Source organism: Arachis ipaensis, chromosome B5, assembly GCF_059453495.1.
Source record: "Arachis ipaensis isolate K30076 ecotype BB chromosome B5, ASM5945349v1, whole genome shotgun sequence".
NCBI classification, from domain to species: Eukaryota; Viridiplantae; Streptophyta; class Magnoliopsida; order Fabales; family Fabaceae; genus Arachis; species Arachis ipaensis.
Window position 1 is genome coordinate 139,891,609 of NC_142440.1, and position 144,179 is coordinate 140,035,787.

Here is a 144,179-nt window from a genome sequence, read left to right on the forward strand (position 1 = left end):
TTATCGACTGTTAAGACGCACCCACCAAGCGGTGACACACAAAGTGTTCCGGTGATGTTACTGAGGAATATTGACCAATAATCTAGTGGTCTTTGTAATTGTACAAGGCTACAAGTTAGGAAGCTTGGAAATCATGTCATAGAATGTGAAGTCTTAACGGGTAACAATGTTGGTCATATTGCTTTGATTCCAAGAATGAATATGGTACCAACAAATGAAACCGTCCCAGTTAGATTCCAACGAAGACAGTTTTCCATAATAGTATCATTTGCCATGACAATTAATAAGTCTCAGAGACAAACTTTATCTCATGTTGGATTGTACTTGCCCAAACCAATTTTTACACACATAGCCAACTATATGTGGCACTTTCAAAAGTTAAGAGTAAGAGATGTTTAAAAGTTTTACTTATGAATCACGTAGGAATGTCTGCAAATTCAACCATCAATGTTGTTTATAAAGAAGTCTTTGAAAAAATAGTATTCTAATGTAAATATTTTAATTTTATTTTAAATTATATATCTTATACTTTAAAAAATATAAAATAATCATTACTCACTTTTTTTAAGTTAAACTTTGATTTTGATAATAATTTGATAAATTTTTTAAAATAATAATTATTTTAGATTTTTGTTTTAAATACCGAAGCATATAATTTTTTTTTACTTTTATAAATTTTTTCGTGCTGAGCACGGGTTCATACACTAGTTTACTCTTAATTCTTGTACGAAAAAGAAATGGTAAGTGCTGATAATAGAAAAAAAAATATTAATTATTATTAAAATAAAATTATAAAATTATTCTAATAAATATATATTAAGTTACTATAACTAATCATAATTAAAAATAAAATAATAAATGAAGGTCTCATAAACTAAAATGTAGCTGAAGATAGAATTCATAAAAAATCTTAAGAAGAAAATGTATTTTATATGAGAGAAACAAAAATGTGAAGTGCGAGAATAAAGAAAATTATCCTCAGGTTAACCAGCATAGGGAAGAAAGTGCTAATTTGTCAGCCACCACATACTTCTTGTTTGGAGGCATGTATTGCGACCATAACTTCTTCACGCGTAATTCGTTCTACGTCAGTATCTTCTTTTAGTAAAGGGCTAGTCGATTTAGTATTTTTTGCATGATAAGCGTTACTCAATTTAGTATATAAAATTATTCTAATAAATATAAATTAAGTTAACATAAATAATCATAATTAAAAATAAAATAATAAATAAATGTATCACAAACCTAAATGTGGCTGAAAAGAGAATTTAGAAAAAATCTTAGAAAGAAAGTATATTTTTTTAGAGGGATGCAAAAATAATGAATTGCGAGAAGAAAGAGAATTCTCCTCGCGGAAATAAGAGCGTTAATACATTTACGGTTAATTTTGTGCATTTGAAGTTTATATTTATTCTCCAAATTATCTATTTTGTGCTTGTATTACTGTCATACAAGACATTCTGTTAATTATTAACTTTGGCCTCATAGTGAGACTATATTGAAGTTAAATGAAACTTTTTTAGATTCAAATAGGACACTTTAAATCTTAAGAACTAAAATAGAATTATGTCCAAATTTAGAGGACCGATTTAATACTTTATCCTATTTTTAATTATAGGAACTTATTTGGCCATCTGAATTATGAGTAAGTTCAAAATCATTGATACATTTTTTAAAAGAAAAGATCAAGGGAATGAAGATACTTCTACTATTACTACTTCAATACTTGAGGGGTCATCAAATTTCATTATTTCAAGTTCTCCATTGAATAGCTCAAAGCATCCACGACTTCTTTCTAATCAACTGAATATTTTTCATTTGGAAAGAGATCCTGAAATGCGATTCAATGATTTGGAAGTTTCCTCCAAATCAAAGAGATGAAATTTGTTGGACTTATGTTAAAGTTGGGCCAAATCAACCAATTCTTGATAACTATCCGTTTTCTAATGATAAAAAACAGTCGCTTTCAAACTTCATGGTTTAAATTGTTTCCATCTTGGTTAGAATATTTTATAGAAGATAATGCCATATATTATTTTCCTTATTTTCTTTTTACTAAGAAACTTTCGATCAACACAAATTCAAATATTTTTATTGAGAATGATTTCAAAAATTTGAAGAAAATAAATAATGAAAAAAATGTGCTCTTTTGAATCATCTTGGAAATGTCCCAACTCATTCTATCATAAGGCGCTAAAATCATGTGATGATTTGATGAAACAATCACAGTATATCGACAGACTTTTTTATAAGCAAACATCAAAAGAGATTGAAAATAATCGAATTCGACTAGGAGTATCTATAGATTGCATTAGATGGTTGAGTGGTTGACATTTCAAAGTTGCATCTACAAAAGACAGGATGAAAGCCAAAGTTCAAGCAACAGAGGTAATTTTTTGGAAATGTTAAAATTTTTGGAATCTTGCAATGAACGAGTGAAAAAGAATATTTTAAAAAATTCTCTAAAATATGGCAAGTATACTTCAAATGATGTCAAAAAAAAAATTCTACATGTTCTTGTGCAATAACTTTAAAAAAAGAATTGATTTCTATCCTTTTTCATTATAATCTCCAAGTTAAAAATATTAGGAATCAAATGTATGATGGTGCTAGCAACAAGCGGGGTGCAAGTTTTGTTTCTTAAAAATTCTCCACGAGCATATTATGTACATTATTTTGCTCATAGGTTACAATTAGCATTGGTTGCAACTTCAAAAAATGTATTTCAGAATCATGAATTTTTTACTCAATTAAACTCTATTGTCACTATTGTTAGTGCTTCTTCAAAAAGACATAATCAAATATAAGAAGTTCAAGCAATTGAAAATGCAGACTTGGTTGCTCAAAATGAATTAGAAACAGGTAAAGATGCGAATCAAGTAAACACTTTATAAAGAGTTGGGGATACTCGATGAATCTCTCACTTTAATTCTATTTGCAGTTTGGTAAAAATGTTCACTGCTACCAATATTGTTTTCAATATTATTATTGAAGAAGGAACAACTTATGTACAACGAGGTGAGACTTATAATGTTAGTAAAATATTATTGTCATTTGAATTTTTTTCACTTTATACTTGACGAAAGAGATTATAGGAATCACTAATGTTTTTTGCCAAGCACTGTAACAAAAATCTCAAGATATTCTTAATGTAATGCATATTATTTCTACATCGAAATTACTTCTTCAACAATTGAGAGATAGTGGATAGTGCATTTTTCTTGCAAATATTAATTATTTTTGTGATAAGCATGAAATTGAAGTCCCTAATATGAGTGCACAATATGTTTTTGGAAGAGGTTGATCTCGTCAACCAAATGTGAAAGTTGAGCATCATTATTGAATGGATATATTTTTGGCAACAATTGACTCTCAGATACAAGAGTTGAATAGTAGATTTAATGAGTAAACAGTAGAGCTTTTTATTTTGAGTTGTGCTTTGGATCTTAAAGACAATTTCAAATCATTTAACATTGAAGAAATTAGCAAGTTAGCAGAGAAGTTTATTCTCTTGACTTTCCTTCTAATGAGTTAAATATTTTGAAATCTCAGTTGCAATATTTTCATCATGATATACCAAATTATTTGAAAGACGTTGGCACACTTTTTGAATTATGCCACAAGTTGAGACTAAAAAATCAAGAATTTATCACATGGTTGATAGATTAGTATGTCTTATTTTGACTCTATTAGTGTATACAACAACAACAAAAAGAGCTTTTTTAGTAATGAAAATTTTTAAGACAAAATTCCGAAATAAGATAACCGATGAATTTCTTACAGATAATCATCTATACAAAAAAGGAATTAGCAGCTATTTTTGACACAAGTTCAATGATAAATTATTTTAAAAATAAAAAAATGTCAAATAACCTTTTCATGATACAAAATTGTAAATAACAACTTTATATATTATTGTCTTTAGTTATGATATGTATTTTTATTTACTTATAAAATTATTTTGTTAAAAAAAATATGTAATAAATGAATATTGTATATACATCTCAATAAAGATAGGTTAGTAGTATGTCTTTTATTTAATTATATATATATATATATATATATATAAATTTTATATATTATTGTCTTACTTTATTTATGATATGTATTTTTATTTACTTATAAAATTATTTTGTTAAAAAAAATATGTAATAAATGAATATTGTATATACATCTCAATAAAGATATTGTCTTACTTTATTTATGATATGTATTTTTATTTACTTATAAAATTATTTTGTTAAAAAAAAATATGTAATAAATGAATATTGTATATACATCTCAATAAAGATAAGGTTAGTAGTATGTCTTTTATTTAATTTTATATATAAAAGGTTAGTAGTATGTCTTTTATTTATTTGTATGTATATTTGATTGAGATTATATATTTTATTTTTTTTATTTTATAATTAAAAATATTAATATAAAATATTTTTAATGAATCATTAAACACGGTCCTTCTAAATAATTATTCTAATTCCGTCTCTCTTATAATAAATTTTAAAATAATAATTTGATAATTAGTTTTCGAAACAAGACAAATAAATAAAAATGGTTGATTTTAGGATGTTTAATTTGTTTAATGTAAATTAATATATTTTTTTTGTTTTGGAAAGAGAGCGGCCAAGTTACGAATTTTTTATTTTAATAAATAAATTAATTATAATAATTACTGAAATAAATAATTTAAAAAATATTTACCAAAATAAATACTTCTCTCTTATCTTATTTACACTGTAAATGAGATAAGACAGGTTGAAGCGACACATGTATATCTCGTTTACAATGTATTTTAAATTTTTTTTAAATAATAAAAAATCTATACCATTATATAAAGCCAATACCAGAGTTTGGTGTCCAATTTTTATGGACACCATTTGTCCTCAAATAATTCATTTTACAAATTAAATTTATGGACAAAATAGTAATAATATATTTTTGTTTATAATTAAAAAAAAGTCATTAACCCATTAAATAACTGCTGCAATCGTGAGGAAATTAAATAACTGCTCCACTTATAAATATTTCTCACTGTTGTCGATCATTTTTTCTGCATCTTGCTATCTTTTGGTTCTGACATGCATTTACTAAGAAAGGGATACCTGCAAATCATCGCGAGAGGATTTGACAAGGAAGTTGATACAATTTCTATGCCAATTCCATTGCCAAATACAAGTACTTTTTGAAAAATAATAATAGACGTCATGATAATACAAGTGATTGGTATTTTATATTTACGGTTTATTTTATTTTTGAGTACTAATTTTTAATTTTTTAAACAAAATTCAAAAGACAAGTACTCTTTATCTTATTCTATTTTTACATCTAAAGTTTGTATTTTTTTTGTATAATTATAGATCGAGCACTACTACTCAAATATATTCTATAGTACTAAAATTTATCTATAAATATATTCTATATTTATTAAAATTTATCAATATTTTTTTTGCATTGTTTGATACGTGTTATCAAAGTCTATGTTTATTAATTGATACGTATTATTAAAGTCTATGTTTATAATTTCTTAAACTATCTAAATTATTAATTATGTAGAGCATTGAATTTGACATTTATTTATAAAGAGTACTAAAATTGACCTTTACTAATTTTTTAAATTATTGCAAAAAGATTAATTAATTTAATATTATTCATTGTCATATGATTGGCATATAAAAGATGTAAAAAAATTTATACTTACCAATGGTAGAATGAAAAATCTCTACGTATATTTTGTTAATTTTTTTCTTTATTTTTAATATATTTTATATTAAAAAATATTATTTTTTATTAATTATTAGATTGACATATAACACAATAAATATAATAAATATAGTAAGATACGAACTTTGTTAATTGATTTTTTAAATAATCTGTCAACTTAAGATAAGAACTATGTTAATTGATTTTGTTAATCTCTTTCTTATTTTTAATCTATTTTATATTGGATAATATTATTTTTTATTAATTACATTAAAATGTCTTAAAGATAAGAACTGTGTTATATATTTTTAGTTATTTCAACTTTCATGATTATTTCGTTCTCTTTATTTTTCTATGTCATAGGCCAAGTAAGTTTTAATTTATTATTTTTCTTATATATATATTCTATTTTAAAAATTATTTTATTTTTTTAGGTTTTCTAATATGTTTTATTGTATTTTTCTTTTACTTTAAAAATTTTATAGTCTGAAGATCTTCTCTTAAACGATTCTAACTATATGATCAAGGAAGAAGTTCAAGATAACAAGTTTAAATTTTGGTAATTTATTGAGTCTAATTGAAATAAACACATTGAAATATAATAAACAGAATCGTTAATGCAACATTTATTAATGAATAATTACTAAAAAAAATATTATCTATACCAATATATGATGTGATATGGAATTGTGGTATCCAATTTTTTCTTTTCTTCTTATTTTATCCCAATTTTCTTTTTATTAAAAATTGGCTTTATCCTATGACAGGACTTAAAAACAGATTTCAATAAAAAAAACTGCTACTACGTACTCAATTCTTTTTATTTTATTTTATTTTTTTAAAAACTGGCTTTAACCCACGACAGATCTAAAACTGATTCACTTTCAACCCACGACACGACAGAATTTAAAGTTGATTCACTTTCAATAAAAAAAAAACTATTAATACGTACTCAATTTAAATACCGATTCACTTTCAATAACAAAAACTTCTGCGCCTTCAATCGTACTTTACTCAAGAGAGTTAAATATCTGTTTCACTTTCAATCATGCTCTTGCAATCATTCTTTTTCTTTGTGTCTTGCTACCTTATGTTCTGACAAATATAATTGAAAAATTCAACGAATCAGCAATCATATTATATCAACTAATATAATTCCTATTCCAAATCCATTGTCAAGTACATAATTAACTACAATTAGACAAATGGTAAGAGCCACCCATCATCATCATCATCATCATTTTGTTTCAGGTAACATAAAACTTAACATGTATTATGATAATTTAATTTTTTCGGCTATAAATTCAATTTTTGCTTAATATCTGTATTCTACTCTTTGAAAAATCTAGAATTGAAAGCGCATGATAATGGAGTTGGTCCAAATAACAGACGTCATAGTAACATAATTGGTTGGTATTCTATAACAAAATTGATTAAATTAATATACACTATTTATATATTTCTGATGCTTATTATTTAACTTAAAAAAAATTACATATATAACAGAGCACTCCTTAATAAAAAATACAAAAAATTACTAAAATTTGGTGTCCAATTTTTTTTAGACTTCGTATATCCTTACATAATTTATTTCATAAAATAAATTTAGTGGACAAAATAATAATTTTTTAATATTTCATCTTTATCATATAGTATATAAATAATTAAAAAATTAAAATAAACAATGTATTCATAAAACTAATAATAACAAATAGAATAAAGAGAAAAAAATATTAACATATCGCTTATTTTTTGTCATGTGTATTTTTTAATTTGAGTGATTAAATATATTTTACAAAGTAATAACTATAAAATGAAAATAAATTTATTGCTCTAAATTATTAAAAGAAGTATTGAGTACTCTTTAACTAAAACTTTTATTATAAATTTATTACAAAAAAATATATTTATGTTTCAAATTAATATAGATGCTTGGGATAAAATATTAAAAATAAAAAAATATGCATTTGCATTCTCATATTAAAAAAATAAATGAAGTCATTTTAAACACAAAAATACTACGTTATAAGATAATTATAAAAAGTTGTCAAACATAATAATTTTATTATCAAAATAATATTTATATATTGTGTTAAATTAATGTAACATAATGATTTTTAATATACTTTAATTTAATTTTTTTAGTTTTTATTTTAATTTATATATTTTCATATTTTAAAATTTTGGTAATAATATATATATTTTATAATTTTAAAATAAAACCAGGAGAATTCTGACTTAAATACAAACATAATGATAGAAGAAGAATACAAGAATATTGATATTTCATCTCATGTATTTAAATACATGGCATAAATAAAAATTAATCCTTCTCATTATAAAATTATTTTTCATTTAAAAATTTAACAAATACCAAAATTTGATCACAGTAAAATGGGTCATAATTTTGTAAAAAATTTAAATACTATATTAAATATTACAAACAATGATTGGATAAATAATTTTCAAATTCTAAAATTAAAAACATAGATAACGCTTTACATATTTATGAGTTACTGAATCAATTTTTATTGAATAACTATCTTAAATATCAATTATAAAAAAATGCTACTATATCAGCCAATAGTAATAATAATCATGAGACACGTAACATTATTTATTATTAAAAAATATATTAATTTAATAATATTAAATATGTAATAAATTCCTAATGTGAAATGTTAAAATATAAACACAAAAAATAAAGATAAATTAGAGTATAACAAATAAACTATTTTTTAAAAAATATTTCTGCAATCTTAACGGACAAAATACTCATCATATTGTTAATTTATCATAATAAATTAAAAAAATAAATTTAAAAATGTCACAAATTAATGGACGATATTCAAACTTTGAAAAAAATATAATAGAAGAATATTATTTTTAAAATATTCTCTGTTTCAGAATAAAATTAAACAAATTTAAAATAATTAAAATCATCTTTATACGCGATATAAAAGTTAACTTTAATCATGATAACTAATTTTACTCTTATGAATTCAAATTATGCTTATTATCTGTATTGCTCCTTAAAAATATAGGTCTGGAATCACATTATAATGAAGTTGTTCAAGTAAAAGATGTGGTGATGTCCTAACTGGTTAGTACCCTATATATTCAAAACATGTAATAACGTTGTTTTAAGTCATTTTGCCTGTACATTAAATCTTAATATAGAAGATTAACAAAATTAATTAACTTAATTTACGCAATTTGATTTGGTTTCTGAGAACTAATTTTTAATTCTTTTAAGATAATCTAAAACATATTAAGTTTGTATTTTTTTTTTTGTATTAGTGTAGGTCGAGACAGACACCACTGTTACTAATTCAATGCCTCAATCAATCTCTTATAATGAACCAGTTACAAACAATACTAAAAGCCATGCAAATATGAAGTTAGTACTCACTTACTCTACTTATATTTTTAATATTTTATCTTCATCGCATAATATTCATTTAAAATATTTTTTGTATTGAATAAATTAAGAGGTTTGATATTGTGCACTACTATATAAAATACCTAATGTTAAACAAAATTATGAATTCTATAATAAAAAAAATAAAACAAATAATTAACAAATACTATAAATTTTAAATAGGCAATACATTCATAAGACTAATAATAACAATAACTTTGTAAAAAAATTTGGTAGCAACATATATCTTTTAAAATTAAATAGTAAAATTAGAAAAGATCTACCTTAGACACAAAATAACAACTATTGTAAAATAGTACAAAAATATGTCTTATTTTATCTCATGTATTTATTAATGTATTGTATAAATTATATGGATCCTTTTTATTATAGAATTTTTATCCAATTAAAAATTTAATAGATAGTAAAATTTGGTCATGGCAAAATGTGTTCTAATTTTTTAAAAAATATCAAAATACTATATTAAATATTATAAGTCAATAGGTAACTAAACTAAAAATCCTCAAATTAAAAATATAGATAACATTGTATATATTTTTATGAGTTATCGGACAAATTTTTATTGAATAACTAATTTAAGTACAAACTAAAAAAATGTTACTACAAATATTTATTTAATATTATTTAATGACAATAACCGTAATACACATAACATCATTTAGTGATGAAAAATAAATCTTAATTAAATTACAGTAACTAAATAATAAGTCCTTGATGATAAAAAAATTATCAAATTAAAATTTAATAATGTATGAAATATAACATAAACACAAAAAAAAAACAAAATAAAGTACAATGAATAAACTAATTTTCACTAAATATTTTCGCAATTTTAACGGATAAAAACTTCATCATATCGTTATTTTGTCATAATAAATTTAAAAAATTAAATTAAAAATATTATAAATTAATAGACGACAGTCAAAATTTTTAAAGAAATACAATAGAAGCATTATCATTCTGAAAATACTTTTTGTATATTTTAGAATAGTTGAGAATAAAAATTTACTCTATCGAATATTTCACCTCATATATTACCTAAAACTTTAAACTATGACGATTTTATATTACCTCTTTATTGTGTAGTTTTATAATTTAACATTTTAAAGTGTTTTATAGTAATTTTAATTTCAACAAAATATGATATAAATAAGATCACGTCAATATTAAAATAAAAAAATATTTATCTAATAAATTTGATAAGTAAATAATATATTAACAGAAAAATAAAATTAATTTCTTAAAAACAATAGAAAAGCGGCTGAACAGGCACGTTAGTGCCTGTTGAGCCTCTAGTATTAATAATATCAATAATCCAAACTTTTAGTATGCAATTAGTATATAAAAAAGTTGGTAGAAGAGATTATCATGGACAGTGGGAGATAATGTGAGAAATACGTGGATAATAGGAGATAACGTAAAAGATAACCGTTTCAATTTTCTTCCCACTATCTCCATCAACATCTCCTAACAATTGACAAACGGTTATCTCATATTTTTGTGTTTTATTTATCGTGCATCCACCTCACTCTTCCTATATTTTCATTTTAATCTATTCTACTAACCTTTTTATATACTAATTGCATGTTAAAAATTTGGATTATTGATATTATTAATATTTTTTATTGTTTTTAATTTTTTTATTATTGCTATTTTTTTTAAAATACATGTATCTTGTACATAATATATTTCGTTTACACTATAAATAAGATATACACGGGTATTTATTTTGGTAAATATTTTTTAAATTATTTATTTTCGTAATTATTACCTTTATTTAATTTATAAAAATAAAAAACCCCAACTTACATGTTAATTAAAAATTAATGATAATAAATTAATCGATTAGTGGGGGGAGGTGTGAGAAAGTAGTGATTTTCCCGCTAAGTAGAAATGGCAGAGAAGATTTGAAATGTGGGGTGAAAGTGAAAAAGTAAGGTTGGGGAAGTGAGAAAGAAAAGCAAGGGTGATAATGGGGAAGAAGGCAGCAAGAGCAAGCGAGTACGAGAATGTTCGAAACGCTCGCATGTTAGAGAACCAAGCTCGCCTGGAGTCTCTTGGGCTTCTCAAAACCGTTTCAGAGCTCAGAAAGCATCACAACTCTCCAAAACCGAAACCAAAGAAACCCAACCAAAAGAAGCTCTTCGCTCTCACACCATTGCGCCGCTCTCAAAGACTCAATCGCACTAACACTCTCCCACCCTCCCCGAAACAAGGTAGTTTTATTTGATGCATCTGTCTTTACTCTTTCTCCAATCACTCAATTGTTATTATTGTGACAGAGAAGGAGGAAACTGAAATCGATCGGGAAGAGAAAGAAGAGGAGGGGGAGGAGTTTAGGCCTGCGAATGCACCTTTTGTTAAAATAAGTATTGAACAGCTTCAGATTCTAGAAGAAGCTTCTCCGAGGCGCTGCAATCGGAACGGCAGAGGCAGTATCTACAATCCCACTTTGGGGATATGCTGCCATTTCTGCAGGTATTCAAATTCCAGATCACTATTCTCTGATTATCAAATTTAGGGATTTTAAACAAACTATGTATAACGCATAACCCTAATCACAAAACATTAGCTACTTGTTTCTGCTGATTTCTCTAGAATCTTCTATGATGACTTAAATGCAGGCAAAAGACACTCTGCAGTGAAGAAGATTGCCAAAGATGTGGCAATTTTGATGTGGATGAGCCATGTCTAGGTAAGATTTAGCATGGTGTTTTAATTTGTATTTTTTTTCTTCTACGATGCTTTTAACTTAGAAATTTGGTAACGTACTCCCTTTCAGGGAAGACTGATTGTTCTGTCTGTCACTCTAGCCATGGTGTTTTCTGCAGAGCATGTCTCAAGGTTCGATATGGTGAAGGTAAGTTACAAGTTGTTAATCTAAAAATAAGGCAGCAAAACTGCCTTTTTGAATTAAACTTGCATTAATAGAAATGTTGCATTTCTTTTAATTGTGCTTCAAATACTATATTGTAGTTTAGGGTCTTCCTTCTAGTAGTTATGTACCATCTTTAAGGTTAATGTTCAAAATGGTTCCTAAAAGATCATGTGCGGGTATTTGGTTTCAAAAGTCAGACACTTTAAATTGGTTCTTGAAAGTTACAACAGTGAATTAAATCGGTCTTTCTGTTAGATAGACAAATGATATGTCACAAAATGATTTATGCCACATGTCATTATCTACTTAAGGGAAGGACCAATCCAACTTACCATTATATCTTTCAAAAGATCAATTTGAAATGTCTGATCTTTTGAGGACGGAATTGATTCACGCATGACTTTTCTGGACCATTTTCACTATTAACCCACCATCTTCTCTGAAGTCTCATGCCTGTATCATGTTATGAAATGACAATCGAACTTTTGGATCATTTGGTCATAATATGAACTATCTTTGCTAAATGTTAAGCTATTTAATCGGGAGGTAAATGAAATGATACATTATAGGCTTTTAACTTATATGAAGTGCTTTCTTGTTGATAGTCTGAAACTGTTCACTATATTTCTGAATTAGAAATGGAGGAAGTGAGAAAGAACAAGGATTGGATGTGCCCACATTGCGTAGAAGAAAAAGGAATAAACCCTTTCTGGGTATGCAACAGGTAGAGCTTCTGAATGCATGCAGAATGCGGATAGCTTGTATAACTAATGGAAGAGAATATTTTAATCCAAGTTTTGTTATTTGTATATATGGTATGCGGGGGATTTCGCCTACTCACATTGTTCAACATTCGATGAGATTTACACTCCATCTAATGCTGAATCAATATGCAAGTTGGTATGGTGTCTCACGCATCAAATGTCACGTAACATTTTTCTTTTGATCCGATTTATGATGCTGTTTCTTTTTAACCATAATTGGTTTATAACTGTATATAGCTCAATTTGCCTGAGGAAACGGAAGATAGCTCCAACCGGTTTAGCAATATATAGAGGTTTGTCTTCATCTTTAAATCTACCTTTATGTTGTAATTGCTGTTCCTTTGTTGATGATATCTTTGTTTTTGTTCTTGTTTGTCTTTCTTCTCATCTTTGATTGACTGAAATAAAGCTCGGGAAATGGGATACAAATCAGTGGCACATCTACTAATGGAAGAACTAAAAAGTGGAAAGCACAAAATATAAGGGATTCCCATGTAACGTTCGTATGTATTACGTAAGCAACAATTATTAGTTTTTCTATGTATCCTAGTAGAAAATTTGACATGATCATGTTAAAGGGTAAAGACCAGAGACACCTTTGATTTCGTTTTATTTTTATGCTGTATTAATTTCTTTACGAGGAACTACATGTATGTGAAGGTGTATCTATGAATCTCACTAGCACTCTTTCCAAGTCCCTCGCGTAGTCTTCTGTTGTTTTACTAAACAAGTCCATTATACGCGTCACTTTAGACTTAAGAGTCTATCCATTCAAAAGATAACATAGATAACATGGTCTCTAATTCTAGTTGTCATGAGAAAATGTGCCTCTCTGTCAAGTTACCTGTCAAATTCTAAAGAAAATTGCATTTTTAGCAGTCTAATTTGTACAATAATGTCAGGTGAATTTTTTCTTCAATCAAGTTTCCAACCAAATTTCCGTAAAATGATGTCATATATTATTCAGAGTACCATGGATTGATTTAAGTTAGAGTTAATTGAGGCTGATTTTTTTTGATATGGAAATGATTATAGTGTTATGCAATGAAATAGAGGCGCAACTTACGTTTTTCATTTTTCATCATTTTATATTTTATTGTTTTTGAAAGTAAACAAAATGCAACTTGTGTTTTTCAGCATACAGCATTTTAAATCTTTTGGTTTTTGATAAAAGCAAAAAACGCAGGTTGCGTTTGTTAGGTGGAATTTTTTAAATTTTTTTTGAAAGTAAAACGCAGGTTGCATTTGTTAGATGAACTTATTTAATTTTTTTTGGATGGAGTAAAACGTAGGTTGTGTTTTATTTGGGCTGAAAGGTTTTTTAAAATTCTGCAAAATGCAATATAAATTGCTAACGCAACTAATTGTAACTCGTACCTCGCTTCTGCTCCCTCACATGTACTTCCATTTTTCTTTCTTTCATGTATCTTGTACTTGTGAGATTTTTTGGGTATTAGAAGGGTAAAAAAAGTGAGATTATAGAAGGTGAAACATGTGGGTTTTTGGCCTCCATCGTTCCACCAAGACACTTAAGAGTGCAGAATGACCTCTCATTTTGCTTATTTACGAAACGTGTTGAAATCCAATTAATGCTAGTGTCGTCACAACTCTCTCGTTAAAGGTATCCGACAGATCAAGTTTTCTAGACAACAAATTTTTAATCGCCTGCAAAAAATAAAATAATAAATATTCATATTACTTCATAATTATTAATAATTTTTTTAACAACAACAACAACAATACTCACGATAATAATTATAATAAGGTTACTAATGATAATAATAATAATAACCATAACAAAGTTTCTAAAAATAATACTCTGTTAATAATATATTAATAATAACAGTTATTATTATATTAAAAAATTAATAAAAACAAGATAATGATAATTCATTTAACTAACAGTATTATTATTATTTATCATAAAAAAATAATAAATTATTACAAAATAATAAAAAATTAAAACATTATTAAATAGTATTATTTATTATTAAAAAATAAAATTATTTATTATTATTATCCTAAATAGTATTATAAAAAATTAACATTATACTAATTATAATAATAATTTTTTTTCAGAGACTTAATCATAATAATAATTACTCAAATATAACGAAAACACAAATGATAATAACAATAATAATAACAATAATGTCAATAATAATAATAATAATAATAATAATAATAATAATAATAATAATAATAATAATAATTAGTTAAAACACAAATACATAAAATATACACTTATTCATCATAATATATATATATATATATATATATATATATATATATATATATATATATATATATATATACTTACCCATTGAGGATGATCCAAATAGGCAGATACTCAATAATGTGTTTTTCAGGTTTAGTAAAATCACGAACCATTTTTCTATGAATTCTGCTAGGGAACCAACTCAATATCTGCCAATTATCAGCCAACTGAAATGGGCTTAGTAACAAAAAACCCAAATAACTAAAGAAACACCCAAAAAACTCAATAGTTACCCTAACATCATATTTCACCTTTCAAGTTCACATTCAGAAATTCACGGCACAATCTTTTCTCTACCTCCCTCACTTGCCATCCCTGTTGCGCCGCCGCCATCGGCCGGCGAAGTCACCGCCAACGTGGAACGGCCACCAGTGCCGAGCCTTCCACTGCCATTTGCGAGCTCCGTTCTGTTCAACGTCGCTGCCGCCGCATCGATCGACCTCTGTGTCCTCGCCAACACCGCGCCGACCAACCCGCCGCCTCCACCCAATTTTGGGCAGCGTCTTTGTCAGCTCCTCCACGCGCGTTCTGAGTGACATCTGTGTCCACCGTCGTTGCCGACCTTTCTCCTTGCGGTGCTACCCGCCGCTGCGCCGCCACCCTCCTACCGTGAGTCTCCTGTTTCTGTTTTTACCTCGTTTGAATATATCTGTTTCTTTTTCAAACCCTATATTGGATGGAAGAAGTAATTGAGATTTTTTTCTTTGATTTGTGTTTAATAATGCTGAATTAGATGCGGTTATAGATTGGATGTTATTGTTATTGTAGATTGTATAGCTTATTTTTAAAAGAAAATTTTGTTCTTTCCGATTCAAAAAATTGATGATTTAGTTTGTTTTCTGTACTGTTGTTTGTTCTCTAAATTGGTGAATTCTGCATGCACACTTTTCACATGCCTTTTGTTTTGTAAGGGTGATTTGGGCGTTTAATTTTTCTGAATTGCTGAATGTTGTAATATTAATTAAATTTAGAGGTGTTCTGAATATGCGCATTTAAAATTGTAGCACGAACAGAGATTGCTTGTCATTAGATAATGGATGATTTTGTCTAAAAAAATTAAAACTCTATCCCATTCAAAAAGTGTATGCCTCTTGTTTTTAATACTATTGTTCCTTACTTGAATTGGTGGATTTCAGTAAATTTTTTATGGCGACAATGTATGGTTATTATATATATTTCCGTGGAGTTGTATTGAAAGTTCTGCTTGTGTGAAATCTTACCCAAAGATCTTCACAGATTACAAAATTACCTGATTTATGTTGCTGAAAAGCCTTGCCGCCGACTATCGCGCGCCACCATCAAGACACACACACATGTGGATTCGGCTATGGAACTTATCCTTCTCTTTCTTTTTTCCTTCTTCGCCATCCATTGCAGAAGACATGGAGTTTTTAAGGTCATACCACAAAAGAAAAAGGATACCTAGAAAATTCATGATAAGTGGATGTTACTTTTGTCAAACATCAGGATGTTCTTTTTGCATACTAAATGGATGTTACTTTATATATTGTTCGAGTTTTCTTGTTTTGTAGTTGTAGATGTTTGTATTTTGTTAAGAATTGTATGGCCTTTTCTTTTTAAATCCTACTCGGCATGTTTCTCCATGTAGGTACTTGGTTGTTTTTGTATAGATCTAAGTGGATGTTACTTCTGTTAAGCATCAGGATGTTCCTTTTTCATACTAAATGGATGTTACTTTATACATTTTTCGAGTTTTCTTGTGTTGTAGATGTGGAAGACTGTATTTCTTTAAGAATTACATGACCTTTTTAAATCCTACTCGGCATGTTTCTGCATGTAGGTACCTGATTATTTTTGCAAAGATCTAAGTTGATGTTACTTCTGTTAAGCATCAGGATGTTCCTTTTTCATACTAAATAGATGTTACTTTATATATTTTTCAAATTTCCTTGTGTAACAGTTATGGATACCTCTAAATTCCTTCACCACCTTCCCAAGCAACATGCCATGTTGGTTTCACTTTTGAAGCTATCACACTAAGAGTGTAGTATAATCAATCTTGTTTTCCATCATAAAATTCTTTTTTATCAATCTTGTATTTTGAAGTTCTCATATACAAATGTCCAATAGTTTAAGATACACCATCCAAAATTACTTATATAATCTATTTGTATTTGCTTCTTAAATGTCCAATCGTTTTGAAGAAGAAAAAATTATGTTTATGTACCTGTATTCATATAAGTAATAGCGATCATTATTTGCATGATAGCTTGGTAACTTACAAAAACAGTGAAAAAAGAAAAACTCTCTAAACTACTTTAACAACAACATAATGAAAAGATTAATTCCATACAAGAATACAAGCTTCATTCGATTTGCTTATGGAATTTGAAATACCAACTTCCAAATATAATATAACAAACATTTTGAAATTGTTAATAGAATTGGCATTGAGGCTATGACAAATTTAATGGAATCAAGGCCGTTATTTTTTACACTTTTTGATGCACTAAATATTTTTTATGCTGATGGATCTATCTGACTCTTCACTAGCTTGATAGTCATTTGAAATTTTTTCTTTGTACATCGTCCCTTTTCAGAATCTTCACTGCAACATCCTTCCCATTACTTTTCAGCAATGATATACAACAACTATGAATCAGCAAAAATGAAATTGTAATTGAACCTAAACAAAATTCAACAAACAAATTAGTCAATCCAAACCAAATGAAATTCAAATCCAAGAAACCTAAAAGCATGATGGAGTATCACTAGTGGATTAACAGCAATACTCAAGCATAATCCAATTAATTCAGCAATCATATTTCCGCAAAATCGGCTATAACATAGTGGATTAACAGGATCAAATAATCTTAACAACTCCAGCAAAATAGCAAATCTCTACACAACCCAACAATATTCAAACTATGCCAACAACAATTCCTCTATTAATTCAATAGAAAGTCAATTAAACCAGTTCAAATGAATTCAGCAGCATATTCCATCAATTCAATCAGCAAACTCAGAATAGTTCCAAACACTTTCAGCAGCAATTTTTCAACAAAACAGTCAGTAAACTTAGAATATTTTCAATTTCTCAACAAAATCGTCAGCAATTTCTCAACACAATTAACCCAATAGCTTCAGCAACATATTCGTAAAAATGGACAGTAAAACAGTGAATCTCCACACAATCAAACAATTTTCACACAATCTCAACAGCAAATTCTCCATTAATTCAGCACAAAACAGCAAATCATGAATACAATTAACTATTTTCAAATAATTCCAGCAACAGTTATAGCAAATCAACAATTTCAACGCTTTCAGCTCAAACGAATTCAACAGTAATTTTTCCAGCAATAAAATTCAATCCAAACACTTTTGAAAACCTAATAACCTAAGCTAATCCTATCAAAAACCCTATTTTCACTAAAAGAAAGTAAAAAACCAAGCTGAACTAATAATGAAATCTATTGAAAATTAAAACTGAAATTCTAATAAAAACTAAACCAAATTAAACTGAAATAAAAGAATTAAAAGATTGAGTTTGTTCAAAACCTATACAAAATAACAGAGTAAGAAATTTGGAAAAAGGTGGAGGTTGCAGCGGTGGTGGAAACAGCCAGAGTGCGTCTTCAAGCTCACTCGAAGAAGGAGGAACAGGGGCTGTCCTCTGTTGCGTCGAAGCTTGGCTGAGATCAGGGAGCTTCGGCTGTTCTACTGGTTCAATGTTGGAGAGTGAGACAGGGTGGCACAGAGAGAGGGGCCGGAGCTAGGGTTCGGTGGCCCTGGGGTTGTGGCGGCGACAAAGTAGAAACTGGTGCGAAGGTCTGGTTTGCGGAGAGAGAAGAGGTTGGTGTGGCTGAGGAGGACAGAGAGGGATTTGCACTGGGTGGTTCGGTGACGATGACAACGGAGAAGAGTATGTACGATGCGGCTGTGGGGTGGGAGTGGGAGTGGGAGAGGGATAGAAGGAGAAAGGTTTCTGTGCGGCTACAAGAGTAAAAGAGAAAGGAAATGTTTCTACAGTTTGTAATTAGGGTTTTTTTAATTAGGTTTTAATTATTTTAATTTTAAATTTAAAAAATTTAAAAGTAATTATTAAATAGAGTTGTTTAAAAAATTGGATGATTTATGTTGTTTCCCTATACTTTTCCTTTTTCTATTCTCCCTCTCTCAAACCCTAACCCTTCACCGTTTTCTTTTTCTTTCTCCCTCACCAAAACCTACTGCACTGTAAGTCTCTAAACCACCCTCAACGAAGTGAAAACGTTTTTTTCCACTCCCAGCCCAGTCTGCGTTTTGTTTATAAAGACTGCTTCAGCCATTTTTTATGCACACGTGTCATCCATACAGCAAGTGTGGCTAACAATTGCAACCTGCGATTTGTCTCTTTTACCTGCCAATCGCAACCTACGTTTGGTGCTCTCCAAGGTGGTCAACCTGCTAAACATGTCTACATGCAGGTAACGGTGTCAATATAACCCAAGACCCTAGGGCTGGCCCTAAACCCTTCAATTTAATTTTAGTCCACAGCTCTAAAATTACAAAAATACATCTTACAAGGCCTTAGCCCTAATGAAGCCCCAAAAAAAAAAATTGAAATAGGGCTGGCCCTAAAAGCTCTAAAAACCCCAAACATGTCTCTGTCTTCTACTCTTCTCCTCTCGATGCCGCCGTGCAGAGCAGAACTCGCTTCTCGCTTCTCAGATTGAACATCATTGCTCTGTAGCTCGTTCTCGTCGTTCTGTAAATTTTTTCTTCTTCTTCTTCTCTCCTTCTCTTTCTTTCTTATCTGCAATTTCAGTTTTCTACTCTTCTATTGCTTCTTGTTTTCATTTTGCAAAGAAAAAAAGCATTCATTTTGGTGAATCAGTGCCATTTCCACATGTATTCCATCAATTTTCTTACGCTAACGTCGTCTTCTTCATCCAACTTGTTAGCTTTTGAGTTTCTCTCTTTTTAGCTTCTTCTTCTGGGTATCTTAAGAATCTTTGAGCAACTCCTACTAGCTGCATGTTTCACTTTAATGGCTCAACCCCAACACTTGTTCATGCAGTGTTCTGACCTTCTAGGTAATCCATTGAAAAGTCATCACCTATCATGCCTAGTACCAAGAGCATGCTTACTAAACTTATTGTTTCTATCTTCGTTCCTTTTCTTCAGAGTTGGATTATTATTATGTTGTAAACTTGTAATAGGATGTGGCTATGTATGTATATAGTTTATTTATTTATATTATATCATGGTTGTCTTTTGATATATCTCAAGTCTCAACGGTGACCCTTGGCTCTGAATTGAAGTCTGATTTTTCAAAATAACCATTGAGGCTATCGAAGTCTTGATTTAGTTAAGTATGTTTCATCGTTTAGGTGATATAGTTCAGTTTAGAGTAGCATTTTGTACCCGATATTTTAGGCCATCTTTGTCAATATAATAGAAAATTAGAATAAACCGGTTTAGTAAAAATTTTGATTGTTTGGAAAACTTGATTTGGAATATCATTTTAGTTTTTCAAGAATAAACTAATTTAGTAAAAGTTTGAGTACTTAGAAAATTTGATTTGGAATATTATTTTATTTTTTGACTTTGTAAATAGAGTTTATTTTGTGGACCTGGTTAATGGAGTTTTGATTGTTTAAATATGATAGAGATTGTTGAAATAGAGATTGAAAAAGCAACAAAAAAAAGAGGATTATCCATGGACTAGCCCTATAATATTTGGTCCATGAGAGCTTTTGGCCCTGCAAAATTTTTTGAAAATTTGGCCTTATTGAGTATAGGGCCTTTTGTTCTTTTGGCCCTATAAAGTAGGACTAAAGCCCTATAGAGCCAAGCATATTGACACTAATACATGCAGGGGACAAAGAACATGTTTTGTGATTTGGTTCTCTCTCCGTGACAAACGTATGCAGCCTGCGTTTTTCCATTGGATAATTATTTTGTTTTTTGTTTCTCACAAAACGTAGCTCGCGTTTTGTAGGTCTGATCATGGTAGCTTCACATTTGTGCATAACACGTTATGCACCAACATACCAGCATATCACCATTTTTTAATCCATCCATAAATTAATTTCTAGTTAATTGATATTGGATTAATTTATTTTGTCGTTAAGTTGGTTGTCATTATATTTAGATTTTTTCTTTTGTTTAAAATATTATCTTCTAGTATTTGATTGGTGTCTATGTATATAGGAGATATGAAAAGAGTTGTACACATGGTGTTCGTATGTAGAAACATGAATTTTATACGGTGATAACAAAAACACAATATATGTTTTCAATGTCTTTTATTCAAGTTGGGACATAAATTTTAGGCATAAAATACTATTTGTTTTTTTTTACAATTTTATCAATTTTTTCTTTTTATATTTCCAATCCTATTCTTATATTTTTCTACTTTTGTTATCCATCAAGAACATCACTGCCACCTATTCCTTCCTTGATGACTCTATGCCTTTACCTCTGATCTGTCTCATTAGGTAAATAAAAATCACTTACATATTTCGGATTATTAAGTTGTAAAATGACATATTCTTGGAATAGTATTATATTTCGAAATTCGAACCATCACAAACTATAAATAAATTTTTAACTACTCTCCTTTAAATTTCAAACTCTTTTAGCATCTCCTGTCCTCTTCTCTTTTTCAGCGTCCCTCAATCTCTCTTTCAATTTTCTGCTTCTTTCATTGCTTTACCGGCTCGCATCCCGCTACGCCAACTCCAACCCCATTTGAGAATTAAACTATGAGGGAGCAATGTCATCATTTAATAATTAAATTAACCTGCTGTTTCTTAACATGTTAGCTAATAAACCCTTATATTATATTTATTTGACATTCCCCAGCGTTAATTGTCAACATCAAACTTTCATCTAAGTTTTGAAAATGATTCATTGAGACCATATAAGGAACACCATGACTGAGAGCAGAAGAAAATATTGGAATAGTTTACTTTAGTCTATATTTTTGGCTGTGTTATCAGTTATGGCTTTTAAGAGAATAGAATTTCTTAATTTTCTCAAATGATGTTGAGTATATTTTTTTATGACAATATTTTTTATATTGTTTTGTCCCATTTTAAAAATATATGATAAAAAATACACTTTACAATATTAATTTAATAATTATATTTGAAAGATGATAAAAATAGTTCAAATAATTTAAAATTATTTTATTTAATATTCAATAATTATTCTAGAATAATTATATAATATTAGATATAATAAGTATATAATTATATATATTATATGTTTAAACTTATAGATATTAAATTAAATAAAATAACTTTAGTTATTGTGTTTTAAACAATACCGTAATTTAAAAAAATTTGAAAGAATTTATTTCTTTTATGATCCTAATAATAATGTCTAACTAATGAAAGTATAATTACATATATGTTACCATCGCAAATATAGTACAATGAATATATTTACATTCTTAGATACTTCTTATTTTTTATATTAAAAATAAGAAGCGAAAAAAAAATTTGTCTTTTAAATTATAAAACAAAAAATATATACAAAAGACATGTAAAAAAAGGGTAAATTTCATTTTCTATATAGCAGTAATAGTGGAACAGACAAATTAGAAGAACTCGACAACAAATTTCATGTAATAAAATGAAATAGAATACAAGTCGATGAGAAAATCAAAGTAATACATGTAAGAAAAGAATTTCTGTTGGTATTATAAGTATATACTTATATTTGTTTATGCTATATATATATAATTGCAAATTCAAATACTCAAGACTTATATTTATATTTCTAAGGGGGTTATCCGGCTTCGGCATCACGATCTTGAAAGAAATTACTACTTCTGCACCTTGTAACACTAAAAGTTGCTGCCGGCGGTTTACCATTCGAAATCAAAGGAACCCTGAGCCGGCGACACTGAACAACCGGTGGATTGAATCGGCTGCTCTTGAACCTCCCAAACTTAGCCCTTATTCTAACATCCAAATCGACGGCCAAGTCATTGAAAATGCCCACACTCCTCTCCATGTTGTACTCAGCGATTTGCTTTGAGCCGAGTCGAATCGAGTTTTGTCCTTCGAACACGGCTTCTTGAAGGAGGGTCGTGTTCTTGTGACCTTGATCAAATGGCGCCAAGTTGACGGCAGCGAAATTCCTGTCTTTGTACCACGCGTATGCGGTGATCCTCCTATAGTACACCACCACGTTGTTGTTAGGGTTTCTTGCTGTGATGTTGACTTTGAATTTGTAGTTCAATGTGGTGTTGTTGTTGGTGAGATTGAATTGAGTGAGGGAAGCATTGGTTACTTGGAATTTGACAATTGATGGAGATATGATTATCCAAAATAGGAATATAGATAGAATGAAGCACAGGAATAGGGTGTAGAGTGTGACGAAGATGCAGCAAAAACTGCACCTGAATGATCTCAAACACATGTTGATGATGGTGATTTGTGATAGCTAATAACAATGATTGATAATTAATGATGAATGTGGTGTAACATTTTAGTGGATATATATTTGTAGAGGGTACCTTAGCTTATGATTGTACGTGAATATGGTGTGTAATTTCTTGAGATTTTTCTAGGGGATTTCCTTGTAATAATGTTACAAAGCATATAGAAGAAGCGTTGACTTTTGATTACCGAGTAAGGAACTCTTATTTTCAATGGGTTTGTCCATCAAGAAAGCTCTGCTCAAAGTGGAATAAGAGTATGAATAGGTAGACTTAGTCATAATTAAATATTCATATATAATTAGTATAAATAGATATTGATTAGTTCACTTACTCATATTAATCAACTTGGATTGGTAATGTGATTAGTTTATTTATCTACTTAAACAAGTGTCAGAAGTTTAAATTCTAATTTATATATGCATTAATATGTACAAATTATTAAGATTAAGAGAAAGTCTAAGAAATCAGTATTTTTATTAAAATTTGACTAACATAAAAAAAGTGAATAATTTCACATAATTAGATGTAATTTCACATTATTAAAATATTAATGATGACTAATAATAACTATAAATCACAAAACTAACTAACCTTATAGCACTCTTTAATTATTAATTTAGTTGTCCCATTTAATTTCCATTAACGTAACTCCGCCATTGCCAGAGAAAGACTTTTAAATGGAGTTCGGCTGTGATAAACTAGTCTTTTGGCCTGTTGAAATATATAATACCATAAACAAAAAAAAAAAAAAAAGCAATATGTCTATTGATTTATTTTGTATAAATTAGATATTTATAATTATTTTAAAAAATCTTGAATTTAAATGCCAAATAACTTTTTTATTTATAAATGATATACAAAGGGTATTTTAGAAAATAACTAAATCAGTTTGATATCTCTATTTTATTATATATATAAAAGTTTCTAAAACAATAAAATTAAATAAATATGTAAATATAATTTATCTAAAGCTTCTAATAAATACTATATATAATAATTAATAATCAAAATAAAGCTCCCATGTTGACTTGATGGAGCAATCATGGGATTAAGCAAGGTTATTTGTTTGATCCTCCCCCAATTCAGTTTTGAAATTTAGTAATTTGGGATAAAATAGTATTCACTAGCTTATGCCACTATTATCCCATGAATCTGATGAACAAATTCAGAAACGTACATTGAATTTGTGAGGGAACATACTATATATATATATATATATATATATATATATATATATATATATATAGATAATATGAGTAAGTTTGTTAATCTTTTGGTATTTTGTAATAAAACACTGAAAGAATAAAAAAAAATAAAAATAAAAAATATTGTGTTTTGTGTTTTTTATTAAAAAATTATAAAAATAAAGTTAAATATATATTTATTATTGTCTATGAAAGATAAAAAACAAATAAGGATACGACAATAGCAAATAAAACAATAAAAGCTAAAATGATGATTAAATTTATGTATTTCATTGGGCTGAATTTATAAATTCGTGTGAGACTTCTTTGTTGTTATTATAGGCTAATATGAAAGAGTGGTTTAATACGTCCCTGTAAGTTGGAGGATGAAAAATATCAAGAAGAGCTTGTGAGATTAAGATGAAAGGGTTGAGGAGACAAAGATTCGGTGAAGATGTCAGCTAGCTGTCCAGAAGAAGAAATGTAGAGAAGTTTTATCACTCTAACTTGAATTTTTTATTGTCGGACCATATAACAATCAACCTCCAAATATTTGATCTGTTCATAAAAAATCGGATTAGCAACAATATAAAGGGTACTCTGATTATCATGATGCATGCATCTTTAGTAGTTTCTAGTTGTTATTTCTTTAAATAGTGGTAGTAACTTAGTGTTTTTGTTAGGAATTTCATACTTTTAATCTATATTCTTAGGGCTTGTTTGGGTGAGCTTTTGAGAAAAGATCTTTTTTCGAGTTATCTTTTTTTAAAAGATCTTATAGAGAAGTAAAAGTAATTTTATGTTTGGATATCTCATGTAAAAAGGTCTTTTTATCTATCAATTATGTTTGGGTATAACAATATAAAAGTACTTTTTTGTTCATTTATTACACGAAAAACATCTTTTTTTTAAGGAAAAAAGATCTTTTAAAAAAAGATGTAAATTACAGCTTCTCAAAAAAGATCTTTTTTTGATTTTACTAGTGCTTTTACTATTACTACTAGAAATTTGCCAAACACATTAAAAAATAAAAAAAGATCTTTTTTCATTAAAAAAAGATCTTTTTTTAACAAAATAATGGCGCCCAAACATGCACTTAGTATTTCTTTCTATAAATTCAAGTTAGAGATTTTCCTTACTTTAATTGAAACTTTTGGTACTTTGATCAATGTTCTTTGGAGTTGTTTTATGCTTTTATAAGTGTAGGAAATGAAACAAAAATCAAAAGAACAAAGGAGGAAGCTAAGGACACGCTTTGGAATAAAGGACACACTTTGAAATTCAAGGACACACTTTTTCCAAATGCCAAAAGCAATACATTTGGGCTTGGAAGCTGTGCCGTTTGTAACACCCTAACTATTAAAGCTCACGCTTTCGGCTGCGCTACTCTGATAGCTCGGACATTACGACGACTTTTATACTATTTTATACTAAAATATGAGCCTGTTTAAAAGTTTAAACTGCAACATCGCTCCAAGGTACTTTTATTAGGTAACTTACATCCATACATACAATACAACTTACAAAACTCGCAAAGAGTATATACATACATATTATAAGCATTAACCAATACAATTCCTATCCCTCTTACAGCATGTATAAAGATAGAGGCGAGGGAACAATAAATAACAACTAAAGCAATATAGATCATCTCAACAATAATTAAATAAACTCTTCGTGACTCCTGCGTCCATATCCTGAAAGGGAAAAATTGTAGGGGGGTGAGAATATCATTCTCGAAAGGGTTCTCAGTAGAGGGTTTTTGGGAATTACCGTAATAGGATACATGAAAGTAAGCCATACCAGTGATTAATAACCGTCTTATACCTCTTTTCAAAAATAACGGTTTACAATAAAAGTGAAGTCTGAAATCTATTCTGAAAGAGGAACCGTTCAATTCTTAAAAACTCAAAAGCCTTTCAAAAGGGTTTATCTAGGCTAAACTAAATTAGCCTTTCATACTTTTCTAAACCAGAAACACAAAACCGAAACCAACCATCGGTCCATCTCGTTTCAACCACGGCCTTAGGCCTAAACAATACAACCAACAACCAGTCACCACAGTCCAATAGAGTCTCAGTCGCAAACACAAATAGGAAGGTTCAACCACAAATAAACAGTTATTGCAAGTAGAACAATTAGCAGTTAATCACAAGTAGTCACAAAGGCAAACCAAGTATAATACGCACACCCAAACAATGTCACATAGATGCATATGATGCATGCCTGTCCTAGTGGTTGATGATATCATCTGTCGGTTATATAGCCAACCCGACAAGTCCTGGTAGCTAACCATTGGACTGTCCCTCTGTCGTGCATCCCCAACTCGAGTTATTCTCGACCATCATCGTGATCATAATCATAATCCATATCCAACACCTCACTGGTGTATATTCACGGGGGCGAGCTCATCTGGGACTTTCACAGTGTCCGGCCACACTTACGACATAGGATCAGTAGAGTATCAAGTCTCAACCTGGAGCACGTGGTGGCTAGCCACTGCTTTCACCCAAGAAAACTCGTATCTCAGATAGGTGGAAGTGCAAAATCACAATATCAATATCACAGCATATATGCATTTATTCTCAGCCATAAATCAACATTCATTTTATCCATTCGGCTTGAATTCATGACTCACAGTCAGCCATCCGGCTCATGGTTCAATCCAGAACCAGCCAAAATTCATAATCATACACAGCCATTCCGGCTCATAACAAAACAGCACTTCGACCATCCAATATCATCAAATTCATAAAATCATTATTCAAAGCCATAAATCACTTTTTCTCAATTTACTCTGAAATCAAATTTCAGCTCTTTTCATCCTTGGCTTTAAAGATCTCATTTCTCAAATCATCTCAGGCTTATAAGCCACTTTTACTCAAAGTAAGTTCCCCTTTTAAAAACAATGCCACTCTCGGCATCCTCTTTCCAAAACTTCCATAACCATGGCAAGTTAAGGATTTATTTTGAAATATTCAAAATCATCCATCCAACAATGGGATTCTATTACAAAAGTTTCTCGGCAGAGTCTCAAGTCTTTAGGGGAGAATAACATAACTCATTTTCTCAAATTCACTTAAAATCATTAAAACCTTGGCTTCCTAATTTGAGTAATAAAATAGGATCTAAGCCAAACCGAGTCATATAATCAATTATTTCTTTCAAAGTCGTTTCCTTTACTTAAACAAAAACCAGCTTCCACCCCCATGAGAAATTCTAAAGCGTTTCAAACTGCTCAAAAATTCAGAACTCAAAGAGTACTTAAAACTTTTCCCAAAATATTTTAGAGTGAAGCTTGTCAATAGACTTTTAGGTTCTTTCAAAGTCACTGAAACTTCTCTAATTGAAACCCTCAAGTCAAATTCAAAGGTATAAACCATTTTCACATTTAAAACAGCCTTAAAGCATAAATTTCATCTCAATAACTTGTTCACAAGGGAAATATAATACGTTTCTTAAGAAACAAGACTAAATCACAATTTCTTTTTTAATAATTCATTTCGGAAGCATAAGTCATCCCTTTCTTAATAATTCAGATAAAATAGTAGAAGTCTTTAACTCATAAGTTTTCGAATAATGTTTCAGTAAAGTCCCAGATTCTACCGAAATTTCGGCAACACCTCCCCTAAAACTTGGACTCTGCCACCCTTTTCGGGTCCCATTCAAACCAATCCACAATCTTTATCAACGGTTCAAAACCCAAAATCAGTCCAAAAACAACTGAATCCAACATTCAACTTATTTTCATATTTCAAGGAACCCGTTTCAAAAATCAAATCATTATCAACCGATTAACTCATTTCCAATCTTTAAGGAAATCGTTCAGCAACAATTCTTATATCAAAACCGAATCAATTAAAGCAAACCAGGCTGAACCCAAAAGTGTATTCTATTTTTCACATTTTCAAGAAAATCAACTCAACTCAAATCAATTCCCAATGGATTAGACTCGATCTCAAATCTTTAAAAAGAATCAACTTCAAAAACATTTCGTTTCACAAAGCCGCACAACAATCCAGTCAAACAAACCTTCATTATCATTCAAGACAACCAAATAATACATAAGACTGATACAATCACCAATATGCATTGCCTCACATCAGTATCCATATGTAATAATTTCAATATATAAAATATAGTTTTCAAAAAAAGCCCCTATCTCAAAACGCAAAACCATAACCCGAACGCGTCACAGAGACCTTCTCTCTCAACCCGAAATCACCGACAACCAAAACCTCGGCTCCACTCGCTCTCTCTCAAGAGCAGAAACAGCTTCAACGCCACAAGTAAACTCGGATCCTAACTCTTAGAACCATCAACATTGTAAACACTTTATTACACGAAATAGAACACTAACGCAGGGCTTTCGAAATAGAAATACTTACTGAAACTAAGAAAGAATGGCTGAACCAAAACAGTGGCGGTCTCTGAGCCGGTTCGGCGACAGCCTGGCTGCCACCTCAAGCGGCAGCGGCGAGGAATTCTGATCACGACAACTGAAACCAACATGCAGAGGCTATAGTATTCTCGGAATTCAAAAAGGACCAAAGCTAATCACAAGACCCTTACCGCCACTAAGAAGAAGTGACTGAGCCTATTAGCGGCATTCCCGGCGGCGGTTCCGGTGGCCTCGGGACTGCTCCCGGTGACCAGAACAGCGGCAAGGATTCCTCTTCCTCCAACAGCAACAGCAGCGGCGTCTTCCGGCAACTACAGATCTACGGCAATAGTGCTGAAGCTTTAGCTAAGCACCGCAGAACAGCAGTTCGGCAGTGGCGGAGGTAGGTGGCAGTGACGGGAACCATCTCAGCCTTCTTCTTCACGCACGTCGGGCTCCTCCTTGTGCGTCTCTCTTGATGGCAGTAGCAGCAACTCCACCAGCCGAGGAACAGGGAGTGGTGGAGCTCAGCCACGGTGAGGCAGAGCAGCTCAACGAAGACACTGAGGCTTGGCAATGGTGACGGTGGCGTAGCTTCTAGACACGGCGCCTTCTCCCCTCCGGCCATAGCTCGCACCTTCTCCCTCTCCTGATCGCGATTCGCACGGCGGCGGCAAGCAGGGTTTGACGGCGGAACTCTAATGAAGTCGGGGCGCTGTGTTTGCCCCACACTTGCGAGCTCGACGGTGGCTCCAAGGTGGACCAGCGGTGGCCCGGGCAGCAGCGCGGCTCACCCATTCCCCCTGGTCGCAGCTCTGTTCCGTCTCTCCCTTTGGTCCGTTTCTCTTGGTTCCTTCTACTGTTGGTGCGCATCGAATTGGAGAAAGAGATAAAGGTCTACTGCTGCTGCTGAGTGTGGGGAAGGGAACCGGGTCGGGTAACGGGTCACTCGGTTAGGGTTTCATTATTTTGAAAATTAGGGTTAGGGGTAATTTGGTAAGTTCAAATAAAATTGGGAATAATATAATAATTGACACCCAAATTAAATTCAACACTAATTGTATATAGAAAATACTATTTTCTCATCAATTTTACAAATTATTTTCAATAAAATGTCCAAATCAAATAATTAGAAATAATATAATTAAATCATTTATCTTCGCAAAACAGCAGTATCAATATTTTAAAATATCAATTATTTAGTCCAAGTCATATAAAATCCTTATTATTTCACAACTATCAACTTTATAATTTGAATATAGAAAATAATTCAATAATTGTAAAATTGGATAATAATCTTAATTTATTTCAAATTCGGTCAATCAAAACTTGCTTTAATTTTCTTTAATAAGAAAATTTCTGAAATTAAACCTACAGTAATACTGAATTTGAAATTAGCTCATGATAGCCCTTTTTCAAAAGTTCTGGGTCTTACATTCTACCCACCTTATAACGTTACACAAGAAACAAAGCTACCACAACTCCTCATAACGTTACACACCTACCGCTTCACCTTCCATATACACATATCATGTCTTAAAGAACTAACGCATCGTGCTACTACATCTACAGATCGCGCACATGACATCTAAACAATTCTCGAGTCTACTCAGAAGGATACAAGATTTAGAACGGAGAGACAATTGTCAAGGGTAATGCTCGTAGATTTGAGAGATTGTATCCAATTCCAGATAAACAAGGATGCTCAAGCAATGAAGTTTGCTAGAATAATTCAATTGACAACTTCAAAGATAACCCTTGGATCAGAGAAATTCAATAGGATCAATAAGAAGAAAATCAGCGCATTAGTTTGAACAAATTCATGCTGAGTCAAACAAGTATGAGGTATATAGAAAAGAATATCTCAAACCCAAGACAAAGCTCACAGAACTTAAGAGCATGATTAAAATACTTCCGGATACATTTTTCATAAAAGAATCGAAAACTTGCAAAAAAAATCACTTCGCAGTCTGAAAGGGAAGTTAAACAACAAACATCCTTCAAGAGAGTAACAAAAGCATAAACGTAGCTTTGCTTTAATACAAATTTCATGTTGATGTAGATCATGTAGAGTTTTAAAAATAACATGTACACAGGTTTGGTTAAGCGCTAAAATATTTCCTCAAATATTTTAGAAAGATTGTTAGGCACACATTCTAACCAAAGAAAATCATAAAACTCGAAAGAAAATCCAAATGCTTGTTCAAAAATTTTCAAGGTTCATATTCAAACAAGCGTGTATAAAAATTATAGCAAGGACGAAAGAGTAAGTTAAACTCTATTTAGAAAAGAAAATTCGAGGTAAAAATTTGCTTATAAATTGGTAAAGGAAATAAGTGGTGCATTACGAACGGACAGGTTTCCGATAACTATGGAAGCTTCCCAAAACTCCATTTAAAATGGCGCATGCCAACTTTAAATCAACTTTGTCAAAATTGAACAATGGTTTCAATTACAATCAGGCAACAGAAAAATAGATTTGGTTTAGAACTTCTTCAAAAAGAATTCAAAACTTCAAAAAGTCCGAAACAAGACTCCAAAATTATATTTGAAATCACCCTCTCAGAAGGATATTCAGAAAATTAGGATGTACTTAAAAAGAGTCAAGCCATACAAAAAAGGATCTTAAATCAAGATAGTTCAAACAAAATCCACTAGGCATGAGACATCAAGCAAGCTTTCAATTGATCCAAAAGAATACAAAAGTCATAGGAAAAGACAACTCAATTATTAGTAATTTTTCAATGATAGATCTTTGACTAAAACTCTGGTAGAGACAATGAGAGGATAAACGATGCACTATTTTGAAACGAATCAAACTGACTCATATAAGAATGAGATTCACCAGAGAAGGGAAGTTGAGATTGATTGTAGTGTTCACAAGAGGTAGAAGAATAATTAAAATAGAATCAAGTATAACATTCATGAAGATGAAAAGCTTATGGGAGAATTAGTCCGCTCATAAGAAGAAAACTATGAGTCCAACATTTTCAAAAGAATCACAATGGCATAAACAATGTAGTATGCTAAACCAAACTCAAGCCAAAAATAATTTGGGTAAAGTTTATCAACGAAAGTCAATCGGAATAAAAGCGAAGGATCTCTTCTTTTCCAGAATTTCGAAAAAAAAAATACCAGGATACATAATCAAATAAAGATGTGCATTGGAACTATAGTAAAATTACTAGAAAGTCAAATTGTATTTTAAGCAAGTGCAGTTCCATAAACCAGTAAAAGTACAGGCGAGGCATCAGGAATAAATAGTTGTTAAATTGGATAAGGAATCTTCAAAGTTTCATATATAGATAAGTATATATCTAATCAACAGTAATTTTTATAAAAATCTCAAAATTGGCTGTAATCACTGTCAAATAAGAGAAAAACTGAATCAAAATTTTCTCTAAGAATGGACTCGGAATCCGGAGTTAAAAAGGCACAGCACATGAAGACAGTTCAAAAGTATATCAAAGAATACGTGATTCAAGAAGAACTCAAACAGAGGAAGATAGATGCAACAAGGATTCCAAACAAGCATATGCAATTAAGATCAAACAAGAATGCATATGAATAGAGGAATAGAGTTGAAAAATCAAACTACTTTTCAAAAGGATTAGCAAACAAGAACTTCAAGTTAGGATATGAAAGAATAGGTCGACTCGAACAAAATTCAAGACACACCACTGAATAGCCTCGAGAAATAGTTTCTATCGTTCCCAAAACTCGCGATTCGCTTTACTCAAAACTCGTATATCATCAATGATAACCCATTAGTGCTCTCATATACATAATTCGCTAGTATTAAGCCGGCCAAGCTTAATACCAAGAATTATGCAATGCAAGACTAACAGCGTTAATCAATAGACCGTCATGTGTATAAAGCTCTAATTCTCGTCATTCGACAAGATCTAATACATGACAAACGCTCAGAGTATGTAATTGAAGCATAGTCGGTCTATTCCTCAAGCTCTACAGTAAGGACCGCTCTGATACCATAATGTATCAAAGCTCACGCTTTCGGCTGCGCTACTCTGATAGCTCAGACATTACGACAACTTTTATACTATTTTATACTAAAATATGAGCCTGTTTAAAAGTTTAAACCGCAACACCGCTCCAAGGTACTTTTATTAGGTAACTTACATCCATACATACAATACAACTTACAAAACTCGCAAAGAGTACATATATATATATATATATATATATATATATATATTACAAGCATTAACCAATACAATTCCTATCCCTCTTACAGAATGTATAAAGATAGAGGCGAGGGAATAATAAATAATAACTAAAGCAATACAGATCATCTCAACAATAATTAAATAAACTCTTCGTGACTCCTGCGTCCATATCCTGAAAGGGGAAAATTGTAGGGGGTGAGAACATCATCCTCGAAAGGGTTCTCAGTAGAGGGTTTTTGGGAATTACAGTAATAGAATACGTGAAGGTAAGCCGTACCAGTGATTAATAACCATCTTATACCTCTTTTCAAAAATAACGGTTTACAATAAAAGTGAAATCTAAAATCTTTTCTGAAAGAGGAACCGTTCAATTCTTAAAAACTCAAAAGCCTTTCAAAAGGGTTTATCTAAGCTAAACCAAATTAGCCTTTCAAACTTTTCCAAACCAGAAACACAAAACTGAAACCAACCATCGGTCCATCTCATTTCAACCACGGCCCTAGGCCCAAACAATCCAACCAACAACCAGTCACCTCAGTTTAACAGAGTCTCAGCCGCAAACACAAATAGGAATGTTCAAGCACAAACAAACAGTTATTGCAAGTAGAACAATTAGCAGTTAATCACAAGTAGTCACAAAGGCAAACTAAGTACAATATGCACACCCAAATAATGTCACATAGATGCATATGATGCATGCCTGTCCTAATGGCTGATGATATCATCTGTCGGTTATATAGCCAACCCGACAAGTCCTGGTAGCTAACCATTGGACTACCCCACTGTTGTGCATCCCCAACTCGAGTTATTCTCGATCATCATCGTGATCATAATCATAATCCATATCCAACACCTCACTGGTGTATATTCACGGGGGCGAGCTCATCTAGGACTTTCACAGTGCCCGACCACACTTACAACATAGGGTCAGCAGAGTATCAAGTCTCAACCTGGAGCACATGGTGGCTAGCCACTGCTTTCACCCAGGGAAACTCGTATCTCAGATAGGTGGAAGTGCAAAATCACAATATCAATATCACAACATTTATGCATTTATTCTCAGCCATAAATCAACATTCATTTCAGCCATCCGGCTTAAATTCATGACTCACAGTCAGCCATCCGGCTCATAGTTCAATCCAGAACCAGCCAAAATTTATAATCATATACAGTCATTCCGGCTCATAACAAAACAGCACTTCCACCATCCAACATCATCAAATTCATAAAATCATTATTCAAAGCCATAAATCACTTTTTCTCAATTCAATTTACTCTGAAATCAAATTTCAGCTCTTTTCAGCCTTGGCTTTAAAGATCTCGTTTTTCAAATCATCTCAGGCTTATAAGCCACTTTTACTCAAAGTAAGTTCCCCTTTTAAAAACAATGCCACTCTCGGCATCCTCTTTCCAAAACTTCCATAACCATAGCAAGTTAAGGATTTATTTTGAAATATTCAAAATCATCCATCCAACAACGGGATTCTATTACAAAAGTTTCTCGGCAGAGTCCCAAGTCTTTAGGGGAGAATAACATAACTCATTTCCTCAAATTCACTTAAAATCATTAAAACCTTGGCTTCCTAATTTGAGTAATAAAATAGGATCTAAGTGAAACCGAGCCATGTAATCAATTACTTCTTTCAAAGCCGTTTCCTTTACTTAAACAAAAACCAGCTTCCACCCCCATGAGAAATTCTAAAGCGTTTCAAACTGCTCAAAAATTGTTTGTCTTGCAAAAATTCAGAACTCAAAGAGTACTTAAAACTTTTCCCAAAACATTTTAGAATGAAGCTTGTCAATAGACGTTCAGGTTATTTCAAAGTCACCGAAACTTCTCTAATTGAAACCCTCAAGTCAAATTCAAAGGCATAAACCCTTTTCACATTTAAAACAGCCTTAAAGCATAAGTTTCATCTAAATAACTTATTCACAAGGGAAATATAATACTTTTCTTAAGAAACAAGACTAAATTGCAATTTCCTTTTTAATAATTCATTTCAGAAGCATTAGTCATCCCTTTCTTAATAATTCAGATAAAATAGTAGAAGTCTTTAACTCGTAAGTTTCTGAATAACGTTTCAGTAAAGTCCCGGATTCTACCGAAATTTCGGCAACACCTCCCCTAAAACTTGGACTCTGCCACCCTTTCCGGGTCCCATCCAAACCAATCCACAATCTTTATCAACGGTTCAAAACCCAAAATTAGTCCAAAAACAACTGAATCCAACATTCAACTCATTTTCATATTTCAAGGAACCCGTTTCAAAATCAAATCATTATCAACCGATTAACTCATTTCCAAACTTTAAGGAAACTGTTCAGCAACAATTCGTATATCAAAACCGAATCAATTAAAGCAAACCAAGCTAAACCCAAAAGTGTATTCTATTTTTCGCATTTTCAAGAAAATAGACTCAACTCAAATCAATTCCCAACGGATTAGACTTGATCTCAAATCTTTAAAAAGAATCAACTTCAAAAGCATTCCGTTTCACAAAGCCGCACAACAATCCAGTCAAACAAACATTCATAATAATTCAAGACAACCAAACAATACATAAGACTGATACAATCACCAATATGCATTGCCTCACATCAGTATCCATATGTAATAATTCCAATATATAAAATATAATTTTCAGAAAAAGCCCCAACCTCAAAACGCAAAACCATGACCCGAACGCGTCACAGGGACCTTCTCTCTCAACCCGAAATCACCGACAACCAAAACCTCGGCTCCATTCGCTCTCTCTCAAGAGCAGAAACAACTTCAACGCCACAGGTAAACTTGGATTCTAACTCCTAGAACCATCAACATCGTAAACACTTTATTACACGGAATAGAACACTAACGCAGGGCTTTCGAAACAATAATACTTACTGAAACTAAGAAAGGACTGCTGAACCGAAATAGTGGCGGTCTCCGAGCCGGTTCGGCGGCAGCTCGGCAGCCACCTACCTCAAGCGGCAGCGGCGACAAATTCCGATCACGACAACCGAAACCAACATGCAGAGACTATAGTATTCTCGGAATTCAAAAAGGACCAAAGCTAATCACAAGACCCTTACCGTGACTAAGAAGAAGTGACTGAGCCAATTAGCGGCATCCCCGGCGGCGGTTCCGATGGCCACGGGACTGCTCCCGGTGACCAGAACAGTGGCAAGGCTTCCTCTTCCTCCAGCAGCAACAGTAGCGGTGTCTTCCGGCAACTATAGATCTCCGGCAACAGTGCTGAAGCTTCAGCTAAGCACCTCAGAGCAGCAGTTCGGCAGTGGTGGAGGTAGGCGGCAGTGACAGGAACCATCTCAGCCTTTTTCTTCATGCACGTCGGGCTCCTCCTTGTGCGTCTCTCTTGATGGCAGTAGCAGCAACACCACCAGCCCGAGAAACAGGGAGTGACGGAGCTCAGCCACGGTGAGGCAGAGCAGCTCAACGACAACACTGAGGCTCGGCAATGGTGACGGCAGTGCAGCTTCCAGACACATTGCCTTCTCCCCTCCGGCCATAGCTCGCACCTTCTCCCTCTCCTGATTGCGATTCGAACGGCGGCGGCAATGAGGGTTTGACGGCGGAACTCTGATGAAGTCGGGGCGCTGTGTTTCCCCCACACTTGCGAGCTCGACGGTGGCTCCAAGGTGGACCAGCGGCAACACGGGCAGCAGCGCGGCTCACCCATCTCCCTGGTCGCAGCTCCGTTCCATCTCTCTCTCTAGTCCGTTTCTCTTCGTTCCTTCTACTGTTGCTGCGCATCGAATTGGAGAAAGAGATAAAGGTCTGCTGCTGCTAGGGGTGTTCGCGGTGCGGTTTGGATCGGTTTGGATTTGCGGTTTTTTAAATAAAAAAAATAAATACATATAACAAGTCTTAACATCAAATTTTAAATAATCAACAATGACATAACAAGTCTTTACATATGTTAAAAAGCCAACGATAACATAACAATAAAAATAAAATTATAGGTTAGTTAAAATAAATAAATAAATAATATTTTAAACATAAAATATTTATTAAATAATAATAATACATGAATAATAGAAAAATGTATAACAAATTGAACATGTTATAAATATAATTGTAAATATAATAATAAAATAATAATATTATAGCACATTGTGCGGTTTGGATTGGATTGGATCGGTTATGAAAAGTAGATCCGAAATCCGATCCAATCCAGCGGTTTGCAAAAAATAGAATCCAATCAAATCCGAATTAGTGCGGTTTTAATCGGTTTTTGGTTTGGATTGGATTAGATGAGCGGTTTAATTTGGATCGGTTTGGATTTGAACACCCCTAGCTGCTGCTGCTGAGTGTGGGTGAAGGGAACCGGGTCGGGTAACGGGTCACTGGGTTGGGGTTTCATTATTTTGAAAATTAGGATTAGGGGTAATTTGGTAATTTCAAATAAATTGGGAATAATATAATAATTGAAACCCAAATTAAATCCAACACTAATTGTATATAGAAAATACTATTTGCTCATCAATTTTACAAATTATTTTCAATAAAATGTCCAAATCAAATAATTAGAAATAATATAATTAAATCCTTTATCTTCCCAAAACAGCAGTATCAATATTTTAAAATATCAATTATTTAGTCCAAGTCATATAAAATCCTTATTATTTCACAACTACCAACTTTATAATTTGAATATAGAAAATAATTCAATAATTGTAAAATTGGATAATAATCTTAATTTATTTCAAATTCGGTCAATCGAAACTTGCTTTAATTTTCTTTAATAAGGAAATTTCTGAAATTAAAGTTACAGAAATACTGAATTTGAAATTAGCTCATGATAGTCCTTTTTCAAAAGTTCTGAGTCTTATACCGTTCAACGTAAAGATGCTGGCATCCAACGGCATTTGTGTATACGCATGCCCCATGCGTATGCACAATTGTTAAAATAAGTGAACTCATGCGTACGCATGCCCTATGCATACGCACAAGTGGTTATTTCAACAATGTCATGTGTACCAAGACCCCCGTTTTACGTCCTACACTAATTTTGTGACATCCCACGCTGAAGCAAAATAGAAGCATAATTTGTGCCATAAATTGAATTAATGTTGCAGGCGTCCCACGTTAACCACTTGGCATGCCACAGCAAGTAATAGAGGCCAATTTGGGCTAGTCTTTGAGAAGCAAAAATGTGTCTTTTAACCTCAATTTTCAGGCTTCAATTTTTTCATTCATTTCTCAAATTCTCCAAGGATTAAAATAGTGGATTAAGCCCAAGAATTCGATTTCAATTTGAATTTAATGTAATTTGAATTTGTGATTTAGATAAGTTATAAATAGAGGATGAAAGGGACATTTGGAGGGAGGATTCAGACTTCTTCTGCTCCACTCTTCTCCATTTTCTTATCTTTTATATTTTGTAAGCCATGAGTGGCTAATTTTCTTTTTATGGGAGAAAAGAGCTCTATTGAATTTAATGGATCAATTGTGATTTATTTTTTATCTTCAATTCATCTTCGTTCTTCACTAAAAGAATACAAGTCTATTGAAAGATAGTTTAAATCTCACTTGAATTCTATAAAAACTTGAACTTATCTTTCTCCCAATTCTTGTGAATTTGGGTTTAGGATTGATATATGACATAACCCATGACTTGATTTATGAAATTGTGTGGCTCTAAATCAGAGACCAATTTTCATCTCTTCTCATGAGCAATTAGATCAAGACATTGGCAATTGATCAAGTTAAGAGAGATTAAATTACCAAGACATTGAAATTTAATCACTTATGATTTACTAAGAGATCAATGATTGTATGATTGAAGATGAGATGAAAAATTATTTAATCCAGAGAATTCAATATCTCTGTACCCCAATGATCTTCTCTTATTCTATTATTCTCTTTCTTTATTAATTGCTTTCAATTAATGCTTATTTTCATTGCTTCATTTACATTCTTGCAATTTATTTTTCTTCCAATTTACTTTCACAGTATTTACATTCTAGCAATTTAAATTCCCAACAATTTATATTTATGTTCTTTATTTTCAAGTCATTTATTACTTCCATTTACTTATTGTTTAAGTCATTTACATTTCATGTTTCTATTGTCAATTGTTCCTAATCAAACTATGAATTATCTGACTAGAATACTCAATCAACCATTGCTTGCTTAATTCCTTAATCCTCGTGGGATCGACACTAACTCACCTTGAGTTTATTACTTGGTACGACCCGGTACACTTACCGGTATTTATGCGAGATTGTAAAAATTCCGTATCATATCATAATATAAAACTAGTGGTCGGATTGGAGAGATGCGTAAAAATTATAACACATTGAGTATCCATTGAAGTTCACAAGTTGTGTTGGCAAGTGTACGATATTCTACTTCGGTGGATGAGCGGACAAATGTGATTTATTTCTTAGTCTTCCAAGAGACTAAAGAACTGTCCAAAAAGAAACAATAGCCTGTTAAAGATCACCGAGTGTTAGGACATCCAGAACAATCAGAGTCACTAAAGCTAAGAATCTGAATTTTTGAACTTCTAGAGAGAAAAATTCCTTTTCTGCGGCTACCCTTAAAGTAACTCAATACTCGCTTTGCGGCTTGAAGATGAGACTGAGTAGGAAACGCCATAAATTGACTTAATTGTTGTGTTACACACAAGATGTCTAGTCTCGTGGTGGTAAGATATATGAGGCGACCAACCAAACGTCGATAGACAAAGGGATCCGAGAGAAGGGGGTTGTCATCCTGATGAAGTTTTGTATCACTATCCATGGGAATTGAAGCTGGTTTGACACTTAACAAACCAGAGTCTTCTAAAAGATCAAGACAAAAATTTTTGAGAGAATTTTTTTTTTCGGTTTGAACAACTTTGATACCCAAAAAATATTTCAAAGGATCCAAATCTTTAATTTTGAAATGTTGGTTCCAAATTATTTTAAAAGCAGCAAATTCAGAAATAAAATTTTCAATTATAATAATATCATCAACGTAAACTAGAAGAATAGAGATTTTAGCACCAATAAATTTAACAAACAAACTATAATCAGAAATAGTCTACTGGTATCCATGAGATAGTAAAAGACTGGAGAGTTTTTCATACCACATGTGACTAGATTGTCGTAAAATGTATAAAGATTTCAACAATTTACAACATTGATTTGGGAGAGTTGGCACAATTTCAAGGGGCAGAGATATATAAACATCTTCCGAGAAGTTACTGTTCAAGAAAGCATTATTGACATCTAGTTGGTGTATAAACCAATGCTTCATGAATGCCAAAACCAGGACTAATTTGATAGTAGTAGCCTTGACAACAGGAGAAAATGTCTCTAAAAAATCAACACTTTTAATCTGAGTGAATTCCTTAGCCACAAAACGCATTTTATATCTATCAATAGAACCATCTGACTTACGTTAGTTTGATTTGGTAAACCCACTTACAGTCAATCAACTTGATACTTGCATGACAATTAATAAGATATCAAATTTTATTCAACTCAAGAGCATCCAGTTCATCTTTCATGGCACTACGCCAACTAGAATGATTGTTGGCGTTCTTGAAAGACTTTGATTTAACTATTCAGATTAGATAAAGACACATTGAGGAAGAGAAATTTGTGCATGTGAGAGAAAAATTACAAACATAATCTTAAAGGTAAGTTGGTGGTTAACGAGCTCGGTGGCTGTGACAGAAAAGAAGGGGCTTCTCTAATGAAGGAGACGGTGATGATGGGCCTGATAGAGAAAAGGATCTGGAAGGAGATGATGGTGTTGTGTTGGATATAGAGAATTGAGATGTGTCTTGGTTTGGTGAGACTTCGGTCGAGACTAAAGGAAGAACGAGAGATGTTAGTGGTGTAGGTGAAGATGAAATATCAAAATAGATAGGTTAGTGGAAATGAGGTGTGGGTCAATAGGAATAGCCGAATAGGTTCTGACCCAAAAGAAAGACTAACTGAATTTTGTTTTTGAGGTATGTTTGATGATGTTGGGGTGGGCGTATAAAATTGGACATTTTTTGTGATTAAGGACAAGAACATTTCATAAAAAATTACTTTTTTAAAAATCTCAATTTTTTTAGCTTCTAAAATATAAATAATATATCGTTTAAAACTATGTTAAAAATTAATATACAGTTTTTTTTGGCTCTTAGATCAAATTTTGATCTATTTGCCATTAGGGTAGAAACAAAACATAAGCAGGTCATAATAATTTGGTGGATGATTAAAAAAAACCTCAAATGGCATTTTAGAATTAATTGCAGATGATAAAATCGATTAAGTAAATAAACAGCATGATTAACGACATAAGATAAAAAATATGATGGTTAATTAGATTAAAACATAAGAGCATGAGCTATATTTAAAATATGTTGATACTTGTGTTCTATCTTTTCATTTTGTTGAAAGGTTTCAATACAACTTCGTTGATGAATAATGTCCTTTAAAGCATAAAAATCATGTAAAATGAATTTTGATCTATTATCGGAACGGATATTTTTTACTTTAAAGTTGAATTGTGTTTCAACTAAATTAATAAAATTATTTACATAATTTTGCACTTCTCTTTTTTATTTTAATAAAATAATCCATGTAAAGTGACTAAAATCATTAACAATAGTTAAAAAATATCTATTATATCTATTAGCCATTATATATTACTAATTTTATAACCAAAATGTGCCACATGTCACTCTCTTATTATAATTGAAATAAAAAAATTTTCTTCCAAAATTAGAGAGTTCTCTCCTCCTTCCCCTCTCTCTTTCTCCTCCTTCACCTACTCTATTTTTCTTATTCCTATATCCACTCTATCTCTTTTATATACATTATAAATAACTAATTATAAATTTAACAACAAAAATGTATAATATTATATTCTCTAATTGCAATTAAAATTAAATAAAAATTGAAATATTGAAATTAAAATATAACTATATTATATTACTAATTTAACAACCAAAATGTCACATGATACTCTCATTAAAATTAAGATGAAATATTTTCTCCAAAATTAATAAATTCCCTTCCTCCATAGTCTTATCTACCTCTCTCTCCTTCTCTATTATTTCTCTCTACCCTTTCCACTCTATATATAATTTATAATTTATATTTGATATTACTAATTTGATAAACTAAAATGTATCACGTGGTATTCTTTCATTACAATTATAATAAAATCTTTCCCTCCAAAATTAACAAACTCACTCTCTCCTTTTTCTTTATCTTTTTCTCTTATTCTCTATCTCTTTTTATATTTCTATTCTACAAGAAATAAAATTAATAAAATAACATAATTCAAATAGATTCACAAAATTATAAAATATATATTAAATTTATAATTAAATATAATTAAAAATAATTCCGTAATATTATTTACATAAATACTTTATTATTGTATGCATATTTTTTTAGTTTTAAATTTGTATCGTTTATTTTTTTAATTTATATTTTCACTTCTATTTTTTTAAATATTTATTACATATAATTTAGCTGTTAGGGACTTTTTCTCATATGATCTTTTTGTAAAAATAGTTTGATTCAATAAATATTAATTTTTTTTGTCATAATCTATAAATTAAGATAAAGTCGACGTAGTTTCAAAAGATTTATATTCCCATAATAACATTACGAGCAAAAATACTAGTTAATGATTAATTTTGAAACTCATATCTTTTTAACATCAACAATGCGTTCATAGTTCTTAGGTAACTCCAATGGTCTTTTGCCTTGGTTATTGATAGATATTCTATTCATAATCACAATGCACAACCAAATCTCCTACCAGGTCTCTGGTTCTCGACACTTGAGAACCACCGATCTGCTTCTGCAATGCCTTCAACACCGCCATTATTTCAGCAAATTTGGATCTCTGCAGTACTTAACACTATCATCCAGTCACAACCCATCCTAATAAATAGTACATGAACAACCTAATTTCATTATGATGCTAAGATTGATTCCTCAAAGTTTATAGCAGCATCAACCATATTCTATCTTGTTTGAGATCAATTCATTTTATGTTTATTGGTCTAATCTGAAGAGTGATTTTTGTGAAAGTAGCTATTATTCACTTCCATCTAAAACTGAATCTGAAGCTTATAATCGAATGGTGGGTTCAACTAGAAACCAAATACGCTGACAAAATATTAAATCAAGTGTCTCGCAATTATTTCAAAGGGACAAACTGAAATCCAAGTATAAAGGAAAATTCATACTAGAGATCTTCAATATTGTCTGTGCCAAAAGAAATTGTATTAGCATTCAAAAATATTCTACAAGAACAAATGCAATTTCAATCTGTACAACATTGTTTCACTTTTAATTCTTTATTCTAACCCCACTCATCACAATGCAGAGAAGATTTAGAAAATACCAAAGAAATAGGTGTAGAAATAGTTGTGCTTGGCATTAGAATCACCAAATCTTTCATGACAGGTGTAGCTGATAACAGACAACAAAACTCCAAACCATGTTTTAATAATAAGATTTTCAACATGATTTTAAAGAAGAACAATGTAATAATCCCTATATAGGATTTTTAACCAAGAAATAATGAAATAACTCAATTAAGCATTAACTGCTGAGTAACATTAGTTATGAAAATGAACAAGGGTTTTAAGATAACATTAATTACAACTGTACATTAATTATGGAAATGAACATAATGTACATATTTTCAATTGATTTCTAAGAATTAAAGCCGAGTAACATTAATTATGAACATGAACAAAGCTTTTAAGATAATTCATATTTGAACTAAATTAGCCAAATTCCTAGAAATTCCTTCTTGCACAACCTTTTTTATTTGAAACATCAAGTGTAATCACAGACTTAGTATACAGGTTTCTTCACCTATGATCACATTTTGAAAAATAGCAAAAATGTTGAAATTGTCAACAAAAAAAGTGGGGTCATGCATTTAGTATATGTATTTGTTTCAAAGATGGCAGTGAAAATCATAAATCCATGTCATTAATCTTGCCACCGCAGTCTTTTAGAAGAATTCTAAGAAGATTCAGTCAAATAAAGCACAGTTGCTCAGCAGACAAATCATGAGCTCTTAATTACTATCAAGAAATCTTAAGCACTAAGCCACCAGTTACAACTAGGAAAATCCGCCGAAACAGGATGCATGATAGCCATGGTAACAAAGACTCAAAAATCAGCCAATAACACAAGTTCACAATTAATTCAATAACAATGAGATAACCAAAATCAAGGTGATAGTGAGTTCATGGCATTTCCCAAATCCTCCAACCCAATAGATATAAAATTTACCAAGTTCTGTACAAATTTTGACAACAGAAAATTTATTAATTTGAGTTGATTTATTTCTCCTTAGTGTCTTTTCAATAAGCCTCTAGCAATCATTTCATGAAAATGTTTCAGCGCTTGATCATTTTCACCTTTTTCCAACAGAGCACGAATAGTTGTTTCGTAAGTTACAGCATCCGGAGAGCAACCATTATCTTCCATTTCCAACTTTAAGGCCAATGCTTCATCAAGTAGGCTCTCTTTGCAGAGCCCCTTTATCATAACAGTGTATATCCTTGTGTTTAGGTGATAGCTTTTAATGGAAAGATCTTGAAAAATCTCTTTTGCATTTTCAAGTCTTCCATTTTTGCACAGGCCTTCTATAAGTATGGTGTATGTAAATATATCTGGATCAATGCCACTCTCTTTCATTTGATTGAATAACATAAGTGCCTTGTCATGTTGTTTGTTATTGAACAAAGCATCCATCAAAGAACTGTAAGTGACTATATCAGCGGGTTGACCTCGATCATGCATCTTTTCAAGAAGCTCCAAGGCGCAAAGGATTCTCCTTGATTTTCCCAAGCCATCAATTAGAGTATTGTAAGTTACCGTGTCAGGAACCAAGTTCTTGTGACGCATCTCTTCGAAGAGATTCAAGGCATCATCCATCATTTTACTTTTGCAGAAGCCATTAATCATGATATTGTAACTCCGAACATTAGGAAACACTCTATTCTCGGCCATTGTGTTGAATATATATTTTGCCTTATTTACCTGATTAACCAAACAATATCCATCCATTAAGCTGGTATAAGTAACCACATCTGGTTTCACACCATGTTTTGCCATTACAGCCAATACACTCTTAGCATCTTTGATCTTTCCTTCCTTGCATAGCCCATCAACCAAAGTATTATAGGTATAAACATTAGGAGTAATGTTTCTAAGCACCATATCACTTAACAAATCAATGGCTTCCTTATATTGACCCACAAGACACAATCCAAAAATGAGAGAACTGTATGTGATAACATCGGGAGTGATTCCCTTAGCAAGCATTTCAGAGTATAAATGAAAAGCATCACTTACAAGTGTATCCTTGCAGAGGCTATCAATAATTGCGCTGTACATGAAGACATCAGGAGCAATGCCATACCGTGGGATGTTTCTCAACACTTGAATAGCAGCTGATGTGTGTCCGGCCTTACAGAGGCCATTGATCAAGGTCCCATAAGTGACTTGGTTGAAGTGAAATCCATGAGCCAGCACTCCGTCATGAAAGTGCAGTGCTTTTTCAACATTACCACAGAGACAGAGACCTTTAACGAGTGTATTCAATGTTACCGTATTAGGTTGATAATCCATTCTGAAAATCTTGGCCAATACAGAGAAAGCAAGCGTCATACGACCCATGCCGCAGCAACAATTGATTAAGATATTCAAAGTGACTATGCTGGGCGCAATTCCCCTGGCTTGCAATTGCTGAAAAAGGGAAGCGGCGGCGTGGAAATGGTTGGTCTTGGCAAGAGACCCCAAAATCTGGTTAAATTGGATGATGGGAGGAGTACGACGCATAGAGAGCATGCGAGTGAAGGAATCAACAGCTTCATCAACTTGGCGAGTGGATGGGGGCACAGAATGAGAGTGAAGGGATGAGAATGAAGATGAAGAGGAAGGGAAGGAAACAAAATTAGGGATTTGGAGAAGAGAATACCTAAAAATGAAAGTGATCGTTGAGGTTGAGGATGACAACATTTTAGTGATTCCCACTTTCGCTGTTAAGTTTGAGGGAGAGCTCTCTGCTCTCTGGTCGAAGACATAGACGACTAGACGTTGCTATCTCTGCGGAAATAGTTTTCTCAATTGTTTCTGGGTATGGGACTATGGGTACGTCTAAGACAAGGACAACAAACTTTATGCAGCGCATTACATGCGTTACTTTTATATAAATTATTAGATTTTATTAAAAAATTAAAATTAATATAAAAATAAAGTATTGATGAATTTTGATTAATATAAAATATTTTAATATATAAATAAATATTTTTTATATATAATATTTTAAATAATAATATAATTTTTAATTTTTTAAATAAATAAATATAAAATACAGAAATATAAAAAATTGAGTAATTTTTGTTTATTAAAATTAATTATTATATAATAAATTTTTTATAATATTTAAAAATTATATTAAAATAATATTTTAAACTACATCATAAAAATATAATATAATTAAATTTTATATTATTCGATAAATAATTAAATTATTATATTCAAAATTTATTAATTAATTATTTTTATTAAAAATATTATTATATAATCTAACTTTTTATTAAAATATTTGTAAAATTTAAAATATTCACAATTTTTTTAAATTTATTTTTTATTCTTTTGCATTATTTTTCAACGTTACAATTTCAACCAATTACCAACTAGTATTAACTTTTTACATCGACTGTTCATTGTTTTCGATAATCTTAAGTTTTAAATTTTAAATTTTAAATTCTATATCTTATTTTATTTTATTTTCAAATTTTTTTACTTGATTTTTGAATATTTTTATTATTTTTAATTTTAAATATTTTTAATAAAATTTTCTTTTCCTACATTTTCTAAACCAAACAACAAAAAATTTAATTTTTTATGCATTTTTTTTCCCTACATTTTCTTTTGGGTTAAGTATGATTCTGGTCCCAAACGTAGAGGCCGAAAATTTATTTTGTCCCTTACCTTTTTTTCGCTACAAAATGGTCCCGAAGGTTTAATTTAGTTTTAAAACTGTCATTCGGACCAAAATGCCCCCTTCCCCTTCCCCAAGCACAAGCACAAGCACAAGCAGAAACAGAACCAAATGCAACAACAACAATGAATCAACAATGTAATCAAGCAGAAACAAGAGCAGGACAACAACAACAACAACAACAATGAATTAACAATGGAATCAAGTAGAAGTAGGAGCAGGAGCAGAAGCAGAAGCAGAAGCAGGAGCAGAACAACAACAACAACAATGAAACAATATTATCAATTAGAAGCAGAAGCAACCAGAGGCAACAATAATAAAAAAATCAACAACATAACAGAAGTAGAAGAAGAATAGAAGCAAAAGCAGAAGCCGGCGAATCACCCAAAACCACCATCACAGCGCTGATCCGCTATCACAGCTCCGCAATCCTTTTCTTCTTCTCTCTTCGCGCTACCTCGGCTCACCACCAAAGCCTTCCCTTGTTCTTGCCTCGAACCAGAACAATCCGCCATCGAGCACCTCCGCGATCCTAGAGGAGCAGCGGCGAGATCCAGCCACCGAACGACGACGAGCAGCGACGGCGGATTGGAGCAACGACGGCGGATTGGAGCGGCGAGATCCTTCCCCCTTCCCCCCGCGAATCCCTTCCCCCTTTCCCGCCTTCCCCGTTTTTCTTTTATTCAACGTTTTTTTATATAGTTAGGGGTATTTTTGGAATAAAAATTAAAAATTTGATAAAAATGTCGATTTTAAAACAAACTGAAATCTTCGAGACCATTTTGTAGCGAAAAAAAGACCGAGGACGAAATAAATTTTCGGCTTCTACATTAGAGACCAAAATCATACTTAACCCTTTTCTTTTCCCTCATATTCCTTCAAACCAAACAATGTGTTAGTAGCATTTGCTATCTTAGCACTGACGAGTCTATATGTTTGCTTAGATGAGGAATTTTCTGTTCTTTTGCAAATAATCATCAATTCTATTCTATCAAGTATCACTTTATAAATTGCATTTCCCATATTTTTTTATTTTTTATAATTTAAATTTCGAGTGACAGATGTATTGAAACAAAAGGTTAAAAGTACACTCTTTTTTTTTAATTGTACTATTTAAAAATCTCACATGATTTCTTGGTTTATGTGCAAAAAATTTCGCACACACAATACCTAGGGTCCAATTTGTTCATCAATCAAATTTGAGCACAAATCAAAGGTTAGGTTTTCTTTCCTTCACAATACCCACCCTTCGATTTGTGTACTATTGTTTAAAAAAAATTTAACTCCATATCAATACGATACATCTCAAGTCCCCAACAACCCATAACAACGCATAACACGTGATAAAAATTCATTAAAAATAAATGCAGGTAACATTCCTATTCCTTTTGTGGGAATTTATTTTGATCAAATCAGAAAAAAATTCATCATTCTTTTGCTTAAATTTAGGAAACATTCAAGAGTGCACATATTAAAATAATTCAGAATTAAGAACATGATGTTTGAAAGGGTGAATATACAAATAAAGAATTTTTACTATGGTGTTGAAGGGATTATTTTGATTGTTCATGCTTTTATTAAAGGTGGATACTCTAATAAAAAATTTAAATTATCTTCATGCGAGAATGCTTTTGTTGAGCCATTGGATAGTAGATTGTAAGGTTGGATTTTAGTATGTTATGAAAGAGTTATCTTTATTTAAAATATGACTAAAGAAATAAGTTAAAATTTAATCAAATATCTTTATGAGATATTTTTGACATTTTTATTGGAGTAAGTACCTTTATTAAATGGTGATTCTATGCCAAAGTTTGAGTTCTTTAAAATTGCAGTTTCTTCCAGAGAGCATTGTATAACAGCTGAAGAAGAGGAAAGTGTTTGAAAATTTATCAAAATCATTGAGAAAAATGACGCTATGTGGTTCATGAAGATGTTAGTACCGAATGCTTAATGTATTTTAACAATTCGTGTTTGAGGCCCAACATCCATGAAAGGAAAAACATTTTTAGCAATACAAATAAAGAACGATTTATTCTGTTTTGACTTTTAACTATGACTTAGGATTTATTAATTAAATAAAAAAAACTCAGGTTGAAGTGAAATTGATCCTTACAAGTAGGGGTGTGCATGGCCCGGCCCGGCCCGAAGATCCGGCCCAGTCCCGAGCACTTTAGGGACTAATTTGATGTGATTTCATCAGGTCTAGGGCCGGGTATGGGTCTCAAAAGTAGACCCGGTCATTATTTCGGATCGGGTCCGGGCCATAGCTCGTGTCACCCGAAATCGGCCCGGTGGCCCGGTCATCATACACAATTAATATTTTGTGTTATTAGTGATGGATGATGGTTATTATTATGTGAAATTTAAGTATTGTAAATCTTAATATTTTGTGTTATTAGTCATTATATATAAGACTATAAGTTAATGTTTTATGTTTAAAATGCATAAGACTTTAGACTAATGCATAATTTTGTGTTATTTGTATTGATTTAAATATTTGGTGTTATTAGGTAATATTAGTATTGATTATGGTTATACTTTAATTTTAGAGAAGAGTTACTTCTTATTATATTTTTCTAAGTAAATTTTACCATGTCAAATAATGGTTGGAGTCTTGGAAATTTGGATATTTTTACATGCTAACTTACAAGAAAGTATCAAGGTAATATAATGTTAACGGCCCGGTTTTTACCCGGTATAATCGTGGCCCGAAAGTGTATAGGTTTCATCGGGTCTAGGGTCGATTCGGGTCTAACAAATAGACCCGGTATATATTTCGGGCCGAATCTGGGTCACATCAAACCCAGTTTCACCCGACCCATGCACACCTCTACTTACAAGTACTCTCAAATAATTCAGAATCCAAGGCCTATATGTGATATTGAAATTCAGCACAAAAATTTATTAATATAATTTTGTGTTACATATTTATGAAGCAAAAAATACGTGGAGGTAACAAACATGAGTTAAAAAAGAATGTTTCAACTAAGTGGGTGTTGAAATAATGAAATTTAGATTTTAACCAAAACATTATTACAAATCGCAATTCACAAGACAATTATATGGACAAGTACTCCACTTATTATAAACGATACAAAAGTAGCTGTTTGTGCATTACATTGTTAAGCGTCTTAGACTCTTAGGCGTGATTATACTATTTGTGATCTAATTAGATCTATTACGTTGGTATCGTTTCGTATTTTATCATCTGATTCCTTGACTATAAAGTCAATATTTCATCATTTGATTGCTTGACTATAAAGTCAGTAGTTTAACTGTAAATTCTACCTTAGACATGAAAAATATTGTGACCAAATTGTTTGTCTTTATGCTGATGACTGGAGCGAAAAGATTAATAACTATGTTTCACCTTAAAAAACTCAGAAAAATAGTATTAGTAATTGTGTCACTTTCAAAAAAAAAAAAAAAATAGTATTTATGATTCTATTAGGTTAATGGCTCAAACGTAACTTGCTACATACCTTTTTTTAAAGGTAAGAACAAGATAAAAGCATAACATACAAATTAAAAAGGTAAGAACAAGATAAAAGCATAACATACAAATTAGTAGGCTAGTGAAAAAACTCTTTGGTATCCTTACTATTTTTCTGTTACAGTCAAATTACTGAATTATTTCTCATCAATTTATTCAATAATTTATTTTTCTTAAAATCAATTCATTTTTATTTCTTTTTCCCCTATTATGTGAAATGAAGATTATTTCGAACAATATTTTTAACTTCATTCATTTTCTAATTGAAAATATCAAATGTATTTTTTTCAAATATATAATTTTTAAATGTAACTAAGATAACAAAACATATATCAAAATAAAAAATCAAACAGTACCAAATCATACTTGGTTCGAGCATAATTCTTTTATACCTCCCCAAAAGAAAGAGAGAGCATTTCGCCTAATAAGCCATCGAGATAAGTGAAAAAGCATTACAAGAACCAATCAAAGCCGTTGCAGAAACACAATAGACCTAACAACAACAAATTAACAATCTCAGCAATAAAGGGTACAAATATATAAATGGAACAAAACTAAAAGTGCAAAGCTTGATCTTACACAAACAGCTGCACAACACCTGCCTCGAACTGCCTTAACACCGCTCAGCTGCATATGTGCATGTGAGGGAAATGAACTTGTGAATGTCAAGCCATTTCAAATTTTCAATCCAATATGATCAACGTAATATCCACATCTTGTATAGTCTAAGCTAGTAATATTCAGTATCTACCTACTAGACTTAGATGCTTTCTAATACATAAAGACTTAGATGCTTGGGTCCTATTACTGTAGTATGTTGCATTCTTGCTGCTTAGTTTAATGGCATCTGAATAAAATCCAATGGCTTTCTGCTACTGCTTGCCCTTGTAAACTAGTTATTTTCTATTTCCACCTTCAAAAAAAAAAAAAAACCTCAAAAGACAATGATAAATGCCATTTTTTCAAAATTTTTAATGTCATTTTTTTTTCTGAAAAAAAAAAAACAACAAACAAATGGACCAATGTTTTTCATGATAACTCCAAGAACGTTTCAAATGAATCAATTGATCTATGGTAGAGCCAGCATAAAGATGAAAGTTATCAAGCCATCAACCTACAAGTTTAGCTCAGTTAACAAATTAAAATACTCTCTCCTGAACAATTCATATCATATAAAAATACCATAATTGTTTCATTAAAACCAGATTTGATCACATAATTGTTTCTTAACACAATATTTTAGCTTTAATGAGATTCGAGCTTAAAAGCCTGAATATACCACCAAAGTTTCTCATTTTAATTGTAAAGTTTATAGGTTTATTATTTTTCTTAACATGATTATATGGGAACATGCAATTCATGATAGAGTATTCCAACTTTTTTGAGCATTAACCTGTGCAAATGTTTCTTGCTACTCTTTGGGGTGCTTGGAGATTGCGCAAGAGGCTAGTGTTTGATCAAAATCCTTTGGCTTTGAAGTTTGAATCAGTAACTATTTTTATCAAGTTGATTGCTTTGGTACAATATGCTTCAGGTATAACTGCATGAACACAGAAAAATGAGAAGATGTTTGCAAAATAACATTTGAGATTTCATCTAAGGCTACATCAGACAGTATGCTGCTGCATGGAGTTTACTTTAAATATGGGGGAAATGAAAACATCGAAAGACAATAAGAGTGCAGGGAAGCTTCACAACTAACAAGGATTCCCCTTGAATGATTAAATCACAACCATTTCAGCTTAGGAATAAATTAACATCAATGCACATATAATTACAAAAACAAAAAAGGAAACAATGATATATCCGACAAGCCACATATAACAGCCATCTAGTCGCCAAAAATGCCATAAAATAAGCAACGACAAAGAAAACACTTAGGTGTGGGTAAAGCAGAATAAAGAATCACAATCATGTGAAGATCTAAAAGCGTTAATATGGACTCGAAAGATGATCGAGAACAAAACACAAGTTAAAAAGAAAGAGATACAAACAACATTTTGTGATGTCTAACAAGAAGAATCTCACCAACTTCTATCCTTGCAATAGGCCTCTAGATATCATTTCACGAAAAAGTTTCTCCGCGTTATCATTTTCACCTTTTTCAAACAGAGCACGAATGATTATTTCATAAGTCACAGCATTTGGTAAGCAGCCATTGTCTTCCATTTTTGACAAGAAAGCCAATGCTTCATGAAGTAGGCCCTCTTTGCAAAGCCCATTTATCATAATAGTGTATGTCCTCATGTCTGGCCGATAGCCTTTAATGGAAAGATCTTGAAAAATCTCTTTTGCATTTTTAAGTCTTCCACTTTTGCACAGACCATCTATAAGTATGTTGTATGCATATATATCTGGATCAACGCCACACTCTTTCATTTGATTGAATAACATAAGTGCCTTGTCATGTTGTTTGATATTGAACAAAGCATCCAGCAAAGAACTGTAAGTGACTATATTAGGTTGACCTCGATTATGCATCTTTTCAAGAAGCTCCAAGGCACAAAGGATTCTCCTTGACTTTCCCAAGCCATCAACTAGAGTATTGTAAGTTACCGTGTCAGGAACCAAGTTCTTGCGACACATCTCTTCGAAGAGATTCAAGGCATCATCGATCATTTTACTCTTACAAAAGCCATTAATCATGATATTGTAACTCCGAACATTAGGAAACGGTCTACTCTTAGCCATTGTGTTGAATACATATTTTGCCTTATTTACCTGATTAACCAAACAATATCCATCCATTAAGCTGTTATAAGTAACCACATCTAGTTTCACACCATGTTTTGCCATTACAGCCAATACACTCTTAGCATCTTTGATCTTTCCTTCCTTGCATAGCCCATCAACCAAAGTATTATAGGTATAAACATTAGGAGTAATGTTTCTAAGCACCATATCACTTAACAAATCAATGGCTTCCTTATATTGACCCACAAGACACAATCCAAAAATGAGAGAACTGTATGTGATAACATTAGGAGAAATTCCCTTAGCAAGCATTTCAGAAAATAAATGAAAAGCCTGACTTACAAGTGTATCCTTGCAGAGGCTATCAATAATTGCGCTGTACATGAAGACATCAGGAGCAATGCCATACCGTGGGATCTTTCTCAACACTTGAATAGCAGCTGATGTGTGTCCGGTCTTACAGAGACCATAAGTGACTTGATTAAACTGAAATCCATGAGCCAGCACTCTGTCATGAAAGCGCACTGCTTTTTCAACTGAAATCCATAAGTTTGAGGGAGAGCTCTCTGCTCTCTGCTCCAAGACATAGACGACTAGAACTAGACGTTGCTATCTCTGCGGAAATAGTTTTCTCAATTTTTATCCGGTATGTACGCGATTTCTTACTCTTGAAACTTTGGAATGTTAAAACTCCTTTTAGAGAGTTAGAAAAAAAAAATTAGCATTTATGATTATTTTATATTTTTTATTTAAATTTGTTTAGATTAAGATTAATATTTTATTCTAGATCAGTTTAGATTTATTATACTTTTTAATTAATATTACTCATATTAGATTATTATAATATTAAAAAAAACTATTATAACGTTATAATTAAAACAAAAATAAAAAGTTAAAAAAATTAAAAAATCAAAATATATTTTTAGTATTAATTTTAAAAGACTAAAAAAATTAATGATCAAAACCAATGATAACTGAGCTTACTTTTCATTTGAAGGTTCATTTCTTAACACTTCAGGCGCCATCCATTCGGCCTGAACATGTTATAAAAAATGAATGTACTGCAATGCCAAACAAAGGCTTAGCAGCAAAACTAAATACGTGCAGAATACCGGAGCTGATCACACATATGAAAGACAGGAGTTTGAGGTAGAGATGAAAAGCATGTAGTTAACTAAGGCCCCATTTGGCAATTATCAGAGGACACAGACCTATTTGAAAAGGAGACACAGAGAAATGCACAAAGTTGGTCTTCCCTACGAAAAAATTTGTGCAATTATCTCTATCTCCCCTGTCTTTATATTTTTTTTCCAGAAAGGCAGAAACTCTTACCAAACAACAACTTTAGTAAATTTAATTATAACAAGCAAAATTCAAGTTTCATGTTTAGGCCTCAACAAAATTAAGAAAGATTTCCTCATTTGTTACCAGAAACCATTCATCGTAGTAGAGTGAATTGGTAAAGTCTAGAGAAGAGTTACAAGTTAGTTATGAAAGAACTGTTGGCTGTGAGAACAGTGCCAGCTACGATAGGACAGCTGTTAGTTACAGCTATCATAACTAACTTAAGAATGAACGGACTGTTGTACCTTTTGTACTAGCTTGCACAGGAAGCTACTCTTCTCTATACATAAGCACAGATTAGTGATAAATGTCTTATCTTTCTCTCTGAATTCTCTTTTCTTTCTCACTCTGTTTTCCTCCTTCTCTCATTCTCCCAAACCTTATTTAATCGACATTTTCTTGGCCTATAGAACTAGTAATTGTATTATAAATTGAACATAACAAAAGCCGATGCTAAAGATAGGTATTCATCATCACAAAAGAATTAGTATAACATCCCAAACATAATGAATTTTAAACGGCAAGAAGCTCCTGGTTTTCCAAATTTTTTGTTAAAAGATAATAGCAAATGCCTTCATTTGTGTATGTTTGTATATCTTCAGAAGAATATAAAGCACAACGAACATAAAATATATGCAGCAAAATATAGAACAACAACATGAAAGAACAAATATTCAGAAGGCAGAGGGTATGACACAGTATTTGAGCTTAGAAATGAGGATTATGACAGCTTACTGTTCCTGCAGTTGATCTGGAAGAAAGGAATGTACTGTGCTTCATTCATGATAAGCCAAAATCACATACCTATTTGAAAGAAAAAAGAAAGGGTGGAAAAAAAATTAAACCATATCTACAGGAAGCATTCAGCATGCTATCAACCATATTCTATCTTGTTTGAGATCAATTCATTTTATGTTTATTAGTGCAGTCTGAAGAGTGATTTTTGTGAAAGTAAGTAGCTATTATTCACTTCCATCCAAAACTGATTTTGAAGCTTAAAATCCAATGGTGGGTTCAACTAGAAATCAAATATGCTGAGAAAATATTAAATCAACTGTCTCGCAATTATTTCAAATGGACAAACTGAAATCAAGTATAAAGGAAAATTCATACTAGAGAACTTCAATATTGTCTTTGCCATGCTGCAACTTAACATGCTTGCGTGCACCTAGCAATCAGTAAGCATGGAACAAAGATGAAAATGTCAAGAATCCAATATATTCAACCACCAATTCAAGTTCATATCAGTTTCATGAAATAAGTTAATCAGCACTTAAGCAGAGTTCAACTTTTGATATTCAAAGATATTCTTCAAAAAGAAATGCAATTTCAAACTCTACAACATTGTTTCACTTTTAATTCTTTATTCTAACCCCAATCATCACTGCAGAGAAAATTTAGAAAACCCAAAGAAACAGGTGTAGAAACAATTGTACTTGGAATTAGAATCCCCAAATCTTTTGTGACAGGTGTAGCTAATAACAGACAACAAATCTCCAAACATGTTTTAATAATAAAAGCTTTTCAACATGATTTTAAACAAGAACAATATAATAATCCCTATATAGGATTTTTTAACGAGAAATAATGAAATAATTCAACCAAGCATTAACTGCTGAGTAACATTAATTATGAAAATGAACCAAGGTTTTAGGAAAACATTAATTACAACTAAGTAACATTAATTATGAAAATAAACATAATGTACAAATTTTCAATTGATTCTAAGAATTACAGCTGAGTAATATTAATTATGAAAAGCACAAAGGTTTTAAGATAATTCATATTTGAACCATAGTAGACAAATTCCTAGAAATTCCTTCTTGCACAGCCCTTTTTTTTTCCTTGAAAAATCAAGTGTAATCACATACTTTGTATACAGGTTTCTTCAGCTGTGATCAGATTTTGAAAAATAACAAAATGTTGAAATTGTCAACCAAAAAAAGTGGGGTCATGCATTTAGTAGATGTATTTGTTTTAAAGACTGGCAGTGAAAATCATATATCCATGTCATTAATCTTGCCACCGCATATCTTTTAGAAGAATACTAGGAAGATTTACTCAAATAAAGCACAGTTGCTCATCAAACCAATCATGAGCTCTTAACTACTATCAAGAAATCTTAAGCACAGTTACAACTAGGAATATCCACCGAAACAGGATCCATGATAGCCATGGTAACAAAGAGTAAAAAATCAGCCAATAACACAAGTTCAAAATTAATTCAATAACAGTGAGATAACCAAAATCAAGGTGATAGTGAGTTCATGGCATTTCCCAAATCCTCCAATAGATATAAAATTCACCAAGTTCTGTACAAATTTTGACAACAGAAAATTTATTAATTTGAGTTGATTTATTTCTCCTATTGTCTTTTCAATAAGCCTCTAACAATCATTTCATGAAGATATTTCAGTGCTTGTTCATTTTCACCTTTATCATAACATTGTATATTCTTGAGTTTAGGTGATAGCCTAAAGTACAAAGATGCTGGAGGTGTAGTACTATTATTGGAGTCCTGAAAGTGTTCGCCATTGTTGAATGATGGTGATAAAAAAAATTATTTGGAGAGAAAAATTATGATTGAATGATGATTATTGAAAATTAGGAATTAGAAGAATATGTGATGGAAAAATTAGTATTTGGAGGCAAAATTAGCGAACACTCAAAATGCTAACTGTTTTTTAGATATCAAACCAAATTCTAATTTAGAGATAAGTGACAATAATAGCATTATGATTGAAGATCCTTTGAGAAAATGGAAGCAAACACAGAAAATAAAACCAAGTGAACTCAATAAGAATGAGATTGATAGGTATCTGAAAGATCATGTAACAAAAGATTTTAATAGATTTGATATATTGAGGTAGTGGAGACGAAAGACACTCAAGTATCGTGTTCTTTCTTGCATAACTAGAAATATATTAGTCATTTATGTTTTTACTGTAGTATCTATTTCTACTGTATTATATATTGTATTAACTAGACTAGAAGTCACCTGACATTACTATTTAATTCAAATTCAATAATATATAAGACAACAATTAACAATATAATTCAAATTCAATAAAATAAAAATTAGTTACATGTACAATATAATAACTTCTTATAAATTGATTAGTTGAAACTTAACCTATGAAATTTTGCAGGAACTAATACTAGAAAATTAACAATAAATAACAAATTATCATATAATATTTACACAAAAATTATCATATAATATTAGTAAATTTTATATTTACATTTCATAATAAATATTAAATATTAAATATACTAGCGGTCACTATTTATAGCGCCAATAATTACCAACACCATCAATTTTTTCTTCTGCTCCAAGGTAGAACCGCAACTTCTCAATGACATAAAAGTTAAATTACCTGTGCCTACAAATGGTAGAACCAGAAAAGAACTCCATTGCAGATTGCATAACAAAAACTGAAAAAATAAATAAATAAATAAATAATACTATTCAGTGAAAATGAACAAAGAATTGGTTAACTATATTAAAATTTTCCCTTTCTGTAGAGTCTGAAACAACTCTTGATGACAGAGATATCTTCTTGTTGATAAACTTGCAATATCCGAAACACATTGTATATTCATACACTCTAACCATACAGCAAAATTATGCCCTTTGCAGTAACAAATGTTTATTTGGAGTACTGTTTTATGCAGCACGAACCACACAAGTTAGCATGGAAGTATATAAATGAAGAACCTAATTATAATGCAAAGATTGACTTTGCAAAGTTTATAGCAACATCAATATTTTATCCGTTTGAGATGAAGTGATTTTTGTTTGAGTTTCATGAGAAAAGTGAAGTTTAAAGTTTAAAATCCAGTGAGTATGATTCTGAAGAATTCTAGTGTCTCACAATTTATTCCGAATAGGCCGAATAGAAATCAAAGTATAAAGGAAAATTCACACTAGATAGGGACCTTCAACATAGTTTGGACTAATATAAAGCCAATTAAATTTATACATATAACACGGTGGATTGGTATTTACCCATCTGATTGAAAGTAAATAAATACAATAATTATGCAAAGAAATTCACCAAATAAAATCAACTGCAATTCCAAAGAATTCTATATTGTTTCACTTTTAACACCCCCATCACAACACCACATAACAAAACTCCAAGCCAGTAACTTCTTTTAAAATGCTAATAAACAGAGACTTAAGAGACAATGGAGTAATGTCTGAACAAGAAATAATGAGGTCATTTATCTAAGAATTAACAGAAAAACATTCTCCTAAAAAGTATTTCATAATGTACAAATTTTCAGCAGAAGCAATTTCCAAGCAATACAATTGAGTATCATTAATTAAGAAAATGGCCACAAGATTTGAGATAACTGAACCATATTAACCTTGACTCAATGTTGCTTAGGTTGATGAAAAGAGAGGACATGCATTCTAGAAGTGGGTTTTATTTTTAAGATGGAAGTGAAAACTATATAGCCTAAGAATAAATACTTAGTACCTACTTAAATTTCCTTTTACAACAATTCCCGGAGGATTTAATCAAATAAACAATAGCTCATGGTTGCTTATGATAAAACAGTGATAGGAATTATTTCGATATATATATATATGCAGTACCTACAAAGATACGGAAAAATAAGTTGCACAACAGAATAGCAGAAAACAAACAACAAAACAAAATTTTCAATCTTTTTAGTTTTGCTTAGTTTCTAGCATGATAAATATATGATCTCATAGAATAACAGTAAAGAACACTCCATTGCTATAAAGAGACCTTAAACACTAAATCTATAAGCTATATCTAAGAATATCATCTAAAGAATCAATAAAGTAGTGGAATTAAAAAGGTTAATAGCAATTGCAAAAATCGAAAGTGGAAAATTGATTGATGTTATGGCATTGCCAAAGTCCTCTGACCCAACAGACACAGAATTTACAGAACCATGATACATATTCAGCAACAATGAGACGTAATTTCAAATTGAGTTGATGTATATTACCCTTTTTTTTATCAATTCAATAAGCCTCTAGCAACCATTTCCCGAAGAAGTTTCTCTGCCATGTCATTCTCATCTTTTTCAAACAAAGCACGAATAACAGTTTCAAAAGTCACAGCATCTGGTAAGCAACCATTGTGTTCCATTTCCAACAGCAGGGCCAATGCTTCTTCAAACAAGCCCTCTTTGCAGAGCCCATGGATCATAATATTGTAAGTCCTCACATTTGGAGAACAGCCTTTAATTGAAAGATCTTGAAAAATCTCTTTTGCATTTTCGAATCTTCCACTTTTGCACAGGCCATCTATAAGTATGTTGTTTGTACGTATATCTGGATCGATGCCACACTCTTTCATTTGATTGAATAACATAAGTGCCTTGTCAAGTTGTTGGTTTTTGAACATCGCATCCAACAAGGAACTGTAAGTGACTACAGTAGCAGGTTGACCTCTATCATACATCTCGACAAGAATCCCCAAAGCACAAGAGATTCTCTTCGATTTGCTCAAGCCATCAATAAGAGTGTTGTATGTTACCGTGTTTGGAACCAAGTATTTACAACGCATTTCTTCAAAGAGATTCAAGGCTTCATCGACCATTTTACTCTTGCACAAGCCATTAATCATGATACTGTAACTTTGAACATCAAGTGACACTCTACTTTGGGCCATTGTGTTGAATACAAATTTTGCCTTATTGACCTCATTAACCAAGCAATACCCATCCATTAAACAATTATAAGTAACCACATCTGGTTTCACACCATCTTTAATCATCATAGCCAACACATTCTTAGCATCTTTGATCTTTCCTTCCTTGCATAGCCCATCCATCAAAGTACTATAGGTATGAACATCTGGAGTAATGTTGATGAGAATCATATGATTTAGTAAATCAATGGCTTCCTTAAGTTGGCCCGCAAGGCACAATCCATAAGTTAGAGTGTTGTACGTGATAACATCGGGAGAGATTCCCTTAGCAAGCATTTCAGAGTATAAATGAAAAGCATCACTTACAAGCGTAACCTTGCACAAGCTATCAATAATTGCGTTGTACATGAAGACATCAGGAGCAATGCCATACCGTGGGATCTTTCTCAACGCTTGAATAGCAGCTGATGTATGCCCGGTCTTACAGAACCCATTGATCAACGTCCCATAAGTAACTTGGTCGAAGTGAAATCCATGAGCCAGCAGCACTCTGTCATGAAAGTGCAGTGCTTTTTCAACCTTACCAGAGAGAGAGAGAGACCTTTAATGAGTGTATTCAATGTTATGGTATCAGGCTGAAAACCCGTCCTGAAAATCCTGGCCAACACAGAGAAAGCAAGCGTCATACGACCCATGCCGCAACAACAATTGATTAGGATGTTCAAAGTAAACAAGTCGGGAGCGATTCCCCTGGCTTGCAATTGTTGGAAAAGGGAAATGGTGGTGAGGAAATGGTTGGTCTTGGCAAGAGATCCCAAAATCTTGTTAAATTGGATGATGGATGGAGGAGGACGCATAGAGAGCATGCGAGTGAAGGAATCAACAGCTTCATCAAGCGATTGGGGATGAGAGTGAGAGTGTAGGGATGAAGTGGAAGGGAAGCAAAGACGGAGAGCGGAGTGGGGAACAGAATAAGGAGAGAGCTTTGGGATTTGAAAAGCACACCTTAACAAGATTCGTGAGAATGACAACATTATAGCAATCAAAGAGAAGTATGGTGGTAAAATGGAATGCGTTGAGTTGAAGAGTGCTTCAACGAGTCAGCGTAGCATCAAGCTTGTTCGAGGTGATTTGTTTCTACTTTTATTATCTTACTAGTCTAAGCCCTGATGCATTGGATCACATACTCTATTTCCATAAATAAGTTTTTTCTTTTTTTAATATTTACATTTAATAATATCAATTTTTTTTTTTTGTGACTTAAAAGAAAATAAACAAAAATTAAGAAAGAAAAAAAACAAGAAACTGCTTAAGAAAGACAGTCCCGCTGAATACTACTCTCAAACTCCTTCCAAGGCAATGGAAGCTCCACTTGGGGAGAAATAGGCCTCATTGCAGTCTTTGCCATGATGTCTGCTACTGTATTTGCATCTCTCAAGATCAACCGAAGATCAGCACGCCATTTCCAAGACATGATATCTCGGATTTTTAACACCAAAGGATCAATAAACCCAGAGCAATCTTGTAAATTATTGACAATAGTAAAAGCCTCCACACAGTCTGTCTCACATATAATGTCTCTTTGTCCCGAGTCCCATGCTAAAAGAAAGCCTCTCCAAATAGCAAACAACTCTCCTTGCAAAATGCTACGACTCTTAATTGTTCCCAGACAGCCTCGTTGCCACCTTCCCTTCCAATCTCTGCTAACACAAGTAAAACCAACTCGAGCACCACTGCCAGGATAGCTAGCATCACAATTAATCTTAAAGGTACCCACTGAGGGGGGAATCCAAGAGCCACTAATGGTTGAGGGGATAGATAGTCGTTGCAACTCAAAAATATTTCGGAGCTCTTTTTCTAAGGACAAATCCATACCAATCACCTTGTCTGAGGTCCAATGCTCGTGAGGATGAAAGATCTCGTTATTTCTCGAACACCAAATCCACCAGAGACCAGAAAAGAATCTAAAGGGGCACTGTTTGCTATTATGTAAGAACCAACTCATCAAATCCATTGGTTGATCGGAGATCCCTAAAGCTTGCCAAACAAGTTGGACTTTTGGACAATCCCGAATACAATGTAAAACCGACTCCTGACTTGAGAAACATCGTGGACAGCTATACGTGTGCGAAATGCCCCTTCTAAAATGAAATGCTAGGAAGAGCCTCCCGAAGACATAGCTAGGCCAAAAATTTGTGCTTTTTCGGAACATGTTGACGCCAAAACCAAAGCCAATTACCCCTATCCTCCCAACTAAACATCTTCTTACTGAGCCATAAATAACCACTATGAGCATCATAAACCTTTGAAGCCGCACCAGTCCAACACCAACCGACCTCTGAACCAGCTTGAACATCTAGGTTGTAAGAATTAATGTTGCTCTGCAGAGACTGATTCAGAGGAGAATAGATATTCTCAAGGTTCCACTGTCCAGATTACCAAAGGTCCAAGATCTTGAGATCCGAATCAGAAATGTGAACATAATCCATCTCCTGACACAGTCGCCCCTCTCTTCTCCATTTAGAAAACCAAAAGTTCTGTTCCAAATCCCCAATGCACCAACTAAAACCTTCCTTTAGGATATCCCAAGCTCGACATATACTCTTCCAAACATAAGATCCCCTTCCTCGAGACCGACTAAAACAATCATCCTTAGAAGAATGGTATTTCTCCGTCAACAGTTGAACCCATAGCTTGTTGGGATAGTGAAAAAGTTGCCAAACTAGTTTTTCAAAAAGAGCAATATTGGCACAAAAAGAATCTCTAATTCCCAGACCTCCAAACTTTTTAGGAGTGACCAACACTTTCCAGTTAACTAGATTCAGATCTCTAATAATATCAATTTGAAATGCCCATTTGTGTATAGAAATTATATGTATAATTTTGATGTCATTTTTTTTTCTTGCACAATATCAATCGATAACAATATGAACAATACCACTAACACTAATAATAATTAAAAAAACAAAATAATTACAAACACAGATTCTGTTGTTAAAGGCAATTTTATTTTTTATATTTACTGTATAATTATTATAATATATAAATATATAGCAATTGTAGAAATTTTATTTTTATTAGGCTTGTGAAAATAGAATATCCTTATACAAAATTTTTAACTAAATTAGTTTATCAACTTAGATAATAATCAGAAACTTAATTAATAACACAAATTTTAAAAGAGAACAATTTTTACGATACTAATAGAAATACCCTAAAATTTAATAAATATGAATATTATTTAAAAATAATAAAGATAACCACCAAAACTATTTTAATATTTCCCAAACATAATGTTTTAAGTTTAATAATACATGACTTTATTAACATAATAAACTTAGGGTATTATATATTTAGTCTTCTTATCTAGAATAAATTGAGTTTAATTAATATGTGTTCTAATTTCTAAGTGCACATGATAAATTTGTTATTAGTGGAAAGATTTTATTGAAAATATAAATATTCAAATTTTTAATGTATTTGTTTTGACTTCATTAAATAAAAATTTTTCATTAAGAATAAATTTATCATATACCTAAGACACATGTTAGCTAAATCTATAAATTATCAATTGAACAATATGACATTAGAAAATTGCATTTAAGGCATAACAACTACAGAAGCTATAAATGACAATATTAATAAAAATTTGATAGTCCAAGCAAACCAACTACTATTACATTAGGGTTAAACCTCAAAATCCAAATTATAAAACAAATCCACATCAAGAAAAAGATTTAAAGCATACACACAAACTAAGCTCCAAAATTTTGTTCACCAAATTTTTCTGCAACTTTAATAGTATTTAATTAGCTATCAGCACCAACCGAATTATTTCTCCATTATTGATCTTATTTTTATTTAGGTATTTTTAACTTGATTAGTTTCTAAACTGTACTTTCATGTCTTTGTCAATCTATTACACTAAAGTTCCAATCCTGAATGAAAGACCTTTTAATATTGAACGTTATCAAGTTAATTTATGTTGCTTTAATTGATTTGAATATAATTTGAAACTATGGTCTGGAATTGCAATTGCAGCCATATTTTGAGAAGCACAATAAAAATTGGTTTAGCACTAGCAGCATTAAAAAGCTTTTAAGATGGAACCAAAACAGAAAAAGGAAGTTATCCCAGGTGCAGTTGCAAGATTAAAAAGCTAGAATTCAAAGATAAATATGCTATATCAGGTTCTTGTCTCAAACTTCATGTTTTCTATTTATAAATGATGAGATGCACACTTATCAAATCCAAATGGATATAGAATAACCGAGAATGTGAACAAGTTAGATGAAGCTTCATATGAAGTTGACACATACTTTAAATACAGGAAAGCAAATTGTTTCATATATGCAAATCAATATTAGTTCAATCAACGCTTGGTTTTTTGTTACCCATGGAAATTTGGACCTTAGATTAAAGAAACATTCACTTGCTCTATATGACGAAGAAAATCAATGACTTTGTTTTGTCAAAGTTAATCGCATTTGTAAAATGCGCCTCAGTTAGAGCCTTGCAGGCAACTGCATGAACACAAAAAAACGTGAAGATGTTTGCAAAATAACTCTAGATATTTGATACAAAATACATTAGATGGCTACATTAGGCCGTAGTTACTGCATAGTAAAATGAAAATTAAAGATGATAATAACAGTGCAGGGAAGCTTAACAAGTAATTCCCTCGGAATAGAATTATGAATATAATTTTATTGAAATGGATCCCAAATATCAAAATATAATAAATTAAAATTTGTATTAGCTTTATTAAAATTTTGAGAAAATAAAAGTTTCTTTCGTTTAAAAAGATGACAAATGTCATAAACCTCATCGTGATGCATAAAAATAAAAGAAAAATGTCTATGTAAATGATTGAGTCTTTATCTAAAAAGATGTCCTAAACAAAAATGCCATATATTTAAAAGTGTAATGAATGAGAATTGGATGGAATTTAAAGAATATGTAGTTGATGGATTATTGATGAAGTTGCGTTCAAGGACATATTGTAACACCTTACCACACAGAGTCTTACGCTTAAGTCGTAAAGCAGATGTGACGAGATATTACGACCTCTAAAAGTAAAATACGTACATAAAAATAGTTGAAAGAGTTCATATCTAGGAACCTTGAAGAATAAGTTAAACAAAAACGAAAACAGAAAATCGTGTCACACTCGCAAGATTAATCATAAAACGGATAGGTGGGATAAAAAAAGGCTAAAAATATATTATACATATTAGAATTTCAAAACACAGATATCAAACTCCAGACTCGACCTGCGAAGCTAAGGCCAACAAGAGTATATATATATATATATATATATATATATATATATATATATATATATATATAACCCAAAGTTTTTTCCAAAACATAAATAAAACACCTGTAGAGCCCAAAAGACAGTTCTTCGCTTGTAACCTCTAAGAGGACAAAATACAAAATATACATGCGGAAATTCTATATACATATATACATAGCCTAAAACAAAATATAACAGCCCAAAAGACAATTCTTCGCTTGTAAGGAGGGTCTCCAGACACTCAACGAGGTGTCTCTCGACCTGCATCTGAAAAACAATATAATATATATAGAATGAGAACCGGAGGTTCTCAGCATGGTAAAGGTACCCACATAGTTAATATAAAAAGTCCTGGAAAAGCCAAAGGCATTCCTAGAACTCCGACACTCTGATTTCAACTTAAAGATCCAACTAAACTAGAAATTAAGTAAGTTATCTAAGGTGTTCAAGTTCTAAATATAACTTTAACTTAACACTTCACTTTCTGTCTCCTCCAATTCTCCGAATCACCAGTGGAACACCCCCCTCACACATCCGCTAAAAGGGGTCTCTCAGAAAACATACACATACAATTTAAGCAAGGAAAACACAGATAGAGGTGCAATTACAGCAAATAGAACAAGTAGCAAATAAGCAGAGTTAAGCAATTAAACAAACCAAAGCAATGTATACTCAAGCAAAATATACAAATGCATATGATGTATGTCTGTCCTATGGTTGATGAATCTCATCTGTCGGTTATATAGCCAACCCGCCCTCGTAGTTAACCATTGGACAGTCCATTTGTGCACGCATCCTCAAGCTCAAAAATAATATTCAATGTTCTGAAAATCGGACCGGACCGGCCGGTCGAACCGGTTCAACTGAGAACCGACAAAGAAAACGATCCGGTCCAGTGTGTAAAACCGTTCGATCCAAAACCGTTACTAAACCGTTGAACCAGCCGGTAACCGGCCAGTTGGACCGGACCGGAAACCGACCGGTTCTTTTAAAAGCATCGTTTTCAGCTTTTTCTTTTTTTAAAAAAAAGGAAACCAAAGCATAAACGCTTACCCTCACCCACCCCCCTTCCCCCAATACCCCCTAAGTGAAACTCAAAATTGAAAAGCAAAGCTTGCAAGTTCAAAAATTAGGGTTCTGGGTCCTGCCGCGCCGTCCGTTGTTCTCGGCGCCTCCGTGGCCTCCTCCTTCCCCCTGTCTCGAACCCAGCCACTCTCTTGTAGCTCGGCACGTCTCTGGTTGAGGGTTGGAGCTACTTGCCGTCTGTTCGTCGCCGTCGTCTGTTCGTCGCTCTACTCTTCGTCGGAGGTTAGTGGCACTGCTTACAGGCTTACAGGTTTTTTCACTTCTTCGAGTCTTGCTTTTATGCTCTGTTTAGTGATTTACTGATTTCTGAATGTGGATTGAAATTAAATTATTGATTTTGTGTTGTTAAAAATGGATTTGTTACTCTTCTGCTGCTATTTTTAGTTTCTAAGGAAGTGGTGAAGTGGAGAAGAAAGAATAATAGTGGTTGTCGTCTGGTGGGCGTCCTGCTCGCCGTTGTCTACTCGCTGTCGCGCTCAACTGCTCAGATCGAAGGTCGGTGCACATTGCTAGTGCTTGTTCTTCTTTTTTTATGCTCTGTTCAGAAGTGAGAACAAAGGGTTTAGGATTTTACTACTGTTAATGCTATTGTTGAATGATTAACTCTGCTGCTACTGCTGGGCTGTACTCTATTTGATTGTTTTTTTATGCTGTATTGAAAAAAATTATGCTTAAACTTTGATAATTCTTTGTTAATTTATGTTAAAATTTTGATCAATCTGCTGTCTGCTGAAAATGTTACTAATCTTTGTTAAAATTATGGTAAGGTGTGAGCTTTTATTTGTTCAATGTAATCACTTTGTTAAAATGATACTAAAGCAAGCTTTTATCTAAATGATTAAGTCTTCTCCATTGTATTGAACTGAATTTATTTATTAAATTTTTTAGTTAAATTTCACTAAGTTGTATCTTGTTTTGAACTGATTAAAATGAATGAAGGAATTTTTATTGTTGAATTTTTGTTGTTAAATCTTGTTTCCATTGAAAAAAAAGAAACTAAAAGGAGAAGAAAGAAACTATAGAATATTAAGTTAATTCCCACAAAAAACATAATGAGTTATGCAAAATATATAGACTGTTAATAACCAGTAGCATAAACAACTTACATGAATTCCATGTATTGAAGTTTATTAATGATCATGTTTCATAGCAATAGCATAAGCAAATGTCAATGCTTCTACAAATTATAAACTGTTAATATCTATTTTTGTACAATTATTTTTCTCTCTGTTTTAGATGTTGAGTATTGCTAATTTCTGAAATGTTAGTGCTCAACCCCTGCATATTTGGTCTATATTCACTTATCTTTTCAATCATTTGGTTGCCAAAGAATCAAGGAGTTTTAATTTTTATTTGTTTTTTTAATGAGCTTCAAGTCAATAAAATTATTGAATGTGACCTCTATAATGTATTGCACATAAGATGCTTTTCCATTCAAATTTAACCTTATCAAAAGGACATATATATTTGGTAACAATTGTAATTGGAAGCTTTCAAATGGTACTTTCTCATGTTTTTAGAGTTTTGCATATTTCTAATAAGCTTACTTGTATAAAGCACCTTATTATTTATTTATTTTTCTATTTTAAAACGGTTTATCCGGTTGAACCACCGGTTGGACCGATTAGACCAATAAACTAGTGAACCAGTGACTAGAACAGTTTGATGACCGGTCCGATTTTCTGAACCTTGATAATATTCATGGAGTCAAACTCCAAGCTCAAATAGTCTCAAATATACAAGCCACATAATAATCTTTTTCTTTTTAAAATAACACTTCAAATCAAAACTCTAATTTTTATAGAAATTTCGGCAGTGTATCTCCCTAAAACTCAAACTTATGCCATCCTTCAAGGGTCCCAACCACTAAAACAAACACCTCTCAATCATTCAAATTATTTCTAGTATCAAATTATTACAAAATCAAATAAATTCCAATATTAAAATTTTTCCCAAAACCAACCAAATCCAATAGCAAATTATTTATAAAAACCGAACCACACATCATATACCATATACACAATTCATTAATAATTCATTCAGTTCATTCTTATCTTAATGTCTTCTAGCCTAAGTTTTCACGTGACATTAAATATTAACTACGAAAAACCAAAAACATACCTTGGTCGATTCCTCCCTAAACTTGGAACACCTCAAAAATCTCTCCTTTCACAAGTTCCAACCTTCCAAACGTCAATTCCTCAAGCCTAATTATCCGGATTTCGTTCCGAACTGCCCGATTGAACTTCAAATCAACCAGAACACAATCTATTTCACACAATATCACTATAATAATCATAGGATTCACTAACTCAATGATTCATAAGGGTTTAACCGTTTTTTACCTTACCCACAGATTAATTGGACCAAACCCAATGATGTTCTACTGCTAGAGTTCACCTAAACCATCAAAATCATTCGATTCCTTAATACCTAAACTCTAAAATCTCGAAATTGAGGAAGAAAGAACTGGGCGAGAAATGCAAATTTTTTACCATTTTTTTCGGATAGAATTGAAGAGAGTTCCGAGACGAACGCGTGGCCGCTGACAACTCGTCAATCAGAACTCTGGATAGAACTCTGGATTGAACGTTATGGACGTTAGAATTTTTGGAAGGGAGAGTTAGGGATTTTGTTACACTAATCTTCTCTTCTCAAGGGGTTTGCAGTAATGAAGAAGATGAAGATCCATTTTAGGTGTTTTATAGGTTAGACTTTGGGTCGGTTTAGGTCCAGTCCAATCGGTTCGGTCCGTTGGCCTATTTTTGGGCCAAAATCTTTAAAATTAGTGTCAAAATTTATATTTTTAATATTTCTGCTCCTCTAAATTATAAAAAAATTGATTTTCTAATCTCTTTGAATAATAATTAATATGTTGGCTAATTATTTATTAATTTCACGGGGTTTACACATATAATTCTTCTCTCATTCTACCCAAACTAATCGTCCTCAAATTGTTGGCATGTAAAGTGCAAAAAAAAAAAAGATAAAAAAAAGTAAGTACACATTTAAGTACGGAAGTAATTTTTGAGATGGAGATAATATTAAAATTGAAATAAGGTAAATAAAGAACATAATGAAAAATTAAGAATGGTGAAAATTGAACAATGTTTTTATAAAAAGTAGTAATTTGAAAGTCATTTGATATAAACAATAATAGGAGAAATTTGTTTTTGGTAAAAGAGCCACAATACGAGCATAACTTTGAGGAAGAGCCGCCGCCACGTCCCGTGTTGGTGGAAGAGAAGCCACAACCGTGGCCGAATAGAGGGCGCTGAGAGTCAACAGCAGCAGCAATGGAGCATGGATCATCGAGAAATCCAGCAGCAACTTGTAATTGTCATTCATGTTGGATCACAAGAACAAAAACACGAGTTACCGCCGGCAATGGGTCAAGAAGAAGGAGCTGAAACCTAACCATAGAGATCCGTTCGTCAAGCCCCTTAAGGAAGCGCATAATGAAATCTTGAGTTCTATATGTTTTTGTTGGACAGCTGCAGGTAGGAAGAGGGAGTGAATTTTCAAAATCCTCCCAAAAAGTCTTCAATGAGATATGAAATTTGGTGACAAAGGGAGTGCCTTATTTTAGCACATAGATTTCTTCTTGCAATTATGTAATACTGAGGAGGTCACTTTGATAAAATCTTTTTTTTTTGTAATTCTGTCCAAACAGAGAAGGCAATGGACAAGTAGATGACGCTCTATGTAATAGAAAGGGACAAAAAATAGAAGAGTCAGGACAGAACCAAGTTATTGTCGTGCTCCCTTGAAAAAAAAGGATCATCAGGTAAGGGATAAGGTATAGAATCATTTAGAAAACCTTGTTTATTTTTGAAAATTATAGGCATGGTGAAGGATCGACACCATAAATGATAATTGCTTCCAGAAAGACAGGTGTGACTAGCACTGATGTAGGACTAGGATGAATATAAGAAGGGTGTGTAAAAACTGATTTATGTAACTTAATAGCTTTTGCTGAAATTTTGATGTATGCGTACCCAAAAGACCCTATGTGTACGCGAGGATTGGGTTCTGCACAACACCCTTGCGTACGCGAACAGTGCATGCGTACGCGACTTTGGCATTTTCACATCCTGTGTACGCGAAAACATGCATGCATACACGAAGATTTCGTTCTGTCAACACACTCGCGTACGCATTAGGTGGTTGCGTACGAGAGTTTGCCAAAGCTTACATGCATACGCGAGAATTCCCTGTTTTTCAAAAAGTGTATTTTTGAATTTTAAATCATTCCTCTACCTTTTCAAACTTCTGTAACAACCTTTTAAGACCCGATAATTTGTTTTTAGGCTGTGGAGTAAGGGTAAACATGTTGAATAAGTCAAGTTAATATTAAGGTTGTAAAGTGAAGAATTGTAACTGATGAAGTGCTGAAATATTGAATGTGATGTTAATGATGGCTGTATCGATGATGATTGATGATTGATGATTGATGATTGATTGAATTATATGGCATATGCACTTCTATTATTTGATATACGAGTTTTTCTGGGTAGATGCAGTGGCTTCCACCACTTGCTCCAGGTTTAGACTCGATACTCTGTTAATCATCTGTCGCAAAATGTGACCGGCCACTTTAACTTATATATATATATTAATTTGAGCTTGGGGTTCTCCCCGTGGATATTTTTTATCTTGGGGATACGCGCACAGAGGAACTTCCAAAATTAGCTACCGGACATGTCGGGTTTGGCTATATAACCGACAGATGAGACTCATTAGCCATAGGACAAGCATACATCATATGCATTTGTATGTTTTGCTTGAGTGTGCATTGTTTTAGTTTGCCTAACTACTTAACTATATCTGCTACTTGCTCTACTTGCTGTATCTGTACCCTTATCTGTATTTTTTTTGTTTGATTTGTATGTGTTTGTATCTGAGAGACCCCTCATATGGTGGAGGTGTGATGAGGGTTATTCCACCCGGTGATTAGGAAGTTTAAAGCAGACAGAAAGTGAAGAGTTAGTTTAAAAGCTATAATTCTCTTAGATAGACTACCAAACTTTCTAGCTTAGCATAAATTTTAAGTTAAATCTAAGTGTTGGAGTTCTAGAAATACCTCTGCCTTTTTCGAGACCTTATATATTATCTACGTGGGAACATTTACCATACTGAGAGGCACCTCACTAAGTATTTTGGAGACCTTCTGGAAGCGAAGAACTATACTCTTGGGACTTAGTATTTTGCTGCTAGTTGTATTTATATGTATATGTATTCTCCGCCCTGTATATTTTGTGTAAGTCCCTCCTAGAAGTTGACAATGGAGAAACAGGTGTTCATATTATGTGTATCCGTACGAGTGCGATGCGATTTTTTTTCTGTTACGCTTTTGCTTAGCTACTTCTTCAAGGCTCCTAGTTATAATTTCTTTCAACTATATTTATATATGTCTTTTTCTTTTAGAGGTCGTAAAACATCGCCATCTCTACTTTACGACTTAAGCGTAAGGCTCTGTGTGGTAGGGTATTACAAAAGATCTGCCCAAGAAGAAACAATAGCCTCTTAAAGATCGCTGAGTGTCAGGACATCCGAACCAATCAGAGTCACTAAAGACAAGAATCTGAACTTTTGGGGAAGAAAATTCCTTTTCCGCGGCTACTCTTTAAGCAACTCAACACTCACTTTGCGGCTTGAAGATGATACTGAGTAGGAAACGCCAATAAATTGACTTAATTGTTGTGTTGCATACATGATGTCTAGTCTCGTAGTGGTAAGATATATGAGGTGACCAACCAAACGTTGATAGACAAAGGGATCCGAGAGAAGGGGGTTGTCATCCTGATGAAGTTTTGTAGCACTATTCATGGGAATAGAAGCTGGTTTGGCGCCTAACAAGCCAGAATCTTCTAAAAGATCATGCCAAAATTTTCTTTGAGAGAGAAAATTTTTTTTTCTGATTGAACAACTTCAATACCCAAAAAATATTTCAAAGAATCCAAATCTTTAATTTTGAAATGCTGGTTCAAAATTGTTTTAACAACAACAGGTTTAGAAATAGAATTTCCAGTTATAACAATATCATCAACATAAACTAGAAGACTAGAGATTTCAGCACTAATAAATTTAACAAACAAACTATAATCAGAAATAATCTGTTCGTATCCATGAGATAGTAAAAGACTGGACAGTTTCTCATACCACATGTAACTAAATTGTCATAAATCGTATAGAGATTTCAACAATTTGCAACATTGATTTCGGAGAGTTGCCACAATTTCAGGGGGCAGAGACATATAAACATCTTCCGAGAGATCACTGTGTAAGAAAGAATTATTGACATCTAGTTGGTGTATGAGTCAGTGTTTCATGGTTGCCAAAGCCAAGACTAATCTGATAGTGGCAGGCTTGACAACAAGAGAAAATGTCTCTAAAAAATCAACACCTTCAGTCTGAGTGAATTCCTTAGCCACAAGACGTGTTTTATATCTATCAATCAAACAATTTGGCTTACGTTTGATTCGGTAAACTCACATACAGTCAATCGACTTGATATTTGCAGGACAATCAATAAGATACCAAATTTTGTTCAATTCAAGAGCATCCAGTTCATCTTTCATGGCACTACACCAACTAGAATGATTGTTGGCGTCTTTGAAAGACTTTGACTCAATCTCAGATTACAAAGACAAAAGATAGGTTTTATAAGCAGGAAAAATATAAGAAAAATACATAATAGAAGAAATTGGATAAAGACACATTGAGAAAGAGAAATTTGCGCATGTGAGAGAAGAATTACAAACATAATCGAAAAGGTAAATTGATGATTGGCGAGCTCGGTGATGATGGGCCTGATAGAGAAATGGTTTTGAAGGGAGATGATGGTGTTATATTGAATGTAGAAGATTGAGATGTCTTGGCTTAGTGAGGCTTCGGTGAAAAGAAAGAATGGGAGATACTGGTGATGTAGGTGAAGTTGAAATATTAGAATGGATGGGTTAGTGGAAATGAGGTGTGGGTCAATATAGTGGCGGAACTTGAAATAAAATTTGGAGGGGGGAGGGCAGATAGAATAATTGTCAAGATGCTTTTGATATGGACTCATTTAAGATAGGTTTGTCTAACCTCATCTCTCTGATTTGGGTGATATTGCCAAATTTAAAGCCGTTTTCTAGAGTCTCGTTCCAAAGAATTAAGGTCAAATTCATTAGATGCAACTCTTTAAACTTTTGAAGGTTGTATCTCAATTTTTTCGTGATTCATTAAAGTAGAAGAATTATTTACAGGTGTTAATATTGTAAAAGTTATATGTTCTGCTTCTTAAATATTAGCCTTCCTCTTAAAAACTGCATCAATTCTTTGATTTTTTATGATTATTTTATATAAAAATTTAAATATGTATCTTGTAAAATATGTAAAAAAGAAGTTAGAAGGATAAATATTAAAATTTATAATATTTATTGAATTTTTTTATCAATTTATACAAATACAATAATATCAATACTTATTAAATATTTTAATATTTTTTATCATATAAAAAATTAAATTAAATAAATATTAAAATATAAAATAATATTAAATTATATAAATAAAAAATACCTATTTTTTTATATTTGAACTCAAAGGTGGAATGAGTGTTGCTGTCAATAGGAATAAGTTCTTACTCAAAAAGAAGACTACCTAAATTTTGTTTTTGAGGTATGTTTGATGATGTTGGAGTGGGTGTATGGAATTGGACCGTTTTAGTGACTAAGGATAAGATTATTTCATAAAAAATCACATTTCTACAAATTTCAATTCTTTTATCTTCTAAAACATAAATAATATATCCTTTAAAACCATGTTGAAAACTAATAAACACAACCTTTTTTGCTCTTGGATCAAATTTTGATCTATTTGCCATTAGGGTAGAAACAAAATATAAGCATCTAAAAACTTTAAGATCATGATAATTTGGTGGATGATTAAAAAAAACCTCAAATGGTGTTTTAGAATTTATCGCTAAAGATAAAATTTATTAAGCAAATAAACAGCATAATTAATGGCACAAGACCAAAAAGATTATGGTAAATTAAATTGAAACATAAAAGCACCACATATATTCAAAATATGTTGATGCTTGTGTCAATAATAATTAAAAAATATCTATTATATATTATTAATTTTACAATCAAATGTGTCACATGTCTCTTTTTCATTGCAATTGAAATCAAAATTTTTTCACCAAAATTAAAGAGTTCTCTTCAGTCTCCACCTTCCCATCTCTTTTTCTTTATCTCTCTCATTTCTTCACTTACTTTATTTCTCTTGTTCTTATATAGTTATACCCACTCTATTTCTTTTATATATCATTATCAATAACTAATTATAAATTTAAGTCATAAATAATGGGAATCGCATTTCTAAAAGTGATGAAGAAACGTAATTGATCATTTAAAAAAAAAAAAATAAAGGGTTAAATTAACCCACTACGCTCAAGTTGCTATTTCTTTTTCTCAACTGGTAACAACCGTTCTTTTGTTACATTAATAAAAATAAGACCTTGAAATATTGAAATATTGGCATGCAATGGAAGTCAGAGTAAAAAAAATATAAAATAGGATAAAATATATTTTTTGTCCTTGAAGTTTGTTAAAATTTTAAAAATACCCTTAAATTTTATTTTGTTTTAATTTTGTCCTACAAGTTTTCGATTTACATCAAATTTACTCTTAACGACTAATTTTTCAAAAAAAATTATGACTAATTCAGAAATAATTTCACAAGAACAATCTTTAACACAAGCAAATTAAACATATTTATCATGCATTATTGTTGGATTAATCTTAAATTTTTTAAAATTTAGTTGCTAGTAGTATATTTGATGCAAATCGAAAACTTTTGAAACAAAATTAAAACAAAATAAAACTTAAGAATATTTTTAAAACTTTTGACAAACTTCAGAAATAAAAAATATACTTTATCCTATAAAATAAAGAAACACAGCTAAAGAAACATAACATTTCTCCTTCAATATTCATAGTGTAACTTCTTGAGACGATAAGAAATTGAAATATCAGTTGATTATATTCACCTATATTATTTTGTTTTTTCTCTTCTTCATGCACATATCTACCAGTAAGTAGTTACGTAACCATATTAAATATTCATCCTTTATTGTTGTGAAGTTTTTTTTTCTCTCACATAACTCAAAACTAAACCCTTTTTTTGAGTGATTCTATTGATTTTCATCACTAAAATTGCTAAAGCCTGCCTAGACAATGAAGTAGCAGAGCATGCAAAGAAGAACAACAATTTGGTATTGGCCCTTGAAATGCTACCTTCTATAGCATTCAATTGCAAAGAGCTATTCCTTCCAAAACCTGTCAGGGTTAGAATAGATCCATTGAAAGAGGTTCTTGAAAGAAAAATGATAGTTTGTGTAAATTATGGATAGTTTTGATTCATTCTGGTTAGAACTTGAATCAGCACTTGTATATAACTTTCCATAGAATAATAGAAATGCATTTTTGTTTTGAACAATTTTTCTCACTAGAGTTTGGTTTAAGAGTAAAAGAAAGAAGAAAATAATAGTTAATGGTTAAAATTTTTTTTATTTTATTTATAACTATACATTTATCAGATTAAACTGACTACATTACATCTTTTTGGTGCAACTCTTTCCAAGACTTTGAAGTTCACATCTTTTCAAGATCAACAATGCATTCATAGTTGTTGGTAACTCCAATGGTCTTGCCTTGGTTATTGGTACATATTCTATTCATAATCACAATGCCTACCTGGTCTCTGGTTCTCGACACTTGAGAACCACTGATCTGCTTCTGCAACGCCTTTTAACACCGCTATTATTTCAGCAAATTTGGATCTATCATCCAGTCACAACCCCCCACCAACCAAAACACACAAAAAATGCAGTAATAAATTTTATAACATTAAGAATCTAAGATTCATTCTATAATCATATATCCACAATAATAATAAAAAAAAAAGAGCATGATTATACCCATCGAAAGATCAAATGTATATCTCCTGCAATTATTTGTGAAAAGGGATATTTTAAAGAAATTAAATCCATAAATTGATTTATGCAGTACACATCACACAATAAATAGTACATGAACAACCTAATTTCATTATGATGCTAAGATTGATTCCTCAAAGTTTATAGCAGAATCAACCATATTCTATCTTGTTTGAGATCAATTCATTTTATGTTTATTAGTCTAATCTGAAGAGTGATTTTTGTGAAAGTAGCTATTTTTCACTTCCATCTAAAACTGAATCTGAAGCTTATAATCGAATGGTGGGTTCAACTAGAAACCAAATAAGCTGACAAAATATTAAATCAAGTGTCTCGCAATTATTTCAAAGGGACAAACTGAAATCCAAGTACAAAGGAAAATTCATACTAGAAATTGTATTAGCATTCAAAAATATTCTACAAGAACAAATGCAATTTCAATCTGTACAACATTGTTTCACTTTTAATTCTTTATTCTAACCCCAGTTATCACAATACAGAGAAGATTTAGAAAATACCAAAGAAATAGGTGTAGAAGTAGTTGTACTAGGCATTAGAATCACCAAATCTTTCATGACAGGTGTAGCTGATAACAGACAACAAAACTCCAAACCATGTTTTAATAATAAAAGCTTTTCAACATGATTTTAAACAAGAACAATGTAATAATCCCTATATAGGATTTTTCAACAAGAAATAATGAAATAATTCAATTAATCATTAATTGCTGAGTAACATTAGTTATGAAAATGAACAAGGGTTTTAAGATAACATTAATTACAAGTTACAACTGTACATTAATTATGGAAATGAACATAATGTACATATTTTCAATTGATTTTTAAGAATTAAAGCCGAGTAACATTAATTATGAAAATGAACAAAGCTTTTAAGATAATTCATATTTGAACCAAATTAGCCAAATTCCTAGAAATTCCTTCTTGCACAGCCTTTTTTATTTGAAACATCAAGCGTAATCACAGACTTAGTATACAGGTTTCTTCACCTATGATCAGATTTTGAAAAATAACAAAAATGTTGAAATTGTCAACAAAAAAAGTGGGGTCATGCATTTAGTAGATGTATTTGTTTCAAAGATGGCAGTGAAAATCATGCATATATGTCATTAATCTTGCCACCGCATGTCTTTTAGAAGAATTCTAAGAAGATTCAGTCAAATAAAGCACAGTTGCTCATCAGACCAATCATGAGCTCTTAATTACTATCAAGAAATCTTAAGCACTAACCCACCAGTTACAACAAGGAATATCCGCCGAAACAGGATGCATGATAGCCATGGTAACAAAGACTCAAAAATCAGCCAATAACACATTTTCAAAATTAATTCAATAACAGTGAGATAACCAAAATCAAGGTGATAGTGAGTTCATGGCATTTCCCAAATCCTCCACCCCAATAGATATAAAATTTACCAAGTTCTGTACAAATTTTGACAACAGAAAATTCATTAATTTGAGTTGATTTATTTCTCCTTAGTGTCTTTTCAATAAGCCTCTAGCAATCATTTCATGAAGATGTTTCAGCGCTTGATCATTTTCACCTTTTTCCAACAGAGCACGAATAGTTGTTTCGTAAGTTACAGCATCCAGAGAGCAACCATTGTCTTCCATTTCCAACTTTAAGGCCAATGCTTCATGAAGTAGGCCCTCTTTGCAGAGCCCATTGATCATAACATTGTATATCCTTGTGTTTAGGTGATAGCCTTTAATGGAAAGATCTTGAAAAATCTCTTTTGCATTTTCAAGTCTTCCACTTTTGCACAGGCCATCTATAAGTATGGTGTATGTAACTATATCTGGATCAATGCCACTCTTTCATTTGATTGAATAACATAAGTGCCTTGTCATGTTGTTTGATATTGAACAAAGCATCCATCAAAGAATTGTAAGTGATTATATCGGCAGGTTGACCTCAATCATGCATCTTTTCAAGAAGTTCCAAGGCGCAAAGGATTCTCTTTGATTTTCCCAAGCCATCAATTAGAGTACTGTAAGTTACCGTGTCAGGAACCAAGTTCTTGTGATGCATCTCTTCGAAGAGATTCAAGGCATCATCGATCATTTTACTTTTGCAAAAGCCATTAATCATGATATTGTAACTCCGAACATTAGGAAACACTCTATTCTCGGCCATTGTGTTGAATATATATTTTGCCTTATTTACCTGATTAACCAAACAATATCCATCCATTATGCTGCTATAAGTAACCACATTTGGTTTCACACCATGTTTTGTCATCACAGCCAACACATTCTTAGCATCTTTGATCTTTCCTTCCTTGCATAGCCCATCGATCAAAATACTATAGGTATGAACATTTGGAGTAATGTTTCTAAGCACCATATCACTTAACAAATCAATGGCTTCCTTATATTGACCCTCAAGACACAATCCAAAAATGAGAGAACTGTATGTGATAACATCGGGAGAAATTCCCTTAGCAAGCATTTCAGAGAATAAATGAAAAGCCTGACTTACAAGTGTATCCTTGCAGAGGCTATCAATAATTGCGCTGTACACGAAGACATTAGGAGCAATGCCATACCGTGGGATCTTTCTCAACACTTGAATAGCAGCTGATGTGTGTCCGGTCTTACAGATCCCATTGATCAACGTCCCATAAGTGACTTGATTAAACTGAAATCCATGAGCCAGCACTCTGTCATGAAAGCGCACTGCTTTTCCAATACTACCACAGAGATAGAGACCTTTCAGGATTGTTGTCAATGTTACCGTATCAGGTTGATAATCCATTCTAAAAATCTTGGCCAATACAGAGAAAGCAAGCGTCATACGACCCATGCTGCAACAACAATTAATTACGATGCTCAAAGTAAATAAGTTGGGAGCGATTCCTCTGGCTTGCAATTGCTGAAAAAGGGAAATGGCGGTGGGGAAATGGTTGGTCTTGGCAAGAGATCCCAAAATCTTGGTGAATTGGATGATGGATGGAGGGCGACGCATAGAGAGCATGCGAGTGAAAGAATCAACAGCTTCATCAACTTGGCGAGTGGATGGGGGCTCAGAATGAGAGTGAAGGGATGAAGAGGAAGGGAAGGAAACAAAATTAGGGATTTGGAGAAGAGAATACCTAAAAATGAAAGTGATCGTTGAGGTTGAGGATGACAACATTTTAGTGATTCCCACTTTCGCTGTTAAGTTTGAGGGAGAGCTCTCTGCTCTCTGGTCGAAGACATAGACGACTAGACGTTGCTATCTCTGCGGAAATAGTTTTCTCAATTGTTTCTGGGTATGGGTATGTCTAAGACAACGACAACAACTTTATGCAGCGCACCTTTATATAAATTATTAGATTTTATTAAAAAATTAAAAATTAATATAAAAATAAAGTATCGATGAATTTTGATAAATATAAAATATTTTAATATATAAAAAAATATTTTTTTATATATAATATTTTAAATAATAATATAATTTTTATTTTTTAAATAAATAAATATAAAATACAGAAATATAAAAAATATGAGTAATTTTTTTTATTAAAATTAATTATTATGCAATAAAATTTTTGTAATATTTTAAACTATAACATAAAAATATAAAATAATTAAATTTTATATTATTCGATAAATAATTAAATTATTATATTTAAAATTTATTAGCTAATTACTTTTGTTACAAATATTATTATATAATCTAATTTTTTATCAAAATATTTGTGAAATTTAAAATATTCACATTTTTTTTAAATTTATTTTTTATTCTTTTGCATTATTTTTCTAACATTACAATTTCAATCAATCACCAACTAATATTAGCTGTTTACACTGACTATTCATTATTTTCGACAATCTTAAGTTTTAAATTTTAAATTTTAAATTCTATATCTTAAATTGTTTTTATTTTATTTTATTTTTAAATTTTTTTATTTGATTTTTGAATATTTTTATTATTTTTAATTTTAAATATTTTTTAATAAAATTTTCTTTTCCTACATTTTCTTTTGGGTTAAATATAACTTTGGTCCTAACGTAAAGGCGTAAAATTTATTTCGTCCCGGCCTTTTGTTCATTACAAAATAGTCCCGAAGGTTTAACTTAGTTTAAAACTATCCTTTGGACTAAAATCCCCCTTCTCCTTTCCTAAAATCAAGCACAAACACAAGCAGAAACAGAATTAGAAGCAACAACAACAATGAATCAACAATGTAATCAAGTAGAAGCAGGAGCAGGACAACAACAACAATGAATCAGCAATGGAATCAAGCAGAAGCAGGAGCAGAAGCAGAAACAGAAGTATGAGTAGAATAACAACAACAACAATAAAACAATATAATCAATCAGAAGCAGAAGCAGAAGCAACCAGAAGCAACAATAATAAAAAAATCAACAACATAATAGAAGCAAAAGCAGAATAGAAGCAGAAGTAGAAGAAGAATAGAAGCAGAAGTAGAAGAAGAATAGAAGCAGAAGCAGAAGCCAGCGAGCAGGGACGGATCCAAAAATTTTAATAAGGAGGGGCCGAATTTTAGATAATTTGGCCGAATTTTAGATAATTTTTTTTATTTCATAAAAATAATTAATATATAGTTATTAGAGTTAGTTTTTTAAAAGATTTATCAATATATATATAATTATAATTTTTTCACAATTTTATTTTTAATATGATAATTATATAAAAGAAATATAATAATATCAATAGTACATTATAAAATTATAAAATACCAATAATTTATAGTATGTTTAGTTAAAAATTATCACATATCTTATTAATTAAAATTAATTCTTTCAAAAATTTTAAAAAATTTGAAAATAAATTATAAATTATTAATTATTTGAAAGACATAGTACCCTTATAGAATACAATATATAAGATATCTTTATAAAATTTTTTCTTTTAACAACGTAAATTTAGAAAAAAAATGAGTATTTTTTACAAAAAAATAATATCTAAATTACATAATATAATTACCAAAATATAATTACGTAAGTCATTATTAATATAATAATATAAATGTTAAATATATTAATATAAAAAAATAAATAATTTTTTAAAAATAAATATAGAGATTATTATATAAAAACTAATTTGAAAGGTACAAAGACGATTTGAGGGTATGATATTAAATTAGTTAAGTAAAAAATATTAGTGAATTAAACAATTAAAACATAAATCTATCACAAAATGAAAAATAATACATATAAAATTATTAAATTACATAATATTTTTTATTTTTTAAACACATGTCTCATATATAAGTATAGTTTCTTAAAATTTTGGGGGCCGAGACCACTATTCGTCCTCCTCTAGGTTCGTCCCTGCCAGTGAGACACCCAAAACCGGCATCACAGCGCCGATCTGCCATCATAGCTCCGCAACCCTTTTCTTCTTCTCTCTTCGCGCTACCTTAGCTCACCACCGAAGCCTTCCCCTATTCTTGCCTCGAACTAGAACAATCTGCCATCGAGCACCTCCGCCGAACCCAGAGGAACAGCAGCGAGATCCAGCCACCGAACGACGACGAGCAGCGGCGGCGGATTGGAGCGGCGAGATCCTTCCCCCTTCCCCTCGCGAATCGCTTCCCCCTTTCCCGCCTTCCCTGTTCTCCCTTATTCAACGTTTTTGTTTCTTTTATAGTTAGGGGTATCTTTGGAATAAAAATAAAAAATTTGATAAAAATGACGATTTTAAAACAAATTGAAACTTTTAGGACCATTTTGTAGCGAAAAAAATGTCGAGGACGAAATAAATTTTCAACCTCTACGTTAGGGACCAAAATCTTACTTAACCCTTTTCTTTTCCCTCATATTCCTTCAAACCAAACAATGTGTTAGTAGCATTTGCTATCTTAGCACTAACGAGTCTATATGTTTGCTTAGATGAGGAATTTTCTGTTCTTTTGCAAATAATCATAAATTCTATTCTATAAGGTTCATTTCCCACATTTTTTTTTACTTTTATAATTTAAATTTTGAGTGATAGATGTATTGAAAGTTGAAACAAAAGGTTAAAAATACACTCCTTTCTTTGAATTGTACTATTTAAAAATCTTACATGATTTTTTGGTTTATGTGCAAAAAATTTCGCACACAAAATACCTAAGGTCCGATTTGTTCATCAATTAAGTTTGAGCACAAATGAGAGGTTAGATTTTCTCTCCCTCGCAATACCAATCTTCCAATTTGTGTATTATTGTTTAAAAAAAAAATTAACTTCATATCAATACAATACATCCCAAGTCCCAATAATCCATAACAATGTATAACACGTAATAGAAATTCATTAAAAATAAATGCAGGTAACATTCTTATTCCTTTTGTGGGAATTTATTTTGATCAAATCAGAAAAAAATTCATCATTCTTTTGCTTAAATTCAAGAAACATTCAAGAGTGCACATATTAAAATAACTCATAATTAAAAACATGATGTTTGAAAGGGTGAATATACAAATAAAAAATTTTTACTATGGTGTTGAAGGGATTATTTATTAAAGGTGGATACTCTAACGAAAATTTTAAATTATCTTCATGTGAGAATGCTTTGGTTTAGCCATTGGATAGTGGATTGTAAGGTTTGATTTTAACATGTTATGAAAGAGTTATCTTTATTTAAAATATGACTAAAGAAATAAATTAAAAGTTAATCAAATATCTTTATGAGATGTTTTTGACATTTTTATTGGAGTAGGTGCCTTTATTAAATGGTGATTCTATGTCAAAGTTTGAGTTCTTTAAAACTGTAGGGGTGCAGTTTCTTCTAGAGAGCATTGTATAACGGCTGAAGAAGAGGAAAGTGTTTGAAAATTTATCAAAATTATTGAGAAAAATGACGCTATGTGGTTCATGAAGATGTTAGTACCAAATACTTAATGTATTTTACCAATTCGTGATTGAGGGCCAACATCCATGAAAGAAAAAATATTTTTAGCAATACAAATAAAGAACGGTTTATTCTGTTTTGACTTTTGACCATGACTTAGGATTTATTAATTAAATAAAAAAAATCAGGTTGAAGTGAAATTGATCCTTGCAAGTACTCTCAAATAATTCAGAATCCAAGGCCTATATGTGATATTGAAATTCAGCACAAAAATTTATTAATATAATTTTATGTTACATATTTATGAAGCAAAAAATACGTGGAGGTAACAAACACGAGTTAAAAAAGAATGTTTCAACTAAGTGGGTGTTGAAATTTAGATTTTAACCCAAACATTATTACAAGTCGCAATTCACAAGACAATTATATGGACAACTACTTCACTTATTATAAGCGATACAAAAGTAGCGTTTGTGCATCACATTGTTAAGCGTCTTAGGCGTAATTATACTATTTGTGATTTAATTAGATCTATTACGTTGGTACCGTTTCGTATTTTATCATTTGATTCCTTGACTATAAAGTCAATATTTCATCATTTGATTGCTTGACTATAAGTAATTTAACTTTAAATTCTACCTTAGACATGAAAAATATTTTGTGACCAAATTATTTGTCACAGCCCAAAATGAGCCATGATCGGCGCTCAGGAAATAATCCCCAAGCAAGCCTAATCGACTCAAATATAAGTTGAATAAGAAAATTACAAATATTTTAAATAAATTTACAATGTTTAAAATAAATAATTACATATTTTTAACAAACAAAAAATAAAATAAATATAGGTGGATCCTGTCTGTGACATATGGAGCAGATGACGTCTAAGAACTCAACAACGAATAGATACCCATTGCAGATCATTACTCTTGAATAGAAAGACTCACATAATCAAATATTTATTCCTGAAAAATATTTTTAGAAAAACGGAGTGAGTTTTGCAACCCAGTGACTAGACAATACATCTATAATTCACATGAGACCATATAAATATAATTTTAGTTAGAAGATAATAATTTATATAAATAAGTGAATCAATAAGGGAGTTCTCATACAGAAATCAAATCAAAAGTCCACACTTGGGCGGCTTCACCTCTATGGGTAGCCCTTTCCTCTTGTGTGTCCTAACGGAATATCAGATCTAACGTGTGGCCTACACGTTAGGCTAGCAACACCCCTGCTAGCTGGAGTCTGAGTCAGATGCATCTAAGTTAACGTCATAACCGCCGTTAACTACGGTTTTTTAATACGAGCCTCCCAAACCAATTCAAAACATATAATTTCAAATACAATAATTCTTTAATCTCTCAAATATATAAGGTATCGAATCAAATCAATCAGATAATACTTTTTTATCAGAAATATTTTCAAATCATACTTTTTCAATCATAGAAACATATTTCATAATTTCAAAGTCAATAAGTACTAACAAATACTTCAATGCTTCAAAAGTATATATTCGAGTAAAATCAAATGTTCTAAAATAATATAAAACTTCATCAAATATATATATAGTCTCATGTAAAATTTCTAAGATATGAACTTCATAAAAATATTTTTTTCAATTATAATAAATTAATTATTTTAATCAAATCAAAGTTCTTCAACAATAGTTTTATAAATGTAATTAGAAACTCAGAATAGCATAAACCAACAAAATTAACAGTTATAAATGTAAAGCCTACTCACAAATTGGTCCCAAGGGACCGAAGAAACCAAACCAGAGTGCCAAGGAAGGTTGAAGTAGAACGGAATGAAAGAGCACGAAATTTGGACCGAGGTAGTAGCAACAACTTCGATTTCTCACTGCAGCAACCTCAACAACAGCCCTAGTATCAATAACATAGAGCAACCCCAATAACAATGGCAGCGAATCTAATAGCCTACGGTGGTTTAAAACTAAGCAAAGATAAAAGGGACAGCAAACATGATAGGATAGAGTCAATAATAGAGCTTTATGGCAAGACAAGGTAGAACAAGTTTAGTCTTACCAAAGGAAATAAGAGGATGGAGCATCAGCAGCTCCGGTGACCCCCCACCGGCAAGGACAGAACAGGCAGAAGCAAAGCTGAGCTAGGGCAAACTTGCAGAGGTTCCAACAGCGGCTTCCGGCGACGTCAGCGCGATCCCCGGTGACCAGAGGCACGGTGGCGCAGCTTGCGACAACGGCGGAGGCGTACCAGCTCCCCCTCCTCGCGAGACTCTCCTCTCTCTAGCCATTGTGTTTCTCTCTCTCTGAGAGCTCCTCTCTCTCTCTTCGAAGCCCCATACCTGCAGCCGCGACAGCAACAACGAAGCTCCCCTTCCAGCGGTAGGGACGGTCTCCAGGGACAGCACCTCCTCTCTCGCGCATCTTCCTTTCTCCTTCCCCCATTCCCTGTTTCGAACTCCTTCTCCCTCTCCCTACCTGATCCGCAGCAACGACGGCGACGTCCAGCCTCACCGGTGTCACCCCCTTCTCCCCCTCTTCTTCCTTTCTTCTCCCTCTCTGTTTTCTCTCGCTATTTTTCTTTCTTTCATTCTCAGCAGGGTATGTGTGTGTGTGTGTGTGTGTTAGGAGAGGGTTAGGGTTTAGAAAAGGGGTAAAGGGGTAAAGGGTAGTTTAGGTATTTTGATAAAATTAAAGGGTATATGTAAAATGTTTCAAAATATCTTGAGATGTTACATTCTACCCCCCTAAAAAAAAATTTTCGCCCTCGAAAATTGATACTGTATGAAAAATGTTAAATGGTTTTAGCCCTTTTTCCAAACATGAGAAAGAAGTATAATCGGGTGCAAAAATTACAGCATAGGTGTGTGTTAAAATGATGCGGTTGACATTTACACCCTCTTGTTCTCTTGATAAGTCAAACACACATGGCGCTTTTCACTTTGTCCATCACTCCCAAAGTACATTCTAAAGTCAAACGTCAACACTAACTTTTCAACTTGTACCAAAATCTCCTTAACTTCCTCCTCGAAATACTCTTAATTCATAATCTTCTTGACGTCGCCATGTCTTAAAACTAACGTATTGCTCGCTGTATCTAGAGATTACACGTTAACCAATAGAATCTCGAATTTACTCAAAGGAATACAAAACTTAGGAAGAGAAGAACAAGCATCTCAGATGCTGTTCGCAGGAATTCGAAAGGATGTGTAAGATCGCAATAATTAAACAAGGATGTACAGAAACAATGAAATGTGCCAAAAGAGAGTTAAGCCACATATTAACAAGGAAATTTGAATCGAGGGACTTCGATGGAAGCAATAAAAGGGAAGATGGAGTATTAGGTCGGAACAAGTTCAAAATGAATAAAAGAAGTACAAAGCTCACAAGAGATGGCCACTAAAGTCGATGACAATGTTCACAAGGATTTAAAAGAAAGATTAGAAACACAATCAAATAAGACATCCATCAATAATGAATAAAACTAAGAGAATTATTTCACATCCTCAAGGAAAAATATGAGACAAACATTTCAAAAGAAATAATAAAAGCATAAAGTTATCACGTCACACAAATTCAAGTTGAAACAAAAAGATTCAAGGTTTATGAATTTAAGATTAATAGCAATCAAGGGCAAAGGTTTTTTTTTTTTCAAGAACCTTGGGGGATACTAGATGCACAATCAAGCGAGGATATGCATTAGTAAAAAGACAAAATCAACAACAGAGAAAGCAAGCAAAACATAAATTAAAATAAGATAACACATTCTGGAATAGACAACTTAACAGTCATAAAATAAAAAAATAGTAACTATCACAAAGTCGGCATGCTTCTTTTCCCTTTCTATAGAAATCTTCGACTAAGTACCTTTGGGATTATTAGTTTATTACCATGACTTTGGACCTTAAATAATTACATCAATATAAAATTTGATATCTCCTAACTCAAAATAGTAGAAAGTTATGTAATACATGGCAAGAAATGTAATTGATCTCCTTGTTGTCCCTTAAACAAGAATTTACATATACATTTAGGTATTTAACTCCTTATGGTCGCTGTTGGTAAAATACAGTCATGTGATTTCTTATAATCATGCAGCTAGACTTAGTATGAAGTTCTAAATAAATTCACAAATAAAATACTGATAATAATAAAACTAAACTTTGAAGTACTGCCAATTAATATACTAAAATCAGTTAAAATAACTATTTTTTTTAAATATAATCCAACACATAGTAAAAGAATTTTAGAAAATTGGTATGAGGTCATATTTTTTATAAAGATAAAACACCAAAAAAAAAATTCACCTTCATAGATAGTCAAGTGAACTTAAAACTCATAAACTTAGGACAAACTCAAATACATATATTAAATCTAAATATTTGAAAATATATCTCCCAAATCCTTGTCGTATCTTGGAAAATATATAAAGAAAAAAAAATTTTTTTTTTGGTATATACGGAGCCTTTCACAAATTTCCAACCCAGAAGTGAGACTAAGAAACCCAAAAATAACCATTACATACAAATTAAGAAACTCAACAGTCCAATCACCAAAGAAATTGACTTGCTTGTTACTTAGAAAATCTCAATGATCTCTATTAATATTAGTCATATAACCACATTTTGGGTTCAATCATAGTAGAAATCCATTTATCACTTTTTTCTTCATATATATTATTGTCTTGAGTGCACATGTATACAAATTGTAAGCTTGTAGCTTTCTAAGAAACATTTAGCTCATGTTATATTTTATTATCTTATTATCAAAATATAAGAAAAATCAATCAAAATTACAAAATTAATATTTAGTATACTATAATAAAATTAATGTAAAATATCAGTTAGATTATCAAAATCAAAGTACAAGATCTGGCAAGACAAACTGGAAAGGATGCAATTTCAGTGTATTAGAAAGTATAAGAGATTTATTGGCAACTCTCTACTTTAGGTCAAACGTTCTTGTATTTTCTGTCACAAGAATAGCATTTAAGTATATACACAAAATACAAAAACCAAAAAGCAACTATATCACATGAATGGCAAGAGAAATGACAAGTGTGGTACGTGTCAATGTCTTTGTTGTAAGAATTAATAAGAAGAAAAGAATTTTTTTTTTTTTTTGGAAAAGATTACACCAATTAATTCATGGTGATAAAAAAAATCATAAAAAAAGTAGCATTGTCCCATGCACTCCATTAATATAACACTTAACAATAAAACTCCCAACATATGCAACAATTCAAGGTTCAAACCAGAACATGATTAACTTGCACAAGGTAAAGTAACTTGAAGCAAAATGCTTTTTTTTTTTTGGATCATAAATTTAAAACAAGAAACAACTGAAAATCAGTAAACAGATTAGGAACTTGTAAGTAAAGGGTCTTCAATAAAAATCCAAACAAGCAAAGCATTGCAGAAGTGCGAGAGTAAAACTTGCATTGATTAAAAGTTTAAAACAAAGATCTATAAAGGAAGGAATCTTAAACATTCAAAGCACTTTCCCATAAAATAAATAATGTTACAGTATTCAAAAATCAAACAAATAAAATGCATAAAAAGAGAGAACTAACCAACAAGTATAAGTTCAAAACTTTTGAAAGGTATTGAACACAATGCTCAATTCGGGCGTTGAAAAACAACAAAGAATTTTAGATTTCAGAACATGATTGAAAAACAAATTTAGGAGGAAAGAAAGACCTTCTTCAAAATTCAATACAATATTCAATACACAATAAACTAAACTGGTTTGAGTTATTTTTCACAGCAAGATAAGAGTATTAATCCAAAGCAGCATCAACCAGTAGGAAAACAAAAAGAAAAAGAAAAAGAAAGCACGGATTTTAAAGAAGTGATTACTACACAGAAATTTCTATACACAAAATTCATGCCCCATAATTTGCACGCTATTTTGAGTTTTCTTACCATGAAAAATATGAAGCGTTGTCAGTATAGAGTAGAAGCAAAATGAGTCAAAGTTGAAATCCAAAAATTTTAGAATTAAAGGAATCCTAAGATTGAAAAGAGAAGAACTTGAAGGTTCCCAGAAGAAATAGTACCCTTGAAAGAAAAGCCACGTTCAACAAACAAAACCATAGCAGAACAAATTATCAAACAAAAAGCTCAATCAAACTTTCAGATAGAAAAAGATCTTCAAATCAGCTAACACATCATAAAAAAATTTGCCACACCTAAACAGAAAAAATTATAATTCCAATCTAGCAAACAAGAATAACACTCCATATATATGTTTGTCACGTAGTTCTTCTACCAGAGCAACCGAATAACAGTTTTTAAATTTATTGATTCGAAAGAAAGAATCACGAGTGGTTCAAAATTCTGTTAACTTCAAAGATTATCAACATAAGAAGAACAAACTTGTTTTATTGAAATCCAGAACAAAGCATCTAAATCAGCAGCTAAGTAAATCCACAATCCACAAATCTAAATACAATTCTATAACAGGAATAAGATAAAAATTCACAGCAAAAACATATCGAATCTTCTAGATAATGGATGAAATCTTGAAATCAAAAACCATTGAAAGCAACATGAATATGAAGAATATTAAAGCAAATATTCACAAAAACGAGGAAGATTGGAACTAGCTACAAGGCAGGAATCGTGAACCAAAACCGAAACTAAAGTCATTGCAAAAGCTAGTTCAAGAAAAGCTACCAAATAATAACTCAAGGTTGGGTACAAAGAAGAGGAAAGAGGTGTCAAGAATCGACAGATGACTCATGATGACAAGAACCAGAAGCCAAGAATGACAGAAAGACAAGGATGACATTCCTATAGGCCTCTGATAGTGCCACAATTTGTACAAATAGGCGCGCTTCTATTTATACAATTGTGATCCTACCATAGGACACTTGCTCCATATTACACAGATTAAACCTAAGCTCTGATACCACTTTGTCACGGCCCAAAATGAGCCATGATCAGTGCTCAGGAAATAATCCCCAAGCAAGCCTAACCGACTCAAATATAAGTTGAATAAGAAAATTACAAATATTTTAAATAAATTTACAATGTCTAAAATAAATAATTACATATTTTTAACAAACAAAAAATAAAATAAATATGGGTGGATCCTGCCTGTGACATATGGAGCAGATGACGTCTAAGAACTCAACAACGAATAGATACCCATTGCAGATCATTACTCTTGAATAGAAAGACTCACATAATCAAATATTTATTCCTGAAAAATATTTTTAGAAAAACGGAGTGAGTTTTACAACCCAGTGACTAGACAGTACATCTATAATTCACATGAGACCATATAAATATAATTTTAGTTAGAAGATAATAATTTATATAAATAAATGAATCAATAAGGGAGTTTTCATATAGAAATCAAATCAAAAGTCCACACTTGGGCGGCTCCACCTCTATGGGTAGCCCTTTCCTCTTGTGTGTCCTAACGGAATATCAGATCTAACGTGTGGCCTACACGTTAGGCTAGCAACACCCCTGCTAGCTGGAGTCTGAGTCAGATGCATCTAAGTTAACGTCATAACCGCCGTTAACTACGGTTTTTTAATACGAGCCTCCCAAACTAATTCAAAACATATAGTTTCAAATACAATAATTCTTTAATCTCTCAAATATATAAGGTATCGAATCAAATCAATCAGATAATACTTTTTTATCAGAAATATTTTCAAATCATACTTTTTCAATCATAGAAACATATTTCATAATTTCAAAGTCAATAAGTACTAACAAATACTTCAATGCTTCAAAAGTATATATTCGAGTAAAATCAAATGTTCTAAAATAATATAAAACTTCATCAAATATATATATAGTCTCATGTAAAATTTCTAAGATATGAACTTCATAAAAATATTTTTTTCAATTATAATAAATTAATTATTTTAATCAAATCAAAGTTCTTCAACAATAGTTTTATAAATGTAATTAGAAACTCAGAATAGCATAAACCAACAAAATTAACGGTTATAAATGTAAAGCCTATTCACAAATTGGTCCCAAGGGACCGAAGAAACCAAACCAGAGTGCCAAGGAAGGTTGAAGTAGAACGGAATGAAAGAGCACGAAATTTGGACCGAGGTAGTAGCAACAACTTCGATTTCTCACTGCAGCAACCTCAACAACAGCCCTAGTATCAATAACATAGAGCAACCCCAATAACAATGGCAGCGAATCTAATAGCCTACGGTGGTTTAAAACTAAGCAAAGATAAAAGGGACAACAAACATGATAGGATAGAGTCAATAATAGAGCTTTATGGCAAGACAAGGTAGAACAAGTTTAGTCTTACCAAAGGAAATAAGAGGATGGAGTATCAGCAGCTCCGGTGACCCCCCACCGGCAAGGACAGAACAGGCAGAAGCAAAGCTGAGCTAGGGCAAACTTGCAGAGGTTCCAACAGCGGCTTCCGGCGACGTCAGCGCGATCCCCGGTGACCAGAGGCACGGTGGCGCAGCTTGCGACAACGGCGGAGGCGTACCAGCTCCCCCTCCTCGCGAGACTCTCCTCTCTCTAGCCATTGTGTTTCTCTCTCTCTGAGAGCTCCTCTCTCTCTCTTCGAAGCCCCATACCTGCAGCCGCGACAGCAACAACGAAGCTCCCCTTCCAGCGGTAGGGACGGTCTCCAGGGACAGCACCTCCTCTCTCGCGCATCTTCCTTTCTCCTTCCCCCATTCCCTGTTTCGAACTCCTTCTCCCTCTCCCTACCTGATCCGCAGCAACGACGGCGACGTCCAGCCTCACCGGTGTCACCCCCTTCTCCCCCTCTTCTTCCTTTCTTCTCCCTTTCTGTTTTCTCTCGCCATTTTTCTTTCTTTCATTCTCAGCAGGGTATGTGTGTGTGTGTGTTAGGAGAGGGTTAGGGTTTAGAAAAGAGGTAAAGGGTAGTTTAGGTATTTTGATAAAATTAAAGGGTATATGTAAAATGTTTCAAAATATCTTGAGATGTTACATTATTTGTCTTTATGCTGATGACAGTAGCGAAAAGATTAATAACTATGTTTCACCTTAAAAAACTCAGAAAAATAGTATTAGTTATTGTGTCACTTTCAAAAAATAAAAAGGAATAGTATTTATGATTCTATTAGGTTAATGGCTCAATCGTAACTTGCTACATACCTTTTTTTAAAGGTAAGAACAAGATAAAAGCATAACATACAAATTAGTAGGCTAGTGAAAAAACTCTTTGGTATCCTTACTATTTTTCTGTTACAGTCAAATTACTGAATTATTTCTCATCAATTTATTCAATAATTTATTTTTCTTAAAATCAATTCATTTTTATTTCTTTTTCCCCTATTATGTGAAATGAAGATTATTTCGAACAATATTTTTAACTTCATTCATTTTCTAATTGAAAATATCAAATGTATTTTTTTTCAAATATATAATTTTTAAATGTAACTAAGATAACAAAATATATATAAAAATAAAAAATCAAACAGTACCAAATCATACTTGATTCCAGCATAATTCTTTTATACCTCCCCAAAAAAAAGAGAGAGCATTTCGCCTAATAAGCCATCGAGATAAGTGAAAAAGCATTACAAGAACCAATCAAAGCCGTTGCAGAAACACAATAGACCTAACAACAACAAATTAACAATCTCAGCAATAAAGGGTACAAAGATATAAATGGAACAAAACTAAAAGTGCAAAGCTTGATCTTACACAAACAGCTGCACAACACCTGCCTCGAACTACCTTAACACCGCCCAACTGCATATGTGCATGTCAGCGAAATGAACTTGTGAATGTCAAGCCATTTCAAATTTTCAATCCAATATGATCAATGTAATATCTATATCTCGTATAGTCTAAGCCAGTAATATTCAGTGTCTACCTACTAGACTTAGATGCTTTCCAGTACATAAAGACTTAGATGCTTGGGCCCTATTACTGTAGTATGTTGCATTCTTGCTGCTTAGTTTAATGGCATCTGAATAAAATCCAATGGCTTTCTGCTACTGCTTGCCCTTGTAAACTAGTTATTTTATATTTCCACCTTCAAAAAAAAAAAAACTCAAAAAGACAATGATAAATGCCATTTTTTCAAAATTTTTAATGTCAATTTTTTTTTCTGAAAAAAAAAAAAAAACAAACAAATGGACCAATGCTTTTCATGATAACTCCAAGAACGTTTCAAATGAATCAATTGATCTATGGTGGAGCCAGCATAAAGATGAAAGTTATCAAGCCATCAACCTACAAGTTTAGCTCAGCTAACAAATGAAAATACTCTCTACTGAACAATTCCTATCATATAAAATTACCATAATTGTTTCATTAAAACCAGATTTGATCACATAATTGTTTCTTAACACAATATTTTAGCTTTAATGAGATTCCAACTTAAAAGCCCGAATATACCACCAAAGTTTCTCATTTTAATTGTAAAGTTTATAGGTTTATTATTTTTCTTAACATGATTATATGGGAACATACAATTCATGATAGAGTATTCCAACTTTTTTGAGCATTAACCTGTGCAAATGTTTCTTGCTACTCTTTGGGGTGCTTGTAGATTGCGCAAGAGGCTAGTGTTTGATCAAAATCATTTGGCTTTGAAGTTTGAATCAGTAACTTTTTTTATCAAGTTGATTGCTTTGGTACAACATGCTTCGGGTATAACTGCATGAACACAGAAAAATGAGAAGATGTTTACAAAATAACATTAGATTTCATCTAAGGCTACATCAGACAGTATGCTGCTGCATGGGAGTTTACTTTAAATATGGGGGAAATGAAAAGATCGAAAGACAATAAGAGTGCAGGGAAGCTTCACAACTAACAAGGATTCCCTTTGAATGATGAAAATCACAACCATTTCAGCTTAGGAATAAATTAACATCAATGCACATATATAATTACGAAAACAAAAAGGGAAATAATGATAGATCCGACAAGCCACATATAACAGCCATCTAGTCACCGAAAATGCCATAAAATAAGCAACTACAAAGAAAACACTTAGGTGTGGGTGAAGCAGAATAAAGAATCACAATCGTGTGAAGATCTACAAGCATTAATATGGAATCGAACGATGATCGAGAACAAAACACAAGTTAAAAAGAAAGAGATACAAACAACATTTTGTGATGTCTAACAAGAAGAATCTCACCAACTTTTATCCTTGCAATAGGCCTCTGGATATCATTTCACGAAGAAGTTTCTCCGCTTTATCATTTTCACCTTTTTCAAACAGAGCACGAATGATTGTTTCATAAGTCACAGCATTTGGTAAGCAACCATCGTCTTCCATTTTTGCCATGAGTGCCAATGCTTCATGAAGCAGACCCTCTTTGCGAAGCCCATTGATCATAATGGTGTATGTCCGCACATTTGGACGATAGCCTTTAATGGAAAGATCTTGAAATATCTCTTTTGCCTTTTTAATTCTTCCACTTTTGCACAAGCCATCTATAAGTATGTTGTATGTATATATATTCGGATCAATGCCACTCTCTTTCATTTGATTGAATAACATAAGTGCCTTGTCATGTTGTTTGATATTGAACAAAGCATCCATCAAAGAACTGTAAGTGACTATATTAGCAGGTTGACCTCGATCATGCATCTTTTCAAGAAGCTCCAAGGCACAAAGGATTCTCCTTGATTTTCCCAAGCCATCAATTAGAGTACTGTAAGTTACCGTGTTAGGAACCAAGTTCTTGCGACGCATCTCTTCGAAGAGATCCAAGGCGTCATCGATCATTTTACTCTTACAAAAGCCATTAATCATGATATTGTAACTCCGAACATTAGGAAACGCTCTACTCTCGGCCATTGTGTTGAATACATATTTTGCCTAACCAAACAATATCCGTCCATTAAGCAGTTATAAGTAACGACATCTGGTTTCACACCATGTTTTGTCATCACAGCCAACACATTCTTAGCATCTTTGATCTTTCCTTCCTTGCATAGCCCATCGATCAAAATACTATAGGTATGAACATCTGGAGTAATGTTTCTAAGCACCATATCACTTAACAAATCAATGACTTCCTTATATTGACCCACAAGACACAATCCATAAATTAGAGCGTTGTAGGTGATAACATCGGGAGAAATTCGCTAAGCAAGCATTTCAGAGAATAAATGAAACGCATGACTTACAAGTGTATCCTTGCAGAGGCTATCAATAATTGCGCTGTACATGAAGACATCAGGAGCAATGCCATGCCGTGGGATCTTTCTCAACACTTGAATAGCAGCTGATGTGTGTCCGGTCTTACAGAGCCCATTGATCAAGGTCCCATAAGTGACTTGATTAAACTGAAATCCATGAGCCAGCACTCTGTCATGAAAGCGCACTGCTTTTTCAACACTACCACAGAGACAGAGACCTTTCAGGATTGTTGTCAATGTTATGGTATCAGGCTGAAAACCCATCCTGAAAATCTTGGCCAATACAGAGAAAGCAAGCGTCATACGACCCATGCCGCAACAACAATTAATTACGATGCTCAAAGTAACTACGCTGGGCGCGATTCCCCTGATTTGCAATTGCTGAAAAAGGGAAACGGCGGCGTGGAAATGCTTCGTCTTGGAAAGGGATCCCAAAATCTTGTTAAATTGGATGATGGGAGGAGTACGACGCATAGAGAGCATGCGAGTGAAGGAATCAACAGCTTCATCAACTTGGCGAGTGGATGCGGGCACAGAATGAGAGTGAAGGGATGAGATTGAAAATGAAGAGGAAGCGAAGGAAACAAGATTAGGGATTTTGAGAAGAGAATACCTAAAAATCAAAGTGATCTTTGAGGTTGAGGATGACAACATTTGAGTGATTCGCACATTCGTTAAGTTTGAGGTTGTGCTCTCTGCTCTCTGCTCCAAGACGTAGACAACTTGTTGTCTCTGCGGAAATACTTCTCTCAATTTTAAATTATAACATAAAAATATAAATAATTAAAATTTTTGGTTAAATTACAGTTACTCCCTACAATTTTAGTGAAATTGTAAATTGGTTTTTACAGTTTAAAAATTTGTAATTAAGTGCCTGAAAAAAATTAAAATTTATAATTGGGTTCCTACTGTTCAAACACCATTTGATTTAACAGAATATTCGATAGCATATTCACCCCTTGAACATGTGAGTTGCATGTGCAATAGCTAGAATTACAAATGACTCCTTATTTCTTTCTTCCAAATTTTGTAATGACAAAAAATTCCATTGAGACCCTTCGTTATCTTCGCGCTTCATCTCCAGTAGAATATGTCTCTGCTCATGCTTCCCTTCCATCGTTGGAATTAATCGTCGAGTGTGGTTCGAACTGTGTGGAGTTGCTGACTGATTGACATTATTGACAGTTGAAGAGTAAAATTTGCAAGAGAGCAACATTAAAACAGGTAAGAGTTCCTAACCCCTAAGGCTGTGAATTGAATGTTATGATTTGACTCCTTTTTTTATTTTTATTTTTCCAGTAGAGGTTAGAGTATTTACTGTATTTAGGATTTTTCTGATAAATCTTTTTTTTTTTGGTAGTGATGGGAGATTCTGTGTTTACTAATGATCTCCACCATGGTGGTCAGATGGTTAGTAGGAAAGGAGGGAAAGAATACCTTGGTGGAATGGTAGTGGAAGGGTTGCAGTTTGAGTTAGATGAGTGGTTATTACAAGAAATTGTTGCAGCGCTGAAAGAAATTGGATACACAGACAATGCTAAAATTTGGTGGAATAAACCTGGAGTTGCATTGAAGGATAGTTTTAGGGAGTTGAAGCCTGATGGAGATGCAATGAGAATGAGTAAGTTTGTAGTGGAACAAGAGACTAAACACTGCCATGTGTATACGGTTAATGGATGTAGACAAGAAAATGGGGTTGAGATAATCTCAAATGATGAGGACTATATATCTTCTGATGGTGAGTACAGTGGTAATAATTTAGTTGAAATAGAAGTGGTAAGTCAATCAGAGTCTTCAAGTGAAGATAACAGGTTTGATGACAGTGCTGACGATGGTGATCATGAGGATCATTTTGACTTTGACGTTGAAGAAGAAAACCAACAAGGTCAGCATCCAAATGCCTTTGGAGGTAACAGTGGCTCATTAGGAACAGATGATAATAATATTGGTGTGAGAGTTGGTGTGAAAAATAACACAGGAGGGGTGGGTGAAGATGGAGCAGAAATTGATGTTGGAGATATTTCTTTGGGTTATGATACAAAGTCATTGGACAACTATGATGAAAATTCTGATGAGCCTGTAAGAAGAAAGAGGTATCCTAGAGAAGCTGACATGAGTGTTGATTATGAGTTTTGGTTGGGGACTGAGTTTAAGTCTATTGCTGAGTTTAAGGAGGCTATTAAGAAATATGCATTGTTGAATGGGAGGGACATTAGATATGTCAAGAACGATCAGGTTAGATGTAGAGTCAAATGCAAAGATTTAAGAGGAGAGTATCCATGGATGTATTTGCAAGTAAAGTAGAAAAATCTGGTTGTGTTAGATGAAGACATTGAAGAGCAAGCACACTTGTGGGAGGAATTACAGTGGCCGTCTTGCGTCCAGCAATTGGATTGCAAAGAAAATCACCAATAACTTAAGTAGAGGAGAAGATATGAAGTTGGGTACTGTAATTCAAACAATTCAAGATAAATATATGACAAATATATCTGTGTAGAAGGCTTGTTGGGCAAGAAGAAAGGGAAGGGAAGTTGTGCAAGGGAAGGTAGTGCAGCAATATGGTAGGATCAGAGATTACAGTGTAAAGGTACTGAGAGCAAATCCTAGATCGACATTGAAGCTGAAGTTGGATAGACCCTGTCCAATAATCCAACCAAGGTTTGTGCGAATGTACATGTGTCTCGATGCTGTGAAGAAAGGGTTCCTGGCTGCTTGTAGGCCTATTATAGGATTGGATGGTTGCCATCTGAAGGATGATCATGGACAACAATTATTGGTTGCTGTAGGCAGAGACCCTAATGATAACTACTTTTCCCTGGCAGTTGCAACAATAGAGACAAAGACTAAAGATTCATGGGCCTGGTTCTTGGAGTTGCTACTTCAGGACATTGGAGACTTCACAAATAAGAAATGAGTCTTTATGTCAGACCAGCAAAAGACAAGATAGCTAAGTTTAGTTTTCTATGAATTTATTTTTTTAATTTTCTATGAATTTCATTCTTACTTCAGGAGACCATTGATCTCTTGGCAGGGGCTGCTTCAAGTATTTCATGAAATGCTCCAACAAGGTCCACAGCTCCACCACTGCCTAAGACAAAAAATTTTGGTGTAAGGCGCAGTGGAAGACTTAAGATAGGTGTGAGAAAGCCAAAAGCTGGACCAAATGAAACCATAGACCTCACAGAAGATTAGTTTTTTTTTTAAGGTTTAGGACTAAGTTGTATTAGTTTTTTGGCTGTGGCTATGAACTTTATTATACCCTATGTCCATGCAAGTTCAGTGGCTTATGAACCACTTTTGTCGAACACTATTTAGGATGCTTGTTTTGTTTTACTGCTTTTGTTATGTTTAGCGTGTGGCTTGCTATCTTGGAGAGGCCACTTTGACTATTATTTAATATGAATGTTAACTACTTTACTCTGTATTTTGTTTACTAGAACTTTTTGCAAAGGGATGATATGAATGCAAACAATTTTTCATAATCACTTGTAATTGATAAAAAAAGATTATTACATTCAGCATTAAACACTACACAAATACACTGCAGATACACTTTTTTTCCTAACTCATCAAACTCAGTTAAACCAATACACTGCAAATATTACCACCAACACACAAGTCAATATCATTTTCTGTAATTATTTTTGCTTCTTCATGTCACTCTCCATTCTTCCAATTTGTTGTTGGAGCAATGTAAAATAAGAATATAATCTTCCTACACTTGCTTCCATGCGTCCTATCTCTATATTTAATCTATCTATCTTTCTTTCTTGTGCCTTTATTAGTGCAGCATTCATAGATTCATCCAACCTTACAAAATCTCTAGCATGTTTTGAGCTCCCCTGCGTTTTATTTCTTTGTTGGGTGCATTCAGATTGAGCCCCAGCCTTGTCTTTTTCATCAATCCATTCAAAAAACTTGCATCCTCTACTGGGATAGGATATAAATCTTCTATTAGGATTCATCACAGTACTGGAGGTTCGAAGTATCAGCAGATCTCTACAAAAGCAATGAGTCCTTCTCCCCTTTTCCATCACCTCTTACTCTCCATCAATCCACTCAAAAAAATTACACTTTGGTAATTTACAACAAGCAACAAATCTCCTACCTAGGCTATTCATACACGATGACGACGAGAGCACCACCACCTCTTCCCCCACAGAAGCATTGATGTCTTCTCTTGTTCATACTCCTGGATGTTGAGCTTCCTTCGGACAACTGGTTTGGGTCCATTACAACTCGAAAAACTCCTTCAACCCTAACAAGGATACTGGACACAGATACTGGAAATACGTTATGAGAAATCGTTATCTTCTCTTTCAAATTGACTCTTTAGAACATTGATTCATAAGGACATTCTAGTAAAATAACAATATTTAACGTTTTCATTCATGCTAAACGTTAGTGGGGACCCAATTACAAATTTTTAAACTGTAAGGACCAATTTGCAATTTCACTGAAACTGTAGAGACTAACTGTATAATTTAACCTTTTTTATTTTATATTACTCGATAAATAATTAAATTATTATATTCAAAATTTATTAATTAAGTATTTTTGTTAAAAATATTATTATATAATCTAAATTTTTATCAAAATATTTGTGAAATTTAATTTCTCAATTTTATATAATCTAACTTTTTATTTAATTATTGTTAGTTAATTTATCGACGAAAACAGGGTTAGATCCCAAAACTTTTTTCAATACAAATATCAGTTTCTATAATTGCATTAGCCGCCACATTATAATATTATTCATGCATAAAGTTTTTTTTTCTTACAATAAACTAATATATAGGAAAAGTCAACTAATAAAACAAATTTATAAAAATGAACTTGCTATGTGTAACCTACGTTATACATATTAAATAAATCAAAAAATTAAATTTTACAAATATTTTAAAAAAAATTATATTATATAATAATATTTTTAACAAAAGTAGTTAGTAAATAAGTTTAAATATAATAATCTAATTATTTGTCAAGTAATATAAAATAAAATTTAATTATTTTATATTTTTATATTAGAATTTAAAATATTATTTTAATATAATTTTTTAATATTATAAAAATTTTATTGCATAATAAATTAATCTTAATGAATAAAAAATACTTATATTTTTATTTATTTAAAAATAAAATATTATATTATTATTTAAAATATTGTAATTTAAAGATATTTATTTATGTACTATGATATTGTGTATTTATTAGAATCCATAAATGTTCCTCTTTTATATTAGTCTTTGATTTTTATTTAATGAAATTTGATGGTTTATATAAATATGGCACATCTAATGTGTACAAAGTTGTTGTACTCATTTTAAATATATCTGACTTTTTATTATATCACATTTTCTTTACTTCTTTTTTTTCACTTAAAACTCACTGATAAAATTGATGTAAATTTGTTAGTAAAAATTTTTTAGATAATTTAATACATTTGATTAAATTATTATTTTATAATTTTTAATTATTAATTTTGTATGAAAATAACTGTATGTAAATAATTATATGTAGTTATTTTTATATGAAATAGATATTTAAAAATTATTAGATAAGTTAACAAATTTAATTAAATCATCATCTAATATTTTTATTTATTAATTTCATATAAAACCAACTCCATGTAAATCTATTTTATAACATGAATTAAGAAAAACAAATTAAAAAGAGACACTCTACTATACAAATTAAAATTATATATAGAGAGTATAAATTCTTTTTATAGTTATTTTTTATTATTTTATTATTGTTCAAAATATAAGTCCTAACTTTCTCAATCTCTCTTTCATCCCATAAAAAAAAATTTATAAACTTACATTTTTATCATATAATTCACTATTAAAAAGATATATTTTTCTCTGTTACTACAATTAATGTGTTGGAATTGGCTTCTTAATCACTTTTCTTAAAAAAAAGAAAGGTTGACTAAACTATCGAAAAATTCATAATTAATCCACCAAAAAAGTAATTTTAAAAGATAAAAAGAATTTAACTTTAATATACAAAAAATATAAATTATGTATTTTTGTTTAATTATATAATTCTCTTAAATAACTATTCATATAATAATTATACAAAATCATTATTTTTATAGATATAACAACACGTAATTAAATATTTGTATATAATTAAATACTAAAGCACTTTTATACTTTCTTTTTTCATCAAATTTAAAACCAAAAGATAATAATTTTACGAATTTGATAAAAATATAAACAATATTATTTTTTACAGCAAGAAGGGTGAAGGGTGAAGGGTGACTGGGTGAAGAAGTTAGACACTTAGACTATTCGAAAGGTTCCTAAAGCTTAAACATTTGCAAGGGCATCCCTATATATGCCGAAATATTTTCAACAAATCCCTATAGTCTAGAAGTTTTTAATTAAGTCCATATACTGTACAAATATTTTTCAACCAAGTCTTCTAGTTTAAAAATTGTGTAATCAAACCCCTATTATGCATAATCTTTAGAGGAAACAACGAGTCGTCATTACAGGGATTTGTTGAAACTGGCTTGCACATTGTAAGGATTTTTTATTACAAGAATGGTTATATTGAAACAAAATTGTACCTTGGCAAGATCAAATGTGTATTTCCTTTCATGTGATTATTCATATTCGATAGAACAAGTGGTTTTCAGAATGCTATAAGCAAGAGTTCTGATATCTTAGAACAAGGATAAAATGATTGAAGAGTACACTCACGTCTTCCAGCATTGCTTGATAATATCCATGATAGCAGGCTCCATATCATCTGGAATGACAAGGCGACAATGCTGGAAACCGACAGCACCCACAACTTGCATCGGATTCATTCCACCCCAGGGCTGTTGCAAAGTAGAGAGCTCCCATAATATGACTCCAAAGCTATAAACATCGCACCTGGATATCCAATCACCACTTGTTATAATCATAAAATTATGAACAGCTTAAAAGGGTGGCAACATCAATGAGAAGAACCACGAGACAACAAAGCCAAAGAACAATAGTTATATGTAATAAAAATTCCAATTTATTTTTCTCTATGCTAGATGATTCAGGTTAGAGAGGAACACAGACTATGAAATTCTCCTCCACAAGCAAAATAAAGAAAAAAATTAATGATGAAAACCAATGATAACTGAGCTTACTTTTCATTTGAAGGTTCATTTCTTAACACTTCAGGCGCCATCCACTCGGCCTGCAACATGTTATAAAAAATGAATGTATTGCAATGCCAAACAAAGGCTTAGCAGCAAAACTAAATACGTGCAGAATACCGGAGCTGATCATACATATGAAAGACAGGAGTTTGAGGTAGAGATGAAAAGCATGTAGTTAACTAAGGCCCCATTTGGCAATTATCAGAGGACACAGACCTATTTGAAAAGGAGACATAGAGAAATGCACAAAGTTTCTCTTCTCTAAGACAAAATTTGTGCAATTATCTCTATCTACCTGTCTTTATATTTATTTTTTCAGAAAGGCAGAAACTCGTACCAAACAACAACTTTAGTAAATTTAATTATAACAAGCAAAATTCAACAGTTTCATGTTTAGGCCTCAACAAAATTAAGAAAGATTTCCTCATTTGTTACCAAAAACCATTCATCGTAGTAGAGTGAATTGGTAAAGTCTAGAGAAGAGTTACAAGTTAGTTATGAAAGAACTGTTGGCTGTGAGAACAGTGCCAGCTACGATAGGACAGCTGTTAGTTACAGCTTTCATAACTAACTTAAGAATGAACGGACTGTTGTACCTTTTGTACTATCTTGCACAGCAAGCTACTCTTCTCTATACATAAGCACAGATTAGTGATAAGCTCACTAGTAATGCAGATCATAAATGTCTTATCTTTCTCTCTGAATTTTCTTTTCTTTCTCACTCTGTGTTTTCCTCCTTCTCTCATTCTCCCAAACCTTATTTAATCGACATTTTCTTGGCCTATAGAACTAGTAATTGTATTATAAATTGAACATAACAAAAGCCGAGGCTAAAGATAGGTATTCATCATCACAAAAGAATTAATATAACATCCCAAACATAATGAATTTTAAACGGCAAGAAGCTCCTGGTTTTCCAAATTTTTTGTTAAAAGATAATAGCAAATGCCTCCATTTGTGTATGTTTATATATCTTCAAAAGAATATAAAGCACAATGGAAAAAAATATGCAGCAAAATGTAGAGCAAGAACATGAAAGAACGAATAATTCGGAAGGCAGAGGGTATGACACAGTATTTGAGCTTAGAAATGAGGATTATGACAGCTTACTGTTCCTGCAGTTGCTCTGGAAGAAAGGAATGTACTGTGCTTCATTCTTGATAAGCCAAAATCACATACCTATTCAAAAGAAAAAAGAAAGGGTGAAAAAAAAAAATTAAACCATATCTGCAGGTAGCATTCAGCATGCTATCAACCATATTCTATCTTGTTTGAGATCAATTCATTTTATGTTTATTAGTGCAGTCTGAAGAGTGATTTTTGTGAAAGTAGCTATTATTCACTTCCATCCAAAACTGATTTTGAAGCTTAACATCCAATCATCCAATGGTGGGTTCAACTAGAAATCAAATATGCTGAGAAAATATTAAATCAACTGTCTCGCAATTATTTCAAATGGACAAGCTGAAATCCAAGTATAAAGGAAAATTCATACTAGAGAACTTCAATGTTGTCTTTGCCATGCTGCAACTTAACATGCTTGCATGCACCTAGCAATCAGTAACCATGGAACAAAGATGAAAATGTCAAGAATCCAAAATATTCAACCACCAATGCAAGGTCAATATCAGTTTCATGAAATAAGTTAATCAGCACTTAAGCAGAGTTCAACTTTTGATATTCAAAGATATTCTTCAAGAAGAAATGCAATTTCAAACTGTACAACATTGTTTCACTTTTAATTCTTTATTCTAACCCCAATCATCACTGCAAAGAAGATTTAGAAAACCCAAAGAAACAGGTGTAGAAACAATTGTACTTGGACTTAGAATCCCCAAATCTTTTGTGACAGGTGTAGCTAATAACAGACAACAAAACTCCGAACCATGTTTTAATAATAAAAGATTTTCAACATGATTTTAAACAAGAACAATATAATAATCCCTATATAGGATTTTTCAATGAGAAATAATGAAATAATTCAACCAAGCATTAACTGCTGAGTAACATTAATTATGAAAATGAACAAAGGTTTTAAGAAAACATTAATTACAAGTAAGATTAATTATGAAAATCAACATAATGTACATATTTTCAATTGATTTCTAAGAATTACAGCTGAGTAATATTAATTATGAAAATGAACAAAGGCTTTAAGATAATTCATATTTGAACCATAGTAGACAAATTCCTAGAAATTCCTTCTTGCACAGCCCCTTTTTTTTTCTTGAAAAATCAAGTGTAATCACATACTTTGTATACAGGTTTCTTCAGCTGTGATCAGATTTTGAAAAATAACAAAATGTTGAAATTGTCAACCAAAAAAAGTGGGGTCATGCATTTAGTAGATGTATTTGTTTTAAAGACGGCAGTGAAAATCATATATCTATGTCATTAATATTGCCACAGCATATCTTTTAGAAGAATTCTAGGAAGATTTAGTCAAATAAAGCATAGTTGCTCATCAGACCAATCATGAGCTCTTAATTACTATCAAGAAATCTTAAGCACAGTTACAACTATGAATATCCGCCGAAACAGAATGCATGATAGCCATGGTAACAGACTCAAAAATGAGCCAATAACACAAGTTCAAAATTAATTCAAAAACATAGAAATAACCAAAATCAAGGTGATAGTGAGTTCATGGCATTTCCCAAATCCTCCAACACAATAGATATAAAATTTACCAAGTACTGTACAAATTTTGACAACGAAAAGTTTATTAATTTTAATTGATTTATTTCTCCTATTGTCTTTTCAATAAGCCTCTAATAATCATTTCATGAAGATATTTCAGCACTTGATCATTTTCAACCTTTTTTCAACAGAGCACGAATATTTGTTTAAATTACAGTATCCGGAGAGCAACCATTGTCTTCCATTTCAATTTTTTCTTCTGCTCCAAGGTAGAACCACAACTTCTCAATGACATAAAAGTTAAATTACCTGTGCCTACAAATGGTAGAACCTGAAAAGAACTCCATTGCAGATTGCATAACGAAAACTGAAAAAATAAATAAATAAATAAATAATACTATTCAACTTGTGCTCCCATTTTGTATATCAGTGAAAATGAACAAAGAATTGGTTAACTATATTAAAATTTTCCCTTTCTGTAGAGTCTGAAACAACTCTTGATGACAGAGCCATCTTCTTGTTGATGAACATGCAATATCCGAAACACATTGTATATTCATATACTCTTACCATACAGCAAAATTATGCCCTTTGCAGTAATAAATGTTTATTTGGAGTACTGTTTGCTTAAGTCTAAAACTGTTTTACGCAGCACGAACCACACAAGTTAGCATGGAAGTATATAAATGAAGAACCTAATTATAATGCAAAGATTGACTTTGCAAAGTTTATAGCAACATCAATATTTTATCCGTTTGAGATGAAGTGATTTTTGTTTGGGTTTCATGAAAAAAGTGATTTTTGAAGTTTAAAATCCAGTGAGTATGATTCTGAAGAATTCTAGTGTCTCGCAATTGATTCCGAAATCAAAGTATAAAGGAAAATTCACACTAGAGAGCTTCAACATAGTTTGGATTAATATAAAGCCAATTAAATTTATACATATAACACGGTGGATTGGTATTTACCCATCTGATTGAAAGTAAATAAATACAACAATTATGCAAAGAAATTCACTAAATAAAATCAACTGCAATTCCAAAGAATTCTATATTGTTTCACTTTTAACACCCCCATCACAACACCACATAACAAAACTCCAAGCCAGTAACTTCGTTTAAAATGCTAATAAACAGAGACTTAAGAGACACTGGAGTATTGTCTAAACAAGAAATAATGAGGTAATTTATCTAAGAATTAACAGAAAAACATTCTCCGAAAAAGTATTTCATAATGTACATATTTTCAGCAGAAGCAATTTCCAAGCAATACAATTGAGTAGTATTAATTAAGAAAATGGCCACAAATTTTGAGATAACTGAACCATATTAACCTTGACTCAATGTTGCTTAGGTTGATGAAAAGAGGGGACATGCATTCGAGAAGGTGGGTTTCTTTTTAAGATGGAAGTGAAAACTATATAGCCTAAGAATAAATACTTAATACCTACTTAAATTTCCTTTTACAACAATTCCCGGAGGATTTAATCAAATAAACAATAGCTCATGGTTGCTTATGATAAAAACAGTGATAGGAATTATTTTGATATATATATATATCTATATATATATATATATATACAGTACCTACAAAGATACGGAAAAATAACTTGCACAACAGAATAGCAGAGAACAAACAACAAAACAAAATATTCAATCTTTTTAGTTTTGCTTAGTTTGTAGCGTGATAAATATATGATCTCATAGAATAACAGTAAAGAACACTCCATTGCAATAAAGAGATCTTAAACACTAAATCTATAAGCTATATCTAGGAATATCATCTAAAGAATCAATAAAATAATGGAATTAAAAAGGATAATAGCAATTGCAAAAATCGAAAGTGCAAAATTAATTGATGTTATGGCATTGCCAAAGTCCTCTGACCCAACAGACACAGAATTCACAGAACTATGATACATATTCAGCAACAATGAGATGTAATTTCAATTTGAATTCATGTATATTACCTTTTTTTTTATCAATTCAATAAGCCTCTAGCAACCATTTCCCGAAGAAGTTTCTCTGCCATGTCATTCTCATCTTTTTCAAACAAAGCACCAATAATAGTTTCAAAAGTCACAGCATCTGGTAAGCAACCATTGCCTTCCATTTTTGACAAGAGTGCCAATGCTTCTTCAAACAAGCCCTCTTTGCAGAGCCCATTGATCATAATATTGTATGTCCTCACATTTGGAGGATAGTCTTTAACGGAAAGATCTTGAAAAATCGCTGTTGCATCTGTAAGTCTTCCACCTTTGCATAGGCCATCAATAAGTATATTGAACGTGCATATATCTGGATCAATGCCACTCTCTTTCATTTGCTTGAATAACATAAGTGCCTTGTCAACTTGTTTGATATTGAACATCCCATCCAACAAGGAATTGTAAGTGACTACATCTGTGGGTTGACCTCTTTCATGCATCTCGACAAGAAGCTCTAAAGCACAAGAGATTCTCTTCGATTTGCTCAAGCCATCAATAAGAGTGTTGTAAGTTACTGTGTTTGGAACCAAGTACTTACGACGCATTTCTTCAAAGAGATTCAAGGCTTCATCGACCCTTTTACTTTTGCACAAGCCATTAATCATGGTATTGTAACTTTGAACATTGGGTGACACTCTACTTTGGGCCATTGTGTTGAATATATATTTTGCCTTATTTACCTGATTCACCAAACAATATCCATCCATTAAGCTGGTATAAGTAACCACATCTGGTTTCACACCATGTTTTGCCATTACAGCCAATACACTCTTAGCATCTTTGATCTTTCCTTCCTTGCATAGCCCATCGATCAAAATACTATAGGTACGAACATCTGGAGTAATGTTTCTAAGCACCATATCACTTAACAAATCAATGGCTTCCTTATATTGACCTTCAAGACACAATCCGAAAATGAGAGAACTGTATGTGATAACATCGGGAGAAATTCCCTTAGCAAGCATTTCAGAGAATAAATGAAAAGCCTGACTTACAAGTGTATCCTTGCAGAGGCTATCAATAATTGCGCTGTACATGAAGACATCAGGAGCAATGCCATACCGTGGGATGTTTCTCAACACTTGAATAGCAGCTGATGTGTGTCCGGTCTTACAGAGGCCATTGATCAAGGTCCCATAAGTGACTTGATTAAAGTGAAATCCATGAGCCAGCACTCTGTCATGAAAGCGCACTGCTTTTTCAACACTGCCACAGAGAAAGAGGCCTTTAACGAGTGTATTCAATGTTACCGTATCAGGTTGATAATCCATTCTGAAAATCTTGGCCAATACAGAGAAAGCAAGCGTCATACGACCCATGCCGCAACAACAATTAATTACGATGCTCAAAGTAACTACGCTGGGCGCGATTCCCCTGATTTGCAATTGCTGAAAAAGGGAAACGGCGGCGTGGAAATGCTTCGTCTTGGAAAGGGATCCCAAAATCTTGTTAAATTGGATGATGGGAGGAGTACGACGCATAGAGAGCATGCGAGTGAAGGAATCAACAGCTTCATCAAGCGATTGGGGCTGAGAGTGAGAGTGTAGGGATGAAGTTGAAGGGAAGCAAAGACGGAGAGCAGAGTGGGAAACAGAATTTGGGATTTGAAGAGCACACCTTAACATTATTGGTGAGAATGAGAACAATGATAACATTCTTGCAATGAAGGAGAGTAGGGTAAAAAGGAAGAGTGCTTTCCACCTGAGAGAGTGAGGGTAGTATCAAGCTTGTTCGAGGTTATTTGTTTAATTGTTTGATTTGTTTCAACTTTTATTATTTTACTAGTCCAAGCGCTGAGGCATTGGATCACATACTCTATTTCCATAAATAAGTTCATTTTTTTTAATATTTACATTTCATAATATCAAATTGAAATGCCCATTTGTGTATAGAAATTATATGTATAATTTTGATGTCTTTTTTTTTTTCACAATATCAATCGATAACAATATGAACAATACCACTAACTAATAATAATTAAAAAAAAAATAATTACAAACATAGATTTTGTTGTTAAAGGCAATTTTATTTTTTATATTCACTGTTTAATTATTATAATATATAGAGATTGTAGAAATTTTATTTTTATTAGGCTTGTGAAAATAGAATATCCTTATACAAAATGTTTAACTAATTTAGTTTATCAACTCGGATAATAATCAAAATCTTAATTAATAATACAAATTTTAAAAGACAACAATTTTTACGATACTAATAGAAATACCCTAAAACTTAATAAATATAAATATTATTTGAAAATAATAAAGATAACCACCAAAATTATTTTAATATTTTTCAAACAATATTTTTAAATTTAATAATATATGACTTTATTAACATAATAAACTTAGGTTATTATATATTTAGTCTCCTTATCTAAAATAAATTATGGGTTAGTTAACATGTGTCCTAATTTTTAAGGGTATGTGATAAGCTTGTTATTAGTGAAAAGTTTTATTGAAAATATAAATATTCAAGTTTTATTGAAAATATAAATATTAAAAAATACTTATTTATAAATTATTTACTCAAAAAATATTGAACAATACAAAAAAGTGTATAATATCCCCTGAATGCTCTTGCAATACAAAAATGGTAAAACAAAGGCGAAAAAATAAAATGGTAAAACAAAAAGAAAAAAATAAAATCAAAATCAACTACTATTCTTCTCTCTTCATAAGAAATCTACATAAAAAAATAAGAACTCATAGCGTATAGTTCAACTTTAAGAATCAAGTATAATTATTACCATTAAACTTAGTGTGTATAGAAAAATCCTTTATGCTTGTAATCTCTTCATATATTTGGAAAATTCATATAGAACAAACTCTATGGATGGTGGCACATGAAGCCATAATTCGGTATGGCTACGCAATCCAGTTGTTGCTGCTGCATGAGCCCTGGCCTGAGCTTGAAGATGCTGACAAGCTGTGTACATCCTGAGGCTTGTAGCCATTGCAAAAACAGCAAGCACAATGCAAGCCGTAACTTCAAGCATACTTACACATAGTTATGATACTAATCGATACCAAATCAAAATGCTACAGAAACCTTTTGATTACCCACAATAGCTAAATTCTTACTTACAATAAAATAATGTGTCATCTGAGGAGAGTTCAGCAGCATGAATAGCATAATAACTGAATGACAAATCAAATACAGGTTTAAAAACTACAATGACTAAGCAGCAAAGCATTAGCTACAACAGTAATTAGATTACCTATGGTAAGAAAAGCCAGAGAATTGGTATTAATTGGCACTTTATTTAGATTAAATCATATATATAATAACATGTATGTATCATGTATGTCAGACGTGCCAACTAAGCTTTTCTCCTAACTATGCATGCATTCTTATTCAATTTAATATGCTTATAAGTTATAAATTATATATAACGACCAATAGCTGCGAATGAATGAATTAATGCTTCTTCTTGAAGAAAATCCCTGCGGCAGACAAGGAAATGATTCTAAATTGAAAGCTGACAATATTGAATTTTTTTTTATTATGTGCTCTCAGCCACAAACCAAGCCATTTTCTTTTTATTTTTTTCCTTCCACTTACAAAGTTGGTAGTTCTATTAGATAGATTTGATATAAAACTTCAAAACTACATGAGAAAGTGGGGCATTAACCACAGTCCTCATCACTTAGCTTGTCATAAAAAAAATGTTTGGAAGATTGTAAAAATCTAAACTAATACTAGCTATAGCTTAGCTTCTTATCTTATTTTATACTATATATGTATATATATATATATATATATATATTCTCTGAGCTTGAAGATGCTGACAAGCTGTGTACATCCTCAAGCTTGTAGCCATTGCAAAAACAGCAGGCACAAGTCCAATATATGCGAGAACTTTGAATTCTATCATAGTTGATTTTATCCAAGGACAGCTAACATATAAAGTGTTTTCAATACTAATTATGTTATTATCATTAAGCTAGTGATTATGAAATTATATTGAGTTTAAGAATAAAGCATCACCTGTATGAGCAGTTCAGTTCTTAGCCGTCTACTTGCTTCATGTTCGCTGCGTGCTTCACCGCGTTGACTAATGAGTAATGATTGCATCAATTTCATCAAGAAATATGGTTGAGGGGGCATGGCGTCTTGCAAGCTCAAATAACACATTTATCAACTTCTCAGAATCACCTGCAATCTAAAATAAATTTTGTAAATGTGCATGCCCAGTTGCCCACTATTTATAAACTAAACAGAGAAGAACAAGGAGCAATTTGAAAGATCTTTCTCTTCCTTACAAGATAGAGGCAATTTAATCCAAACGAAGGAGGAATCTAGGCATTCAAATGAAGCAATGTCATCTAAAATACAAGAATAATTCTATATCCTCCTAAGGAATTCTCCTAACAGTCTTCATAATTGTCAAACAAGGAAAAATATTTGAATGCTCTGAAAATGTATTTAGTAACTTAAAAAAAAAGTATGTTTAAAAAAAACACTTTGCTTGTTTTAGAAGGATTATTTGGAGGACATTGCAAAGCTCATAACAAATATATACACACTCTTTCTTTCAATCCAAATCATCCCTAATATACCAAGTGGCCATTTTGAGCTCCTGGCACTCTGAATATAATATATGATGTGAGTGCCTGTGTGTACATATTTGGCTAAGTAACAGAGGATGACAACAGTACCATGTCTTTTCTGAACCAAATAGGATATGAGATTAATTAACAAGATCCAGGCCACTTGTTGCATCATACTATTTCATCAACAATAGTTAGTTGTATCACCTTGTAGAAAAGATTAGTCTATCTTCTTGTTCGGGGAAACAGAATTGCAGTGTTATTCTTTGCAACCAAGATATTTAAATCACTTCTTGAGAAAATGAACACTGCAGACTTATAAGTATTATACATAAACTACAATACAAAAGAAAAATATGAACTTTGGAAAAAAGGGGGAAAGAGTTATGAGTAACATGCCTCGCCATTTGCACACAACAGATGATGCTGAAATATTTAAAAATGTAGTCTGGCACTCTGTTGCAACAGCCTTTGCAAGCATTGTCTGCATCATTCAAATTAAAGTTATATAACTTTCAACAGTTTAAATAAAACATGGATATCCAGAAAAACTGTATTTTTATGTCAAAAGAATTTAGTTTAATTTGAGAGTAAGATTTTATTTCACTAAAAAATAACAATCTCTTACAATTTTAGTAGATACTGAGGATGAAATCCCTATACAATTTAGGAGAAATATTAATACAAACCTTTCATGTCCATGGTGGGCCAAAAGAAAAACCATATATAAACTAGAGATTTAAGTGAAAAATTACTGAGTTTAAAAATTAACTCAAAAGAGTGAACTACCAAGCAATTATAAAGATTGTAGTCATAAGAACTTAATTACCCACTGCCATATCCCCAAGCCTAAATACGACTAAATCTTGGAAACAGAAATTAAATCTTTTTCTTCACATCTTTGACTAAATTCAACTTCTATTCAATATATACAGGCATGCCGCATGCATTCAAATGGCTTAGTCTTAAAAACAATATTTTGCTCAAAGAACTCCTGGCAGATTTTCCAAATGCAGACACATTTTTCTAATAACATGATGGTTCTATGGAGGAAAAACAAAATTCTTCCCCGATACACTTGCCTACATTGCTACAGACTTCCAAGTGTTTTGAATATTGTTCCGATCAATATTGTGAACTATATTCAAAACACTTGGCATGCAAAAGCATAAACACTACAAAATAGCACTAACAAGCATTCTTTGCAACACCAATTCAAAATTCAGCACCATGACATGAAAAATCAGCAGCATTCGCAGTGACTCAGCAAAGTATCAGTCAATCAATCCAAACAAATTGAAATTCAAACTCAAGAAGCTCTTAACAGCATGTTTAACTATGTATAAACTAACACTAATTCTAATAAGAAAATCCTAATTCTAACCTAAACTCAACTAACAGCAGCAAACGATGCTAACCAAATCAAATTAACACTAGAATCAACATATAACTAATCCTAAATTAACTAAAACAAAGAAGAAAATGTGATCTGAGAACCTGAGTCGAAGGACAGAGCAAGAACTCAGGAGAAAGGGATGCAGTGGCAGTGACTAGCCGCTGCTGCGTCTGAACTCGCTGGAACTAGAGTGGCTCTGTTCTGATTCTGCGACTAGGAATGAGGAAGGCAGGGGCGAGCTAGAGAGCCACAGTGCGAGGTTGTGAGGAGGGGAAGAAGATGGTCGCGGCGGCACTGGATGGTAGCCGGTGGTGAGACAGAGAAGGCAGGAGATAGGGGAAAAGAAAGAGAGAAAAGGTTTTCGCGGTGGTTGTTCGTGGTGGTTCTGTGGTTCTGACGGAGAGGGGGGGGTGATGATCGATGGTGGCGCTGCGTGGGTGGTCGAAGAGAAGCTAGGCTAGGGTTAGGGCTGACAATATATACCCTACGCGCAGGTATCCAACGGGGACTAACCCATTCGGTAGGATCGTCTAGGATAAAGTGCGAATTTGCTTGTGGGTAGGATAGGGCACGGGTTTAGGGTATACCGTACTCTATCCTACCTTACCCACACTCCTAATATATTATATAATATATATGTAAAAGTTATGTATGTAGTGAAAAAAGTGATTATTGAATTCATAATCTTTCTCTTATAAAAACTTGAAATAACCATTAAGCTAATTGATGATTATATTATTTGTAATTTTATGTTGAATTTTTTTAAGATTTTATTTAGGGATGTCCATGGATCGGATCGTATCCGCAGATTCGCGGTAAATATCCGCATGCCATCCGAAAATTGCGGATACGATCCGATCCGTAAATTGATCGGATCGGATCGCGGATATCTGCTCTACATCCGCATATCCGATCCGCGGATCTGCAGATCCGCACTATAATAATTAAAAAATAAATAAATATATATGTTTGGTATTATATTTACTTATTTGTATGTTTTAGTTAGTAATTATTATTCCTATATTGTATTATTTTATTTTTGTTATTTAGAGAGTTTGATTAAAAATATTTTAGGAATAAATAAGTTTAAAAGTATGACAGAAATATTTTTATCGAATTTTTTTACATAGAAATATAATTAAAAATAGAATGTTTAATTATGCGGATATATCCGATATCCGATCCAATCGGATCGGATCGGATCCGACACTAAAAAGTGCGGATATCATATCCGATCCGATGGAAATTGTGCGGATCGGATCGAATTTTCGGCCATATCCGATCCGATCCGCGAACATCCCTAATTTTATTGTTTTTAATTTTAACTTAAACTTAGTTTTTTATTTTCTATTTTATTAATATGTATGAAATTTAGAATGGTTGAATTTTATATTTACTTAAAAAATTTTTATTTTTCTGCGGGTAGGATCGGGTAGGGTAGGGTTTAGAACTTTAGGATGCGGGTAGGGTTAGGGTTGAGAGATTCTCAACTCGCGGATAGGGTATGGTAGAATTTTAAGAAAGTTTTTAACTCGCAGGTAGGGTAAGGGTAAGTCCAAACCCTACCCTACCCTACCCATTGTCAGCCCTAGCTAGGGCTGGAGAAGGGGGAGTGATTTAGAACTTTGGACATCTGGTCGAGTGAGTGACGGGGCACTTAAGGCCGTTGGCTCTCTTCTTGGTTTGATTTGCAGCAGTAAGAAAGCTAACCGCCACTATCTTAGTTCCTTTTGTAGCAGAAGTTCAAACTGCTACCATAACCACTGCTATCGTGCTAAATTGTGGCGAGTTGATAAACAGCTGCCAATTAACTGTTGTTATCCTCCGTATTTACTGTATATTATACAATTAATTTAATAATGATTATAAACATTGATTTATTGGGTTAAATATCTAACTGGGTTTAATTATTTCATTTAGTGATGTAGGCCCAAAATAATTATGTAGCAGCCCAAACCAACGAAACAAAGAAATCAAATATGCTGAAGTATATGAAATCCTCAACCAAGCCTAATGCAAATTGAAACAAAGGAAAGCCTTGTTGAGCTGACAATCTATATTGTTTTGGATATAGCAATAAAGAGAAAAAGAAAATAGGCCCAAGAATAGCCAAGCCCAAAAGTGGTGGTCCACATCCATATCTATTCATTCAACTTAGTTACTAACTAAGTATTTCAAGTCCCAATTGCTTCTGAATCTTTCCACCACCATTGAACCAAAATTTTATCTTTTTTCTCTTATCTCTTTCACATCACCCACGTGGTTTCTCAAAAGCAAGAAATCAACAGTTGGAATGCTAGATGTCTTTTGGGTATAACACAGAGAAGAAAAAGAGAGTTCTTCATTGCAAGCTTTGTCTTTCAGATGATACACAATGAAAAAAAGAGGAAGAAGCTTCTTGAAGAAAATGTCAAATAAATGAAGGCAAAAGCAAAGGGCTCTTCTAGCTTGATCAGAAGATAAAGGTAGATTGTTTCCACTTATATGCATGTTCATAGCTTGATTGAAACCTACCTTCTACACATACCATTTCGGGAAAAATTGAAGAAAGTGGTGGCTGTTTACCTATGTTGTGAATCAATGGCTACAATTATTTCTTGGAGGCAAAACAAATCTAAGGGCTTGGATTTATCAAATCTATTGAAAATCTATTTTCAAGGAAGTTGTATCACTTGTCTGTGACTTCAAAATCCCTGATTTTTGGGGCTGATAGAAGAAAGAAGAAGAAAGACTTCAGCTAGCCATAGGTTCAAGAAACTGACCTTGTGAAGTAAGCCCTAGATGTTGAGCCAGAGCTCATACAAATAGGAAAATCACTTCAGTCTGAAGGTAAGGAGAGAGAACCAGGATTTGAGATTTTGTTCTGAGAAGTTTTCTCTGTGGAGAGTTCATCAACTTGGACAGTGCTTTCTAGTTAAAGAAGCATTCCGCCAGAATGAGGAACTCAACCAGAGTCAAGTAAATCTGGTTTATCGTATAGCAACAGAGGTTGTTGAAGCATCAATCTCCTTCATATTTTACAGATTGTAATTTTTGTTTTTAATGTATATCTTTTTGTAATTTCTTGAGTGAAAAAAGGCATAAGAGAAAGATCAAGAAAAAGCCAATGAGTGTTAAAAGGCTGAGTGATACAGTTGAGTGAAAAGCCTAGAGTGATTTCAGATTTCTTTAGGTTGTTTCTTGTGTCTTGTATCTTGTACCATTGAGGTACCCCTTTCTTAGTTGGGTAAGCACTAAGAGTGAAGAGTTAGGTATTAGCAGAGCTAAGCTAAGTTAAGTTAGATTAGAACTTGAGAGGAAAAGGATTGTGTCAATCTTGTGGAATTGGTGTATGTAATACTTTAACTATAGTGGAAATTTCACCCCTGTTGTGGTGAAGACTTGATGTAAGTTGCATTGCACAAGGCAACTGAACCAGGATACATGCTGGTGCCATTTTCTTCTTCTCTGCACTGTTTTGTCTCTCTGCAATTTATGAGACAAAACCAAATTATCTCATAAAGTTTTTGCTGCACAGTTCAAACAGATCCTAAGTAAAAGATTGTAAGCAAAGGCTTATTTCTATTAAAGTAAAAGAAGGCCATAGATTCAATCCCCTTCTCTAAGCCTTCTACAACCTTCATCAGAGCCAATGTCTCAAGAATCAAGCTTCACAGCATGGAGCAAAGGTCCAATGGCGAACAACTTGGGCACAACCACAGTTGCCTACACTCTAACAGAAGGCCAGTCAAACAACAGGTCTCCCTTCTTCAACGGGAAGAACTATGCCTACTGGAAAGAGAGGATGCGGATCTTCATCCAATCCATTGATTACAACACATAAAAGATTGTTGTGAGCGGCCCCAAGATTACAACAAAGACAAGTGCTGATGAAGTGGTGACTCCAAAAGAAGAAATTGAATGGAATGACGACGACAAGAAGAAAGTGGGGCTGAATGCTAAAGCCATCAACCTTCTTCAATGTGCTATCAGCTTTGAAGAGTACCGAAAGGTGTCTAGATGCAAGACAACCAAAGAAATTTGGGAGAAACTCCAAGTTACACACAAAGGCACTAAACGGGTCAAAGAAACGAGGATTGATATGCTGCGAAAAGAGTACGAGATGTTTAATATGAAGGATGGAAAAAGCATTGATGAAGTGTTTGAGAGATTCTCAATCATAATCAACAACCTTGATACTATGGGTACAACCTACTCAGAACAAATCCTAGTGAGAAAACTCCTCAGAAGCCTCACAAAGGAGTGGGAAACAATTGCCACTGTCCTAGTCGAGAGTAATAACCTAAGTCCCATAACCTATGATGAGCTGAGAGGAAAACTCCTTGCCTATGAAACCACACACACAAACCCAGACTCAAAGAAAAAAGGAATAGCTCTTAAGTCAAAAATAGAATCAAAAGAGAGTGAGTCTAGTGATGGTTTTTCAGATGATGAACTTGTGTTTTTTGCTAGGAGACTAAGAAGGCTAATGAGGAACAAAGACAAGTACAAGGGTTCAAGCTTAAAGGAAAAGGAGTACAAGAAGGACTTGAGCAAAGTGATCTGTCACCATTACAAGGAAGCTGGACATTTTAAATCCAACTGTCCAAAACTCAAGAATGAGGACAAAGGGAAGAAAGAAAAGAAGAGAGTGCTCATGACATCTTGGGAAGATCTTGAGAATGACTCGTATGAGGAAGAAGACTCCAAATGCGAAGCACATATCTGCTTCATGGCTGGTGATGATCAACTTGATGAGGTAAATTACTATGATTTGTCTATAGATGATTTACATATTATAATTGATGATCTCACAAAAAATTCTACAAAACTGCTAGAAAAATATAGTAAATGTAAATCTGAAAAAGAAATTTTGAAAGTTGAAAATTATTTTTTGAGAGAAAAGGTGAAGAAAATTGAATGTACCTTGGATATTATTGAAGAAAACAGATTTTTAAAATCTAAACTTGAAAAATTAAAAGGAAATCACATTATGGATCCTTCTCAAGAGCTTATTACTAAAAATGAAAGATTAAATGAAATGATTAAAAGATTGAATGGTGACTTAGCAAGATTTGCTCAAAGTTCTAGTAACTTGGACAAATTACTTGCAAGTCAAAGACCATTGTATGAAAAATCTGGTTTAGGATATATGACAAATGATGATGCTATTTTTGATAGATCTCCTACAATTTTTTTGGCCTTTTTCATCAAAAACTGACTCCAACATGAACAAATCTGTTTTGGGACATGTTCCCATATATGAAGAGAAATCTGGAAGTTCCTTTTCAGATGAAAATGCTTTGTCTTCAAGAATCGAAACTGTTTCCACCAAGTCGGGTCTAGGCTATGTTACGACCAATGAGGTTACATTAAAAAAACTAACTTTTAACTATAGAACCTCATCTTCAAAAAGCCAAAACACTTTCAAAAACTCTGGTTGGAATACTTCTGCAAAAAAGAAAAATCATAACAAAAATCATTTTGTCAAAAGAAATGCACCTCTTCCAAAAACCAAAAAATTTCAGTCATTTAATCATTTTCAGCATCATAATTCACCTCAATTTCAGCAACATGCATAAGAAAATCATTGTTTTAATTGTAAGAAATTTGGTCACTCACATTCACAATGTTTCATTGAAAAAAGAATGGTAGGAAACCAAATTTACAATGTTGTATGTGATTTCAATGCACTTGGACAACCAAGGTGGATTAACTTCAAAGGATCCAAATTAATTTGGATACCTAAAGTTACTTGAAGTCTTAATGCAGATTTGCCTAGCATCCAAGAACAAAAAGGATATATGGTACTTGGATAGTGAATGCTCAAGGCACATGACTGGAAGGTCAACTTTCTTCATCAAACTAAACAAGTATGATGGAGGTTTTGTGACCTTTGGAGATGATGGAAAAGGTAAAATTGTGGCTGCTGGAAAAGTAGGTAATGATCATTTTACTTTTATTGATGATGTCTTTTTGGTAAATGGTTTGAGGCATAATCTTTTAAGTATAAGTCAGTTGTGTGATTTGGGTTATTTGGTGATTTTTAAAAGATTGGAATGCTGTGTTATAAATGAAAAGACCAATGATGTGTTGTTTATTGCTAAGCGTTGTGATAATGTGTATGAACTTACCCTTGATGAACTAAAGAATCAAAATGTAGCTTGTTTTCATTCTAAAGAATCTGAAAAGTGGCTATGGCGCAAGAGATTAGGCCATGCTAGCATGTTTCAAATAAACAAGCTTGTAAAGAAAGAATTAGTAAGAAACCTTCCTTTGATAAAATTTGACAAAGACATCATTTGTGATGCGTGTCAAATGGGAAAATAAACAAAGAGTTCATTTAAATCAAAGGAAGACGTCTCTACTAAAAGACCACTTGAATTGCTACATATTAATTTATTTGGTCCAACAAGAACTCAAAGTTTAGGTGTTAAACATGATGGTTTAGTAATTGTGGATGACTACTCTAGGTTTGGTTGGGTTTTATTTCTTGCACACAAAAAAGAAGCCTTTTCGGCCTTTGAATTTTTTAGCAAGAAGGTTCAAAATGAAAAGGATTTAAAGATCTCTTCTATAAGAAGTGATCATAGAACTAAATTTGAAAACCAATTATTTGAATCCTTTTGTGAGGAATTTGGAATATCTCACAACTTCTCTTGACCTAGAACACCGCAACAAAATGATTTTATGGAAAGAAGAAATAGAAGCATTCAAGAAATGACAAGAGTTATGCTTTGTGAGAGCAATGTTCCAAAATTCCTTTGGGCTGAAGCGGTTAACACTACTTGCCACATTTTGAATAGACCCGTCATAAGAAAATTTTTAAAGAAAACTCTCTATGAACTTTGAAAAGGTTACCCACCAAATTTAAACTACTTGCATATCTTTAGATGTAAATATTTTGTTCTAAATAACAAAGATAATTTGGAAAAATTTGATCCAAAGGCATATGAGTGTTTATTTGTAGGATACTCCACAAATAGTAAAGCATATAAAGTTTATTATCAAGATGCTAGAATAATTGAGGAGTCCATACATGTTACATTTTGTGACACTAACTTGGTTCAAAGTATCTTGGAAGGTTGTGATGCAGGAAATCAAGTTCAAAAGGATGATGAAAAGGCACAAAATCATGAAAATGAGAATTCTAAGCCGATTGAATCAGAAACTGCAGCTGCTGTAGATTTAGCAAGAGACAATTCTGTTTTGTCTCATGAATCTGGAAGAAATCCTGAAACCACCAGTTCCTTGAATCCCTTAGTTACTGAATCTACCTCCAAGTCCACTAGACCTCGTAAATGAAGATTCTTAAAGAATTATCCTGAGGAATTTGTCATTGGGGATGTCTCACATGGTGTTAAAACTCGTTCCTCCACTAGAAAAGGAAATAAAGAAACAAACATTGCTTTTCTCTCTCAAATGGAGCCTCAAAACGTCAAGGAAGCCCTTGATGACCCCTCTTAGGTAAAGGCAATGGAGGATGAGTTTTATGAGTTTGAAAAGAACCAAGTATGGACATTAGTTCTTAAGCCTAGTGGAAAGAAAGTGACCGGCTTGGAACAAGTGAAGATGGAAGCATTGCTAGAAATAAAGCAAGATTGGTGGCACAAGGATATGACTAAGAAGAGGAAATAGACTTTGATAAATCCTTTGTCCCTATTGCCCGAATGGAAGCCATAAGACTTTTTCTAGCTTATGCTGCTTTTTATGATTTCAAATTGTATCAAATGGATGTGAAATGTGCATTCTTGAATGATGTGATAGATAGAGAAGTGTATGTGGCACAGCCACCTGGTTTTGAAAATAAGGAATTTCTTAACCATGTTTTCAAACTATCAAAAGCTCTCCATGGTTTAAGATAAGCTCTTAGAGCTTGGTATGAGAGACTTAGCTCTTTTCTTTTGAAAAATGGTTTTCAAAGAGGAACCACAGACACCACTCTATTTATTAAGAATTCTAATGATTCTTTTATTCTAGTCCAAATTTATGTTGATGACATTATTTTTGAATCAGCCAATGAATCTCTTTGTACTGAATTTGAAAAACTCATGACAAGTGAATTTGACATGAGTATGATGGGTGAACTTAATTTTTTCCTTGGGCTTCAAATTAAGCAAACTGAAAATGGTATTTTTATTCATCAAGTAAAGTATGCCAAGAAACTAGTTAAGAAATTTGGTATGGAAAATGCCAAACCCATGGGAACTCCCATGCACCCTAACTCTAAATTAGAAAAGAGAGAAACTGAGAAAAATGTTGATGAGACTAGGTATAGAGGAATGACTGGATCTCTTATGTACCTAACTTTCTCTAGACCTGACATTGTGCAAAGTGTTGGAATGTGTTCATGATTCCAATCAAAACCAAAAGAATCACATCTTTCAGTAGTTAAAAGGATCATTAGATATATACATGGCACATCTAACTATAGGTTATGGTATCCTAGGTCTGATAAATTTTCTACAGTTGGTTATTGTGATGCAAACTTTGCTGGAGACAGAATTTATAGAAGAAGTACATCTGGCATTTGTTGTTTTCTGGGTAGATCCTTAAATGTCTGGTCGAGCAAAAAGCAGTCCATAGTGGCTCTTTCCACTGCTAAAGCTGAATACATCACTGCCTCTTGTTGTTCTCAGTTGCTTTGGTTGAAAACTCAATTTGCTGATTATAAATTGAATGCCGAAAATATTCCTTTGTTGTGTGACAACATGAGTGCTATAAATATTTCCAAAAATCCAGTTTTGCACTCAAGAAATAAACATACTGAAGTGAGATTTTACTCAATAAGAGAACATGTTCAAAATGAAAATTTTAGCATTCAATTTGTTAAATTAGAGGAACAACTTGCTGATATTTTCACCAAACCTCTGGCTGAGGACATATTTTACAAATTAAGAACTTGCTTAGGCATTCTTAGTTCTGATTTATTGTTTTAACTTTGCTAAGGTGTTGTTTGAGGCTTTGCTGTTTCAGGTTGGGAATAGATATTTTTTGGGCAGAGGAAGAGCTTTCATCTTGGAACGTTGCATCTGGTTTTTAGTTCTGAATTAATTTCAAGTGGGCATCACTGATTTTGTCATAAAATGAAAAATTGTTTTCAAACTTTTGTCTTTACTGTACTTAAATTTTTACACTTCATATTATCATCATTTCAATTTTTGAAAAACTACAACTTCTATTTTAATTGTGCTAATGTCTTGTTTGAGAATTTTGTTTCACAGGTCAAAGAGACATTTGCTGGATAGGAAATGAATGATATGAATTTTGTAATATAGAAATGGACATAGACCATGTTTGAATCTTATAACACATGTTGTTCCTTTTGTTTTCTGATATTTTTTTTGTCCATATAAGTTTTTACCCAGAATTGGTCTTTGCATATTGTAAGCTTTCTCTTTATTTGATAACTATGGTGTTTCTGGTTGAAATATGATCTTCATTTTTCTCCTGAATTTTTCTTAGTATTTCAAGACACAACATCTAGCTTTTACATGCCTCTAACACATTATTTTGCAGGTTCTATTTTTGTTTTATTTTTTTCACTTTGATGACAAAAGGAGGAGAAAAAAAATTATATATGAGGCTTGATTACATAAGGCTTATTGGGATTATTGGATATTATTTATAATTAGTCTTATGTTTGTGAATTGAACTGTGTTTGTGAACTGAACTTGTTTGACTTTAAGCCATTTGAAGTTCATGGATACTTATGTTTTTTGTTGGTGTGCTTATACTTGTGCTGCTGAATCCTAGATAAGCATGTATATACATTGGATTATTTAGTTGCCATTATTGATTGTATCCTCAGGTTAAGCGATAAGCATACATTAAGGGGGAGCAACCCTTATGAAAAAGAAGGGGAGCACATCAAGTTAAATTGGTATCATCAAAGGGAAGTCTCTGAATCTTTTCTATTTCAATTCCTTTGATTATTACCTCATATATAATGTTTGTCATTAAGGGAGAGATTGTTGAGTTAAAAATACAATTAATTTAATGATGATGACAAACATTGATTTATTAGGTTAAACACCCAATCAGTTTTGATTGTCTTGATTAGTGTTACAGGCCAAAACTAAAGAAGCAGCATCTCAAAGGAATAGAGTAAAGAAACAAGAATTTTCGGTGGGCTCTCTAACTCTCAAAGCCTAAGGAAATAATGCAAAGGAATCAACTGGGATGAATAGAAAACAAATCGGGGGAGCAACCCTTATGAAAAAGAGGGGGAGCACATCAAGTTAAATTGGTATCATCAAAGCGAAGTCTCTAAATCTTTTCTATTTCAATTCCTTTGATTATTATCTCATATATAATGTTTGTCATCAAGGGGGGACTGTTGAGTTAAAAATACAATTAATTTAATGATGATGACAAACATTGATTTATTGAGTTAAATATCTAACTGGGTTTAATTATTTCATTTAGTGATGTAGGCCCAAAATAATTATGCAGCAGCCCAAACCAATGAAACAAAGAAATCAAATATGTTGAAGTATATGAAATCCTCAACCAAGCCTAATGCAAATTGAAACAAAGGAAAGCCTTGTTCAGCTGGGAATCTATATTGTTTTGGATATAGCAATAATAAGGAGGAAAAGAAAATAGGCCCAAGGATAGCCAAGCCCAAAAGTAGGGGTGTTCAAAACCGATCCAATCCGAACAAAATCGACCAACCGAGCCGAAAAAACCGATAACCGAACAAACCGAAAACCGAAAAAAATGATATTTTGCAGTTTTTGCGGTTCGGTTCGATTTTCAGTTTTAATTTGAAAAGCCCTAACCAAACCGAACCGAACCGGTTATACTGAAAAATCCTATATAAAAACCAAACCCCACCCCCTTCCAGGAAGATACAGCCGCCACTCAACCCTAGCTCTCTCCTCTCCCCCACTCTCCACTCTCTTTTTCCACACCGTAGAAAATTCCACATCCCACCCTCACACGCTGTCGTCCTCTAAGCCCCTGACGTGCCGGACAGCACCCTCGCGGTGGCCTTCCTCCTCGTGCTTCCCTCTTCTCGGCGCGGCCCTTTCTCTCCTTCCCTTCCTCATCGCGATTCCCTCTCCTCGGCGCCGCCCTTCCTCCACGCACAGAAGCCGCCGTCTTCTCCACGCACAGAAGCCGGCATCTCCTCCACACACGGAAGCCGGCGTCTCCTCCACGTATAGAAGCCGGCATCTCCTCCCATCGTCTTCCTCCTAGCGTCCTCCTCCACGCCGTCGTTTTCTTCTCTGCAGTTCGCAGAGTCGTGGTCTTCATAGTTGCGCTTCGCATCTCTGATTCGCAGTTCTAAATTTGTTGGATCTGGCTATTTGTTGTTGTTTTGTTTTTGGATTCTGATCTTGTATACGTTCTGATTTGTTACTTTGATTTTTAGCTTTGATTACTTTTTTAGCTTTGATTACTGGTTATTTGTTCTTGGTTGTGAGTTTTGTTTAGGGTTTTGGATCTGATTACTTTTTTATTTTGATGGCATGTTCTGTTTTGAGTTTTGTTTAGGATTTTGGATCTGATTACTTCTTCTTTGGTTGTGATTACTGATCATTTGTTATTTTGGTTTTTTATTATTTGTTCTTGATTTGAGTTCTGCTCCGGTGTTTGATTTTAGGGTATGGATGGATAGTTCTGCTCCGGTGTTTGTTCTTCTTTGGTTTTTTACTGATCATCTTTTTTTTGAATTATTTAGAAAACCGAAAAAACCGAACCGAACCAAACCAGTTTTAATTGGTTTGGTTTGGTTTGGTTGGTGTTGATAAAAAAACCGAACCAAACCGAACCAAAAAATAAATATAAAATTGGATCGGATGACTTTTTCTCAAATAACTGAACCAAACCGCACCGCGAACACCCCTACCCAAAAGTGGTGGTCCACATCCATATCTATTCATTCAACTTAGTTACTAACTAAGTATTTCAAGTCCGATTTGCTTATGAACTTTTCTACCACCATCAAACCAAAATTCTATCTTTTCTCTCTTCTCTCTTTCACATCACCCACGTGGTTTCTCAAAAGCAAGAAATCAATAGCTGGAATGCTAGATGTCCTTTGGGTATAACACAGAGAAGAAAAAGAGAGTTTTTCATTGCAAACTTTGTCTTTCAGATAATATACAATGAAGAAAAGAGGAAGAAGCTTCTTGAAGAAAATGTCAAATAAATGAAGCCAAAAGCAAAGGGCTCCTCTAGCTTGATCAAAAGATAAAGGTAGATTGTTTCCACTTATATGCATGTTGATAGCTTGATTGAAACCTACCTTCTTCTACACATACCATTTCTGGAAAAACTAAAGAAAGTGGTGGCTGTTTACCTATGTTGTGAATCAATGGCTATAATTGTTTTTTGGAGACAAAGCATAAATCTGAGGGCTTAGATTTATCAAATCCATTGAAAATCTGTTTTCAAGGAAGCTGTATCACTTGTCTGAGACTTCAAAATCCCTAATATTTGGGGCTGATGGAAGAAAGAAGAAGAAAGACTTCAGCTAGCCCTAGGTTCAAGAAACTGACCTTGTGAAGTAAGTCCTAGGTGTTGAGACAAAGCTCATACAAAGAGGAAAATCACTTCAGTCTGAAGGTAAGGAGAGAGAACCAGGGTTTGAGATTTTGTTATAAGAAGTTTTCTCTGTGGAGAGTTCATCAACTTGGACAGTGCTTTCTAGTTAAATTAAAGTAGCATTCCGCCAGAATGAGAAACTCAACCAGAGTTAAGTAAATCTGGTTCGTTCATCGTATAACAACAGAGGCTGTTAAAGCATCAATCTCCTTCATGTTTTACAGATTGTAATTTTTATTTTTAATATATATCTTTCTGTGATTTCTTGAGTGGAAAAAGGCATAAGAGAAAGATCAAGAAAAGGCCAATGAGTGTTAAAAGGCTGAGTGATACACTTGAGTGAAAAGCCTAGAGTAATTTCAGATTTCTTTAGGTTGTTTCTTGTGGCTTGTATCTTGTACCAGTGAGGTACCCCTTTTTTAGTTGGGTAAGCACTAAGAGTGAATAGTTAGGTATTAGCATAGCCAAGCTAAGTCAAGTTAGGTTAGAACTTTAGAGGAAAAGGATTGTGTCAATCCTGTGGAATTGGTGTATGTAATACTTTAACTATAGTGGAAATTCCACCACTGTTGTGGTGGAGACTGGATGTAGGTTGCATTGCACAAGGCAACTGAACTAAGATACATGCTGGTGCCATTTTCTTCTTCTCTGCACTATTTTGTCTCTCTGCAATTTATGAGACAAAATCAAATTGTCTCATAAATTTTCACTGCACAGTTCAAACAGATCCTAAGTAAAAGATTGTAAGCAAAGACTTATTTCAATTAAAGTAAAAGAAGGCTATAGATTCAACCCCCTTCTCTAAGCCTTCTACAACCTTCAATTACATTAGTCTTAAACCTCAAAATTCAAACTATAAAACAAATACACATCGAAAAAGATTTAAAGCATATACATAAACTAAGCTCTAAAATTTTGTTCACCAAATCTTCCTGTAACTTTAATAGTATATAATTAGCTATCAGGACCAATCGAATTATTTCTCCAATGTTGATCTTATTTTTTAGTTAAGTATTTTTAACTTGATTAGCTTTTAAACTATACTTTCACATCTTTGTCCTTTTATTACACTGAAGATCCCAATTCTAAATGAAAGACTTTTTAACATTGAATACATTATCAAGTTAATTTATGTTGTTTAATTGATTTGAATTTAATTTTAAACTGTTGTTTGCAACTGCAATTGCAACCATATTATCAGAAGCACAATAAAAAACTGGTTTAGCACTAGCAGTATTAAAAAACTTTTAAGATAGAAGCAAAACGGAATAAGAAAGATACCTCAGATGCAATTGCAAGATTAAAAAGCTAGAATTTAGAGATAAACATGCATATCAGGTTCTTGTCTCAAATTCCATATTTTCTATTTATAAATGATGAGATGCACACATATCAAATCCAAATGAATATAGAATAACAGGAAATGTGAACAAGTTAGATGAAACTTCATATGAAGTTGACACATACTTTAAATACAGAAAAGCAAAATGTTTCATATATGCAAATCAATACTAGTTCAATCAACGCTTGATTTTTTGTTACCCATGGATATTTGGACTTTGGACTAAAGAAACATTCACTTGCTCTGTATGACGAAGAAAATCAATGACTTTGTTTTGTCAAAGTTTATTGCATTTGTGAAATGTGTCTCAGTTAGAGCCTTGGCAATTGCATGAACACAAAAAATGTGAAGATGTTTGCAAAACAACTCTACAAATTTGATACAAAATACATTAGATGGCTACATCAGTCCGTAGTTACTGCATGGTAAAATAAAAAATTTAAAGATGATAACAAGAGTGTAGGAAAGCTTAACTACTAATAGTTTTTTCTGAATAGAATTATGAATAGAATTTTATTAAAATGGATCTTAAATATTAAAATGTAATAAATCAAAATTTGTATAGTTTTATTAAAGCTTTAAGAAATAAAAACTTTTTTTATTTAAAAAGATGACAAATATTACGAGTCTTATCATGGTAAATATTATAAATAATAATAAATAAATAAATGTAATATACTAAAAATATTAATATTTTAATAATTTTGATTATTAATTATTTTAATTAATATATTATATAATTTTTTTATATATAATTAAAATTAACGATTAAAATTAATAAAATATCAATATTTTTAAAATATCTGATTTTTTTATATTATATTATATTTGACATTCCATAGCATTAGTTAGGGGTGTTTGCGGTGCGGTTTGGTTCGGTTTTTTAGAAAAAAATCATCCGATCCAATCGTTTAATTAAACTGCGGTTCGGTTTGGTTCGATTTTTTACCGAGACCATCCGAACCAAACCAAACCAATTAAATTCGGTTTGGTTTGATTCGGTTTGTTCGGTTTTTCAATCAATTCAAAAAAAAAAAAAATTTACCAGTTTCCTTAAATTATATAACTATGCGTTACAGCGTTGGTCCAATTTCATTGCTTCAATGGAAAAACGATTTGTAGGATAGGACCCCAAATGAGAAAATAAGACTGGATTAGGGAATTGTTATTGTTCTAAAAGTAACGACGCTAGTACACAGACAATTGTAGAACAAATATACCTGGCTTCTACTTTAACTTCAATACCTAGTGCTGTTGTAAAAGAAATTACTTAACATACATAAGACATGGCAATGAAATCAAGGTGCTTATTAGTTATTTCTTCACTCTGTCAACTGTGTCGGGACCTTCCTCCTTAAGATCCACAAGCATCTGAAGCTACAATATTGTCAGAATTAATAATAAACTACATAAATCAAAGTTGACATTGCTGGTGTAAATCAAAGATCACATTAAGGACATGCACAAATAAAGAATCAAATCTCTCATATACACATGTAAATCTTAACATCTGCATTGACTTTTTACCCTGTATAAAACACACACTTATATAAAATATTTTAAGAACCAACCTGCAACAACATGACTTGATTCATGGAAAGCTTGCTCATCACCAGGTTGAAAAAATAGATATATTATTAGAAAAACTCTAACAATAAATGGAAAGGGTTGAGTTAAGAGTTCCAATTTTTATAAAGTCCAGCATTTTCAATCTATTGTAGCGACAAGATATATGATTTATATATTTAACTGAACAACACATATAACTTGGAGTAGAATGCTATTCTCCACATAATCTATCCATCACTTCTTATTTATTATAGTAAAACAAATGAACTAACTCTATTAAATGACACAAAATAACACAAGACTAACATAATTTATGCAAGAAAATAACACATCTAAAAGTATATTACAAATAATAAAACTCTTCCTTTCTATTTTGAATACCATTATATCAGTATATTTAGAATGTTGAAGACATCTTTCATAGTATTTTCTCACAAATACTAGGAATCAACAACAATGAACAATGAACAAATAATTAAAAAAACAGAAGCAGAAACACAACAAAATAAAATTACTAGCATTCAGCAACAATGAACAATGAATAACAATCAACAACAATGAACAAATAATGAACAACAATGAACAACAATCAGCAATAATAAACAAATAGATTAAATAGAAATTGAATACAAATAAATCACAAAATTAACTAAAAATAAACAAAAATAAATTAAACCCAGCAGCTCAGAATCACAGAATCAAAATTATTAATATATTAAATCATAAAATCAACTCAAAACAAATAACTCAAATTAACAAAATCAGTAAACAAGCACAGTAACTCATCAGTATTATTAACAAAATTTCAAAATAAGCAAAATAAATACAGAAAACTAAAAATCAATTCAAAATCACATAATCACAAAGTCAGAATCGCAGAATCAGAGAATCATATAAATCAGTTGTGTCAACGTCAAACTTTTCTCTAGCTTTGAAATGATTCATTGGGACCATACAAGAAACCATGATTGAGAGAAAATATTTGAATAGCTAAGTCTATACTTTTGGTTTTAGGTTGTCGTTATTTAAGAATTAAATCTCCTCATTTTTTAAGTGATAGTATTAAGTGTGATTTTTTTGTTAGAATTGTTATATTAATAAAAATAATTAATTTTAAAATTTATTTATTTTAAAATGATCTAAATATATAAATCTTATTAGATTATTTAAACTCTTTTTATTATATATTATATATATTTTCTTATTTAAAATATGTATAATAAGAAACTACATTTTATAATATTATATAAAAGAAAAAAATTAAAAGATTCATTTTTACTAATGAAATTATAATTATATATGATTATATTATGTATACACTAAAATTAGTTATCAAAATTAGCCACAGTATAAAATATATATTAAAATATAAATACATATTAAAAATAAATTAAACTACACATATTTTATATATAAATATATTAGTAATTAATCTTAATGCGCGAATAATATTTTTGTTATATATATACATTATAGTACCATCGCAAGAGAAGTACAATGAATATATTTACATTCTAAGTATTTTAATCTTAGATGTGTATAATATATTTATGGATGAATTATTAATTTAATTTGTCGCCAAAATTCAAAGAAGAATATTATATAAATGATTTTTATGCATGTCTCTTTTATACAATTTTTTATTGTGGATATTAAAAATAATTAATAAGAAGTGGAAAAAAAATCTTTTATATCATAAAACAATATCTTCCGATTCGTCCAAGCGGGATCCGAAGTGTCAGTCTTATTGGGTCAAATGTCTTCCGCTGTAGGTTATCAACCGACCCTTAGTACCGAAATGGGTTCTTTACAAGAAAGAATTACTTCTACTAAAGAAGGGTCTATAACTTCTATTCAAGCAGTTTATGTACCCGCAGACGATTTGACCGACCCTGTCCCTGCTACGACATTTGCACATTTGGATGCTACGACCGTACTATCAAGAGGATTGACTGCTAAAGGTATCTATCCAGCTGTAGATCCTTTAGATTCAACGTCAACTATGCTCTAACCTCGAATTGTTAGTGAAGAACATTATGAAATATATATATATATATACACGCACGGAAGAAATAATAAAAAAAAGATAATGCATACAAATTAGAAGAACTCAACAACAAATTTCATTTAATTAAATGAAATAGAATAATACAACTCGATGAGAAAATCAAAGTGATACATATATAACATGAGGATTTCTATTTTCATTTTTGCTTTTCTGCTTATCCTACATATTGCATTATTAGTATATACTTATATTTATTTATTTATGCCATATATAATTGCAAATTCACATTCAAATACTCAAAATTTATATTTAATACGGGGCTATCCCTCAGCATCCCGATCCTGAAAGAAATAAGGACTACTGCACCTTTTAACATTAAGGCTACGTTTGTTTTTAGAGACAGGACAAAATATGACATTGAAATGAAGACAATAGGACGGAGACATTAAAAATTATCTTTTGTGTATTGTGTTTGGATACGATGGACAAGACACTAATGTAATGTCTAGTATTATGTTTGGATACACATAGACAAGACTAAAATATTATATGAAATGACTAAAATAGTCATGTGATTCCAAATTTTCTACATCAATACAAATTAATTTAATAAAAAATGAGAGTACGTAGGAATACTTAAAAAAATATTTGAAGAGGAAAAAAATTTTAATAAAAAAATATATTAGTATTTATATTAAAATAAAATTTATAAATATAATTATTTTATTCTTAAATTTATTATTAATATGTAGGAATACATATGGTTAAGATTAACAAAAAAATAAATTTGAGTTTGATTAATAAAAAATTTTGTTTAAGTTAATAAGCCAAATTAATTTTAAATAAAAAATTAATTTTAAAAAAATCCATTTTTACATGAAAAACAATTAGTTTTTGCATATAAAAATTTATTTTTATTTAAAAAAAAAACTAATTTTTTTTTATCTAAAAACTGATTTTTTTTTATAAAAACTGGTTTTTTTTTAAATTATATAAAATCAATTATAATTTATAAATTATTTTTTAGCATTTTAAAAGATCAACTTTATTTTTACTAATATTTATCTTTCAAAAATTTTAAGATTAATTATTTTTGTTATTATTTTTATTACAAATCAAATTATATAATATAAGGTTAAAATTGTATTGAAGTAAAACGATAAAAAGAAAAGAATTATCTACCCCCAATAAAAAATTCTATAGAAAAGAGAGAGTATCTGGAAAAGAAAGAGATAGAGGAAGAATAGGAAGAAAAAAGTATCTCTGAATAACGCAATAGGAAAAATAAGAAGGGGTAATAGTGGAAAAAAAGGAAAACAAAATTTATAAAATTGTCCGTGTCCACTCTTCCAAATCCCGTGTCCATCATTGTCCTTCGTGAAAGAGTGGACACAAAAATATAAAAAATTGTCTCGGAGACAATATGTCCACTGTCCATGTCTCTGCTTCCAAACACTTTTTAAACAAGTGTTGTCCATGTCTCCGTGTCCTGCCCTCGAAAACAAACGCTACCTAAATGTTGCCGCCGGTTTACCATTCGAAATCAAAGGAACCCTGAGTCGGCGACACTTAACAAACTGCGGATCGAACCGGCTGCTCTTGAACCTCCCAAAAGTATATTCAGGATCTTCCGCTTCTGTTACCATCAAAACAACTCACTGAAGTGGGTTGCGACCTGCATCTGAAAAATAACAGAATATAGTATGAGAACCGGAGGTTCTCAGTATAGTAACAGTGTTAGTGATGTAAGATATAAGACTTCGGAACGCCAAAGGCAATCCTAGACTTCATATCCATCACAAGATTCATCTTAAGGCATAACTAAAACAACAAGCATAACTTAAGGACATTAAAGAGTAACTTAAACCATAACATAATAAAGGGGTAATCTAACTTGAGGAGTTTCTAATCTAACAGTTCTCTGCTATCCCACAGCCTTCACCAACCTATCCTCCATGCGATCCCATCGCCACCGCCTTCCGAACCTCCTCAATCCTAGTAGAAAGTACAATTAATATCAATGCAAGTAAAACACAAGTATTGGCATGTAAGGCAAATAATTCAAGTAAGCAATTAGGCATGTTATATAATTAGGCAAGCAATTACAAGTCGGCAAAGCAAACAAACAGATAGAAGATGCATATGATGAATGCCTGTCCTACTGGCTGTGATATCACATTGTCGGTTCAACTGCCAACCCGACACATCTCCATGGAAAGGTCGCCCTTCGGAATCATCATTGGGAACCCCCCCCGAGATATGGTGCTCGGAACACCGTCCAAGATTTTGTGCCTGCACACTCTCTTGATCCGAAGGGATGCGAGCGGGATACTCTTGCCACAGACCTCACATCTTAACGTAAGCGGGATTAACCACCGTCCTTACGCCGCCGCCGCTACCTCGACAGGCGGGATTAACCACCGTCCCTGCCAGGTGCATAGCGTCTCATCATTTCTCAGTATAAAACAATAGTTCAGTGGTTTTCAGAAAACATTTTTCAGTATAGCATGGATCCATCATTTCATTCCAAGTCCTCGACTCATCTCAACCACTGACAATTCAACATTTCCATTTAGAACTCATTAGTTCGTCAATTCCTCAATTCATATTCCATTCTTCAGTCTCACTCCACCAAACCCATACTCAGTACACCAGAAACCTAAGCCTCCGTTCGCTAACTTTTCACATTAATACCTGATGGTTTCAGTGGCTAAGAGAATGGGGGTTGAATCTTAGCCCCCTTTTTTGCTTGCTAACACTTGCTGGACTTAGAGGAGACTTTTCTGTTTTTAGCTCGTCCCTAGTCACGAGACTTTTTCATTTTGTCTCGTCACTTGGCACGAGACATTTTTTGTTTTTGCTCCTGTGCAGTAGAAAACAAAAATGGAGTAGGAGAGAAGGAAGATTACACCCAGATATATCCTGGTTCAGCTGCTAAGAGCAGTGCAGCCTACATCCAGTTTCCATCACAACAATGATGGAATTTAACTATAATCAACCTGACTACAAACTGTAAAGTGCTAACCCAACTTACAAGGGAATTCCCACAGAATCATGAAACACAACATAGATGAACAAAGGAACTCTAAGACATCTATGACTTTTTCTTTTAATTTTGCACTCTCTACCTTTTTCCGCTCTATGGCTTTTTCATACAAACCTCACTATTTGCCTTTTTCCATGAGACTCAAGACATGACAAAATTAAACAGAAAAATACAAAACAGAATACATTGAAGGAGAAGAAAATCTGTAAGCTTATGTAGCTCTAAGAATCCTGTGCCTTGCACTCTCAATGCTTACTTCTAACTCCTTGCTCCAACCAGTGGCTGTTCCCCCTTTTTATAGAAGAGAGAAGCCTCCACACTTGAAGCCAAAAACCCAAGCCAACTTCTTCTTCCTTCAAGAAACCGGTTCGGCCACACAGAGAGAGAAGAGATAACCATGCAATAACTAACATGCAATTACCTCTAGTCCTTCCTTGGTCATCACTCTTCATCAATCCGAGCTCTCCATCCTTGGCTTGCTCTCCAAGATGGATTTCTGGCCCTTGATGCTTCATGATGATGATGACTTCATCTGCTTCAATCTCTGCCTCTACCATCACTTCGCCACTCTAGCTACTTCCTGTGGTGGTTGAGCAGAATCAAAGACAAGCCATCTCCTCCAAGAATCTCACCTTGCTGGCCGAGATCTTCTTCTTCCTTTTTGAGCATGAGGAGCTCGAGATTACCTCACCAAATCTATCCATATTTGGTGACAATCTCAGCCACAGCTCATTTTTATTTTAGTATGTTTTCTTGCCATCATTAGCTTGATGGTCTTGATGCATGCAGCTCCTTCTTTCTTTTGATAGTTGAACATAGCTTCCATTATTTCCTAGACAATGACCGAAGAAGAAGAAAGAATGAGAGAGAAAAGAGAATCTGAAGAAAAAGCAATTCAAAGTGGTTAAACTAATTAATTAAAAATAGCTTGCTTTTACTTCCCTTAGTGTGGCATGTAGCAATGATGCCTTCAATCAAATCAATCTTCTCTCACTTGCTTTTGTTCCCAATGCTTAAATTAACTTTGAAATCCTTCCAAGAAGTGTAATGGAATCCGTTGGAAGCATTGAGGCTTTGTTTTCTTTGCTTCATGGATTCGGACAAAGCATGAGGAATTCTCATCTCAAATGGAATTGGGCTTAGTTGCAATAATAATTAAATCAGGCCCAATATCAACATTTGCTTTCCTGATGAATTTTGGAACATGCATAAAGCAAATAGGAAGGCATTTTTCAACTTGGACTTGTAGCCATAATAGATTAAATTGGCCCAAGTAACATAAAGAATTAAATCAGCCATATTCATCATATATTATCAAAACCAAGGGCTGAATGTAATTTGGGCTTGCACCAGAAATTTGTTTTTCGGCCCAATATTAAAACCTGTAACAAAATTATTTAATCAATATATGTTAAATGAAAATCAGATTAATAATTTTGTAATTAATTATTTTTAATAATATTTAGTCATCACAAATATTAATTTAGAGTTTTCCAAACTCATCAATCTCCCCCTTGATGACAAACATTATTAAAATTGAAATGGAAAGAATTTTTTTTAAAAAAATTGAGTATGAGTACTCCCTTTGAAGATTGAATTTCTCCCCCTTTCTAAATGTCACATGGCTCCCCCTTAATATATACCATTTTTACCAAGGGAAGCACTAACCTGTAACATTTTAATCAAGCTTCAAGAACAATGTTATTTAGCATGTTATATGATGCTAAATGCTTGATTTATGAGCAGTTTTAAATTGATAATCAAAACTCATTTGATATCATAAACTGATTTTCTGCTCAAACTTTACACACATCAACTGATTCCAAAACAATGTAGTTCAAAAAATTTTCAAATATTTTCAGTCAAGATATCAGAGCAATATTATTCAAGTAAGAAAATATTTTTGAATCACTCATGATCACATCAAAAACATTGCAGCTGTTAGATATCACAGTTTAAAGGAACTGCCAAAAATAAATTTTCAAACCAACATGTTTACCAAGATGAATAAGAATATTCCTATTTCAATACAAGCATGTTCATCAAGATAAATCAACAACCAGACATTCATATGATCAATACAAATATATTGTCAAACCAAATGCCAAATGCATTTCCAACAGCAGTAACCATAGTGAAACAAATGCAATAACAACATGCATTCTTTGAACAAGGGTGATCATGAATTTTTAATTGAAAATTTCATCCCATGTTTCAGCAAATCCTCCCCTGTTTCATTAGTTTCAATTTCCTCCCCCTTTTGTCATCAAGGGGCACCTGCACAAAATATGAACAACACAACAAAATATCCATAATAAAGTAGCAAGAGTGTATCAAAGTATCATAGAGCAGTGAGTATCAAGTCATGCTCCTACAAAAAACAGATTGAGCCTAATGGAGCCAATATCAAATAAAAGTAAAGAAACAGTCATTAATCATCAGAAAGATTGAACTCTGAATCGGAATCATCTTCGTAATCCCCTGTCCCCATTTCATCATCAAAGCTCTTAATCATGAAGCCAACCCTTTCGTGACACTTCTTCCAAGCCCTTTCCTGTTCATATTCCAATTTCTGGGCAGCCTTGTGAGATTTACGCATTAACTTGTTGCGAAACTCTTTGAGAACTTCCCGGATTGATGCAGTGACATTTGAGGGTTCAGGACGGCTCTCCAGATCGCTGAGAGATGGTTCAGAGGGAACAGACCGCTTGCCTTTCTTACCCGAAACTCCTCCTCCTTTAATCATGGAAACCTTGTTCTCAACAGATTCATTAGACAAATCAACCTTAAAGTACTCAAATATACATGTGAGGAACATGCCATATGGAAGATTAGCCTTTTTAGTACTTTTTACTGCTTCCCACATATGACGTATCATAATATAAGCAAATGAAATTGGGGAAGAAGTAATGAGAGCAAATAGGATAATAGAATCAGAAACTGTTACTCTATGGTGAGAACCACTTTGAGGAGTGAGGATATGAGTGATGATACGGTGCAATAGAGAGTTCTCCGGGCCGAGTGCTTTGTGGGTTGGGATTAATCCATCTAGTCCAGAAAGGTTTGCACAGATGTGTTGCAAGACAGTTTGTTGTGTGACTCCTACTTGATCATCCCATTTATCAATCATGTAAACTTTTGGTCCTTCATCTTCATACCCAAGAGCAGTACCTATGGTTTGAGGATTGAGAGTTATGTAAACACGTTTGACGTAAGAATGGATTGAGCCATCAATCAAACGCATGTTTGCATAGAATTCCCGGACCAGCCCCGGGTAAACCAGTTTCTGAATGTGAACTAGAGGGGTCCATTTCAGAGCATCAAACAGGGAAGAAAAGTTGATTCCTTTGGTGGCCAGATTTTCAAGATTCACCAAGTAAGAAGGGCAGAGATGTCGTTTCAGCAAGACATCTTTGTGAAATTCATAGAACGCACATGAGTAGAACCTAGAGGGATCAAAATGTGAGTGAGGTTTGTGAAACTTGTTCTTGAATTCGAGTGACTCCAAATTCGCAGGTTCCTTAGTATCATGTAACACAAAGCTTTTCTGCCTCTTTTGAGAGCTTCTTGCATGTGGGGTGGATCTTTTCGGTGGTGATTGAGGGGGCGAGGTATGTGACTCGTCTTCATCCTCTTCAACACTAGGTTCCTTGGTCTTTCCAGTTTTGCCTCTCCCTGAAGTTTTCTGAGCAACTACCTTACGGCACATGGTTTCGGTCTTTTTGGAAGGAGGGGAATGAGTAGAAGAGGAGGTAGAATGGAGATGGATATGCGTATGGGTTGGAGGTGATGAAAAAGGTGGGTTTTTTGAAATGGGAGTTCGGCTACTTATCCTAAGTGCAGTTTTCTTTTTCATGATAGGATGAATGGAGGAGTTGAATATGAAAGGGTGAATGCCAAAAGAGAGTGATGGTGGAAGGAGGTTAGTGGTGCAATAAATGTGGATTGGAGAGAGATGATGGGGAAGTTAATGACCATAATGGCGCGGTTATTAACCAAATGGGAGTTTCAAAAAATGATAAAAAGGGAGTTTCCTTGAATCAAGAGATTAGTTGGAAGGAAAAGATATGATTTGACAACATGCTTCTTCCAACAAGATATGAAAAGACAATCCAAGAGATTTTGTGATTGAGTAAAGTATCGTTTTTGTCCCTAACATTTGGGGTAAGTTCTAAAGTTGTCCCTAACATTTCAATCGTCCTATTTAGGTTCCTAACGTTTCAAAATTGACTTAATGTTGTCCTGCCGTTAAGACAGGACAAAATTGAGACGATTTTGAAACGTTAGGGACAAAAACGAAACATAGAAATAAATTTTAATTTTATTCTTTAATAATATTAATTTCTTACTGTACATAATATTCAATTATTTTTAATCACATTACTTTCATTCTAAATAAATTTATTTTTTTTTAATTTTACACTTAAAGTAATGTAATTTTTTTATAAATAAATAAATTTTACACTTTCATTCTAAATAAATAATGTAATGTGATTAGAATGAAAGTATAAAATTATAAAAAAAATATAAGTAATGTGATTAAGTAATGAAAGTAAAATTACATTATTTATTTAGAATGAAAGTTTAAAATTTATTTATTTATAAAAAATTATATTTCTTTAAGCGTAAAATTATAAAAAAATTAATTTATTTATAATGAAAGTGTAAAATTATTAAAAAATATAAGTAATGTAATTAAGTAATGAAAGTAAAATTACATTATTTAGAATGAAAGTGTAAAAGTATAAAAAAATTTAATTTATTTTGAATGAAAGTGTAAAATTATAAAAAAAATTATAAGTAATGTGATTAAGTAATGAAAGTAAAATTACATTATTTAGAATGAAAGTATAAAATTTATTTATTTATAAAAAAATTACATTACTTAAGTGTAAAATTATAAAAAAATTAATTTATTTAGAATGAAAGTGTAAAATTATATAAAAAAAAAGTAATGTGATTAAGTAATAAAAGTAAAATTACATTATTAAAAATGAAAGTGTAAAAGTTATTTGTTTATAAAAAAAATTACATTACTTTAAATGTAAAATTATAAAAAAATTAATTTATTTAGAATGAAAGTGTAAAATTATTAAAAAAATTATAAGTAATGTGATTATGAAATGAAAGTAAAATTACATTATTTAGAATGAAAGTTTAAAATTTATTTATTTATAAAAAAATTACATTACTTTAAGAATAAAATTATAAACAAATTAATTTATTTAGAATGAAAGTAATGTGATTAATTGTAATTTAAAAAATAATTGAATATTATGTATAGTAAAAATTAAAATTATTGAAGGATAAAAATAAAATTTATTTTTATGTATCGTTTTTGTCCCCAATGTTTTCGTCCTATTTAAGTCCCTAAAGTTTCAAAATCGTTTCAATTTTGTCCCGCCGTCAATTCTATTAATGGATCCCTAACGGCAGGACAACATTGAGTCAATTTTAAAACGTTAGGGACTTAAATAGGACGATTGAAATGTTAGGGACAACTTTGGGACTTACCCCAAACGTTGGGGACAAAAACGATACTTGACTCTTTTGTGATTTTATTTTTCAAAGAAAGAATAACTAACTAAACTGCCATGGTGGGGTCAGGAATTATTAGGTGGGGCCCATGAAAATTTAAATCTGCGTTGCCTCCCTTGATCATAGCTCCTCCATCAAGCCTGCATTTTTATCTCGTCCTAACCTACAAGACAAAACTAAACAGAGTTAAAAATTCACAGATTTTCAATAAAACTTAAATCAAACATTCCCAAACTTTTTCTCAAGGTGCAGAATCTGTCTTCACAGAGGGGTTTTGTAAAAATATCAGCAATTTGGTCTTCAGATTTTACAAATTGAATATCAATAGTTTCCTTTTGCACATGTTCTCTAATGAAATGATATTTAATTTCAATGTGCTTTGTTCTTGAGTGCAAAACAGGATTTTTTGAAATGTTTATAGCACTCATATTATCACAAAATAAAGGTATACTATTTATTTTTAATTTGTAATCTTCTAATTGTGTTTTTAACCAAATTAATTGAGTGCAACATGCAGATGCGGAAATGTATTCTGCTTCAGCTGTGGATAAAGCCACTGTGGCTTGCTTTTTGCTTGACCACATATTGAGTGAGCTTCCAAGGAAGCAACACATGCCGGATGTGCTTCGTCTATCCACTCTATCTCCCGCAAAATCTGCATCACAAAACCCTACTGCACAAAAGTCATCAGATTTAGGATACCATAATCCATAATCACAAGTTCCCTTAATGTATCTAATGATGCGTTTAACATCCGTGAGATGTGATTCTTTTGGGTGAGATTGGAACCTTGAACATACACCCACACTTTGGACAATGTCCGGTCTAGAGGAGGTAAGGTACATGAGTGAACCTATCATTCCCCTATACCTTGTTTCATCCACATCTTGACCATCATCATCCTTTTCAAGTTTTGTGTTGGGATGCATCGGTGTACCCATTGATTTGGAATTTTCTAGGCCAAACTTTTTAATAAGTTCTTTTGCATACTTTCCTTGGTAAATAAAAATACCACTAGGAGTTTGTTTAATTTGGAGGCCAAGAAAGAAAGTAAGCTCTCCCATTAAACTCATTTCAAACTCACTAGTCATGAGTTTTCCAAACTCTTCACACAAGGAAATGTTGGCCGATCCAAATACAATGTCATCAACATAAACTTGAACAAGGAGTATATCATCATTAGATGCTTTAATAAATAAAGTAGTGTCGGTGGTACCCCTTTGAAATTGATTTTCCAACAAGAAGGCACTAAGCCTTTCATACCAAGCTCTTGGAGCTTGTCTAAGACCATAAAGAGCCTTAGTTAATTTGAAAACATGATTTGGAAACTCTTTTTGTTCAAAACCGGGGGGTTGTGCCACATACACTTCTCTATCAATAAAGCCATTAAGGAAAGCACACTTAACATCCATTTGAAACATTTTGAAACCTTTATGGGCGGCATAGGCAAGAAGCAATCTAATTGCTTCCATTCTAGCTACCGGAGCAAAAGACTCATCAAAATCTATACCCTCTTCTTGATTGTAACCTTGGGCCACTAATCTAGCCTTGTTACGAACAACTTGTCCATCCTCACCAAGCTTATTTTTAAATACCCACTTAGTACCGGTAACTTTCTTACCATTCGGATGAGGTACTAGTGTCCAAACCTCATTCTTGTCAAATTGAGCAAGCTCCTCTTGCATTGCTTTAACCCATGATGGGTCCTCAAGAGCTTGTTTGACATTGTTGGGCTCTATTTGTGACAAGAGAGCAAGATTGCTAGGTTCTGTTTGCCTTTTGGTGGATGATCTTGTTGTTACTCCTTGAGAGGGATTACCAATGATGAAGTCATGAGGATAACCCCTCATGGACTTCCATTCTCTAGGCTTTCGGACAGGTGTAGAGCTTTGATGAACTTCTGGTGGTCTCACTGTTTCAGTTGCTCGTACCTGCTCAGGAGACAAAATGGAAATGTCTCCTCCAATTTGACGAGACAAAACTGGACTGGCAGATTCTTCATTCTGAACAGATTTGGGATTTTCTTTGCTTGTTCCAACTTCTTCACCATCTGAATCATTATCTATCACAGTACTGGGAATTAAGTTAGAATCACAAAAAGTAACATGTATGGATTCCTCTATAGTCCTATGCTCCTTGAGATAAATTCTATAGGCCTTGCTTGTGGTGGAATATCCAACAAACATTCCTTCATAGGATTTTGGATCAAACTTTCCAAGATTTTCTTTATTATTAAGCACAAAACATTTGCATCCAAAAACATGAAAGTACTTAAGATTTGGAGGGGTTCCTTTCCATAGCTCATAAGGGGTTTTCTTTAACCCTTTTCTAATGATTGTTCTATTCAAAATATAACATGCTGTGTTCACAGCTTCAGCCCATAAAAATTTAGGAATCTCATTCTCACATAGCATAGCCCTAGTCATCTCTTGAAGGCTTCTATTCCTTCTTTCAACCACCCCATTTTGTTGGGGGGTTTTAGGGCATGAAAAATTATGAGAAATTCCTAAGTCATCACAGAATTTTTCAAAATCTTGATTTTCAAATTCTCTTCCGTGATCACTTCTCAAATGGGCAATTTTCAAATCCTTTTCATTTTGAATTTTCTTGCAAAGGGTGGAAAAGGCATGAAAGGCATCATTCTTTTGAGCAAGGAAAAGTACCCAACCAAATCTAGAGTAATCATCTACCACCACAAGACCATAGTGTTTACCTCCTAAACTTTGAGTTCTAGTAGGACCAAAAAGATCAATATGTAACATCTCTAATGGCCTTTTGGTTGAGATTCCTTCTTTTGATTTAAAAGATGATTTTACTTGTTTGCCCAATTGGCAAGCATCACAAGTAAGATCCTTATCAAACTTAATATTTGGAATTCCTCTAACCAAATTCTTTTTGACTAGCTTAGAAATTTGGTACATGCTAACATGACCCAATGATGAGCGGATAATTTATACGCTTTTTGGCATTGTTTTTAGTATGTTTTTAGTAGGATCTAGTTACTTTTAGGGATGTTTTCATTAGTTTTTATGTTAAATTCACATTTCTGGACTTTACTATGAGTTTGTGTGTTTTTCTGTGATTTCAGGTATTTTCTGGCTGAAATTGAGGGACTTGAGCAGAAATCAGATTCAGAGGTTGAAGAAGGACTGCTGATGCTGTTGGATTCTGACCTCCCTGCACTCAAAGTGGATTTTCTGGAGCTACAGACATCGAAATGGCGCGCTTTCAATTTCGTTGGAAAGTAGACATCCAGGGCTTTCCAGCAATATATAATAGTCCATACTTTGGCCAAGAATAGACGACGTAAACTGGCGTTCAACGCCAGCCTTCTGCCCAAATCTGGCGTCCAGCGCCAGAAAAGGATCCAAAACCAGAGTTGAACGCCCAAACTGGCACAGAAACTGGCGTTCAACTCCACAAATGGCCTCTGCACGTGCAACACTTAAGCTCAGCCCAAACACACACCAAGTGGGCCCCGGAAGTGGATTTATGCATCAATTACTTACTCATGTAAACCCTAGTGACTAGTTTATTATAAATAGGACCTTTTACTATTGTATTAGGCATCTTTGGTCTCAGTTTTATTCCATTGTTCATCTTAGGAGACTATTGATCTCGTTTAGGGGGCTGGCCATCTCGGCCATGCCTGGACCTTCACTTATGTATTTTCATACGGTAGAGTTTCTACACTCCATAGATTAAGGTGTGGAGCTCTGCTGTTCCTCAAAGATTAATGCAAAGTACTACTGTTTTCTATTCAATTCATCTTATTTCGCTTCTAAGACATCCATTCGCACCCAAGAACGTGATGAAGGTGATGATTATGTGTGACGCTCATCACCATCTCCCCTATGAACACGTGCCTGACAAACACTTCCGTTCTACATGAAATAAGCTAGAATGAATATCTCTTAGATCTCTTAATCAGAATCTTCGTGGCGTACGCTAGAATGATGGCGGCATTCAAGAGAATCCGGAAAGTCTAAACCTTGTCTGTGGTATTCCGAGTAGGATTCAATGATTGAATGACTGTGACGAGCTTCAAACTCGCGAGTGCTGGGCGTTAGTGACAGACGCAAAAGGAGGGTGAATCCTATTCCAGCATGATCGGGAACCGACAGATGAATAGCCGTGCCGTGACAGGGTGCGTGAGCATATTATTCACTGAGAGGAGGGGATGTAGCCACTGACAACGGTGATGCCCTTGCATAAAGCCAGCCATGGAAAGGAGTAAGACTGATTGGATGAAGATAGCAGGAAAGCAGAGGTTCAGAGGAACGAAAAGCATCTCCATTCGCTTATCTGAAATTCCTACCAATGAATTACATAAGTATCTCTATCCCTATTTTATTATATAATATTCGAAAACACCATTATCACTTTATATCAGCCTGACTGAGATTTGCAAGGTGACCATAGCTTGCTTCATACCAACAATCTCCGTGGGATTCGACCCTTACTCACGTAAGGTATTACTTGGACGACCCAGTGCACTTGCTGGTTAGTTGTATCGAAGTTGTGACAATTATGAATTAAGATCAGAGCACCAAGCTTTGGAGCCATTACCAGGATTTGTTCGAGCCTGGAGATCACAATTTCGTGCACCAAGTTTTTGGCGCCGTTGCCGAGGATTGTTTGAGTTTTCGGCAAGCTTTTGGTCCGGTAACATCAGTGCCAAGTTTGGATCCGGCAACAACACCAAGTTTTTGGCGCCGTTGCCGGGGATTGTTTGAGTTTGGACAACTGACGGTTCATCTTGTTGCTCAGATT

General features: G+C 32.5%; 7 protein-coding genes, 1 long non-coding RNA gene and 2 pseudogenes across 14 annotated transcripts; 1 reads left to right on the forward strand and 9 right to left on the reverse strand.

Annotated features, from left to right (window-relative positions):
* Positions 1-11,045: 11,045 nt before the first annotated feature.
* Positions 11,046-13,482, forward strand: LOC107642076 (uncharacterized). Its single transcript, XM_016345396.3, has 7 exons — positions 11,046-11,358; positions 11,425-11,620; positions 11,767-11,837; positions 11,925-12,002; positions 12,657-12,744; positions 13,022-13,077; positions 13,194-13,482. Exons 1-7 carry the CDS (start codon positions 11,115-11,117, stop codon positions 13,265-13,267), a joined length of 807 nt encoding a protein of 268 aa, XP_016200882.1. The 5' UTR covers positions 11,046-11,114; the 3' UTR covers positions 13,268-13,482.
* A 9,235-nt stretch (positions 13,483-22,717) lies between these two features.
* On the reverse strand, positions 22,718-23,602 carry LOC107642077 (NDR1/HIN1-like protein 10). The gene has a single exon (XM_016345397.3). The coding sequence runs from the start codon at positions 23,439-23,441 to the stop codon at positions 22,806-22,808; it is 636 nt and encodes a 211-aa protein (XP_016200883.1). The 5' UTR covers positions 23,442-23,602; the 3' UTR covers positions 22,718-22,805.
* Positions 23,603-26,093: 2,491 nt separating this feature from the next.
* LOC107642078 (uncharacterized) lies at positions 26,094-29,889 on the reverse strand. Its single transcript, XR_001620602.3, has 3 exons — positions 29,220-29,889; positions 29,036-29,146; positions 26,094-26,344 (listed from the first exon to the last, which is right to left on the reverse strand). It is a non-coding gene; the product is annotated as an uncharacterized LOC107642078 (long non-coding RNA).
* Positions 29,890-44,230: 14,341 nt separating this feature from the next.
* Positions 44,231-46,347, reverse strand: LOC107644122 (uncharacterized). Of its 2 annotated transcripts, XM_021102747.2 has the most exons (2): positions 46,165-46,335; positions 44,356-46,063 (listed from the first exon to the last, which is right to left on the reverse strand). In XM_021102747.2, exon 2 carries the CDS (start codon positions 46,032-46,034, stop codon positions 44,532-44,534), a length of 1,503 nt encoding a protein of 500 aa, XP_020958406.1. In that variant the 5' UTR covers positions 46,035-46,063; positions 46,165-46,335; the 3' UTR covers positions 44,356-44,531. The 2 variants fall into 2 exon arrangements, with proteins under 2 accessions (XP_016203413.1, XP_020958406.1); XM_016347927.3 differs by having other exon boundaries at positions 44,231-46,347.
* A 4,705-nt stretch (positions 46,348-51,052) lies between these two features.
* On the reverse strand, positions 51,053-61,472 carry LOC107644124 (uncharacterized). 5 transcript variants are annotated; one of them, XM_088488797.1, is made up of 7 exons: positions 59,714-61,472; positions 55,838-58,159; positions 55,460-55,528; positions 52,080-52,226; positions 51,438-51,599; positions 51,266-51,313; positions 51,053-51,179 (listed from the first exon to the last, which is right to left on the reverse strand). In XM_088488797.1, exon 1 carries the CDS (start codon positions 60,766-60,768, stop codon positions 59,725-59,727), a length of 1,044 nt encoding a protein of 347 aa, XP_088344923.1. In that variant the 5' UTR covers positions 60,769-61,472; the 3' UTR covers positions 51,053-51,179; positions 51,266-51,313; positions 51,438-51,599; positions 52,080-52,226; positions 55,460-55,528; positions 55,838-58,159; positions 59,714-59,724. The 5 variants fall into 5 exon arrangements, with proteins under 5 accessions (XP_088344923.1, XP_088344926.1, XP_088344922.1 ...); XM_088488800.1 differs by lacking the exon at positions 51,438-51,599; XM_088488796.1 differs by having other exon boundaries at positions 51,266-51,599.
* LOC107644130 (uncharacterized) lies at positions 51,242-54,121 on the reverse strand. The gene is made up of 3 exons (XM_088488801.1): positions 52,715-54,121; positions 52,080-52,226; positions 51,242-51,599 (listed from the first exon to the last, which is right to left on the reverse strand). Exon 1 carries the CDS (start codon positions 53,762-53,764, stop codon positions 52,721-52,723), a length of 1,044 nt encoding a protein of 347 aa, XP_088344927.1. The 5' UTR covers positions 53,765-54,121; the 3' UTR covers positions 51,242-51,599; positions 52,080-52,226; positions 52,715-52,720.
* Positions 61,473-77,587: 16,115 nt separating the features above from the next.
* On the reverse strand, positions 77,588-79,992 carry LOC107641103 (uncharacterized; annotated as a pseudogene).
* Positions 79,993-94,743: 14,751 nt separating this feature from the next.
* LOC148565960 (uncharacterized) lies at positions 94,744-96,373 on the reverse strand (annotated as a pseudogene).
* Positions 96,374-99,183: 2,810 nt separating this feature from the next.
* LOC107644121 (putative serine/threonine-protein kinase SIS8) lies at positions 99,184-105,802 on the reverse strand. Of its 2 annotated transcripts, XM_088487729.1 has the most exons (6): positions 105,743-105,802; positions 104,289-104,343; positions 103,904-103,972; positions 102,782-102,831; positions 102,357-102,533; positions 99,184-99,916 (listed from the first exon to the last, which is right to left on the reverse strand). In XM_088487729.1, the coding sequence occupies exons 3-6, from the start codon at positions 103,946-103,948 to the stop codon at positions 99,760-99,762; spliced, it is 429 nt and encodes a 142-aa protein (XP_088343855.1). In that variant the 5' UTR covers positions 103,949-103,972; positions 104,289-104,343; positions 105,743-105,802; the 3' UTR covers positions 99,184-99,759. The 2 variants fall into 2 exon arrangements, with proteins under 2 accessions (XP_088343855.1, XP_088343856.1); XM_088487730.1 differs by lacking the exon at positions 105,743-105,802 and having other exon boundaries at positions 99,809-99,929; positions 104,289-104,424.
* Positions 105,667-113,953, reverse strand: LOC110262519 (uncharacterized). The gene is made up of 6 exons (XM_088487728.1): positions 113,471-113,953; positions 112,373-112,457; positions 111,411-111,578; positions 110,170-110,560; positions 107,403-109,121; positions 105,667-105,800 (listed from the first exon to the last, which is right to left on the reverse strand). The coding sequence occupies exon 5, from the start codon at positions 109,073-109,075 to the stop codon at positions 107,414-107,416; it is 1,662 nt and encodes a 553-aa protein (XP_088343854.1). The 5' UTR covers positions 109,076-109,121; positions 110,170-110,560; positions 111,411-111,578; positions 112,373-112,457; positions 113,471-113,953; the 3' UTR covers positions 105,667-105,800; positions 107,403-107,413.
* Positions 113,954-144,179: the final 30,226 nt, after the last annotated feature.

Bases quoted from the DNA above. Each gene is read 5' to 3' on its own strand.
- LOC107642076 (XM_016345396.3), top strand. From the start codon at position 11,115: ATGGGGAAGAAGGCAGCAAGAGCAAGCGAGTACGAGAATGTTCGAAAC. The intron at 11,359-11,424 runs GTAGTTTTATTT...TTATTGTGACAG, and splicing joins CCCACCCTCCCCGAAACAAG to AGAAGGAGGAAACTGAAATC. The intron at 11,621-11,766 runs GTATTCAAATTC...ACTTAAATGCAG, and splicing joins ATATGCTGCCATTTCTGCAG to GCAAAAGACACTCTGCAGTG.
- LOC107642077 (XM_016345397.3), bottom strand. From the start codon at position 23,441: ATGTGTTTGAGATCATTCAGGTGCAGTTTTTGCTGCATCTTCGTCACA.
- LOC107644122 (XM_016347927.3), bottom strand. From the start codon at position 46,205: ATGTTGTCATCCTCAACCTCAACGATCACTTTCATTTTTAGGTATTCT.
- LOC107644130 (XM_088488801.1), bottom strand. From the start codon at position 53,764: ATGTACAGCGCAATTATTGATAGCCTCTGCAAGGATACACTTGTAAGT.
- LOC107644124 (XM_088488800.1), bottom strand. From the start codon at position 60,768: ATGTACAACGCAATTATTGATAGCTTGTGCAAGGTTACGCTTGTAAGT.
- LOC107644121 (XM_088487729.1), bottom strand. From the start codon at position 103,948: ATGAAGCACAGTACATTCCTTTCTTCCAGAGCAACTGCAGGAACA. The intron at 102,534-102,781 runs GTAAGCTCAGTT...TTGGATATCCAG, and splicing joins AATGAACCTTCAAATGAAAA to GTGCGATGTTTATAGCTTTG. The intron at 99,917-102,356 runs GTGAGTGTACTC...ATCTGTGTCCAG, and splicing joins ATCAAGCAATGCTGGAAGAC to TATCCTTGTTAGGGTTGAAG.
- LOC110262519 (XM_088487728.1), bottom strand. From the start codon at position 109,075: ATGTTATCATTGTTCTCATTCTCACCAATAATGTTAAGGTGTGCTCTT.